Genomic DNA, 121,896 nt, shown 5'->3' with positions numbered 1-121,896 from the left:
ATACAAAGCACTCAGTGGAGAAATCCAATGCTCCAAGGAATGGTGAACCTGCAAGAATCAAGATGAATCTAGAATATGTGAAAATTGGGCATGCTAAAAAAGACACAGGAGCGGGGTGCCTGGGTGACTCAGTTGCTGGGCATCTGCCTTTGGCTCAGGTCATGATCCCAGGGTCCTGGGATCGAGCCCCGCACTAGGCTCCCTCTCAGTGGGAAGCCTGCATCTCCCTCTCCCATTCCCCCTGCTTCTGTTTCCTCACTTGTTGTATCTCTCTCTGTCAAAAAAAAATAAATAAATAAAATCTTAAAAAAAAAAAAAAGACAAAGGAGCTTGAAAAGGCCCTCATTGACTAAATCTGGAAAATTTTATCATGCAAATAATTAAGGACTGTAAGGAATAAACCATTGAAAAACACAGTAATCCATGAGTCTATATCATTAATAGATAAATAGTTAATTAATAAGAGATAAGGGAGGATTGGTACAAGTAAGAACCATCAATAGATGCTAAATCTACAGGAACACATTTGATGAGGAGCAGGATATTTGCAGGGTCTAAGATGTCTCCCCATGGATTGCTTATTACAGGGAAAAAAAATAGTAAATATACTGTGGAGGAATCAGACACCTCAACAAGGTGACTAAAATTATCATCACCCATTGAGGGAGAGAGTCATCATCTGACCTTGGGTTTGATATCCTGAGAAGGACACAATATCACAATATCACAATAGTATTCTGGCCAGGAATGGATAACTGGGATCTAATAATGAATAAAGGTGAGACAAACATAAACAACAAATTGGAAATGAGGGACATTCTCTTGTCCAAACAAAGGGGGTGGGCTGTACCCTTCAAAAATATCAAAGACAAAGAAAAGCTAAGGAACTGATACAGATTAAAGGAGACTAAAGAGACATGCAATATATGGATCCTCTTACTCGAAGGGGAAAATGGGTAAGAATGACATTATTGGATTAATTGATGAAATTTGGAATATGGATGTAGATTGAAGTATGGTATCAATGTTAAGTCTCCTGGAATAGATAACTGTACATGTTGTGTATGTAAAAGAATGTACATATTCTTAGGACATTGAAGCATTAAGGGATAAAGGGGCATGGTAGATGCCATTTACTTTCAAATGGTCAGAAAAAAATGGGTGTGTATGTGTGCTATCTATTTGAGACTGCAAGTGTTAGAGCAAAAGGGGCAATCAACAAATCCAAATTAATCAACAAATCCAAGTAAAGGATATATGGGTGCTCTTTTTTTATCAACTTCTCTGTGTGTTTGGAATTATTTCCAAGTAAAAAGTTTTCTGGGATCTAGATTTTAAAAAACCACTGAGGATGCCCTCTTGTTTCAAAGGCTTTTTTCATGTTCTGCCTCTTATCCTTTCCTTCAGACCTTTTGTCTCACCTGGTTTCCCCCAGTTTTACAACTGTCAGCTTCTACTTGAATTCTCTCTCTCTCTCTCTCTTTTTTTTCCTGGCCCCTTGGATTCACTATTTGTTCGGATAATTGGACAAGTTTTTTGATTCAACTTCTCCTGTGACTCAGCCTTTGGGTCAGCTTCTCCTACTTGGTCTTAAGTAATGCAGCTCCCGAGCGAGTACTTCCTGTCTGCAACACTGAATCTAGGCTCTAGGCCACAGAGAAATATCATACCCTAGGTCAGATTCAATGCTTCCAACTAGCAACAGCTCCCTCTCTAGCGGCACTCATTTTGTCTAGGAGGAAAGAGTTCTCCTCTCTGACCCCTTCTCTCCAGGGTCTCTGCTTGACCAAACCTTCATCATAGCCTTCTAATTAGTCTGTTTCTCTAGTCTTTACATGTCCCAGTCAGCCATCCTTCACTGCCACTGCCTCTCTCTTTAAAGCGCAGATTCCTTCATATTACCTGTTTGGCTAAACCTCTAAGAGTTCTTCATGGCCTTTAAAGTCTGACTCAACCTAATTTACTAAGTCCATATCTTGCCACTTCTCTGCTGAAGCGTCAGCTCTTTCAGACCATGGACCATGCATTTTCTTTTTTGTATCTTTAATTTCCAATATAGTGCCTGGCACACAAATATACTCAATAGACATTTGCTGAAGGGACAAATGAACCCAGCTACATTAAACTTGAAACTTCTTTGACCATGCCCTGTTTAAATATCTCCTTTTCTGGAGTCTTCTCTAGCTCTGTCATTTAAGTCTTACATATGTCACCATGCATTTTTTTTCCTTGTTGACTGTGAGCCAAGGGAATGTCTTATTCATTTTGCATCTGACCCAGTATCTAGGAGAATGCCTGGAATAGAGGAGGCATACAGTTTGTTGGATGGATGAATGTATATTAGAGAGGGGGAAATAGTAGATTTTGAGAAGGTCTCCATGTAGTGAGGCCGACTGAAGGAATGACCTAAGAACCATGAACATAGATCAGCAAGTACAAATAAGGTACAGGGAAGTAAATACAAAGATGATGATGCAGAATTAAATAATTAGAATAAAATGGGAGTCGATCAGGAAAGGTTCCCTCAAGATGGACTTTGAGATGTGTTTGAAATGAGGAAAGGGACATAACTTGAGATAATAGGAGGCTAGAAGCATGTCACTGAGTTTGGTTGAGCCAAGTCATGGTAAGTAATTAGTGTGTTTGAAGCCTGCTTTTAGAGCAGGATCTGTTCTACTCCAGAGCTCAAGTTCTGCCTTTTTCCTGGCTCCTCCCCAAGTGGGCATGCTCACCCACTCTCTGTATTTTGATGTTTCCCAGGTCAGCCCAATGTAGGACTTTATGTTCTCAGTTCCTGTGAAGATAAGCAAACAAAACTGCCCCTTGGGATTGAACACTTGCTAACCTTGGTCCTCTAGGGAAATAAACTTCCCTTTTCCCAATAAAACAGAACTGCTCCTAGTGATGTTAAGCCAGAAAAGAAACCTTAACGAACATACTAACGTAGTATTACCACTTCTTCATAAGAGTATTAGCACATCTTCACTTTTTTTTTTCTTTTTGTGAGGAGATGGAGATCCAAATAGGTCAAGAATGTATACAAGTGAGATCTGAGAAATACAGGGTAATAGCAGAATCTTGACTTTGCCACTTCTGTCCCCCTCCTCAAAGAGTATATGCAAACAACCATGATGCTGGACGGTCACTTTGTAGGGCTCAGATCATTGCTGCCTCCAGCACTTTGCAGGATAGAAAAAATAAACAGGTTATACTACTGTCTCTAAAAATGGTCCCCACTTTAGGAACAAGAACATTTTACACAGCGGGAGGTGCTTCTGAAGTCCTACGGAGAGAATCTCTTGACTCGGGGAGATGGCAACAGTCTTTCTTTTAGGATAACCTAGTTTTTACAGTGTCCATTTTTTTTTCTGAATGCTGTGTGTCCAATGCACTCCCGTTCCTGAATACGCAGTCTTACTGTCTTCTGCTCGAGGCAAGAACGTTATGGTAGCATTCGCTCACTGCACGTTTTGAGGGGCTGGGTCCAGAGCACAGCTGCTCCTTCTCACCTCGCAATGCACACAGTTTTCCTGTGGCGGGCAGCGGTAGTCTCCTAAGCGGCTCCTGATGTACGAGGAGGCTTCCAGATCCCGTGCACGGATGCCACTCTGCCAGAACGTCTCTAGATGGCAACGAAACGTTTAAGCCTAAACTGAGGTAATTCCTCACCAGCAGGGGGGCTTCCCGGGTAGGCACTGCTTCGCCGCGCGCTGCCCAGTCTCTGGGGGAGTCACACTAGACTGTGGTGATGTCACACTGGCTGGGATGACATTTCACAGCTGGACCCCCTCCCCCCTCCCAACCGCCACCAAGCACCTTTAAATCATCGCGGAGTCTGTAGCGCGGAGGGGGCGGGGAATCCGGCCCCCGCACTCGATCCACGCTGGCTCCCCACGGAGGCCCCCCCACTCCCACTCCCATCTATACTATGCTGTCCTCCTAATCCGCCCGCTCCTCGACACTTCCGCCTCAGTAGGTGTCATGGCGCTGGACTGTGAATGGTTCCCGCGGGGCGGGGCCGCCGGATGGGGGCGGCCGCTCGGCGCTCGGCTCGTCGGGTCTGGCGACAACGGCGGCTGCGGAGCGAGGGGCCCGGCGGTGGCCCCGGACGGCAGCGGGAGGCCGAGGCGGGAGCGCGCGGGGCTGAGGCGGCGGCGGCGGCGGCCAGGGGCCGGGCGGCGGAGCGGGCGGGAGGCTGAGGGGGCTCCCCCCGCGGGACGGGCGCGGGGACGGCTCCGGGGGGCGGGGGCCGGGGCCCGGGCCGGCTCGCGCGGGGGGTATGATGACCCGGCGACGGGGCCCCGGATCTCGTCTCCTCCGCCGCCTCCTCGCGGCAGCCCCAGCTCGCGGCTGAGAACCAGACCCACCGGCGGTGAGTCGGACCGGGCGGGAAGGGGCCTCGGCAGGGAGCAAGCTCCCATCCGCTTCCCGAGGCGGGGTCGGGAGGGCCGCGGGCTCTCAGGGGCGCCCGGCCTGCGGGGGGCGCCTCCCTGGGCGCGCCCCCACCCGGGACGCGGTGCCCCGTCCGGCGGCCCGGCCGCTAGCGGCCGCGGAGGAGCTTGCGTTCCCGGGAAAGCGAGGAGGCTCCGGGCTTGTTTTCGGGGCAACTCCCCCTGCCTCCTGCCACTTCTCTTTGGGGCGTGTTGTTGTCCTCAGATGACAGGGGGCCGCCTTGCGCCTCCTCACCCGGCCGGTTTTTTCCCGGCCGTCGTGGCAGGTTCCCAGCGTGTGGCTTGTGCGTGTGTATTTCACAGCTCTGCTTATCACCATGGTTTTGGGTTATTTGTGCTCTTTGCGACCAGGAAGCGGTGTTTGGAAAGGACGGCGGTGGTGGTGGGGTGGGTGTGGAAGCTTTTCTATCCTCTCCGCTTCTGTTCTTTAATCGTTAGGTTTGTAATTTGTAATGATGGTGGAGACTACGTGGGACCAGCCCACCTAATGTGTGTCTGTGCAAGGCGGATTTAGAGGTCTGGCTCGGAGGGAAACTTTTGCTGTCTGTCGCCACTTTCCCAAAGCTTTCGTTTAAAGAAAAGAGAGAGAGAGAAAAGGTGAGGAAACAACCAAAAACTCTTGGGTAAGACCCGTACTGTTCGCAGGTCTTTGGGAAAGAGGCCCTTTTTGTGTTTAGCAACCGGGACTTGGGGCTCGGTCTCCAAGAGCGCTGGTCTAACCTCCAGTTTGTTGTGGTGACAAACCGTGAGCACTGGCCTTGTGTTTATGCTGGGCGCGTTTTCTTTCCTGTTTAAGTGGGGGAAGGGAGGAGGGGCTCGAGAAGGGGAAAAAACAATCCTCAGCCTCCGTCTGTCTTTCCTGCACGTAAAACCGCCCCTCAGCTGTAGAAAGACTGGTTTTGAGGAAGCCCTAGGTGCTTTTTCTTAGTGACACTTCGGGAATTTTCAGAAATTGCATCAAAATATTCATTTCAACTGTAGACTCTTCTGCCCAGTCTGTCCTTTATCTTATTTGTTCCCTAGTAACTGATGAAAACAGCAGCCTGGCTTCCTGCTCTTGATGAAATGGGGTTAAATTAAGTGGCTGATGCCCTCAGCAAAACCTACAATTTTGCTCTTGTTTGTGTAAAGCTATTTTTGATTCCTGGTCTGTAGTGTGTGTGTTTTGAAGATTGTAGAGATTTCAAGTCATTACAGGCTTTTACTTATATAGGTCTAAAGCTTTCTGAAAACATTTCAAAAATCTAACAAGTCCTGTTACCTATGATTTGGGATCTTTACATGTAATTACCCCAGAGTTCTGTGTTACAATACTGGTATGATGGAAGTATATCTGTGACTTTAAGATACTGTTCCTTGCTGGGAGGATATTTTAGTAAAGTAACTTGTGGTTGGAACTGTAGGCAGCCAAGCCAGTAAAGCATCTGATGAGTAAAATGGTGAGTGAGATCTTGTAAATATGTATACTGGCTCTAGTTGGTAAGTAGGACTTCTGCTGGTGATACTCATAAATAGTTTATACCATTTTTGGATATTGTAGTTTTATGGATTGTAGAGTAAGTTGATTGGTAACTTGAGATTTAAAACCAAACCAAAACTCCCTCCTAAAAGAAAAAAAGATAATCACAAAATTCACAATTCTCTGGAAAATAGAATTTCATTCTGTGGTTTTGTTTTCACAAGCACAGTTCAGTCAGTAGTTGTGTTGGGAGAAATCAGTGAGCCAAACCTGCCTTGTAAACTTCTTACACTTGGAACTTGCACAACTTGTTGTTAGTTATATATTGTAACTGGTCTTTTTGTAATTTGAAGTAATTTTGCAAACATGAACTTCCTGATCTGCCCTTTTTCATTTTCACGACTGCATAAAGCAATCCATATGTTTTTAGCTTTTTTTTTTTTCAAGTTTTGGTTATTTCTCCCTAGTCTCTTCCCTTACATTTCCCTTACATTGTGCCATTCTGAACACAACCCATCAAAATCATTTTTCCTTCAAGTACCACTTCAACAATCAGTGATTTGCTTTTTGGTTCCTTTTTTGTTCCTAACTTCACAGCTCCCTAAATGACTTATGTATTTTTGTACAGCATAAATTGGCTCTGTAAAAAAACCTTTTATATCCTGTTTTTATATTTTTCTTTTTCGTGTGTGTGTGTGTGTGTGTGTGTGTGTGTATGTATGTGTGTTACATCACCTAAGCAACATTCTAAACTCCTAGAAGATAGGGAAGCTTATGTATATTTCTTTTGGATTCTTTAAGGGCACCTGGTACGGTGCTTTCCCAGAGTGCTTAATGGAAAAGAATCAGAAGACCTGAATTCTTTGCCAGCATTACAACTCATTAGCTCTATGTAAAGCTTGTTTGCCTTTCTTGGGTCTCCTTTTTCTCACCTTGGAATTAGGGGGTTTTGGAAAGAGTCTCATCAAGTCCATTTTAGCTGTAAGAATCCCTGTACTTTTTTGCCAGTGTTTTTTGCTTCAGTCGAGTACATCTCCTTACTTGAAACAGTTTTTCATTTTTCCACATTCCCTAGCATACTGGCAAAAGTTATCTCATTAATCTGAAAGAAGTTATTCCACCTTCTATCTGCCAAAGTATTGTTACCTTATTTAAGTCCTCTTTTCCTTAGGTCTTTGCTGACTGATCTAAACAGGGTCATCTCAAGATTCATGTTCCATATTGATGTTTGCTTTGTTAATTTGACATTTTCCTTATGCTTGAAACTCCTTGAGGTATAGCTTTCTTCATTCTAAATTTTATAGGCCTTGTAAACTGTTGGGTGCATATACCAAGATCATACCTTTTTACCAAACACAAAAAATACATACTTTTTTTTTGTTCTATTGCTATAGATTCATCATTCCAAATAATGAAGAGCTTGAAATTTAGGAAAAGATATCCTGTCTAGAAGGATAGTTTACAAAATATTAAAAATATTGATTATATGGCTGTGAGTTACATAGAATTATAGAATTACTCTTTCATCAGCTAACACCACTTATTCCACACCCTCTCTTTGCATACTAGTTGGGTAATTGGCTTGCTGGTTCCTTATGAAGGAAAGTGTTACAGGAAAGGAGTGGTGGGCTTTCATTCAAATAGTGTCCTTAGGGTTTCACGCCTATTTTTTCCTTCTGTATCACTACACTTAGAAAACTATTTTAGGTATTCTCTTGTAGGCAAGAGACTATAATTTCTATTTCAGTTGATTATTTCTCTAATTCAGTCAGTATGACACCTGAGATCCTCTTTTGTTTATATATATGGAGAAGAAAGATCTCTTTCTAGTCATTCATTCTAACAAACATTTGACACATACCGTATGTGATAGATGCTGGTGATACCCACTCCCCAAAGACACCTACTCTGGTATTTAGAATTACCCTTACAGAATTTGCAGTTTAGAAGAGAAGTCAACTTTTCTTTTTGAGATTGGGAGGGAGGAGGGTGAGGGGCAGAAAGAGAGAGAGAGCATCTTGGGCAGGCTTCAGACCTGGCGTGGAGCCCGTTCCAGGACTCAGTCTCACAACCCTGAGATCACAACCTGGGCCAAAATCAAGAGTCAGACGCTTGATCAACTGAGCCACCCAGGCATCCCAAGAAGTCAGCTTTTAAATAGTCATACTTAGAATAACATTTAGGGTGGTCTCATGAGTTAATACGTGATCTGGCTCTTGTCTGCCTGCTTCTATTATTTTCTTCCTTATTCTGTTCCATCTACACTGCTCTCTTCTTCAAATAAGCCAAGAATGTGCCTTGTCACTAACTGTTCTCTTCCACTGGAATGGCTTCTTCTTGTCAGTTAGATCTTAGCTTAAGTGCCACCACCTTACAAGGCTTTCCTTGACCACCAAATCTAGAGTATCTCTGCCCCTCCCACCATCTCTGTCATATCATTGTGTTTTGTTTTCATCCATAGCATTATCTCTAGCTTCTGTTTTCTTGGGGGATATGTGTGTGTTGTTGTCTTCCCAGAAGAAAGTAAATTCCAGGAGACAAGGGATCTTGTTCATCTGGAACACCACTGTTATCCCTAGTTTCTAGAACAGTGCCAGGCAGACAGACTAGGTACTCAGTATATGTTTGTTAAATGAGTGAATGACATAAGTACAGGTGTCATAAGTACCGAGAAGTGGTAGAGGATGCTGTGGGAGCCTTTACCAGGAAACCTAAGCTAGTATGAAGTGACCTGGGTGTATTTGTCAGCATAAGGCTGACTAACACATACATAATCTAGGAACATAGTTTTTCTTTCATGTGACATCCTGAAGTAAATGTTCCAGGTTCAAGTGAGCATTCTTGGTGGGCAGGTGGTTCTGCTCTTACAGGATCATTCAGAGACAGTTCTTTCCATCTTATTGCTCTGTCATCCTTGAGCATTGTTTCATGGTAGAAGCTGGGTTTCCATGAGTTTTTGCTGGTAGAAATGGAAAGGAACACAAAAAGCTGTACATTACTGTCTGTCTGTGAGAGGGGCTGATGAACATAGCCATGAGCCTGGGGTGAAGGAGAGAGTAGATTTTGATCCAAACCAACAGCCTGTATAACCACACTGAAAAAATGGAGACTAACAGGATAAGTAGAAAAAGAGAAGACTAGGAGGGGACAATGAAGTTCAGAGAGGAAATATTATGTGTAAAGGAACTAGGATGGGAGAAATCAGGCCTGCTCTAGGAACTCAGAAATTTAGTGCTACTGGAAATTTGGACATTTTGTACTTTATCTCAAGGTTTTAAGCAGGAGACAGATAAGCATTTTTTTAAAGTTTCATTTGTAAGGTGAAGAATGAGTTGGGAGAAAGGAGTCTTAAAAGGGGGCTTGAGAGTCCCATTTGGGGAAAGCAAGTTAGGCTGTTGAAATAGCCCAGGATTTTCAGCAGGGGTGGAGAAAAATGAGTGGAGTGGAGAGATAGATGGTGTTACGGTGAAGGAGTTTTCTTCCCAACACTACTCCTGGCTTTATTTTTACAGAATGTGTTTTCTTATTTACCTACCTTAATGATATGAATATTCTTTTCTTTTTCTTTTAAAGATTTTATTTATTTATTTGACAGACAGAGACCACAAGTAGGCAAAGAGGCAGGCAGAGAAAGAGGAAGGGAAGCAGGCTCCCTGCTGAGCAGAGAGCCCGATGTGGGGCTTGATCCCAGGACCCTGGGATCATGACCTGAGCCGAAGGCAGAGGCTCAACCCACTGAGCCACCCAGGTGCCCCTGAGTATTCTTTATATATCATCATGCTGGGGAAGATTTATATCTGTGTACATGTCAGCTGAGGACAAGTGCCAGAGGAAGCAATCAATTTACAGTACTGATTTTAGGTTATTTAGGTCACCAATTGTTAAATTGTATCAAAGAGGCAAAGATGATGCTAAGCAAAAGCAGTAGGAATTTATTATTCCTACTAGAATAATAAATTATTCCTACTGGAAGATGTAAGTTACCTGGAAAGGAAGGGCAGAACACTGACAAATGATTACCTTGGTTGTCATAACTCACTTCTCCTTTCATAGTTATAATATTTGAATCCTTTGTAGTAATATTAGCTACCTGTAGTGCCCATAATGTGGGGCACCATGTAAATGTTCAGTAGATGTGACCACGGCAGGGAGTAGGGAAGCCTTTAATTTGAAAGCTGTATGTTCTAGAAAGACTCAGTTCTCTTTAGCAATAAGTACAAATGCTAGTAACCCTTTGCCTGTTAGTTCTAGTTCCCCATGAATACTGTGGTCAAATTTGTCAATATACTTGGATAGTTAAATCCTTGGAAATCAGATTTGAAATGAAAAGACGTTTATTACTGGAGTCAAACAAGAGAGGTGAAAGTAAATTCAAGAGGTGAAGAGAGGTGCAACATTTTTAGGAAATCCCAAGTAATTTATTGGGCACTGCTCTCCTGCGAATTGGTAATATTCGTAACTTAATAGAGTCTGATACATAGTAAGTTTTCTGCAGATGTTAATTCTGTTCCATATTTTTGTTGGGAAGGCCTTACCCTGGGAAGAAAATTTTTTCCGCATTTTGCAGAGGCGGTTTTCTGGAACATAGTATCTTTATCTTATGTCTAAGAATGGCTGCTTTTAGCTGAATTTCAGGATGTTATATAGATAAGAGTGTTGATTTTTCTTTTTCTTTTTCTTTTTTTAAAGATTTTATTTATTATTAGAGAGAGAGAACATGAGTAGTGGGGAGGGGCAAAAGGAGAGGGAAAAGCCAGCTGCCCACTGAGTAGGGATCCTGACATGGAACTCAATCCCAGGACCCTGAGATCATGACCTGGAGGCAGATCCTTAACCAAGTGAGCCACCCAGGTGTCCCAAGAGTGTTGATTTTTCCAGGCAGGTTTGATTTTGTATTTTCTTCTCACCTTGTGCTTGTTGAGGTCAGGATGAGTCCCAGCCACACCCTTACTGTGGGGAAAGCCAGTCAAATTCTGGGTTGTTCTTTCCCTATGGATAGACTTAAAAGTTTGTCATACTGAATAAGAATCACATCCATTTATATCCTTAAGCTTTTAGAAAAATTCCTAGAACTTGTGCATTTTGCAGGGCTCACTGAGGACTTGAAACCATCCGTATCTGTTATTTTATTTATTGGGTGAAAAGTTGTCCATAACATTACTCTGGTAAATGCAGTATTTTAAAGTGTCTAGTTATGAACATATTTTTAAAAATTTGGTATTATACTTCATGAATTCTTTTTAGATTTATTAACTTTATAAGCTTTCATATTCCTTGATATAGCTACAAAGTGCAAATTTTGTATTCAATTCTTTTATCAAATACTTTTAGGCACATAAAGGTTGTGCTCCTATTTCTTGATAGGTTGTTATAATTAGTAGCTCAACAGATATACAATGGAAAACAAATTTCAAAAATTTGCTTCCTTTCATTGTTTAAAAATTGGCTCAGTTTTATAATAGGTGAGAAGTATTTTTGCATATATTTTAATAGGTAAATTTTGTAAAGGTACTACTTGGTCTCAGATTTTTCTTTTCATTTCTTTTTTAAAAAAGATTTTATTTATTTATTTATTTTTTGATAGAGACACAGCGAGAGAGGTAACACAAGCAGGGGGAGTGGGAGAGGGAAAACAGCCTTCCCACGGAGCAGGGAGCTCCATGCGAGCTGGATCCCAGGACTCCGAACCAGGAGCCTGGGATCATGACCTGAGCCAAAGGCAGACGCTTAATGACTGAGCCACCCAGGCGCCCCTTTCTTTTATTTTAATTTGGTATTATGTCAGTGATAATAGGCAGAACAAGAGGACTTGTAAATTCGTAGCCTTGGAATTAAATTGCACTGGCTTTAGCTTTTAATTTACACTTTTTTTCTCTTCAGGATTCATATAAATTATGAAAACTCTCGTTTAAAGTAAATCCAGGCCACATTTTAGAAATCGAAGGCTGAGGATTTGTTCTTCATTCCAGCTGTCTAGTCCAGTGCAGATGGTTTTTAGTTGCATTCAGGCACAAAGAAATGTACACATTGCTTTTTTATGTTCTGTAACATCCTTTGTCATGCTTCCTTCCTTTCTTGTGTGTGTTTATTCTCTTATGACTAGTAAAATTAAACTATGTGTAGTGGAGTGGAGACTCCCTCTATATCTCAAAGATGCACACAGAAAAGGGAGGGATATTTGAAAAATAAAACAAGGCATTTGAAAATCCTGAAGTTTAATATGAGTGGTAGGGAGTAGATAAGAGGTTGGTAGGCAGGGGTCGAAATCATCCAATAAATACTGCATGTCTGAATATTGTCAGGGTCTCTATGGTAGTTTCTGATGCTATAAGCAAAGAACAAGACCTGTATGGCACCTATCATGGAATTAACACTGTAGCTGGGGATGGGAGTAACATTGAGTAAATAATTTTGAGTTGTAAGGGAGGAACAGGATGCTATGGGAGTGCATGGTGGGTGGGTGGGGGGTGGTAGTTGTGGGGTGTATGTGTGTGAGTGGTGTGTGTGTGTGTGTGTGTGTGTGTGTGTGTGTGAATGAATGGTTTTCTCAGAAGAAAATCTTATTAGATTATCACCATATTAGAGGGCCTTCCAAGAACTGAAAAGGGCAGTATGGGCAGGATGGCTGGCATGGAGGAATCAAGGTGAGGAGGTTCTGGAAGACAACAACCAGATTTTTGGAGAGTGTTTTAAGGCAGGTTGAGGATTTTGGACTTGATCCACAAAGCAGTGGAAAACCCTGAAGGCAGGGGGAGGAAGGTGGTTAAGAAAGAAAGAGCAGTCATCTGATTTGCACAGTTTAAAAACAAAGATCCCCAGAGTGCATTCAGGATTAGTTTGGAGGCTATTGGCTGTTTGAACTAGAATGGTCCCAAAAGGGGTAGGAAAAAAATGGCCGATTTTGAAATATACTTAGGAGGTAGAATTGGTAAGATTTGGTTATAGATTAGAGGTGAGTAATAAGGGAGGAGGAAGATTCAGGATAATAATACTAAATGAACTCCAGGCACTGAGACTGTACATGTGTTAAACAATTTAATTTTCAGAATAATCCCATGAGTTAAGTATTATCACCAATTTATAGATGAGGAAACTGAGACTCATTGCCTCTCTGATTTTTGGCTTAAGATGTAGTATCATAATTGAGTTAGAAGACTAGGGGTTGGGTGGGGGCTCATAAGATTAATTTTGGACTTGTTAAATTTGGGATGTCTGCAGGATACCCAAATTGCAGTGTGGAATGTTATTTGGAAATAAGAATTTGGAGTTGAGGAGAGAGAAGTCTCGGTTAGAAATAAAGATTTGAGACTCTTTTGTAGATGACTAATCCTGGGAAGCAGTTATTGGGAAGAGGGAAAGTATGGACAAGAGAAGAATTAATATAGAGCCCCACAGCATCTGAGGGTTATATGATTGAGAAGGGGAAGATAAGTAGGAAATGGCTTGTTATGCTCTGTCAGTTGTTTCAACTTTTTTCTGAAAGTATTAGCTTTGGAAGTCTTGGGGTTTATTGAGTTTGAGGTGTTTATGGGATAGTCCAGGACAGAAAATTTGGCTGTTTTACTCCCTTTCTCCATGTTTTTCTAAGAATAACTTCCTGTGGTTCTTCAGAAGATCCTCTCGATAGGCTTCACAGCATCTTGTTTTGTGATCATTTTATCTGTGGTCTCCTTACATTGTAGTGGACAGAGCTAGACACTATTAAAATAGTTAACTGAACAGAGTAGATAAGCATCCACTTTGTCCAGTACATTCTGGACACTATTTCTATGAATGTAGTTTAAGATTGAATTAGCTTTTGGGGTGTGTGTGTGGGGGGGGGGAGAACATTATTATATGTTTCTCTTACCAACTGAAAGTGTCTTTCATATACATGTGCTCCCACTAAACCTTGTATTTCTTATCCTTCTGCTTTGTGCTAGTCATATTTTGGACTATGTAGGATTCTCTATTCATGTTAAATTTCATCTGCTATTTTTGTCTTGTAGTTTCTACCCTATTGTGGTCTTTTTGAATCTGATACTTAGCAAATACTGAGTATCTGCCCAAATTTGAGTCCTGTCTAAATTTTGTAAGTGTGCCTTCTATGTCTCAATTTAAATAGTTGATCAAAAAGCTCATCAGGGCAGGAGTGAACACAGAGCTATGGAATGAGCTCTCAGGCCAAAGAGCTTGGTGCTGCTACTTAGTAGCTGTGCTGTTTTGGGCAAATTACTTTATCCACTCTGTATCTTAGTTTCCTCATCTGTAAAGTGTAAATAATAGTATCTCTTCCAAAGAGTTGTGGTGACAATTCAAAGAGTAATGTATGTGAAGTGCTTAGACGACTACTTGACACATAGTAAGTGATCAGTGTTCTAAGCCATTATTATTATTATGGTTATTATTTTATAAACCGTTATAGATGTTATGCTCTTTTAACAGTATGACCAACTGTTGCTGAGTCATGAAGAGTGATTAAGAGTGTGAGATTGACCAAAAAATTGATCCTTCTGTAATAGGAAATGTGTTTTGGAAAATGTATAAAATAAAACCCCAGGCAGGTAGTTATACTTTACTTGTGGTTTTTCTAAACTAAAAGTCTTCTGCTCTGTTAATTGAGGGGTTATGTAAAATTGAGGGTCTAATTCTTGCTCTCTCTCAACGTAGGTATGGCATCACAGCTGCAGGTGTTTTCCCCCCCATCAGTGTCGTCGAGTGCCTTCTGCAGTGCGAAGAAACTGAAAATAGAGCCCTCTGGCTGGGATGTTTCTGGACAGAGCAGCAACGACAAATATTATACCCACAGCAAAACCCTCCCAGCCACACAAGGGCAAGCCAACTCCTCTCACCAGGTAGCAAATTTCAACATCCCTGCCTACGACCAGGGCCTCCTCCTTCCAGCTCCTGCAGTGGAGCATATTGTTGTAACAGCTGCTGATAGCTCGGCCAGTGCTGCTCCATCAACCTTCCAAAGCAGCCAGACCCTGACTCACAGAAACAACGTTTCTTTGCTTGAGCCATATCAAAAATGTGGATTGAAAAGAAAAAGTGAGGAAGTTGACAGCAACGGTAGCGTGCAAATCATAGAAGAACATCCCCCTCTCATGCTGCAAAACAGGACTGTGGTGGGTGCTGCTGCCACGACCACCACTGTGACCACAAAGAGTAGCAGTTCCAGTGGAGAAGGGGACTACCAGCTGGTCCAGCATGAGATCCTTTGCTCTATGACCAATAGCTATGAAGTGTTGGAGTTCCTAGGCCGGGGAACATTTGGACAGGTGGCTAAGTGCTGGAAGCGGAGCACGAAGGAAATTGTGGCTATTAAAATCTTGAAGAACCACCCCTCCTATGCCAGACAAGGACAGATTGAAGTGAGCATCCTTTCTCGCCTAAGCAGTGAAAATGCTGATGAGTATAATTTTGTTCGTTCTTATGAGTGCTTTCAGCATAAGAATCACACCTGCCTTGTGTTTGAGATGCTGGAGCAGAACTTGTATGATTTTCTAAAGCAGAACAAGTTTAGCCCACTGCCACTCAAGTACATCAGACCAATCTTGCAGCAGGTGGCCACAGCCCTGATGAAGCTCAAGAGCCTTGGTCTGATTCACGCTGACCTTAAGCCTGAAAACATAATGCTGGTCGATCCAGTGCGCCAGCCCTACCGAGTGAAGGTCATTGACTTTGGTTCTGCTAGTCACGTTTCCAAAGCTGTGTGCTCAACCTACTTACAGTCACGTTACTACAGGCAAGTGGCAAATGCTAAAAAAACATATCTTAGACTAGAGATCTGTCTCTGTATTTAACATATATTACATAGAGTTACATATAACAAACAATGAGTTTATTTACAGATTCCAAAGTAGAATAGGATAATATGTTTTACTTCATTCCTTGTCTGGCATTCCTATATGTAATATTTTCTTATTTCTGAAGTTATTATTTAACACTAGAAAATCTAATTCAGTCTGATTGTGAAGGTTGTTCCTTGTTGAATTATACTAGCATCTGGTTCCTTCTTTAGTACCATTATACCTAGTTTTCCCATTTTAAAGAGTCTTTAAAAATATAAAGATGTTTACTTACTTGTAATGAATTTGGGCATATGCTGCTACTTTTTTCAAGTTCCTTTCTTGGCAGGTAAGTGCCTTGGGAATAATTCCAGGTTTAACTCTAGCAACATTTCATTCTTTGACATTTTCTTTCTTTTGTAATAGAATTGGATCTGATGATTGCTAAGGGCACTTCCTGTTTTAACATCTCCATAATAGTTCGAACTTAATCGGTTATGACCTTATTTGGTTATCCTAGAATGTCCTTGACCCAAGTGCCTTATACTTTAGTGATTTATATTTCCAGATTGGTGTGTCTAACAAAGCTGCCTTTTTAGTATATAATGATTATTAGGACAGCTCTTAAATGTCGGTATATACAATGTTGTCTGTGCTATAACCAAGAAGATTTACTGAAAGAAAAGGGGTAAGTCTTCTTAAATGAGCTTTTATTTCCTCAGTACCTCATTTATTTATCTATTTGTCTAGTTACAAATTTTAAGGAATTTGATACTTAATTTTAATGATCAATTAAATACAATTGCCCACTCACCCAATCAAGAAGTGAAACACTAAACAAAAAAAATAGGTAATCCAATGTGTTTATCAGGAGATATATCAAGAGATAATCTGTCAAATGCCTATATTAACTTTTGAGTAAATAGAAAGTCTGAGCTTAGAATTTTATGTAGTGTGAAAATAATAGGATATTTTAATCTGTACAAGGCTCAGAAGAGATGCCATCTCTTTACACATCTCTTTACATCTCTTTACACATCTAATTGTGTAAAATCTGCCTAACATGAAGTTTACCATTTTAACGATTTTTAAATGAACCATTCAGTGTCATTAAGGATATTCACCGTGTTGTGTAACTATCACCACTACTAAATTTTTTTTATCACCCAAAACAGAAGCTCTGTGACCATTGAGTATTAACTCCCACCTTTCTCCTACCCTGGTATCCTCTATTTGACTTTGTGTCTCTATGCATTTGCCTATCTAGATACTGCATGTAAGTGGAATTATACAATATTTGATATTTGTCCCTTTGTGTCTGGTTTATTTCACTTAGCATAATGTTTCCAAGGTTAAGTCATACTATCAAATATATCAGAATTTCATTCCTTTTCATGACTAAATAATATTCTGGTGCATGTATGTATTAGATTTTGTTTACCCATTCTCTTGGGTTTCCAGATTTTTGGCTATTATGAATAATGCTACAAAGAACATTAGCGTTCAAGAGTTTAAGTCCCTGTTTTCCATTCTTTTGGTGGGTATATAGCCAAAAGTAGAATTGCTGGATCATATGGTAATTCTATGTTTAACTTTTTGAGGAACCACCAAACTATTTTCCACTAGTAATGAATAAAGATTCCAGTTTCTCCACCTCCTCATCAACAGCTTTTTTCCCCTTTTTTTCTTTTTTGAAGTCAGGGGGATAATAGCCATTCTTATGTGTATGAAATGGTATTCATGTGGTTTTGATTTACATTTCCCTAATGAGTAATGATGCTGAGAATCTTTTCACTTATTTTTTTATTTTATTTTATTTTTTTAAGGTTTTATTCATTTATTTGACAGAGAGAATGGGAACATAAGTAGGGGGAGTGGGAGAGGGAGAAGCAGGCTTCCTGTGTTGCTGGGAGCCTGATGCAGGGCTTGATCCCAGGACCCTGGGATCATGACCTGAGCTGAAGGCAGACGCTTAATGACTGAGCCACCCAGGTGCCCCGACCATCTTTTCATTTATTGCACATCTGTGTATCTTCGGGGAAATGTCTGTTCAAGTCCTTTGTCCATTTTTGAATTAGATTTTTTTTTTTTGGTTGAGTTTTAAGAGTTCTTTATATATTCTAAGTATTAATCCCTCTGCAGATAGTTGATTTGCAAATGTATTCTCTCATTCCATTGTGTTACCTATTTACTTTGTCAGTGGTATTTGCACAGAAGTTTTAAATTTTATTGAAGTTCAGTTGGTGTTTTTTGTTGCTTATACTTTTGGTATTCTTTCTAAGAAATCATTGTCAAACTGATGTCATGAAACTTTTTCCCATTTGTTTTTCTGTAAGAGTTCTATAGTTTTTAGCTCTTACTTAAAAGAATGTAAGAATACAGACATAGATAGCTCTTATAGTTGGGTCTTTGGTCTATTTTTAGGTTAATTTTTGTATATGGTGTAAGTTAGGGATTCGGTTTCATTCTTTTGCCTATGAATATTCAGTTTTCCTAGCACCATTTGCTTAAAAGACTATCTTTTCTCTATTGAAAGGTCTTGACATTTGTCATAATTCATTGACCACAAATACAGGGGTTTATTTCTTGGCTTTCTCCTCTCTTCTATTGGTCTGTATGTCTGTCTTTATGCCAGTACCACACTGTCTTGATTACCAGTAGCTTGGTAGTAAGTTTTAAAAATTTAGAATCAAGTTTTGGCTATTTGGAGTCTCTTGAAATTCCATATGAATTTTAGGATGGATTCTTCTATTTCTACAAAAAACATCATTGGTTTTTGAAGGGATTGCACTGAATCTGTAAATCACTTTGGGTAGTAATGACATCATCACAGCATTATGTCTTCCAATCCATTCTTCTCTATTTTTATCTTTTCCTTTTATAGTTTTGTAAAACTCTGATTATTTCTTGAGTGAGATGGAGTAAAGAGATTCCTACGGCCTTGGTTTCTCATTTCATTATGCTCTAGGCAGTTTGGCTATTTTTGCAACTCTCACCTCCATTTAGTTAGTTATTCACGACTTAGAAGATTTAGGTTCTGATTGCTTTTTCTTTTAGTATTCTCCTTTGAGCAATCCCACCACCACCCACTCAGGTATATATACAGAAACCCTCTACAGGTGCACTTAAGAGCTCAGTTCTGCATCTCCTTTGGAGCACTGGGGAGGTAGGAGGAAGGGCACTGCTGAAGGGTGTGGAGGTTGATCAGCTCTTGCTTCTCGATCTCTTCTCCAGTCAGTGCCTGCAGGTGTTCTTTAACTCGTAGCCTTATCTGTGGTAACGGAAGCCAATGTTAAGATTGAAAAGCAATTAGAAGTAAGAATTATTTTGTGAAATAATTTTAATGGAATTTTCTCTTAAAGGGTAAAGGAGATTTGAAGGGTAAATAGTTCTGGCTGCTTAGCTTTCTCTAATAACTAACTCATTTGAATAATTTTCAGTGTTAGGTTGCTGGTCTTTGCCCCTTTTCCTATCCTTTTGATGTACTTTTTTTTTTTTTTTTTTTTTTAATTTCTTTGAGAGAGAGAGAGCATGAGCTGCAGGGAGAGGGAGAGAAGCAGACTCCCTGCTAGGCAGGAAGCCAGATGTGGGGCTGGATCCCAGGATGTAGGCAAATGCTTAACTGACTGAGTCACCCAGGTGCCCCTTGATTAATTTTTTTAAAAGATTTTATTTATTTGAGAGAGGGGGAGAACACATAGGAAGAGTGAGAAGGAGAAGCAGACACCCTGCCAAGCAGAGAGCCCAACATGGGGCTCATGGGGCTTGACCTAGGACACTGAGATCATGACATAAGCCAAAGGCAGATGCTTAACTGACTGAGCCACCCAAGCACCCTATCCTTTTGATTTAATTTCAGCTGTCATTTGAGTAATTCGATTATGTTTTGTTTTTATAAGAAATACGATTTTCAGATTTTTAAGTCCACTGGTAATTACTCTTCAATAAGTCATCCTGGCGATTCATTGCATTTAGTTCTCAACTAGAGGAGTAATTGTGACTGGAGCTCAGTTTACCCCTTAAAAACAGGAGTTCTTTCTGCATATTACTGAGTAATTACTGTGCATACTGAAGTTCAGTATCCAGGGCTTAACTGCATTTAGGGTTTTTTTTTTTCCATTTGAAATTTAACATGAATATGCTCTTATGTCACAGTAATTCTTGATAATGAACCTCAGGCCAATGGAATAGCAGCTCAGGCATTCTTTCTTTACCATTAATTTTATCCACAGTGGTCCTCTTTGCGTTGCATTTAGAGTCTGTTAAGTCCTCACCCTGGTGTCTTTTAGAAAACCTCTGTGAAATCTCTTTGGCCAGTGAAGCATCCTGGCTCCAAAGCCAGACTTCCTCTTACCTTCCTTTTTAGTTTACATTGCTTCATCTTCTGATTACATGCCAAAATATTATCAGTTGACATAATTTTTTGCCACCATACTTCTCTCTTGGCCATCGGCTTGGCATTTATGTCTTAGCCAATGGAAATAATATATTTTATTTCCTGGACGCTATAATTGTGTTTGCCGACTACTTCCAAAGAAGTTGCTGTCTTTGGGGCTTGAGTTTAGGCACAAGGGTTTGCCATGTTTACAAGCTTAGTGCTTTTCCATTCTGAACAAATTAACTGGCTTTATTAAAGTTGAGATCACTGTATTTGTTATATATGGAAGGACAAGGGCTAGAGAAGGAAAGCATATTTTCAGTTTAACATAGACAAATAAACAGTTTCACCTAAGCCACAGATGCAGGAAGTTAGGCTTTATGTAATATCTCTGATCTGGTAAGTAAGTTTGATGCCTCTGAGATGGGCAGGAAGAAACAAGAATGCTCATGACAATGAGCAGGGTTTAATTTGTGCTGTTAAGTGATCCTAACCACAACTTGCTCCATGTTCTAGTGAAATAATGCTTTATGGCTTTGGAGGGGTTTTTTAGTTTAAAGAAATTTGAAGTTGGAAAATCAAAAGGCAAGAATTGCTATTTCTGCCACCTGGTTTTAGTCATTACAGCCTGCTTAGTATTTGTTCTTAAAGGATGGGATGTATTTTCAAAGAGGAGACCCACTAAGTCCAAAGTACAGTTAATGCCATTTTCCTACAAAAGTGAATACTGCCAGTTTGGGTTTTTTCCCTCTCTTCCATGTGTTTCTATAGGTCATCTTTTTAAATGTTCAGTTGTTAGAATGTCAGCGCTGGAGTGGGACCTAGAAGAGTAATTAACCTCACTCAGCCTCCCTAACAGATGAAGTATAAGCAGAATTTTAGTGTTGAGAGTTTATGTTGAAGGACTGAGAGATAATGGAAGGCAAGGGGAAAGATGATACAGTAATGAAGATAGTACCAAGAATTATAATCTGAATTCAGAGTTTAAAACATTCAGTCTTTAGAGGTGAGCCTGCTTTAAATGTTCTGTTCTGTTCAGTAAAAGAAAAGAACCTCAGTCTTTTTGCTTCCTAGAGTTTAGGTCAGACAGTATTTCTAGTTTCTAATGGTAGTGAAAATCCCTCACTAGACTGAGCAACCTTATTTTATTTTTACTTTCTTTTTTTTTTCTTTGATACTTAACTTTTTGTATGGTAGATGTGGTAGAGTTACTCTTTTAAGTGAGTTTTTGCTGGAAATCCTTAGCTGCTTTTGTTACTCCGGAAGCAGAGTGAGACCAAATGGAAAAACTGATTCCAGTCAGTCTTTAGGGGATTTTTTTGTCTAATGAGGCTTGGGGGCTGGAATTAATGTTTTTCTTAATTTCCCTGAAACTTTAAACTTTGGAAGCCTAATAGTTATCACATATTTTTGCTACCTTTCTAAAGAAATAAGTTATTGGGTGGCCTGCCCCTCCCTATGACCTACCTTTGGATTTTAAAATGTCTTCCTGGAATAGTGGGAATGGCAAAAATCAATCTGCTGCTCTTCAACTGATGCTTAGGAATGTTCTAAGCCCAGTTTTTATTTTGGCACAATGCCATTTGCGTGCTCCCTGCCAGCTATTTTTGGCACTGTCATGAACTTGGAAATTAATGATTCTGCTCACTGAAAGTAAAAATTTTGTCCCCTTTTCAATTTTAGAAAAGCTTTTATGTTTCTGGATACTCTTATGCTCTAGTTTATTAATGCTGTTAAACTTGTGCCATCTTAAAAACATGCTACCGTGATTGGGATTTAATTAAACTCTGAAATTTCATCAGTAATATGTCGCTCTAGCCACCTGCAACAGGAATATCCCTTTTGAAGTTTGTTTCTTTGGCTAACAAAACCACAGTTCACATCAGTTAGTATAAAAACTGGTGATATTAGTCTTTCCACAGATAGCTGTCAAATAGTGAAGTCTTAGCAGGCCTGGATCAGTCTTCTGCTGTTCCTGTTCTAGGATCAGGAAAGCCTTTGGATCCCGTGAAGTCCTCTAATTTACCTTATTTTCTAAGGGCTACTTACTTAGAAAATTACTTCGGGGAGGATATTCTTATATAAGGAAATACCCTTTATACAGCCCCTGCTCAGTCCTCCCTGCCCCAGAGCAGCAGCGTGCACATAATATTTAAAAGTTGGAGAAACCTAGGTACTCCATGAGGAGACACAGTCTGTTAAAGGGCTCCTTGTGGAGACAGATCTGCCAAGGGGTCTGGATTTGGTGTGCCCTTCCTTACAGATTCTAATTCTGTGACTTGTAAGAAGGAAGGAAATTGTCTGGAGATGATGATAAAATGTTTACGAGCTCAGCTCTTAGATTCAGATTGCCTGTGCTCCATCAGTTAGTAATTGTGTGGCCTTGGGTGAGTTACTTAACTTCTCAGTGCCCAGTTTCTTCATCTGTAAAATGGAGGATCCTTTATTACGTAGCATCTAAGATACCATTGATTAGAGGTTGAAACATTTATGTACCAATAAGAAGGTAAATGCACTGCCATTAAGCTAAAATACTCATCATTTGCAAGTATTTTCTTGATTTTAGAGATGTTAAAATATGAAAAAAAAATGCACCTTAGAATTGATGACTTGGAGCACCTGGGTGGCTCATTTGGTTAAGCATCTGACTCTTGATCTCAGGGTTGTGAGTTCAAGCCCCATGCTGGGCTCCATGCAGGGCATGGAATCTACTTAAAAAAAAAAAAAAAAGAATTGATGACTTAACAGTAATAGTATCTATTTTCATCGGATTGTTGTAAGGAGTAAGTGACCACATTTGTAAAGAACTTAGAACAGTGAGTGGCACAGAGTAAGTGCTATATGAGTGTCATCTTTTATTATTATTGATATTAGTAATAGCCTGTTATTATCATCCCCCCTTTAAACCCATTTATCTCATAATTTTAGTCATGGTTTAAAAAATGCCATGTAGGGCACCTGGGTGGCTCAGTGGGTTAAGCAACTGCCTTCGGCTCAGGTCACGGTCCCAGAGTCCCGGGATTGAGTCCCACATCGGGCTCCCAGCTCCATGGGGAGTCTGCTTCTCCCTCTGACCTTCTCGCCTCTCATGCTCTCTCTCACTGTCTTCTCTCAAATAAATAAATAAAATCCTAAAAAAAAAATGCCATGTATACTACCATGCCAAATAGATTTATATAGGTGGATATATACAACTTTTACTTTTTTGGAGACAGTACAATACAACTCTGGGCCCAGATTGCCAGGGTTCAAATCCTAGCCCTTCCACTTATTAACTGTAATTTTGGGCAAATTACTTACTCTGTTTGCCTCAGTTTCCTCTATAAATGGGTAATGATTTTTTTTTTAAGATTTTATTTATTTATTTGACAGAGAGGGAGATCACAAGTAGGCAGAGAGACAGAGAGAGGGGAAGAAGCAGGCTCCCCGCTGAGCAGAGAGCCCAATGTGGGACTCGATCCCAGGACCCTGGGATCATAACCAGAGCCAAAGGCAGAGGCTTAAACCACTGAGCCACCCAGGCACCCAAGTGGGTAATGATTTTATCTTAGATATGTTCATATATATATAAAGCTTTTAGTTTATGGTATTATCTTAGTCTTCTCTTCAAGGCTCCATAGGGTTTGGTTTCTCACTTTGAGCATTAATGGAAGTGAATATTTCTGTAGTGCTTTCAACCATGATATCTCTACAGAAGGCATTTCTGTTACCAAGGGATATTTATTGATCAGGTCACTTAATTTTTTTTCTATAATTAAAAAGGTGCTAAGAATAAGAAGAATAAATTTATGATCCCTTATCTGTGATTTCAAAATTAAAAAACTTTGTTTGTCATAAGCTCATTTATTGGCAAACTGTCTTGAACTAATGTAAGGCAATTTAAGTCTTTATTTAGCCAACTTAGTATGACTGTTCAATTGTTTCATTGTGGAAATACTAATGTGTTTGATTTTGGGGTGCTTTCCTAAACTCCATTGGGATTACTATGCAATATGTAGTTTTATGTATGGTGATACCTTTCTGAAATTCAAAAAAACATTCAATTCCATAACACATCTGGCCCCAGAAGTTTCAAATGATGGATTTTTATATCAAAGATAGTTTTCAGTTTCTTTAAATCAATATGTACCTTAAGCTGGTACTAAAACAGAGCTTAGTCGACATAGTTAATTTCCCCAAATAATGTTTGTTTTTTAATTTGCTTTTTTTGTTTTTGCTAGAGCCCCTGAAATTATTCTTGGATTACCGTTTTGTGAAGCTATTGATATGTGGTCATTGGGCTGTGTGATAGCTGAGCTGTTCCTGGGATGGCCCCTTTATCCTGGTGCTTCAGAATATGATCAGGTAAGAGTGTATATTTGGATGGAAATAGAATGCAAGTATTTACTAGTGAAATAGATTCTAGAGGAAGTACTTACTAGTGAAGTATTTAGATATTAGGGAAAGAGTAGTCCAATTAGAAAGGATTTTTTGAAGACTAGAATTTTCTCTACCTGTTTCTCAGTCTGGTATTATGTTTGCAATTCAGAATTTTAAGTTTTTTATTCCATATTACCTTAGATTGGTACTTTTCCGGGTCTGTCATGATTTATTAAGACTGGTTTTGGTTAACAAATGTGTCTTGTGAGTTTTTAAGATAGGAAAATAAAGAAGGATGAGGAATTGGAATTTTAAGAGTGACTTTGTCTCATTCAGAGCTGTTACTTCCTTTTATACATGACATATGCTGAAATAAGTACTCTCTACATACTGAAACACATTTGGCCCCGAAAGCTGTAATGTATACTGGGTTTCTGTAAAATAGAATTTAGGAGGGAAATCATATGAATTGAAAAGTATTGTATAGAAGATGATCTGTGTCTCAAAACAGAGAAGCTTTACAAGATGTCCCAGTTTCCCAAGGAGCTCGTCCTAAGGGAAAAGGTTTTGCCATGGATGTATTACTGTATTATGTATAATTGTATTATTTGCCATGGATGTATCATATGTATTATGCCATGAATTCTTATTTCTTGTTCTTTAAAAAAAAAAAAGGTTTTAATTACATGCTGTAAGCTCTTTAAGGGCTTAGACTGATTCCACTCGTGTGTCCTCAGCTCCTGACATTATGTCTGACACATAGTAGGTACATGAGGATTATTATTTTTTGTTTTTAAAGAAATAAATGGTTCTCTGGAATTATTAATAGGAAAAAAGAGTAAAACAGTATTTTCCCCTATTCAACTTAGAATTTTTGATTCCTTGATTCATTTCAGAGCCACCTTCTAAAAATTTGACTCTTTGGGCATGTCTTTGATTGAAACAAAAAATGAGTTGCTCATGTGATAAGTAACTGGTTACTTTGAGCTTTGTAATAATTCTGCCATATGAGAGAGAAGCCAGCTTTCTTGTTTTACAATGACAAAGTGTGAGGGAGATAAATGATGCAAAAACACAGTTGGTTGAACTAAGCCATTGATTCTCCTTTTTGGGTCTTAGACCCTTATGAGAATCTGATGAAAGATAAGGTGTATGGATATTCTTAGAAAAATTTATGTACAGTATTTTGAGTTCAAATTTAGGGGATTCATGATTCCCAATTAAGAAACCTTGTTCTGGGGCGCCTGGGTGGCTCAGTGGGTTAAGCCGCTGCCTTCGGCTCAGGTCATGATCTCAGGGTCCTGGGATCGAGGCCCGCATCGGGCTCTCTGCTCAGCAGGGAGCCTGCTTCCTCCTCTCTCTCTGCCTGCCTCTCTGCCTGCTTGTGATCTCTCTCTGTCAAATAAATAAATAAAATCTTTAAAAAAAAAAAAAAAAGAAAAAAAAGAAACCTTGTTCTGAGCAGTTACAGCCCCCCAAGTGCCATTCCTAGGCCAACCTTCAACCTTTGTAAACAGATTGGTACTGTTAATTTTCCTAGGAAATAGAGCCAAATGAAATTAGGTTTAGAAGTTAAGATACAACTGGGGTTTTTTTTTTTTCTTAAATAAAGAAATGATCTGATAGTTTTGAGAGAATTTTTGCCTAGTGCATAGATGTGAAACTGTGGGTGGTAGGAGGAAGTCGTTTTTCCCATGCTGAATAAATAGGGTACTGCTGTTGTAGAGCAGGATGGGGATGGGTTATCTTGGTGCATCTCTGGTTATACAAAAAGATTTCTGTTGCAGGATTTCTATTCTTATAGTTAAGTTTGTTTAAAACAACTTATATTGAGATACAATTCATATACCATGTAGTTCAGCCATTTAAAGTGTACAACTCCCTGATTTTTAGCACATTCACAGGGCTGTAAACCACAACTATTGTCAGTTTTAGAACATTTTCATCCCTCTGTAATGAAACCCTATACCTAATTAGTTGTCAATGCCCTTTCCCCTGAACCTCTGCGTCCCCCACCCCGTGGCAACCACTAATCTACTTTCTGTTTCTATAGAGTTGCCTAATGTAGTTGATCATATTTATCACATACCATGGGTGGTTTTCTGAGATGGACTTCTTTTACTTAACATGTTTTTCATCCATCCTGTAGCCTGTTATCAGAACGTCATTACTTTTTATGGCTGAATAATGTTGCATTGTATATATGCATACCACATTTTGTTTGTCCATTCATGTGTTGATGGACATTGAGTTACCATCTTTTGGCTGTTGTGAAAAATGGTGCTATGATCATTGACATATAAGTGTTTAAGTTCCTGTTTTCAATTTTTGGGGCTGTATAGCTAGAAATAGAATTGTTGGGTCATATGGTAATTTTATGTTTAAACAAACTTTTTCACAGTGGTCACACCATTTTACATTCCTACCAACAGTACACAAGAGTTCAATTTCTCTATATCCTTGCCAACACTAGTTCTTTTCTTTCTTTTTAAAAAAAATAGCAGCCATCCTTATGCATGTGAAGTGATAATCTCATTGTGATTTTGATTTCCATTTCTCTAACAACTAGTGATGTTGAGCATCATTTTATGTGCTTACTAGATATCTGTTTATCTTCTTTAGAGAAATCTATTCAGGTGTGCATGAGTGGCTCAGTCAGTTGAGCGTCCAACTTTTGATTTTGGCTCAGGTCATGATCTTGAGGTCATTAGATAAAGCCCAAGTCAGGGTCTGTGCTCAGTGAGGAAGCTGCTTGAGATTCTTCCTCTCCCTCTCCTCTTCCCCCCACTGCACTCAGGAATCTCTCCCCAACAGCACCCTAAAAATCAATCAATCAATCAATCAATCTTTAGAAAATCTACTCAAGTCCATTGCCCATTTTTTAATTGGGTTGTTTATTATTGAGTTGTAGGAGTTTGTATATATTCTGGGTATTAATCCCTTATCAGATACATAATTTTCAAAAACTCTCCGATTCCTTAGGGTTGCCTTTTCACTGTGTTGATAGCATTGTTTGCACAAAAGTTTTTAATTTTGATGGAGTCCCATTTGTTTGCTTTTCCTTTTGTTGCTTGTACTTTTGGTATCATATCTGAGAAATTATTAACAAATCCAAAGTCATGAAGCTTTTCTCCTATGTTTTCTTCTAAGATTTTATAGTTTTATCTCTTACCTTTAGATCTTTGAGCCATTTTAAGTAGATTTTTCTATATAGAATAAAGCAAGGGTTCAATTTCATTGTTTTGTATGTGGATATTCAGTTTTTCCAACACCATTTTCTGTAAGACTGTTCTTTCCCTACCTCTTTGCATCCCTATCAAAGATCAGTTGACCGTAAATACAGTGATTTATTTGTGGACTCTTAAGTTCTGTTCCATTGATCTATGTATCTGTGTTTATCCAGTATTACACTGTTATGATTACTGTAGTTATGTGGTCAGTTTTGAAACTAGGAAGTGTGAGTTTTCTAACTTTTTCTTTTCTATTTTTTTTAAAGACTTTATTTGATAGAGAGAGAGAGAGAGAGAGAGAGATCCCAAGTAGGTAGATAGGCAGGCAGAGAGAGAGGGGGAAAGCAGGCTCCCTGCTGAGCAGAGAGCCCGATGCGGGGCTCGATCCCAGGACCCTGAGATCATGGCCTGAGCAGAAGGCAGAGGTTTAACCCACTGAGCCACCCAGGCGCCCCTAACTTTTTTCTCTTTCAATATTGTTTTGGCTATTCAAGGGACCTTGAGATTCCATGTGAATTTTAGGTTTTTTTTTTTTTTAATTTCTACAAAATAATTATTGGTTGTTTTGTTTAAAAAGTAGTCCATTGAATCTCTGGGAGGTATCACCATCTTAACAATATTGTCTTCTGATCCCATAAATGTGACCAGATTTTTTAGGTTTTCTTTAGCAACATTTTGTAATATTCAGAGTACGAGTTTTACATCTCTCTTATTAAATTTATTTCTAAGTATTCTATTTTTTTTATGTGGTGGTAAATGGAATTATTTTCTTTATTTTATTTTCAGGTTATTCATTGCTAATGTATAGAAATACAGTGAGTTTTGTAATTGATCTTTTATTCTTCAAATTTGTTGAACTCTTTTTCTAGTAGTTTTCTTCTTTTTTTTTTTTTTTTAAGGTTCTTTTACTTTATTATTTTCATTAAGTGATCTGTATTCCCAGTGTGGGGGTTGAATTCATGATAAAGAGTTGCATACTCTACTGACTAGCCATCCTGGTGCCCCTCTAGTAGTTTTTTTCCCCCTCCTCCCCTTCTTCTCCCCCTCCTCCTCCTCCTCCTCCTCCTTCTTCTTCTTCTTCTTCTTTTTAAATTTGAGAGCAGAGAGAGAGAATGAGAAGGGAGAGGGTCAGAGGGAGAAGCAGACACTTCGCTGAGTAGGGAGCCCAATGTGACCCTCGATGCTGGGACTCTGGGATCATGACTTGAGCCAAAGGCAGTTGCTTAACCAACTGAGCCACCCAGGCACCCCCCTCAAGTAGTTTTCTGATAGAGCTCTAGTTCTCATTCTTTTAATGGAATCCTTATAATTTTCTAACTATAAAATCAAGTCATCTACAAATAAAAATGGTTTTACATCTTCCTTTCCAGTTTGAATTCCTTTTTTTTCTTGCCTAATTGCTTTGTATTAAAGCAATAGTAACAGTGTTGAATAGAAGTATAAGAGCAGAAATCCTTGTCTTGTTCCAGATTTTAGGGGGAAAATAATTCAGTATTTCACTGTTAAATATGATATCAGCTAAAGGTTTTTCATGAATACTACAGCAGATTTTATAGCAGATATTTGTGATTCTTGAAATATTAGTTAATAGCTTCAGATTTGTTGAAAACATTTTGTTTAATATAACAAATGACAATAATGCTTTGTTTGCATAAATGCAGGACTTTTGTTTTTGCTGTTTGTAAGCTATGTGAAAAGCAGTATCTGGATGATAGCTTCCCATTCTACTTTCACAGTGAAACCCATTCTGTAATACTAAAATTTTTAAATGTTTTAATTCTTAAAGTGCATCATTATAGAAAAATTAGAAAAGATGCAGTAAACCAAGAGATAAAACTTTTAACCTTTAGTAGTTTCAACCTTCAGAGGTGACCCTTTATGATTTGGCATATTTTGTATTTATTTATGTATATAATTTGTTAATTTTCATCATGTACTTATTGAGTTACCTACCTTAGACAGTGGGGATATAGTGCTGCATAAAACATTATACTTGCCCTCATGGAAGCTGTAGTTTGGTGATGGGAAACAGGCACTAAGTAAATAATTAAATAATACTTTTCTACATAATATATAAATTATAGGGGCACCTGGGTGGCTTGGTGGGTTAAAGCCTCTGCCTTCGGCTCAGGTCATGATCCCAGGGTCCTGGGATCGAGCCCCGCATCGGGCTCTCTGCTAGGCAGGGAGCCTGCTTCCTCCTCTCTCTCTGCCTCTCTCTCTCTGCCTACTTGTGATCTCTCTCTCTGTGTGTCAAATAAATAAATAAAATCTTTAAAAAAAATGTATAAATTATATACATAATCTCCAATTATATACATAGATCTCCAGTTTTTTTACAAAACACAAATTGATCATGCTACTTCCTTATTCTTTAGTGGTTTTTAAAATACTTTTGGAATGAAGGCTAAATTCTTAATATGGCCTCTGAGCCCCTACATAGGTTGTCCTTCCCCTTTCTCTCTCCCTCTCTTTGATCTTATACCATTTCTTCTTGCTTTTCGAAAAGTGCTCTAACACTATTGGCATCATTTCAGCACTGGTTAAGAATATGCATCCTTCCAGCAAAGGCCCCTTGTACGTACTTTTCTCATAGTCTGGAATGCTTCTGTACCACCCATTCATTTCATCTAGTCAGTGCCTACTCATTTATTAAAAGCTCTCAAGGAGCTTTTCCTTACCAGTCCCCAGTCTAGCTTGGGTTCCTTTGCTATGCATTTTTATAGAAGCTTGTTTCTTTTTTTCAGAATGCGAATTTAGTTTGAATATTCAGTTTCTGTCTCCCTCACTTGACTGCAGGGTTTATGAGAGCAGGAACCATATCTATTTTTAAAATCACCAGTGCCTCGCTCAATAAGTACTTCCTAAAAGAATGAATGAATATATGTGCTATATATAGTTCTATTCCACATGATAAACTTAGGGATATAGAGGAGCATATATACTGTATTTGGTCATATTTAAGACACTACTGACTGAAAGATACACCATTTTTCTGTACCTGTAAGAAAGAATGCTGCCAGTTAAACCATGACAGCTATCAGTTGTGAGACATATCTTGATTTCAAAGATGTTAGTGTGAAAAAATATGCCTCTTAGAATCAGTGAAATGTAATTTTTTTTTAAGTGAGATTATTTAATTTGTAATCTTGTTTTGTACTTGGTATACTGTGAAATATCTTAATGTGTCAAGAATTAAACTTCTGTCATTTATTTATTTTACTTATTTTGAGAGTGTGAGCATGCACATGTGAGCAAGCAGGGTGGGGAGGGGCAGAGGGACAGGAAGAGGGAATCTTCAGCAGGCTCTATGCCTAGTGCATCTAGTCCTGACCTAGGACTCGATCTCAAGACCCTGAGATCATGACCTTAGCCAAAATCAAGAGTCTGATGCCTAACTGTCTGAGCCACCCAGTTGCCCTTCTTCTATTGTTTTAAATGTCTGAGTGGTATTTTATTGCACAAATTTTATTTTGGATTTTAAAAAATATTTCACCATTTTTATATGTAAAAGAAGTTCATATTTAAAATATTCTTATCTAGGGGGACCTGGGTGGCTCAGTGGGCTAAGCCTCTGCCTTTAGCTCAGGTCATGATCCCAGGATCCTGGGATCAAGCCCTGTATCAGGCTCAGCAGGGAGCCTTTTTCCCTTTCTCTCTCTCTGCCTGCCTCTCTGCCTACTTATGATCTCTGTCTGTCAAATAAATAAATAAAAATAAAATCTTTTTTTAAAAAAAGATTTTTTTAAAAAAATCTTTTAAAAATGTTCTGCATTAAAATTTTTTTTTTTTTCTATTTTGTTAATACTATATTGGCTTCCATTATGTAGCTCTCACAGATTCAAGAGTGATATCCTGGTGTTACCTGAAATTGTCTCATGAAAGCAGGCCAGATGTGGCCTACAGGCCACAGTTTGCTGACCTCTGCTTTACACTGTTAAAAAATTGGTGAGGATCCCAAAGAAGTCTGTCTGTATACATTATATCTGTTAGTATATACTGCATTAGAAGTTAAACTGGCTGTACCTGGGTAGCTGTTGGTTAAGCATGGGACTCCTGATTTTTGGCTCAGGTCGTCGTCTAGGGGTCATGAGATAGAGCCCTACTTCAGGATCCACATTTAGCATGGCATCTGCTTGAGATTCTGTCTCTACCCCTACTCTGGCTTCAACACATACTCTCCCTCTCAAAAAATAAATAAATAAATAAATAAATAAAATCTTTTAAAAAATAATAAAATAAAAAATAACTCAAAAGAAAGTTTTTAGGGGGAGAGATGGGAAGTAAGATTTATTTCCTGGCTTATAAGTTTCTCTCTAATTTTATCTTAAATACAGCCATTCAAATATAGAAAAGGTGGTTACAAAAAAATTACCTCTTGTATCACTCTCAGTAGTGGAGAGAAAAGCAAATCACCTCTTCTGTTGCTTTCTTGGGTCTTTGGAATTGTGGAAGCAAACAAATTGTTGAACAATAAAACTGGAAAATTTTTTAAACACAACTATATGCAAGCACATATTTTATTAGCCATCAGAGCAATGACCTCATCACACATCCTCTCTGGAAATCTCTATTGTATCCCCATAAGGAAATGAAAAAGGCAGATAATTTCTGAGTATTATTTTTTAAATAGTTTTGGTTTGTGGACTCCCTGAAAGGATCTTGGGGACCCCCAAGGCTCTCCAGACCAGACTTTGAGAGCTGGTAGGTTAGTTCATAGTGGGTACTTAGTAAATGTTGATTGAATGAACACACTGCCTGCCCCCTAGTGATGTAGGGATAGAGAAACTAAATTAGTATTTAATTTTATGGTATGAGAGAGAAGCTCTATGGCAATTTAGAGTAGGGAACTAGAGTAACCAAGGAAGAAAGAAGCTTATAAAAATGTTTTCCTGATCTTTTAAATTTGATAATACATCAACAAATGAAATGGAAAAACCCTTGTGATCCATGAGATAGTTTGTTGGAAATTATTCTGTTCTGTCCTAAAAATCACCTAAAGTTTTCTGAACTTTGTATCAGAAGTCTACAGAAAAGTGAAAGTGTTTATACACAAAATTTTCAAAACTGAGTTCTCCTTGTAAATGACAGATACAGTAACACAGAAATAACTGAATAAATATTTGGGAATCACCTGTCAGTGGGTTTGCATATATATGTATTTACAGATACGTTTTATTTGTATTGATTTGACTAGAGCTAATAATATCTTAGTGTAGAAGTTTTTAATATTTTCTCTTTCCACTCCAAATCAATGTCTTAATGGTTCTGATGTTTCAGATTCGTTACATTTCACAAACACAAGGCCTGCCCGCTGAATATCTTCTCAGTGCTGGGACAAAAACAACGAGGTTTTTCAACAGAGATCCTAATTTGGGGTATCCGCTGTGGAGGCTTAAGGTCTGTCTCCCCTACTATACTACCCATTCCTGCACTCCTTACTCCCAGCTTTTTAGTTACTAAGTTCTTGAGGTGGAGGTGGGAAAGGGGATGGTGGTGGTGGCAATGTATGTTTGCAGGAAGTACTTAAAAAAATTATCTCATTGTACCCATTTGACCTGATCCTTAGCTTAAAAAATAAATAAATAAATAAACTAAACACCGTTCAGTTGTCTAAGGTTGTTTTGTATATTTGAACCAGCAGCTGAGAAGAGGGTATGGAAAACAGTGTTCACCATTAAATCACAGGAAGAACGAGAATAACTTAGCTTTGACTGTTTTTTAGAGAATTCTGAGTAAATATGAGAAAACAGCATAATTTTCTAACTCACCATGTTAAGGCCTTATATATTTTCATGAAATAAATGCCTGCTTTTTACTTCTGAATCTACTCCTTTAACTTGAGATCTCAAACTAATTTGAGTAACTTTGTAAATCTCTGTCCCTGAACCTGTTTAATAGTTAGGATTTGAAATATCATTTCCTTTGAAAGTAGCTTTAAGAGAAATATGGTAATGACCCTCTTACATGACATCCTTCAGGAACTGTGCTACATCATTGTTTCCACATTTAATTTAGCAGTATTAAAAGAGTAGTCAGATATCCAGGTCCCATTCATATGCTAGAAGAATTTCTGGCTGTAAATTACTTTCATGTTTGCCATCTCTGATTGGCAAGGTGATGACACCTGTTTCTTTGTATTTTGACTTTAATTTGAACAAAATGTGAAAATAACGTACAGATGGAATTTTTTTTTTAATCTGTATTTTATAGACACCGGAAGAACATGAATTGGAGACTGGAATCAAATCAAAAGAAGCTCGAAAGTACATTTTTAATTGTTTAGATGATATGGCTCAGGTGAGTATAGAAAGTTTCAGGAAGCCAGATATTTCCGTATCTCAGAGACACACTTCCATTGATTAATTATATTAAAGATAGATTCGATCTGTTATCTTCTAGTACATTTTCATTTTTTAGAGATAGAAGTTCATTAATATTCTGCCATGTATTAAAAGAACATTTGAGTCCTAACCAAGATACTTTTGGAATTACATGTTCTCCCTTGCTTTTGCTTAACTGATCTCTTTGCCTGTCAGTCTTTTGAAATACTGTTTTTGAAGATTTCTTTACTGTCCATTTTCTCTGCTAAAAAAATACATAAGAGCTAACATTAGTTGAGTGCATATTGTGTTCCAAATTCTGTTTAAACACTTCATATTTATTATGTCATTTAATCTTTTCAACAATAGGAATTTTTAAGTAATAATAATTGCTTTCATTTGTTTGTCCAAATTTTGAATGAAAAGATTCATTCAGCTTTATTCTACCAACACACTCTATCAAACTGAAGATTTTATTTAGTGTAAGAAGAGTTTTCACTTGTTAAAATATTTTTCTGTAATAAAATGAATTTCCTCAGGTTTTTCTCTTGAGATCTATATCTATTTATCGATCTATCTATCTATGTATTATGCATATGCTTAGTATCAACATTAAAGGTTAAATGATGAAGTGTGATATTTCTAAATTTTTCCCATAAGGTAAATATGTCCACAGACTTGGAGGGAACAGATATGTTGGCAGAGAAGGCGGATCGAAGAGAATATATTGATCTGTTAAAAAAAATGCTAACAATTGATGCAGATAAGAGAATTACTCCTCTGAAAACTCTTAACCATCAGTTTGTGACAATGACCCACCTTCTGGATTTTCCACATAGCAATCAGTGAGTATGGTCTGGGGCACTTACCATGATGTGGTCCTGTGTTGTTACCATCTTACAGTTAAACAGAGTGATCATGAGCAGCGGCCTTAGTACTTGCATATTTGGCTCACTGATGCTTTCCTTTCTCATTGAAAAATCATGAGATTAAAAATAAGATGTCTGTTTTTTCTCTTTACAGTTATAAAAACTCTTGATTCATTTTATCTAAATATAAGTTGGGTTAAAATTTTGATCCATATTCATCTTGAGTTTTTGTTATCTTTTTAAATCTTAGCATACATTTTACTGAATCTTTAATCTTTCTTTTCAGTGTTAAGTCCTGTTTTCAGAACATGGAGATCTGCAAGCGGAGGGTTCACATGTATGATACAGTGAGTCAGATCAAGAGTCCCTTCACTACTCACGTTGCCCCAAATACAAGCACAAATCTAACCATGAGCTTCAGCAACCAGCTTAATACAGTGCACAATCAGGTATTCAGTAAATGATTTTGGAAATTCGAACCTAATAGGGATAGGAACTAGTTAAGAGTACGGGTTGAGATAAAGAAACCAGTCTTTGCTTTGGTGATCTTGTTATTTCTGAACGAATTTCCTGCATGGCGAAAGTGATGGAAAACCAGGTGGACATGACACTTACCAGTAATGTGTCGCCAAAAACTAAATACAAAGGCCTAATTCAGGTTCTTATAGTTTTCTCCTAGTTTCATAAGTGGACCATAGCTGTTGTACTACTTAACTGCTGTTAGTTGTACTGACTTTAGCCACTGACTTCCTCTGTTAGAAAGATTTTATATTTCTTATTACAGTGTGTTGAAGGGTATTTCCAATAATTTTTTTCTCTACTCTACATTAGATCCTCAGAACTCATTCATCTTGTAACTGCAAGTTTACAGTTTGCCTTTGATTTCCTCCACTCACTTTCTCTCCCACCTGCTGCCCTGTCCCATGCAACCGCCAGTCTGCTCAGAGTTTCTATGAGTTGAGTTTGGGGTTTCCAATAGTTAACTTTAAGAGTAATTTTGCATTTGTTTGCCAAACAGTGATATTTATATTTGTTACTGAAGATGTGAGCTTCCTAATTTCTTTTAAAGTGCGATTTGGTGGTATCTGACATCCAGCAACTTTTTGTACAGAGAGAAGAGATAAGGGTTTATCTGAGGCTGTCCTTAGTACAGGACTGTTTTTGATTCTGTGTTTTCTTATTCAACCTTATAGTATGCCTTAAATTTAGAGACTGGGAAAATTTCCTAAGCAGAGAGTTATTTCAGGGACAGTTACTACTACATTTTAAAACTTTAAGTTTTTCTGGCTAGATTCTACATGTGTAAAAATACTGTTATTTCTGCTTTATGTCCATATACAACTATTATCCTTTTGTTTTTAGGCCAGTGTTCTAGCTTCCAGTTCTACTGCAGCAGCTGCTACTCTTTCCCTGGCTAATTCAGATGTCTCATTGCTAAACTACCAGTCGGCTTTGTATCCATCGTCTGCAGCACCAGTTCCTGGAGTTGCCCAGCAGGGTGTGTCCTTGCAGCCTGGAACCACCCAAATTTGCACTCAGACAGATCCGTTCCAACAAACATTTATAGTATGTCCACCTGCTTTTCAGAGTAAGTGGGGAAACTCCTGTATCGAATAGTATCATATCAGACCCACAGATCTTGCTTTACGCAGTTCCTTAGTAGGTATCTAGTTGTTCAGTTTTGATCTCTGACAAGTTTAAACACTGTTTCTGAATATGAAGATTTACCCTTTTTACATTGGTTATTTATTTAATTTTGATACTGTCTGACACATTATGGGAGTTCAATTAACTTTTCGTATTTGAACTGCTGTGATAACAATTTCTTGCCCACTGAGACCTTGTGCCACTGTCCTATATCTTGTTTAAGTATGTTTCTCTCAATATGCAGAAATACTAAGCTTGAAGAAATTTGTTGTAAACAGAAATTCTATATCGAATCTTACTTCCTTTATCATTCCATTATTAAATAAAATGAATATTTCAAATAAAAGGTAATTTTATCCTAAAATGTAAAAATTATGCCTAAGAATATATAACCTCATGAATTACACTCAGAAATAAAGATTATTATTTATTGAACTGAAAAATTCTACAAGCTGAGATACTTGTGGGGAGTACATTTAGATTATCTGCTTCAGCTTATGAATCATACTCTTCCTCCTATAAACAGAGGAACAGAATAGCTGAAGAAAGAGGCTCTGACCCCATGCATTGCAATAAGATTTAAAATTTCACATTCCCATCCTTCCTCATTTTTTTCATTGTTGTTCTGTAATTCATTCCATCCAGTTCCTTTTTTTCTGAAATATGGGAAATGTGTTTATTGATATGGTGAGCCAGTTAAAAGGTTAAATTATTTAAGGATATTTTCTGATAGCACACTTGACTTTCCCAACAGAAAGTCATTGACTGTACTCCGTGGTAATAAACCAGGATTCAGTCTTGTCATAGTAGAAGCAGGTAGCATTTTTATCTTTTAACTTTAGTTACTTATTGACTGTGACTCTCTTGTTTGTTTGGTTTCTGACAGAGTCGGAGCAAGCAGAAGGAAAAGAGGGGCTAGGGGAGACTGAGAGATTACCGGGAGGCCAGGAGAGCGATAGCGATGTAAACCAGGGAGAGCGGAGGAGCAGATTCCAAACCCGTAAATGCAAATTTAGCCTAACTTCCAAATAATTTTCTGGTATACTACATGATAGTAAATTCTATACTTTGGGTTGTCGTATGTTGAGTGATTCTTCTACTGAAATTAGCAAACTAGCCACCCTCCTCCCCTTCACCTTTTCCAAAGTGAGTCTCACAGGAACAGTTTTCAGATGTGAGCCTCTGAAGTCTTCTGCTGCTTCTCAGATGGTATTTATGAGACGAGGCAGAACTTTTTGATTCCCTTAATAAAAAAAAAATGTAGACTCGATATAGAGGGGGAAAGTGGTGTAACTCCTTTTGCTATAACTAGGTAAGTATAAGTTTTGGAAATTTTTTTCTATTTAGGAAGTCCGAATAACCTGAGGAGCTAGAGCAAATTACAAAATTTCCAAACAAAAGGGAGTTTTTAAGTTAAGGTAATAAGGATGAAAATAGCTGATAAGTATTACTACATGCCAGATAATGTTCTATTTGTACTTGTATTAATTCATCCTCAGCAAACAATCCTAGGAAGTAGGTAATGTCATTATGCCTAATGTCAATATGTCCGGTTAAAGATGAGAAGATTGAACCTGATTCTTTCATCTGCCCAAAGTCTTAATAACTAGCTAGTGGTAAAATTGGGACTGGAACCTAGGCAGTGGGGTTTTGAAATATGCTGTACCTCCTCTTAGCATTTAAACTCAGCTGTAAAGGTTGTCAGGTGGTTTGCCGGCCCAGCCATATGCTGGTTTTTTCCTAGCAGTCCTGTATTCCAGGTTGTCTTTTTTTCTTTCACTATCTGCTTTTTTGCAAAATACTATACTTAGAGGAAAATTGACCCTCATCAATTAAATAGTTCTTTCCATACTTCCATGGTTTTTTATTTAATGGGTTATATTCAACAAAAAACAAAACAAAAACCAAAACTTGAGTAATTTCTTAGTTCAGAGTTCAGGGAGAACCTTCCAAAAGCATTGCCTTTTGTTAATTCTTGGTTTTCACTTGTAGTTTCCTGAAGAAGCAAGTTTGAAACTAGCTTAACTGCTGTGGTTTAACCTAAATTATGAAAGCAATCTGATGGTTATTTAGTTGCATTTTTAGGTTAGTACTCCAAATATTACTTTCTGTACTATTCCAGTTGACCAAAATTAGGTACACATTTTGCTCAATGATGACTATTATTTTGTAATTTTGTCCCTTTTACTTCATTATTCTGAAACTTAAAGGTGAACCCTTTGCCCTTTGTTCCTGCCCATTTCTAGGAGGCTATCACAGTAATGTTGGCCATATGTCCTGGGAATTTAGACAAGAATTTTGATGTTGCTTAGCTATCTTACTAGATAGCATTGCCTTATGAAGAACAGCTGGCAGATTTTTTTTTTCTAATCTGGATATCTAGATTTGTTACCTTTTATTTTTATATAAGTAGCACTTTTTAAAAAAGGTATTATTCTGGTGTTTTATTTCTGATCTTACTAGTCTCTCTTACTTTGTGTATTTGTGGATTGTGTTTTCCAGTGTGACATCTTACTGCTAAAATACTTGTAAATCACTGAAATGGAAAATTGTAAGACTTGCTGAAAACCACAGTATTAGAGTTTAGGAGTTATGCTTATTTGGTGTCTCTATAGTAATATTAAGAGAAGTTAGTCGCTGGTAGCTTAGAAGGTGTCACTGAAGAAGTATTCTAATGAAAATAATATGTTTGTGTTCCCACTTCACCAAACGCAGGCATTAGTGAATTAGAGAAACTTCTGTTAGTAGATAATAGAAACTTAAATTCTCCACATTGACAGTTTTGATAGGGCAGGTTTAAAAGAAAGCTTTGAAGTCTCTCTTTTCAATTCTTGGCTAAAGGGAGAACTGTCCTGAGCCCCTTTTTTCCCCAGAATAAGAAATTCCCATTTGGAGGAAACATTCATTCAGCATTTGTGCCCAAAGCAAGGCAACAAAAATTCTTGATTTTCTTAGCTATGCATTGGTTGTAAAAGAGCCTTATTAGAAAGCTGTCAAAGGCAAAGGCAGATTCCTAAAATAAGTAGAAAAAAAGTGTTTCTGTAAACGCAAATATCTACTTTTCAAATATTTTTATCCCGAGTTATAATTTCTTCAGTTCATATACTAGTTAAAGATCGAATGTATAACTAATTTGTGAATTTTTTGAGGAGTAGGGTAAAACATCTTAAAATATTCTCAAAGGGTAACTTAGATGATAAATAATGATAATTTTTTTCTTAGCTTAGAGTCATAACTAACCAAAAGTTACAATTAAGTCTTCACTTTTAATAGATTACATGTAAAAAATCCAGATTTTTCCCCCGAATGGATTAAAAGGTGAATGTAACCTAATAAGTGTAGATTTTTTGTTTGTTTGCTTTTGCATGTGCTGTTAATGGGAATGGGATGGGTGTTAGTTTTAAGTGTTATAGGACAAAAAAAAAATTTCTTTAATTCCCTTAAACCATCCCTTTTTGTATCAAACATATGCCCATGAATTTAACCTGAAAGAGCCAAACCAGTCTCCCTTTTCTTAGCCCTCTAGACTTCTATGAAACTCCTTTGTCTTACATGTCTAGTACTAACCTGGGTGGTGGATTATTTGAACAGAAAAGCTAAAAACAAGAAAGCCCCAAACAAGGCGCAGACCTCGCACAGCACTTTAACTGTGGTGGTGTTTTCTGCAGCTGGACTACAAGCAACAACAAAACACTCTGGATTCCCTGTGAGGATGGATAACGCCGTGCCGATTGTACCCCAGGCGCCAGCCGCGCAGCCACTGCAGATCCAGTCGGGAGTGCTGACGCAGGTAACAGCCACGGCAGCTCGGACACTCCGTGTTTGTCCTCGAGGATGGTATTTGCTTTGACTGTCAGATCTTTCTTGGTTATGATTCAGTGGACGTAAATGGAGACAGCTCTAGAGGAATGATTCCTAACACTGTTGCAACTCTGACAGTGTCTTCCTTAGACTTACAGGGATAAATACCCTGACCCTGAGAAACTGTGTTTTGAGTAAATTCACTCCGACTTTGTGGGATGTAGTTAATTTTTTATACACATGGAGTAACATTTTGATTCTAAAGATAAAGTGTTGCCCTTTTGTTCCCTTCAGTGGCCCCTTTGCTCGCTCTTTCAGAATGACATCATGGCAGAGAGGCTGCATCAGATCAGGATGCCTCTTCAAGTGTTACATTCCTTCACTCTGTGTGTTTGAGCTATAGGAAGCCTTAAAATTTTCTACCTGCCATGGGACATGCAACTAAGATGGGCAAGAACATCATGAAAGACTTATATAAGCAACAGATACTGTATTTTCAATTCTGTCTGTAAATATTTGTGTCCCAATACACAGAAGAAATTTGGAAGTCCAAAAACTCTTCTCTTGGGAGTAGGAAGAAGAGAAATTATTAATATATGCCTTTGTTACCTGAGTTTTGTAGAACTGATCCTCTGAATCTGGCCCAAGAAGGATTCCTGTACTTGATTGCTTTAGGCCCTTGACATTTGACCTAGTAGGCTGATGCTGTGCAGAGTTGAAGGGGCAAGTTGTGTTTGTACGTGCATTTAGGTGATACGAAATGACTGCTTGTTGGTAATATCTTGGGGGGAATGAGAACCCTTCTGAATCCAGATAACCTGCCTCCGTGTCTGTTTCACTCATCTGCCTGATCTACGTTGCAGGGAAGCTGTACACCACTAATGGTAGCAACTCTCCACCCTCAAGTAGCCACCATCGCACCGCAGTATGCGGTGCCCTTTACTCTGAGCTGCGCAGCCGGCCGGCCGGCGCTGGTTGAACAGACTGCCGCTGTACTGGTAATTCCCCTCACTTGATTGTGTTACTAACGGAGTTTCTTTGGTTTCTTTCTTTTTTATTTTTTCCTGCTTGTTTTTGTTCTGTTTTCTTCTGGTTTTCTCATTTAAAAAAAAAAAATTTAACTTAGTCTTTGCAGAGGGCATGGAAGCATGTGCCATCTTGTGGCTGTGTTCTTGCTACATTTTTAATGTCTCATTGTTTTCCTCCCCAACATTTGCTGAAGCACTGTTTGATTCTGATATTCAGAGTGGCTCTGTAAGGAACCAGATCCCTTTATTCTTCTTTGCCAGCCTAGTGTGATAAAAGCACTTGGTGTAGCCTCAGAAGAGCTTCAACACTGTATCTGTTTTTTGCTCTTTTACCCTCTGATCCTTGAGAATAAAGGAAATGGCCTTTAGTTTGGCTTTGCTGCAGGTATCCGGATGGCCAAAATTTGAACTCCTTGGCAAGTTAGCTTCCTTCTTTATTTGCTGTTTTAAGCTTCTAAAAATTTTGTGCGTGTAGAAATGTTTAAGATGCTCCTAATTTATTGCTTTATCAGTTGATGTTAACGTTTCTTCTATGAACGTATGAAGATAACTCTCTTTGCCACTCATGATCAGTGGCAGCTGGTATCTTCCATTTAAAGATGTTCCCTGTAGAATTTTTTTTAGATCATATTTCCTTTGTTTGGTGTGATTAAATATAAACTCATTTTTAGGGGTTTATGGAGAAATTAATGACTTAACAAATAGGTCTTTATACAGAGATGAAAATATGGCTGAAAACTCTTATGCTAATACAATACCTTTGTGACTAAAAGTCCTGGGGAACAGTCACTAAATGCAGCAGCAAATGCAGTAGTATGGGGCTTAGAGATAGGAAAAATAAGTAGGACTTCAAGGTGTATTTCAGGATTTGTATCCTTCATAGTGGTCTTTGGATGTGTTTTGGTTTATTCGGGGGAGTTAGAATTGTTTATTGGACATCCAGCATTTCATTATTTGAAATTTAAAGCTAGGTAAGCATTTGAAAACCTATTGATACTACTGAATACTGATTATCTGCATCTTTTGTGAAGGGGCTTTTAAATTTCCTTTGTTGTTTCTCAAGGACTCTGTGTGAGTGTAAACACTTCCAGAAACATACTTTGGTTGTCGGAATTTGCTTGGTTTTTAGTTTAAAAGCCTTTGTCACCTCCATGTTAATTATATCATGAGCATAAAACCTGAGTGCAAGGGAGTCAGATATATTTCCAATTTGATTGATCCAGGCCCTGGTTCTAACTTGCTCACCTATAGTTTTGAGAATGTTAGTTGATACTCTCCTTTGCTGCTTCTCTTAAGTTTGCTCTAGTCATTTGCTAAGCTTTGCATATTTTTGTTCTTCCTCTGTCAAAACAGTTCGTCGCTTGGAACGCCAGATTTCTGCCTCACGTTGGAATGTTATTTCTTGCTCTGTATTAAACTACATGCTTTGTCTTGTGCAGGTGTTGGCTTATGGAAAGACGCATGGTGTGACTTAACATACTTCTCTTATTTTTTGTTTTGTTTTATTTTGTTTTAAATTCTGCTTATGGTAGCAGACGTGTTTGCAGTTTCTCTGCTTTGAAGGCTTCTTGTTTGGAACCGGTATTTGTAACAAGTGGATCTGTTACTTGCAGAAATATTTTTAAAACAGTGTGTTGATGGCCTTGCAGTTTGAAATTTAAGAAAGAACCATATGTACCCTAGCATTGTAGGTGATTGTACTGTAGAATTTTAAAGTTTAAAAAGGAAACTTTCAAATCTGTTCCCATTTTTTAAGAAAATGCCAGAATTTCTGTAAGAAGTTTAGAAAACATATTTGTTGCTGTCTATTGCAAATGCTTGTTAAAAACCAGAAATGATGTATTTTCTTGTAGTGATTAGTTTTTATGTTGAAGTATATTTTTATAAATGATATGTTAAACAGTATATTTTAGGTAACTATTAAAAACAAAATATGGTGCTCCCTGCATCTGTTTTGGAAATATTTTACTTACTGCCTTATTTAATGCTCTCATATGGCTATATATGATGAAGTTGGCTTTCTGTTTCTGGCATATGCTTGTTTGCCAAAGGATTTTGGCCTTTGGTCATTCACATCTGGCTTCATGTTTGAAGTTCTACCCTTTTAAAAAGGCATAATTCTCCCCTTTGTTTTATGGGTTGAATTGACCTGATGTCTTAACTGATTGGCACTTAAATTTTAAAATTCCTATTTTTAATCTCAAGGGAGCTGTCTTAACTCTTTCTAGGTGTATTTTTAGAATTCTTGCAAAAATTATATTCCATCATTTAACCAGAGCTTACCTCTGAACTTTTCAGACTCTTTGACTCCACATTATAATAGAGAAACTCTTAACCACAGGGATCTTCTTTTCTTTAATACCCTGGTGGTCATGTTACAGAGGTGGCCCAGAGAAAGCAGTATGTTCTCTTTCCCTATTCATAAGACTTGTAACCTTGAGCCCCTCTGACTTTTCTTTTTTGATCTCTGCAAGTTAACAATCTACAAGCAACTTCTTTTACAATATGAATTTTTCTTTCATCTAAAAAACAAAAGAAAAAGCCAAGAATGAGTCAAGTCGGGATCTTTTTTGTGTGTGTTTCCTTACAGCAGGCTTGGCCTGGAGGAACCCAACAAATTCTCCTGCCTTCAACTTGGCAACAGTTGCCTGGGGTAGCTCTGCACAACTCTGTCCAACCCACAGCAGTCATTCCAGAGGCCATGGGCAGTGGCCAGCAGCTCACAGACTGGAGGCAAGTACCCTGTGTTCCTCTCTGGGAGATCTGCAAGGGCAGCTCCCTTAGGGTAGGAGTGCTTAATGATTCGGTCAGATTCCTAGGAAGAAAATAAAGGAAAGGAGAGATGTATCTCTGTTTCAGATTCTTTAAGAAAAGAACCCTTTTCGGGCTAGGAGATGGAGTAATGAGAAACTTAGAATATAGGAAAACATAGGTTCTGAGATCAGGAATCATTTACTTCAGATTGAAAGTCTTATGCATTTAGAAACCATGCAATGAAAACCAAGGCTTTGTCATCCAGGTGCCCAATTTAAAAAATAAAATGCAGCTCTATTTGATTGTCTTAATTGCTTTTAATACCTATCTGGTCCTGATTTCCCAGTGGTTTAGGCATTCAGTCTTCTCTGTGTCTTTCTGTTGGTGCAGGAATGCCCACTCTCATGGCAACCAGTACAGCACTATCATGCAGCAGCCCTCCTTGCTGACTAACCACGTGACGCTGGCTACTGCTCAGCCCCTGAATGTTGGTGTTGCCCATGTTGTCAGACAACCACAATCCAGTTCTCTCCCTTCTAAGAAGAATAAGCAATCTGCTCCAGTCTCTTCTAAGTAAGTCTTTGTTAGAGTTGGTAGTTAAAAGTGCCAATTTTGAGATAGACGTCGCCAGCATTTAAAGGGCTGTGGTATAGACCTTTTTGGTGAGAAGCAGCGAGTAGCTGCCAAATTGAGGAAGAGATAACCTTTTCACTTGGGCATGCATACCAGGTGTGTCCTCCTTATGCAAATCCTTTCTCTCTGCTGCCACTTTGAATCCAGGCCCTCTTTTTTTTTTCTTTTTATATGATTTTTTTTTTATAAACATATAATGTATTATTAGCCCCAGGGGCACAGGTCTGTGAATCACCAGGTTTACACACTTCACAGCACTCACCATAGCACATACCCTCCCTAATGTCCATCACCCCACCACCCTCTCCCTACCCCCAGCCCCCCAACTCCCGTCAGTTTGTTTTGTGACATTAAGAGTCTCTTATGGTTTGTCTCCCTCCCGATCCCGTCTTGTTTCATTTATTCTTTTCCTACCCCCCAAATCTCCCGTGTTGCATCTCTACTTCTTCATATTAGGAAGATCATATGATAGTTGCCTTTCTCTGACTGACTTATTTCACTAAGCATAATACCCTCTAGTTCCATCCACATCGTTGCAAATGGCAAGATTTCATTTCTTTTGATGGCTGCATAGTATTCCATTACACACACACACACACACACACACCCCACATCTTCTTTATCCATTCATCAGTTGATGAACATCTAGGTTCTTTCTATAGTTTGGTTATTGTGGACATGCTATAAACATTCGGGTGCACGTGCCCCTTCGGAGGCCCTCTTTTATGCCAATGTTTTTATTTTTCTGCCCACGTTACATTGGGAAATTTAACTATGGAATAAAGGGCATACAAAAATAAAATTTACATTGTATTTTAGGGTTCTTGGCTCTGATGGAAATCCTCTTTTAGAGTGGTTTTGTTTAATTTTTATTGGAACTTCTATAGTCAAGTGTATTGAATTAATTATTAGGTGAAAAGGAGTCAAAGAACAAGTTGGAAAAGAGTTCTGGGGAAAAGGTAGATAATTTGGGGGGCCAGGGACTTAACAGTGTTTCTTCTGGCCTTTTTCTACAGGTCTTCGCTGGATGTTCTGCCTTCTCAAGTCTATTCTCTCGTTGGGAGCAGTCCTCTCCGTACCACATCTTCTTATAATTCCCTAGTCCCTGTCCCAGATCAGCATCAGCCAATCATCATTCCAGATACTCCCAGCCCTCCTGTGAGTGTCATCACCATCCGCAGTGACACCGATGAGGAAGAAGACAATAAGTACAAGCCCAATAGGTAAGATAGGTGAATGGCTCCCTGATCCAGTTGAAGGCAGGAGTGACTAAGACCCTTAGCCTTAGACCCTTGGTTTCAGACAAGTGGTCCAATTTGGGCTATGAGAGGAAGGACTAAAAATTGGTATTTTGGAAGTGTGGTCTTGGATGTGTGAGTCAGAACACTCCAGTTTCCATGACTGACCATCATGGTAAATCCTTCTATTCAGATACGTTAGCGGGAAGGGGAATATTAAGTCGCTTAATATTTAGCTGCTTTGGTTTGGAATGCACATTATACCATGGACATGATTCCCTGCCTTTAAGGACCTTTAGGGTCTGAAAACAGATGCCATAGCAGAGCACATAAACAACAGTTAATTAGAAAAGTCAAGTAGATAGGAGGTTATTTGTAAATTTTTTTTTTTTTTAAGATTTTATTTATTTATTTGACAGATAAGATCACAAGTAGGCAGAGAGGCAGGCAGAGAAAGAGAGAGAGAGGAAGCAGGCTCCCTGCTGAGCAGAGAGCCCGATGCGGGGCTCGATCCCAGGACCCTGGGATCATGACCTGAGCTGAAGGCAGAGGCTTTAACCCACTGAGCCACCCAGGCGCCCCTATTTGTAAATTCTTAATCTGCAAAGGCCACTTTGGAAGGGGTGCAACTTGAAATAGGGCTACTTTCTTTCTCCTTCTGCTTTGTGGTCTGAAAGTTGAGGAATGTCAGTACCAGATAATTTCCTCTTATTTCAGCACCTTAATCCAAGTTCTTAACTGGGCAGTTAACCAAGAGAGAGTGTATACATATACCTCTCTCTTAGTGGGAACATAGTCAGTTGCTTCGATTGTTCTGTGTTGTATGCTTTATTGGGCCTTCAGTGCTAGGCATAAAGAAGAGGGAATAACACCACGTTTACCTGGGGAGGTAGGGTTCACACATGACAGTAACTGAGAAGACTTTGCAGAGTTACATATGAATGAAGTTTAATGACCTGAAAGAGCAGATTTAGAATGAAGTACCTCAAAAGAGGTATTTACAAATGATATTTACAGTTACAAAATGGTATTTACAAATGGGATGTAGACTTGAAACTAAGCATTGAAAGTGGTTTCTGAACTGATTTGGGGAAGAGAAAAGGTAAACTTTCCAGTGAGGAAAAATGACTATGGAGTGGCAAAAAATGTGTAACCAGCAGGATTTCTTTGACTAGAGCCAAGTTTCTTAAAAAAATGAGGAAAAATTAAAGTTAGGAAGGTGGAGTTCAGTTCATGAAGGAACATTTAAAAAAAATAAATACGGCGAGAAGTTTGTTTAGACATCTAAGGAATCATTAATATAGTTTAGCAGGATGATACAGAGAATACTATAGAAATAACCGTGAGTGGAAATGGCTGAGCAGCAACGTGGAAGAGTTGTTAGAGCTGTGTATCTGGCAGCATTCTGTGCCAGCTTGAATCCTGTCTTCACCACTTAACACTTGGGTGACCTTGGCTGAGTGTCTTAATCTCTCTGTGCTTCAGCTTCCTCATCTGCAAAAAGGGGATTATAGTAACTACTTCAAAGAAGTGTTGTGAGGATTTAGTGAGACCTATGTGGAGGGTGAGAATAGTGCCTGACAGAATAAGAGCTCAGAAGTCTGCTGCTGCTCGTGTTACTCTGTTGCCATTATTGTCCTGGGAGAAACAATGATCATCAAAGAAACATTGCTAAAAGTGGGCTGAATTTTCACATATTTTCTTCTCCTCAGCTCTGGCCTGAAGGCAAGGTCTAACGTCATCAGTTATGTCACTGTCAATGATTCTCCAGACTCTGACTCTTCCTTGAGCAGCCCATATTCCACTGATACCCTGAGTGCTCTCCGGGGCAACAGTGGACCCCTGGTGGAGGGGTCTGGCAGAGTCGCGGGGGATGGCACCGGCACCCGCACCATCATTGTACCTCCACTGAAAACTCAGCTCGGTGACTGCACTGGGGCAGCCCCAGCCTCAGGTGAGCATCCTCACAGCCGCATGGGAATTCTCTGTCGCTGTTTGTGTCCTGAAATGTGTTGCTTTAATCTACTTATGCCAATGGTAGCGACCAGTTCTTTAATTCAGAAATCAGTTCCTTGGGGTGTGAAAATATTTTTGGTGATCAGTTTATCTTACTTTGTTTATATTGTTCAGGTAAACATAGTGATGAATTTGTAGTCTCAGAAATGTACTCACTTTTGATGGGAGAACACAGACAAGAGCTGTTGTATAGCCGGGAGAATCAGCAGGCAAATTTTTTTTGTCACAGGTGATTCAAATTTGATAATCCAGAGTAAAAAGGAACTGATTTTTTTTTTTTTTTTTTTTTTAAACAGTGTGTACTCAGATCATTTCTTACCCGGTGTCATAGCAGTGATACTTTGTGGTTTTATTTATCAACCTAGCTTCCTCCATCTTTTTCCTGTTAGATGCTGGGCTTAGGCTCGCTGGTTCAGTTACCGGGTGATGCTAGCTGTAGTAACAAGCAGCAGATCTCCAGGGCTTGACATAATAGAAGTTTGCTTCTCAGTCACATGACTTCCCAGTGCTAGTGCTCCTGGTTGGTGGGCCTGCAGGGAGTCAAGGATCAGAGCCCAGGAATCCTCAGCCTCTGATGAGAAGAGGGAAGAGTTTGGAGGAGGGACACACATTGCTTTAGCTCTTAATCCCTGGAAACAGTGTATACTAACCCCATGGCCCCACCTGGAGGTTGGGGGGCCCAGGAAACGGAGTCCTTGTCTAGGCAGCCGTTTTCCAGTGGCAACTCTGTACACCAAAGGAGGGAAGCATGAATTTTTGGTGTCAGTATAGCTGTCTCTGCTGTACTTAACGTAAATTAGTGTTTTACTTTGAATTGTGTTACTGCCAGAGACATGAACAGGATTCTGATTTTAGGATATTGTATTAAGCTTCAGTATGGTCCCCCCCCCCCCCCACCCCGAAGTGGGTAGCTTTCCCACTGAAGACAAGGCAGAACTTCCTGATACCAGGCTACTGAACAGTGTTGTTAGAAGCTCTGTCCACTGTTGGGTCCAAAGAATAGAGGCTACTCCACAAATCATTGAATAAATGATTCCGTTTTCCTAGTAGGACTACAGAGGAAACAAAATTTTGAAATTGATCTTGCTTATATCCACCTGGCCTGCAGTTTCTTAGAATTTGAAGCTAGTGAGTGCCCAACAAGATCTAATTGTACCTTCTTTTGAAGCCCCTTTGACACCTAAATGTTCTAAGTATTACCAACATCTTATTCAGCTTCCCACTGCCATTTCTATACTTGTTTAACCCCTTCCTACATAAAACTCTAGGCCCCTTGGGGGCATAGTGACTGTGTCCCACTGGTGTTTGTATTTCCAGTAGTGCCTTGGACATTATAAGAGACTGGATAAGATTTACTAAAGTGAATCTTAGGAAGATCCTTTGTGGAGCTTTGTAGCAAGCCAGAAAAGAAATGGGTTGTACAGTTTTTGTTCCTCTGGTATAAACGTAATTGAGGAAATAAGATACACATGAAACCTTAACTTTTGCAAACCTCTTTCAGATGTGGACTGATGAATATGATGCCATCTGAGGTTTAGCTAAGGCTACTCATAACTCATTATGGTCTGACCCTTTTTTTTAGGTCTTGTGAGCAGTAAGACCAAGCCAGTGGCCTCAGTGAGTGGGCAGTCATCTGGATGCTGTATCACCCCCACAGGGTATCGAGCTCCACGCGGGGGGACCAGCGCAGCACAGCCACTCAACCTTAGCCAGGTAAGCGCTAGGGGCTGCTGCCTTCTGTTTGGGGCCCTCCCTACTGTCACGCTCTGGAGAACCCTGCTTCTGGCTGGACTGCTGAATAAAGCCAAATGAAGCCCCTTTTGTGTCAGACCGTTTAGTGTTCTGTGGCCTGCGTCATGTCTGCATGTGCTATGACCCTTTATTCCCTCTGTAAGTGTGTTGAGAATGCACATTCCAGGTTTTCCATCAGACCTCCCTAAACTGTCCTGGAAGATTAGAGAAATGTCTGGAATTTAGGAAGAGCCTCAGGTGCTTTAGTCCATGCATGCTTCTGTACCACCACATGCTTTGCTCCCAGGTTCTCTTCCTTTATCGCCCAGATCATAAATAACCTTGAGCCTCACACCGATTACTTGAGGCAAGAGACAGTGCAAAGCTTTGTGGCTACTTCATCAACTGGTTCTAGTGCTGTGTGTTGTCTTGAGTCTGAGATATCCCCCCCCAACCAGTATGTGATCTGATAGGGTGGGGAGGGACACTATTCTGTTTGTAAAAGAGGTACTATTTATTCTTTCTTAAGCTAAAATTCTGGTGCTTGTATGATGTCTACCAGTAGTAAAGTGTAAACATGAGGATGTAACTGTGTGTGTGTGTGTGTGTGTGTGTGTGAGAGAGAGAGAGAGAGAGAGAGATAGCACACGCAAGTGCAAATGTCAGTTCGAGTTAGTGCATGTGTTTTAGGCTCCACAAGTCAAGAGGGATATGAAGAACTTAGAGGAGAACAAAAGAAAACAATGGCAAGAAAGAAAGGTTAGGAAAAATTCAAATTCCCTGGCACCAAAATAGGGTGAGTTGAGTCAACATTTACTAACTTGCAGGAGTGGGTAACCCTGTGAACTCTTTTTTTTTTTTTTTTAAGATTTTATTTTATTTATTTGACAGAGAGATCACAAGTAGGCAGAGAGACAGGCAAAGGGAGGGGGGAAGCATGCTCCCTGCTGAGCAGAGAGCCCGATGCAGGGTCAGTCACAGGACCCCGAGATCATGACCTGAGCTGAAGGCAGAGGCTTAACCCACTGAGCCACCCAGACACACACATCCCCCACCACCGTGAACTCTTGATTCCCCCGTGGCCTCTGTTGTACTTAAGAGCAAACTGCTGATATCTGGGCTGGGTTAGGATCTGTTCTACCAAGAGGTGGAGGGATGGGGTCTGACTTCTGATACCATTGCCAGTCTGGGAGATTCTGTGCTGTGGCAGCCCAGGAACAGTACAGGTTAGAACCTCAACTCTCCACTTGGCCTTTGATCCCCGAACCGGAATGACCTCAAGATTCCTCACCCCCTTCTTCCTCCTTCCAGAACCAGCAGTCATCGTCAGCTCCAACCTCGCAGGAGAGAAGCAGCAACCCTGCCCCCCGCAGGCAGCAGGCGTTTGTGGCCCCGCTCTCCCAGGCCCCCTACGCCTTCCAGCATGGCAGCCCACTACACTCGACGGGGCACCCACACCTGGCCCCAGCCCCTGCTCACCTGCCAAGCCAGCCTCACCTGTATACGTATGCTGCCCCCACCTCTGCTGCTGCATTGGGCTCCACCAGCTCCATTGCTCATCTCTTCTCTCCCCAGGGCTCCTCAAGGCATGCTGCAGCCTATAGCACCCACCCTAGCACTCTGGTGCACCAGGTCCCTGTCAGCGTTGGGCCCAGCCTTCTCACTTCTGCCAGTGTGGCCCCTGCTCAGTACCAACACCAGTTTGCCACCCAGTCCTACATTGGGTCTTCCCGAGGCTCAACAATTTACACTGGATACCCACTGAGTCCGACCAAGATCAGCCAGTATTCCTATTTGTAGTTGGTGAGCAGAGGGAGGAGGGGTCATGGCTGCCTGTTCTTGGCCCTGAGTTCTTAATAACAGGCTATGATGAACTCCTCCCTTAGGCCCCTCTTGAAACTCCTTAGCCAGCAACTTGTTCTGCAGGGGCCCACTGAAGCAGAAGGTTTTTCTCTGGGGAACCTGTCTTAGTGTTGACTGCATTGTTGTAGTCTCCCAAAGTCTGCCCTATTTTTTAATTATTTTTGTGACAGCATTTTTGGTATTTGGAAGAGTTCAGATGCCCATCTTCTGCAGTTACCAAGGAAGAGAGATCGTTCTGAAGTTACCCTTTGAAAAATATTTTCTCTCTGACTTGATTTCTATAAATGTTTTTAAGACCAAGTGAAGCCCCTCTTTATTTAACTTTATTTTACTGTAATTGCTGGTCAGAGGAAAAATGCTGATAGAAAGACTTGAAATCTGGTAACAAGTGAGAAAAGAAAAATCATCACTTTTTGCTTATTTAAAAACCAAGACTTAATTGCCTCTTTTAAGAGCAGCTTACACAAGTCTGTATTTGACTATCAGGCATTTCTCATCTCAAAATTTTACCTTTCCTTATGGGACATTAGACTACAGTGTTTAGTTTGTTTTCATGTCATGTTATACTTACTGGGCAATTGTTATTTTCGCAAAACTGGTTATATACTGCTCCTTATTACTCTTGGGATTCTCTCAGTTGCTCCTGTGTTTATTGTAAAGTAGTGTTAAAAAGGCAGCTCACCATTTGCTGGTAACTTAGTGTGAGAGAATCCATTCCTACCGTGAAAGCACTAGGTATTATTACTCTTTTTAAATGAAGTACCATGCAGTCTTCTTAAGTTATTTTTTAAAAGTATTTCTCTCTCTGATTCAGCTTAAATTTTATTATTGGAAAAGCCATTAAGGTCGTTATTATCGTATGGTGGTGGTTGTCTTATTATATGCAAAATCTCTTTGTATTATGCGATACTGGTATCGATGAGCTTTGCCTAAAGGTTGTTGGCATTGGTGAGCTTTGCCTAAAGATTAATATGAATTTTCAGTAATACACCTCTCTCTCTTTGCCTCATCTCTCCCTTCTGTTCTATGATTTATTTGGGGAGAAAGCTAAAGAATCTGAAACCAGATAAGAACGTTGTGTATAGCTTTTATACTTTAAAGTAGCTTCCTTTGTATGCCAGCAGCAAATTGAATGCTCTCTTATTAAGACTTATACAATAAGTGCATGTAGGAATTGCAAAAAATATTTTAAAAATTTATTACTGAATTTAAAAATATTTTAGAAGTTTTGTAATGGTGGTGTTTTAATATTTTGCATAATTAAATATGTACATATTGATTAGAAAAATATAACAAGCAATTTTTCCTGCTAACCCAAAATGTTATTTGTAATCAAATGTGTAGTGATTACACTTGAATTGTGTATTTAGTGTGTATCTGATCCTCCAGTGTTACCCCGGAGATGGAATGGATGTCTCCATTGTATTTAAACCAAAATGAACTGATACTTGTTGGAATGTATGTGAACTAATTGCAATTATATTAGAGCATATTACTGTAGTGTTGAATGAGCAGGGGCATTGCCTGCAAGGAGAGGAGACCCTTGGAATTGTTTTGCACAGGTGTGTCTGGTGAGGAGTTGTTCAGTGTGTGTCTCTTCTTCCCTTTCTCCTCCTTCCCTTATTGTAGTGCCTTATATGATAATGTAGTGGTTCATAGAGTTTACAGTGAGCTTGCCTTAGGATGGACCAGCAAGCCCTTGTGGACCCTAAGCTGTTCACTGGGATTTATCAGAACAGGATTAGTAGCTGTGTCGTGTAAATGCATTGTTGTCAGTTTCCCTGCCGACGTTGAAAAATAAAAACAGCAGCTTTTCTCCTTTAGCACCATGTCTACCCCTTTCCAGTCTGGAATCTCAGCTGAGTTCTCACAGAAGCATTTTCCCCACGTGGCTCTCTCACGGTGCATTGCTACCTTGCTTCTGTGAGAATTTGGGAAGCAGGTGAGAGGAGTCAAGCCAATATGAAATATATGGTGGTTTTCTTTTTCTTTAAAGTATGTGCAATCACTTTTAGAATGAGATTTTTCTTTTCCTTTTCCCATGTGGCAGTCCTTCCTGCAAATAGTTGCCATTCCTAGTAAAATATTTGCTTGTTGGAAAAAAAACATATAACAGATCTGTTTATACCAAAGAGCCTGTTGTATTGCTTACCATGTCCCCATACTATGAGGAGGAGTTTTGTGATGCCGCTGGTGACAGGGAACTCACAGGAAGGTTTCTGAGCCGGTGAAGAATATTAAAAAGGAACCAAAGCCTGTTGAGTCATCGGGCTTTTGACGTTTCTTTTTAACAACTTGAATATTCTTGGGGCTGTGAAATTGTCCTTGTACTCTCAGCTCCTGCATGGATCTGGGTCAAGTGGAGGGTACTGGGGATGGGGATGTTCCTGCCCATAAAAGATTTGGGGGAAGAAGGTTAACTCTAAGATAGAGAAGTGTTCCATCTGATTTGAAAATTATGTACTTGAGGGCTAAGTCTAGGACTGGTTCTTTGTAGAGATGGCGTCAAGGAGGTGCAGGATGGAGATGGGAGATTTCATGGAGCCTGGTCAGCAAGCTCTGTACCGGGTTGAACACCGAGGAGCTGTCAAGGTATTTGGAGTTTCTTCATTGTAAAGAGTAAGGGCTTCCACGATGGGGCAGATAGTCAGTACAGCCTACCAGGAACATGTTGGTGTTTTCTGCTTTTTCTCTTTTCTTTTCTTAATTCGTTTTTCTTTTTTTTTCCTTTTCTTTTTTCTTTTCCTTTCTTCTCTCCTTCCTTCCTTTCTCTCTCTCTCTCTCTCTCTTTCTTTCTTATTTCTTCTTGTGGTCATTCTCCTGAGTTGTGTTTGCACCGCTGTATTGGTGAAGATACCGAAGCAGCTCGTATAGTTTCCATCACTAATGTTACACATTTTTCTGGTCAATGTGTGTGATCTTTGTGTTTTCTTTTTTGCCAAACGTTCTTGTTCAAAGGCAGACCTAGTTTCTAGTAGAAACATTTTTTATTCCTTATCTTTCCTCTACAAGGAATAAAAGATTTGTTGTTTTTGTGACAAATAAGATATGGGGCTGGGGGGGTTACAAAACATTCCTCTCCTGCCCCCTGTCCAGTAAGTAGATACCACTTAAGGTGCAAGTCTTAACTAACTCCATGGGGAAAAGACAATACCCAGAGTGTGTATTGTTATCTGAAACATCTGTACTAGCAGTCGTGGCTTTAAGAATTTTAGAAACTTTCAGCCTTAACCTGCAAATCGGCATTTCAAATTTACCAAGATAAAAATCCATCTGTGTCTGCTGAATGAATACAGTGCTCAATGTGGCTTTAGAATCTGTCCGTGGGGCTTCACATTGCCAGCCCTGACAGGATGGGGGGAAGCCCTGTGAATTCAATGAGCAGCTGGCACCTGGTCATAGTGGCCTAACCTCAGGCCAGCTTCAGACTTTACATCCTTTCAGAACTTGTGCTTCCAGCTTCTCCCCTTCAGGGTGAGAGAGAAAGTGGGGAAGGCTTAAGTACAGCCACTCTGGGCTCATCAGGACACTTGATCACTCCAGAGTTTTAATAGCTCCCGGGAGGGGACACTGGCGTCAGTGCTCAGCTCAGATACCAGCCCCAGAAATCAGAACTCCATTTCACACAGTTCTAGCCATCCATCCTCCTCCACTAGAGGGGCTCAGCTTGACTGCCCTGAGCCAGGCAAGCACAGTAATGCGTGTTTTATTCAGCATTATTCTGCAAAAACCCACTGGTTAGGTTGGTTTGTTTTAGGATAGGAGATGAAATGCCTCTCAGTGACAGGAATGGCCCAAGCCTGCTTCCTATTTTGGGTTTTGGTTTTTTTTTTTTTTTAACTGATGGTTGGTGCAGCATGTCCACATGGTTGTTTGTCGCTAAACTTTATATAATGTGTGGTTTTGATTCAGCTTGAAAAATAATCTCACTACATGTAGCAGTACATTATATGTACATTATATGTAATGTTAGTATTTCTGCTTTGAATCCTTGATATTGCAATGGAATTTCAACTTTATTAAATGTATTTGATATGCTAGTTATTGTGTGCGATTTAAACTTTTTTTGCTTTCTCCCTTTTCTGGTTGTGCGCTTCCTTTTACAACAAGCCTCTAGAAGCAGTTTCTGAGAATTATTGAGCTATGTTTGTAATGCAGATGTACTTAGGGAGTATGTAAAATAATCATTTTAACAAAAGAAATAGATATTTAAAATTTAATACTAACTACGGGAAAAGGGTCCATTGTGTAAAACATAGTTTATCTTTGGATTCAATGTTTGTCTTTGGTTTTACAAAGTAGCTTGTATTTTCAGTATTTTCTACATAATATGGTAAAATGTAGAGCAATTGCAATGCATCAATAAAATGGGTAAATTTTCTGATTCATGTGGCTGTTCTTGACTTCTTTTAGAGGGGGGGTGCAAAGGGGACCAAAAAATGGCATCTTTGGAGTGGCTAAGTACATCGCATCTGAACATCAGTGGTGGCTTAGGGGCAAATCCATCTTTCATACAAATATCCACAATGGAAATGAATCGGAGTTGATAGAAAACACTGCCCAAGAATGGAGTGTCTGGGCCCTAACTGAAGATCATCTGGTCCTATCCCTCTGAAAGAGGCAGAACTTCCATCCCCCAGGATAACTAAACTTTGTTTCCTAGCACATTCCACCAACCATCTGAAGTATCGTAATGAAAATCAGAACCACCACAGAAGACACTATTTTTTCCACCTTTCAAGCTGCATTGTTAGAAGTCCTTTTGGAGAAGGAGCCCCTCTGATTAGATTTCTCTTGACCCTAAAGTGAAGAAAATTTCTCCTGATAAAGAACTAGAGATTTGTCTAGATCAATCACTGCAGGTCTCTGAATAAACGCTATATACACTTGGTTTTTTTTTGACACATGTTTCAGGCCACATCTACCCTACAATGGCCATTAATTCATTGTGGGGTTCTGCAGTCATGGTTGGGATATAGAGATGAGACACATTTAGAAACACTTTTGGACCATAACCAAGAGAAATGATCAATAAGCTCTTCTCTCCCATTGGTCAGAACACATGTATTTTGATTTAGACTGCAACACATTCTATTTTTCCAATTTTTTTTTTCCTAAATAAATGAGCATGAAACCAGGGTGGACTCACTGAACGTTCCCCAGTTTTGGTAAGAGAATGTACCTAGAAGCGTTCAGGTAAGAGAAAGCCAAGTAGAAAGGCTCTGCCATCAATCTCACTAACAGGTAATCAAGAATTAATTTAACTTGTCAGTGATCTGGGTTTGTTTTTGTTTGTTTTTAAATCTCAGTTATATTCTCTTCCTTAGGCTAAATCAGAGAGAGATTGGGATAGCCCCTTAAGTAGTTGGGTAAGTTTGTGGGGAAATCTGTGTTTTAATGATGAAAAGCCCTGTAAACTCAATCTGCTTGGCTCACTTTGTGAAAAATTTTCCACGGGACTTGAGGTCTAAGCCTTGGTTTCCCTGTGAATCCCGAGATGACACCAGGTGCCTATCACAAGATGGCACCAATGAGCTATAGAAGAAGGTAGTGTAGCTGGGACCTCCGATCTTTTCTCCCACCTCTTCCCCTCAAACCTCATCTCTCCTGCTTCCAGCTTCCACTCAACAAGGCAGAAAACAATTCATGCTATTATTGCTGGGAAAGGAAAAGATTAATGATGGACGTTTCTTAAGAAGCCAGCACCGACTGGAAGGACGCATGCATTCTCCTAAAACAGGAATAGAGTTTGCTCAGTGTACTCAGGGGCCCCTCCCTCCTGCTGCTAGCTCCTTTTTCTGGGTGACTGCCCGGAAGGCCTCTGCCTTGGGGTTTCATCTTCTTCCCCTCTCTTGGGGAGCCTGCATCCTAGGCGGGAGGCGGTTAAGGCTTCTGGCTGCTCTGCCATAGGGCCATCTGTGTTTGATCAGTCCAGGCAGAAAGGAGCGGGTGGGGGCTGTAAGGAGACTGTGAAAGCATTCCAGAGTAGTGAGAGAGACCCGAGATGCAGAAAGAGAGAAGGCACCGCCCCCACCCCGCCTCCAAAGCTAAGCCGCGGGCTTGAGTGGAAAAGGCACGGGACCTCACACTCCTACTCCGGCCCCGTTCTGCTGCCATGGGGCCCTGCACGCCTCTTGTCACCTTGTTCCTTTTGTCATGGCTGCAACCCCTTCAAGGACAGCAGCACCACCTTGTGGAGTACATGGAACGCCGACTAGCTGCCTTGGAGGTGAGTGACTCCTTTCTCTCCTGGGCCAGGCGGGAAGGACTTCCCATCTCTTGCTGATTCACCCAGTGTGTCAGGGATCTGGGGACATGGCAAGACAGGGCTCTGTGAGGACATACAGAAAACTCTTATTAAGAGTATCCTTGTAAGTGCAAGCCCTCCTCCTTCCCCCGCAACGACAGAGCGATTCCAAAGCAAACAGGCCTTTGTGTTTTACCCTGAGATTGCGTGGGATAAGGGGACTGAGGACACGGACATGAGAGCTAGCATGGCAGGACAGCATCTCAGGGGCAGCTGATGATTCTGTGAGAGTTGGAAGTTCCCAGAGAATCTGCAGCTTTGTGTCTTTTTAACAGTTTGAAGTCTGTGGCATTCCCAGGTTGAAATCTGTTCATTCCCAAGAGGAGACCAGTACAGGGGAGCCGAGACCCCTTACTACCCTCCTGGACTTAGGCCACCCACAGCGGCTCGGAGGACATGAAGTGGGGGGTCGAGGCCTAGGTGATCCCAGCTGGGTTTTTTGCACATTTGGCATCTCTGAACATCTGGTTTCCCTTCAGTGGGGGTTGGAGGGGAGTTAACCTCTGGCCGAGTTTGTGCTTTTTCCTGTTCCTCACTCCCTGGTTGGGCCTCTCCCTGCCTGGGAGTGGTAACCCTTCAGCCCCTCTCCTGGCCCCTATCCCTGCAGGAACGGCTGGCCCAGTGCCAGGACCAAAGTAGCCGGCATGCCGCTGAGCTGAGAGACTTCAAGAACAAGATGTTGCCGCTGCTGGAGGTGGCCGAGAAGGAGCGTGAGGCCCTCAGGACTGAGGCTGACAGCATTTCGGGGAGAGTGGACCGTCTGGAGCGGGAGGTTGACTATCTGGAGACCCAGAACCCAGCTCTCCCCTGTGTGGAAGTTGATGAGAAGGTGACCGGAGGCCCTGGGATCAAAGGCAAGGGCAGAAGAAACGAGAAGTACGATATGCTGACAGGTAAGCAGAGGCCTGCCACTCTCAGGGCATGTATTCTGCCTTGGCTCTTCCCTGTTTTTCTCCTTGTCCCAGAGGCCACTTTGGTGTGATCTTCTGGAATCTGCTTTAGGAGACTCTATAATGACAGGTCCGTGGCGAGCATTTCTGGGGACCTAGACCTCTGGGGCACCCTTTTCCCTATCCTCTGTATGAGTGGAGGCGTCCACCGGCAGCCGTCCTCAACGCGGTCCACCCTGGGGGGGTTCCCGTAGCGGGCATCTAACTCATGTGTGTATTGTCTTGTCCTGTGATCTTCTTCTCCGTCCCCGACAGACTGTGGCTACACCATCTCTCAGGTGAGATCAATGAAGATCCTGAAGCGGTTCGGTGGCCCGGCTGGTCTATGGACCAAGGATCCAATGGGGCCGACAGAGAAGATCTACGTATTAGATGGGACACAGAATGACACAGCCTTTGTCTTCCCAAGGCTGCGGGACTTCACCCTCGCCATGGCTGCCCGGAAAGCTTCCCGGGTCCGGGTGCCCTTCCCCTGGGTAGGCACGGGGCAGCTGGTGTATGGTGGCTTTCTTTATTATGCCCGGAGGCCGCCTGGAGGACCTGGAGGGGGAGGTGAGCTGGAGAACACTTTGCAGCTCATCAAATTCCACTTGGCAAACCGGACCGTGGTGGACAGCTCGGTGTTCCCGGCAGAGGGTTTGATCCCCCCGTACGGGCTGACGGCAGACACGTACATCGACCTGGCTGCTGACGAGGAGGGCCTTTGGGCTGTCTATGCCACTCGGGAAGATGACAGGCACTTGTGCCTGGCCAAGTTAGACCCTCAGACCCTGGACACCGAGCAGCAGTGGGACACCCCATGTCCCAGAGAGAATGCTGAGGCTGCCTTTGTCATCTGTGGGACACTGTACGTTGTCTATAACACCCGCCCTGCCAGCCGCGCCCGCATCCAGTGCTCCTTTGATGCCAGCGGCACCCTGACTCCCGAAAGGGCGGCACTCCCGTATTTCCCCCGCCGATATGGGGCCCATGCCAGCCTCCGTTACAACCCCCGGGAGCGCCAGCTCTACGCCTGGGATGATGGCTACCAGATCGTCTATAAGCTGGAGATGAGAAGGAAAGAGGAAGAAGTCTGAGCACCTAGCTCTGGTGGTTGAATCTCCCTCACGTCTACACATTTCTGTCCCTGCGACATTTCCTGCTCCTCGTCCAGATGTGGGCAACTTGCAGTTTGGGGCCCATAAACGCAGCCAATGGAAGCCAGATTCTCATAGCCCCTCCGTTTCCTGTGGGACCTTAGATCTCGAGAGATCTTTTCAAAGCTGAAAGAGAGAAAACCCTAAGTGTTGCTCCCCTCCTGCCCCCTGGCAATGAATTTCAGGCCAAAGGCCACGCAGACCCAGAGCTCTGACCCTCCTTTGGGGGCAGCCCCAGCAAACGGGCAACAGAATATTTCTTGCCTCAGTGCAAGTCCCGTGGAGGGAGAGAGTTCTAGGAGGAGGAGACCTTAGCTCTCTGCCCTTTCCTTTTAGTGCCCCGGAGAATGGGGGCTTTCTCCACATCATTTTGTATTGCAAGGTTTTGCATTAAAAGGAAAATCCACTGCTCCTCGCCTGTGTTTGTTTGGGGGTGGCCCTCAGCTCAGATTTCTCTCTGTGACCCCGCATTTTCCTCCTCCACCCCACTGCCACTCCGTAAGCCACATGAGGGATTTGGCTGGGCTCTCTTGCTGAGGGAGAGGGGACTTCTCGAGTTACAGATTTTACCGTGAGGCGCCTGGGGAAGCACAGAATCCGGCCACTTGAGGAGGCTGGCCGAGGGAAGGCCTCCCTCCACACCCACCTCTCCTCCACAGTGGCCCTCCCAGAGCTGCCCTTGGCTGCCAGACTGGGGCCCAGGGGCAGAGCTTCCCATTCCAGTTCTCAGAGGGTTTAAATCATAAAGTGCACTTGAGTCCCCCTGGACTCTAATGAAGACCAGAGCCCCAAATGTGTTTTGGGAAAGAACCTCGGGTCTCACTTCTGAGGTGGATTCTCCCCCAGCCCCAGCCCCACTCCCTCTCCAGCTTGGGGCAGTCCCCCAGGGCCGGTTACACAATGGAGCTTGCTCTGAACCGCGCTGATTTTCCTGCTGCCACGGCGTCTGCGGTTTGGGCCAGGAGGAGGGCCAGCGACCATGCCCCAGATGGTAGCTTTACCAGTTTCCCAACACATCCCTCTGATCACCCCCACCACAGTCCTGGAACCTGGCTGAAGCCTGGCCAGGAGGCCTGGAAACTTAACCCTTTCCTGCCCTGGCCCTCAGGCTCAGGATTATAGGAGGCCATGAGGGAAGGGAGAGGGATCCGGAGAGGAAAACCATGGCTTTGGGAATCTGGTCCCTCCCTGGGATTGGGGGAGTGGTGGGGGTGGCCAGCCCAGGTTCATGCCCCCTTTCTGCACTCAGGAGCAAGGCGGTGTGATGGACAACATGCCTTGCCTTTCTGGAGTAGGAGACCTCAGACAGCCCGAGGGTCCTGGTAGTCACTGACCTCTGTGTGGGGAGGGAGGAGAAAGGAACATGTCTTTTGCCTAAAGGAACCCCCCCTCCAGGATAGGGTGGATCAGCCAGGGCCCTGTGATCCTCCTTTTGTCTTCTTTTCTTCTCTCCCCAGGCAGAGCTGCCCCTGACGTAGGTTGGTGAAGAAGGGAAAGGAGAGACAGCGAAGCACCTCACAAAGGCGCTATTGTAAGGAGCCTGGGGCGGGTGGGGGCTCTCTCCCATTCAATTCTCTCCTAATGTGGGGCTGGCAACAGTAATCACCGCCTGTCACCCACAGAGGGGGCTGCCCACGGAACATCTGGCTCCGGCAGGCGGTGCAGGGGAGGGGTGTGGAGGAGGGAGCTCTCCCTGGAGGCCTGTAGAGAGAGGGGTCCCAGCCCAGCGGGGGTCACTGTATGTGTGTGCACGTGGGGAGGATGGTCTCCTCACTCCTCATAAGCGTGACACCCTCACAGTATGAGTACAAGTTGTCGAGAGGCTGGGGCCGGGTCTGTGAGTTATCTTGATAGGGCTGCAAACATCAGGAATGGGTTTTGGACGACCCTCAGAAGGGAACAGCTCTGAGACTGTGTGGACATGACATCAGTATGAGGAGCAGGATGTAAAAACCAGGACCTTCTGCCTCCCATGTGGGGGCCTGTCTTCGTAGTGTCTTTCTTTGCCTCCATCGTCAATGAGAAAGGCAAAAACACCCCCCCCCTTTTTTTTTGCATGGTTTTATTTTATTTTAATTTTTTTAATAAACATATAATGTATTATCCTTTTTTTTTCTTTCTTCAATTTTCTTTGGAAAAGTTCACTGAGACTTTTCTGAAAGGACAGAAATCTCTGGAGCCTTGTCATTTATTCCTTTTTGCTTTCTTTTCTTTTTGGCTCCCATACAATACCTAGTGCTATTTTGGAAGCATTTTGGAAGGTGAGTGGAACTGTGTGGGCAGATCCAGTGAACTGTCCAAATTCATTAAACTAAATTATCTGCTGCTCAAGGAGAGTGCTTCGGTAGCTGAATCCTATCATCCCAAACCAGCCTCAGTGCCCCTTCTCAGACCCTCTATAACCCATCACTTGGCAGAGACAGGCTGTGACCACTGCTTTGGGTTGAACAAAAGGCAGTGGGAGGCAGAGCCCTGCATGGGGGAGAGAGGACTAAATTCCCAAAGAGAAGCCCCACATCTGCCCCCAACCCCTGGCCCGACAAGGCTGAACTGCCGAGCCACAGCCCTTGGCCACATCAGTGGTCCAGATGGTGCCTTTCCATCACAAGGCCTGATGGAGAGGGCTCCCTTCCCCCCACTGCAGCGCTGAGCCTCCTGCCCGAACTCCCAGGCTCTCCTTTTTGTTCTCATTATCTTCCCCTCCCTGGTGCTGGTCTTTGCGTCTGGGTCTGGCCGCCAGAGAGCCCTAAGTATTCGTCTTGCCATTTTTATCAAGGAGCCTGAGCCCATGTTGTCCGAGCTCTGGGTGGTAAGGAGGGAAGGGCAGAGATGGACGGATGAAGTTGTTGATTCAGCTGTCAGTGCTTCCTCTGGGACAGGATTCTGGACAACGCAGGAAGCAAAGCCCTTTCCCTCCTCCACTTCCTCCTCCCCCAGGCTCAGTCCATCTCCTAGTGCAGGAGCCCCATCCTTCCCTGAGGCTCCTGGGATCCTCCACTAACTGTTCAGGTCAAAACGTGCTCATTTGGAGACTTGTTGAGATATCTGTCCCAGCCTCTGGACCTGCTGTCCAGCCTCTCTGTGGCTGCCTGGGCAGGGCAGTGTGGTCCAAGAGCTCTGCTGCGTATGTGGTGTGTGTGTGGGGGGGGGGGTCCTGCACCCTCTGCACCTATCACTGTCGCCTCGGCCCCAGCAGACTGGAAGCTCCCTCCTTTTCTACCCCCGCCACCAGCCACCACGGAAGCCGACAAGCTCTCCTCTGCCTGCTCTTTAACTTCTGCTCTCACAATGCAGAGCTTAAAAGATTAAATCTTTATTTATGGATTTAATAACACCGCAGAAGAATTATAAATGTGGAAGCCAATGTATTACTTTAAAGGGCAGACCTCTCAGCACTGTCTTTCCAGAACATGGGATCTAACAATGTCTAGAGTTGGACACCTCTCCAGAGCCCTCCAGAATGACCCCCAGGGGTCTGCCCCGCCGTCCAAACCCCACCTTCTCTGAGGCTGGACACCCACACACCCTGGGTGGCCCAAGGGGGAACAAATCACATTCTCTGTCCTGGGGATTTAGAATTGCAGATCAGAGATGTTAGATCTGAGAAAGTGTTTGGAAGCATCTTTTGGCCTGCTACGGAGAGGCGGCAAGAGCCAGACGCAGAGGGGAAAGGAAGAGGCGGCGGGGGGCAAGGCCAAGGCCCCTCGAGAAGAGGCCGCTGAGGGCCTGTCCTCTCCCTACCCATCTCCCCCGTGCTCCCTTTCTTGTTTGCTTTTCTTTTCTTTCTTTACCTTTTGCTTTTTTTCTCGTTAGTATGTTTCTTCTCAAGTTATTTCTCAAGTTTCTATTTCTTACAACATGAAGACGGACAACTCCTCATCCTCGACTAACCTCCCCACCGAAAACATTCACCCTGTCCCATGGACTGCTGGGCAAGGGGCCCTGCCCCTCTAGAACACCAACCCCCCCACCCTTGACCCAGAGGACACACCAGGATAATGAAAGAACTTGTGTAGCCTGTCATGCCCCATCCCCATCACCTTCCGGATGGTGGTGTGGTTCCGCTTTCCTGCTGTGTTCATTCGTGGTGAGCTGTGTCTTTCTTCAACCTACTGTCCTCTGCGGCTGCCGTCCATATTAGAAAATGCACAGACTGCAGAGTCTGGCAGGCTTGGAGTCAGAGATTCTAGTCTGCCACTTCCTGCTGTGGTGCCTTGAGCAAGTTCCTCACAACTTTTTATCTAAAAACTAATAGGATCTGCCCAACAGGGCTGTTGCTGAGAGGATTAGAGCCGATTATAATGGAAACTCTCGAGCAGTGCGGACAATTTCGGAGTTGGGCTCTAAAATCTCACTTCCTTGGAGTTTCCACTCCCACCCCGCAGAGTCAGGGGCCTTTTCTCTGGGCCCCAATTTACCCTGGGCACATCCCAGCTCTGGCCTGTATCACCATACCCTGTACCTTTTTTTTTTTTTTAAAGATTTTATTTATTTATTTGATAGACAGAGATCACAAGTAGGCAGAGAGGCAGGCAGAGAGAGGGGAGGAAGCCGTCTCCCCACTGAGCAGAGAGCCCAATGTGGGGCTCGATCCCAGGACCCTGAGATCATGACCTGAGCCGAAGGCAGAAGCCTTAACCCACTGAGCCACCCAGGCGCCCCAACACACCCTCTATCTTGCTCATCTTTGTGTCCCTAAGGCCTCATCAAGAGCCTGGCTCATAGATGGGGCCCTGTAAATACTTGTTTTCAGGTTGCCCCTGTTAGACTGCACACCCTCGGAACCTGGGGTGTACCTGTCTCCTAGCTTGGGACATCGTAAATGTTCTCAGCGGCATTCTTCCTTTCAGCTGGACAAAGACCGGCTACAGAGAAACACGGAAAGCAGTCTCCTTCAATGGCAGAACATGCTGGCCTTCCCACATGACAATTTCTAGCTCCAGCATCAAAAGGCAAAGTCTCACACTAGGCAAGTTGTGACCACAGGGGAGGAAGGCAATAAAACTACAGAAGGTAGTGGAAGCTTCTGGTTCAGCAGCTGGGTCCTGGAGCAAGGAAAGCTGCTCCTACCCTAGCCCTGCCCCCCACGGCTTGCCCTGTACTTCACCTCTGCGGGCCTCCATTTTTTTCATAGATTGTGGGTAGTTGTACCCATTTCACAGATTACTATGAGGACAGAATGGAGCAATTTCTATAAAGCAGTGAGCCCAGTGCCTGACACATAGTACATGTTCAATAAGTGTCATTCTTGTTATTGTTAGTAATGTCACCATGATTGTAGAAGTCTTTTCAGAGAGCAAAGAGCTCGTGCATTTAATCTCTGATCTTTATAACAATTCCACAAGAGAAGCAGGTCTCGGGAACCTGAGGGGTCTAAGACCACATGGCTAATAAGTACTGAAGCAGAACCATGTCTTGGAGGTTGCTTGAGGAGTGGAAAGAGCTGGAACTCTCCACTCAGGGCTGAGTTCAGATCCTGGCCCGGCAACTCCCTAGCCTCAGCCTGAGCACACCAGTTCTCTGAGCTTCAGGGAATGTTACCTACCCCAGAGCTGGCGAGGACTGCAGCCAGCAGAGCCAGGAATGCTCATTCCCAGAGCTGATTTTCACTGTCTTCTTGCGAGGAGTATGCTGGTGGCCATCTCTGGTTGACAGGGATCCTGCACCTGCCCCCTTTTCTCTGTGCCTAAACAAAAGCTACCAGCAGTAATGCGTGTATTTGGTTTTTTGGGTTTTGCTCGTCTCCCCCGCCCCCTATTTTTAAATGTAGAACTCCCAAGCTGCCTTTTTCCTTCTACCATATTTTGTCTCAAAGGAACTTTAGCTGTTCAGCATGGGTGCCTGGTAGACATCACTACTGACTTTTATGACTTACCCTGTTGTTGACTTTGACAGATCCTTCCATGCCATTGCGGGTGCACGTGGTCGTACGGATATTTATGATTGTTCAGTTACACATGATTTTTGTTTTGTTAGCTGCTGAATGTTGTATTCCAGACCGGGAAATCCGTGCCATTGTCAGGTGTGTGGGCTGTGCCCTGTCTATTCTGCTTGCCCTTTTGGAGGAAGGAAGATAGTGCAGAGAGAGTGCAAGGGAGAGAGGAAGATCCATCTCGTCGGTGTGACTGGTCCATGTGGCTGAGTGTCTTGGCCCTGCTCGGCATCGACTGTGTGACCTTGAGCCAGACATGAACCCCTCTGAGCCTCAGTTTGTTCATTTGCAAAACATGATTCTGGGGCCCGGGTTACCACCTCATGGGACCGTTGAGGATCAAGCCATAAGGCATAAAGCTTTTAGCGCCCCCAGGAAGGAAACTTAGGAACCACAGAGTTTGGCTCCCTCATGTTACAGCTCAAGAAACTGAAGTCCAGAACCTTTTGAAGGTGAGGACCATACTTTATCCATCTTGCTATCCCTGGGTCCAGAGTCAGGTGCATCCTGGACGGCCAATAAATATTTTGCAAATGAGTCGAGTGACCAGTTAGCTCTCAGTGACCTATCTAATGGTTGACCTCTCTTGATGTCTTGGAGTTGTCATCAACATTAATTCCTGCACTGGGGTGCCCTGCCTTGATGCCTTCGGAACCACTATGCTGAATAGAATGTGGCTACTGTGCTTTTCCACTTATGTTTCTTCTCTTACCTCTCTCACTCTCACCTGTCAGTTCTTCCTGTAGCCACTGGATCCACTCGGAGGAATCTGCATCACCTTCTAATTGCTGTCCCCTCTAGGCTGGGACAGAACTAGAGTGGAGGGCTTTGAAAGATTTAAAGGGGCACCCGCACCAGGTACCATGATGGGAGTCCCAAGGAGTGTGGCAGAATATTCCAGAGATCAGAAACACAGCCTCTTCTAGGCTGGACGTGGCGTGAAGTCATCTGGTCTCATCCCCTCAAGACATACAAATATCTTCTTACTCACTGTGCCCTTTCTACACCTGGAGTGATTAGTTTACCATCAGTGGCTGGTACTGGCTGGGCAGTGCGCTTGTTTCTGCCCCCTGCAGTCTCTACCCAGTGACCTGGATTCTCAACTCCTTTTCTCTCCCCGCCCAGGGGAGGGAAACACACAGAGATGTGGATTTCTCCTCTCATTTCTGCTTATGCCCTAATAAACTCCCTTCTCTTCCTCCTTCTGTCCTTGCCAGCCCTCCTTAGTCCTGACCGGGGTGAATTATTTCTTGCTGTCGCAAACTAGTAAAGGGATAAACTAGGAGCACTCGCTTAATAATAATTCAGGAGGTGAGGAGAGACATAGGGGAAATGTTAGTCATATCACTGGATTTTAAATTGAGATAGGAGTAATCTCATTTCTATCAAACTTCAGTATTCAATTGAAAGCCTGTAAATTGCAGATAGGTTATCAGCCGTAAATTGGGATTTATGTTCTGTGGGTTTTTTTAATGAGGGCAAATCAGGCAGCTCGACACTTGTACTGATTCAGTCTGGAAAGCCCCAGCTGGCTCATCCTCGCCGAGGGCAGTGCGGTGGAAGCGCTCAGAGCAGACGTCGGGGTCCACTGCATTGGCGGTATCAACACCTCCCTCCCGGGGACAGGGTGATGACTAAATGAGATAACGTATGTGAAAGGGCTTTGTAAATCATAAAGCACGCAAGTGTATACAAATGCCAGCTGCTCACAATAACCATTTCTAAATTAGCATAGATGTCTCACGGCTATGCTGGGTTTCAGGCAGTCAAGGGCCAGCAAGAAGGAGTAAAAGGGTGTTATACAGACGAGAAGTCATAATTAGGGGAGTCGATTATTAGCAACAAAGGGAACTTATAGATATCCCAGACTCTAAAAGGGGCTCTGAAATGCTCTCTTACCTGGACCCTGTGTAGGATCGCAAGGCTGCGAGTGGTCATCAGTAGGCAGGGAAGACAAAGCCAAAGATGGTGTTCCGACGGCACAGTTCAGAACACATGAGAGAGTGGAGGGGGACCCAAAGTCTAGTTCCCAGAGCAGGAAGAAAATTGGGGTGAGACACGGGTCCAAGGTAGGAAGGCCCTGAGACGCGCTGTGGCCTGAAGGGAGCCCACGTGAGAGGTAGCATCTGTGGGAACACTTCAGTGTCAGAGCCAACTGGACAGTGGATTAATTAAGAACATAATGAATATTGACGAAGTATTTACTATGTGCTGCATGCATATTCCCAATATTGGGTAAGACAGACATGGACGTCTTCACGGACTATGGACGGGGTTTTGACGAGATGAATCAACAGGCAACCATGTCACCTTACGGTGGGATTATGGGAGAGGAGGACCTTCCACCCTAGCCTTGCCTTGGGGGGGGGGCGAAGCTTCTGGAAGCTTCTCTGTCTGAGCCAGAGGGACACCCCACCCCCACCCCTGCAGGCTCCTCTGCACACCATTGGCACGGCTGTCATGACCACTCGGCCGGCCCATTGCAAGAGGCTCCCTGTTGACCTCTTTGACTATGAGTCTCTCCCAGTGCCTGCACACGGGTCACATGTCTCACTGTCATTATTTGTGACTGGACCCATCTCCCCATGTGAGCTGTGGAACAGCCCCTGTCTGCGGGGAAGCAGCCCCCAGACAGCCGGGACAGGAACTGCCTCTTTACCACGTGCTCCAGCGTGAGGGGTGTCTGCCAGAAACAGAAAGATGCACAGGCCAAAGGTGCAGAGGTAGAAAGCAGGGTCTTAACCATCCCGGGGCTGTCCCCTCCTCCCAGGGATATTCTCCATGAGCTTGAGAGGCCAGTGTGCCCCCTCCTCCCCGCAACGAGGCTTTTTCACAGGTGTCTGTGCTCCAGAAGCAGCAGCTCCTCTTCTGAATGGAAAATGTGCCAAAGGCCAGTAGCCAGAGGGCCAGAACCCAGCGACCATCTTTGTTTCACACACTGTTTTCTCTGCGAATCTTCTAGTAACAGGGGCCTTGTTGCCAGGCTTCCATCCATCGCCCACCCCCAACCCTTGTCAGCCTAGATTCACTGGGGGGCGGCCTCTAATTCACATTTGCCTCAGGCTGCAGCTTCTGTTGGGCCCTCACCCCTGGGCTGGGCCACCAGCCCTTATAGTTATTCAATAATTACACAGAAATAATGAGCAGCAGCACCGTCTACCTACCCTGTGCACACACCGGCCATGGCCTGAGTGCGGCAGTCTCCACGCTCAGAACAATGGATCCCACCAACAGATATTTCACAAGAGCCAGGCTTCATGCTGGGGGTCAAGGAGGACTCCGTGATGAGCTGACGGTTCAGGTGAAGCAGGGGAGCAGGGAGGTGTTGCAGGCAGGATGATAAACAGGCACGCTTCCCTCTGCTACCCAGGCTTCCCGAGGGGTTAAAGAGCTGTGCCTTAAGACAGGGTCCTTGGTAAGATCTCCAAGGAGGAAGCGGTTTTTCTCCAACGAGGGAGATTTGTAGAGGCTCCGTAAGGGGGTGACATCTGAAGTTGGCCTTGGAGGGAAGACAGGACCTAGAACAGGTTCTGGAAGAAGGGACTAGTGTGAGCAAGGGTGTGTGTGTGGGGGGGGTGGGGTGCGTCGGCTCAGGCCTGGTCGGGAAATAGCCACTAGGCTAGTTCTTTGAGAATATAAATTGCCTCTAACTGCCCAATAGGTTTAAAGCCAAAAGGACTAGAAGGATTTGGGTTGATCTCAGGTTTATGTAAGTAGGTACAACGAAGTGCGTCTGCTGCAAAAGATGAGTCTTCTTAGGCCACGTAGGTAGAAGCCCAGCATTAGTGTGAAGGAGGGGGAACAGTCAGTCTGGTGTCGCTCTGCTGTGGTTAGGCTGGAGAAGTTGTGTTGCCTTCTGTCCCAGGGCAGAGGATAATTACAGTTGCTCCTACTTACTGGAGGGCTGCCATGGGCGAGGCTCCTGTGAGACATTAGCATGCATTCTTTTGATTTTGATTCTGATTATTTGTTAAAATTTGTTTATTTCAGAGAGAGCTCGAGCGAGAGGAGCAGAGAGGCAGAGAGAATCCCAAGCAGACTCCACCCTAAGTGTGGAACCTGAAGAGGGGCTCAGTCTCATAACCCTGAGATCATGACCTGAGCCGAAGGCAGAGGTTTTAACCCACTGAGCCACCCAGGTGCCCCAGCATGCATTCTTTTTAATCCCAACAGCAATCCTGAAAACTAGATCTTTTTTCTTAAGATTTTATTTGTTTAGTCATGAGAGACAGTGAGAAAGAAAGAGAGAGAGGCAGGGGCAGAGGGAGAAGGAGGCTCCCTGCAGAGGAGGGAGCCTGATGTGGGACTCGATTCCAGGACCCTGGGATCACAACCTGAGCTGAAGGCAGATGTTTAACCAACTGAGCCACCCAGGTGCACCAAACTAGATATTATCTCCATTTTACATGTAAGAAAACTGAGCCTCCAACAGGTTGTCACAGGCCAAGTTCCCTGGGCAATGGAGTGGCTGACACCTAATGAGAAGACCTGTGGGAAATAAGAGCATGGCCTTCAAATGTCTGAAAGGTCACCTAAAGGAAAAGGGATAATGCTTGTTTTATCCGGCTCCAAAGTGTAGAAAGAGGCTCTCAGTACATGTTAGTTGCACAAAAAGAGAGTTTTACTTAACAAAAGGAAGAATAGTCAGCCCTGTGTCAGAATGTTCTGTGCTATGTTTGGCGGTAGTGAGGTCTTTGTTCCTGGAGGTATGCAAGCAAAGGCTGGATGAATTTTGGGTGGGGCTTTACAGAGTATGCAAGTGTTGAGGGGGTGGAACTAGATGTTCCTTACGGTATTTTCCAACATTCAAACTTTGTTCCATTTTCCAGCAAGATAAAAAAGAGGGAAAGTCAAGAGGGAAGAGGTTCAAAGAACTTGGGATGGCTGGCCCCTGGGCAAACCTCCTCATGGTGCATTTTAACAATGAGAGGGGTTCTTCTGGCCTTTGGGTGAGGGGTAGAACTGGGATCCTACCCGACCCCGCCCCTGACTTGACCTCAGATGAAGTCTCCTGGAGAGGTTAGAGGAAGAAGAAATATAATGTGTGAATTTCTGCCTAAGCAACTCTGCATCCATTTTTCAAAAGCTCTGGCTCAGGCAGGTGTCTGGCTATGGTTTGAATCTGATTTGTTTGCATTTCTGCAGCAGGCGGCCTCTGTGACTGGCTGCAAAGGGAGAGATTTGCTTTGCACATAATTTAATACAAGGTTTAGTTAATGAGTTTGCTCCCCCTCAGACAAGGGGAATCAACATGCTTCTGCCAACCTTGCCCTCGCTTGGTCATTAGCTGGGTTGCTGCTCTGTGAGCCTTGTTAGTTTCATGTGATCACAATTCACGGGTGATTTGCTCTAACTCCTGATATTAAAAACCTCTGAGTGAGACATGCAGAATGAATAATGTTTTGTAGTGAATTTGTTAATGAATTTCCTCTCTGCTCCCCAAAAGTAGGGACTGGCAAAAAGAAAGGAGGGGCTCTTAGACCAGGGAAGGACCATAATATTCTGCAAATCAGAGTTCTTGATGAGTCTGGAGAGAAAGTAAGCAGAAATTGCTTTTCAAAAACAAACAAACAAACAAAAAAAAACACGAAAAAAAACCCCACCACTTCTGTTCTCAGGAGGCACTGTCATTAATTTCAGGGTAGAAAATGGGTTGGCATCCTTCCGGTATCCTTAAAATAGAATAAATAAGCAGTCACCTTAAGGGAAAAAAAGGAGGTTATGATCCAGGGTTTAAATAATCTTGGCTGGCTTCTGATTTGCATATATATGATAAAGTACGCCACTGTTCCAGAGGTTGATTGCTGGGAAAGTGGACTCAGGAAAATGAAAATCTGTTCAGCAACAGGTGAGGAAGCAGTGTGACCTCCTGCCAGCTCCTCCAGGAACGGTGCAGGTCTGCAAGCCCTCCTCACCTGCTGCGTCAGGCTGCCCTGCTCCAGACCAAAGACCGGGGCAGGCATCCTGGACACGTGATCCCAACAGCCGCACAGGGCTGCCCCTTAGAGGGCCCCACCCTTGGTATAATAATGCTCTGCTATTGCTGTCTCAAAAATCTTAATTTTCTTTATAGAATTTATTTATTTGAGGGAGAGAGAGAGATTGAGCACAAGCAGGGAGAGTGGCAGGCTGAGGGAGAGGGAGAAACAGATTCCCCATTGAGCAGGGAGTCTAATGTAGGGGCTCGATTCCGGGACCCCAAGAATCATGACCTGAGCTGAAGGCAGACAAGCCACCCAGGAGCTGCCAGGAAAACCTTACTTTTTGAAGAAGGAGGTTCTTACTTTCATTTTGCACCAGATCCTGCAAGTTATTTAGCTGGCCCTGCCAATGATTCTTTATCCATCAATGACCTGTCCTATGTTCATCTATCTCTTGCACCTCTGGTTTTCTCCAGAAGCAAAGTGATAAGAAGCTCATTCAATGAGTATTGGATAAAGTATATGGCTGTCCTTTAGGAAGGTGGACAATTTACTGTTTTTGTCTGCTGACTGAAAAACATTGCAGGCTAATTGTGGAAAATTTATAAAAAAGTACAAAGAAAAAAAAATCATCCGGATACCCGTCTCCCACCCCCGCCCCCACCTTTAGAAGTAATTGGAGATATACTGAAATAATGTTTTGGAAATCGCTTTTAAAAAATTCTCAACATAGCATGAACTTTTCTCCCTACTTTTTTTCCCCCCGAGATTTCATGGTATTCTAGTGGCCCCCAAATACCATCATTTGTTCAGTCCCTTATGTTGAGTCATTTGTATTTATTATGAATAACACTTCAAAGAGAACACTCAACAGATTTAAGACAAAATGAAACAGACTGTTTTTCCTGGGGTAGATTCTTAGAAGTCAGGCTTAGTAAGACCTTTGGCACACATCACGAAATTCTCTCTGGGAAACGGTTCCAGCATACAGTGGGGAAGGGAGGAAGGAGGCTGGCGGAGGGCGCAGAAGAAATAACAGGACAAGGGAGCCCAGCGTGGTCCTTGTGCTCTGTGGGTTTCCTTTTTTCTTTTCTTTCCCTTCCCCCCAATTTTTATTTCAATTCCAGTTACTTGATGAGTTTCTTTTCCCGTTCTGATTGCGCTCCACTGCCCTCAATTAGAAGTGAGCTACTTTCGCCTCAAGACCAAAACTCCTCCCTGGAAGAGGCTGGACCCTCCTTCCGGCCCCCACCGGCACTGCCCCAGGGGATCTGACAGCCCCTGTGAGGGGAGCTGCCAGGAGTTGCTTCCCGCTCCTTGCTGTGGGACAAGGGCACTGTGTGCATGAACATTTTAGAGTGTCAGGCTTCGTCGAAGGTCTGTCTGTATTCCTTCCAAAGTCTCTCCGGAAGAGGAGAATGGCATTCCAAGCTTGACATCCTCTACGAAGGGTCTCTGGTGAGAAAACGGAGCCTCCAAAGTCTGCTGCCCCCTGCCCTCTGCAGGTTCACCTCCAATGTAAAGGATCTTCATGTGCATTCACAGTACAAGTCTGCCCATAGCTGTCCTGATTATTTAGACTTGTTTCGGTGTGGGGGAGGGGGAATGGTGAGTGGTGGGTGTGTTTACTATGGAGCCCCGCCGACCCCCCACCTGTCTAAGTGGTGGTGGGGGGGCTACCATATGCTGTTGGTGGGGAGGGAGCTCTGGAGATCTCTTTGAAATGCAAATTGGGAAATATCCAGATGTTTCCACTCTGGGTCTGTGGCCAGGTGACTGCCGGAAACAGGCTCCTGCTAAGGGAGAGGGGAAGTGAAGAGGGTGTTCTGGCCAGTGTGGGGTTGAAATGGCATTTAGACAGCAGCTGTTCAGGGCACCCAAGGGATCCTCAGCCCCTGCAGAGTCCGTGGCGGAAAGGAGAGGCCACAGGGGTCGTTCTTGATGTTTAATGGCTGTGGTTCTTCTCTGCTTGGAAGACCTTCTCTTGCCTTGGCGATGTTTCCATACGCTGGAGACGCAAAATTCCTCAGTTACATCGTTTTCCCTGAACTTCTTTCTGCCTCTGCCCACAGTGCATTTCACCCTCAGGCTTGTGCAAGGCCCTGCTGGCCGCAGGGTCTGGTGGGAGGTTGCTTACACCCACGGACTGACCCACGCTGGGCTGGAGAGGCGGGGGCAAACCGCTGGACTTTTGGCTCCCTCTCCTTTGTCCAACCCCATGGGAAGAACAAAAGGCTCTGTCTCTGCAGACCACCACAAAGAATGTCCCCTGGAAGGAAACCACGCTGCTGGCCGGCTGGCGGTGGAAGTGGCCTCTGCCTTTGGCTCAGCCCCAAGTCAACTTAGTAAACAAGACAGTCAGCTTCTGCACGTTCTCCAAGAATTGCTTCACTTTTGACTTCTCGACATGATAAGCTTTACCAAAGTTTTTATTCCATTTATAAAAATAAAAATTTATTTTGAGTCACTGTTTTTGCATACGTGTTTTTGGGAATCCTATGAGAAATTATTTCCTTTAAAGAGGACTGGACTAACGGTTTGAGAAATACTATCTCGTGCCTCTAATGAAAACAACTGTCTTTGCGAAGCCCTTCATCAATGACAACCCCCCATGCAGCAGCTCATTCATGTCCTTCAACACTACTGCGACACAGGCATGGCATCACCATCTCCACCACCCCCACCCACTGTCCAAAAAAGGAGGAAAAAACCCTAACGCACAAGCCAGGAAGCTAAGATGCAAAAGTCTCATCCCAAAGCCCACACCTTCTTAATTTGAGTAGAATCCCCCATGAGAGGCATTGTTCTAAATGTGGAGACAAGTGTGGAGTGAAGTTACAAAAATTCCAATGACACTGGAACATGGATTATGAACGCATGAGGGGTTATAACACATGTACACACGTAACTGATAAAGGTCACGCAGTGATTTTTTTGCTCATGCAAAATCAAACGCGAGGAGGTGCTTAAGAGCAAAGGAAAGAGGAATTCTAGCTTAATAGGTTTGAAGAACATAGGAATCAGAATCATTTCTTTTTAAGCTAAAATTTCAATGAGCTGCTACTTTGTGCAAAGTATTATGCCAACTGCTAGAGGTACAGAGATGAAAAGGACATGTCCAGCCTTCAGAGTACTCTCTAGGGCAGCAGGATAAATGAGTGGGCAATGAGGAGGCAGTGGGGAAAGCGCAGGAGTGGAGACTGAACGCAAGGTGGTACTTCCTGGGGAGCACGGATGTTCTCCTCCCCCTCCAAGGTCCTCGGCGAAGCTTTGAAGCAGTCAGAGGAGAGGATAGCAAAGGGGATAAATCCGGCATGCAGAGAGAGCAGCTGGAACAGAGGGTCAGAGGCAGTGGCCCACAGAGGGAATGAGAATCTGTTCCATATTACTGAAGGCAGGGGGTGCTCCTTACATAATGACTGCAGCGAGATAAGACAGGTGAGTCTAAGCTCAAATCACCCAATTTTTAAAGCCTCACCAAGGAAACTGACATTTTCTGGCAACAGAGGAGACCTGGTAAAGGTGTTACGAATGGGAATGATGTGTTGTAGAAAGCTGACCCAGGCAGCATTGATGGGTGGGGCAGGCAGGGTGAAGGCTGGAGTCAGGGAGTCCAGCTAGGAGGCTACTGCAGTAACACAGGTGAAAAACGGGGAAGTCTCAGGTAAGGCTACCCACTGCACTCAGAGGAAAGACCAAAGCCATTGCAGTGACCTACCAACCATGCCCTTGCAGGCTCATCCCTTATTTCGGAGACCTCCTCTCCCACTCAGTCTTTACTGGTCCAGCCACACTGACCTGCTAGCTGCTCCTTGAATATGCCTAGCACTGACCTCAGGACCTTTGCACCTTCTATTTCTTTTCTCTGGAATGGTCTTCCTCCAGTCATTCACATGGTTCCCTCACTTATCTCCTTTAGCCTTTGTTTAAAATTTTCTTTTCCATGAAGACTTGTGAGTCATTTTACTTAAAATAGTCCTTCCAAAAAAAAAAAAATAGTCCTTCCACCCTCCACTATGATTAATTTTTTTCATCCACTACACTGTAACCTTTGCTTATCTATTTTCTGTCTCCTTCAGTAGAATGGAGTTCTTTGAGGGCAGGGAAATTCCTTGAGAGCAGTATTGCTCGCCGCTGTCCCTGAAGTATCTTCTCAGAGCCTAGCACATACTAAATATCAATCAATATTGGCTAAATGAGTGAATTATTGAATTTATGGATGAACAAAAAAAATCATGAAGGTAGGGGCAATAGCAGTGGGGTTGAGAAAAGGGGAGAGATGGAGAGAAATCTAGGAGATTTCTCACAGGACTTGGGATTGCTAAGTATGGATGAGGGGACAGAGAGGAATCAAGGATGACTGTCAGGTGTCTGGCTCCAACACTGGGTTAATGGAAAGTTATGGTAGTGGTTTTAAACTGTCAGATTGACTCCTTTGGGTGGACCCTTGGGGACTTTCTGGAGCCACTTCAGAGGCCAGAGAAGGGAGGAAGGGAAGAGCTCCAACCAGAGAAAATCTGTGTTTCTCTATTTGTTTTTGGTTTCCTTGTTTTGGTGTGAGTGAGAAAATAGAAAAATCCAAATATTGGTCTTTCCCCCACTTCTTGACACAGGGCTTCTGAACCCTCATAAATTCCTAAGTGATAAGAACACTAGAGGCATATTTTGTTCTAACGAGGTAACTCTGGGTAGCCTCCCGGATGGCTCCTGGATGGGGGCCGTTCCCCAGAAAGACTAAGTTGAGTAGAAGGTTGGAGTTTTCAGCCCCACTGCCCATTTTCCAGAAAGGGGAGGGGGCAAGAAATGGAGTTAATAATTGATCATGTCTATGTAATGAAGCCTTCACAAAATGCCAGTAGTGTGTGGTTTTCTGTCAGAGAGCTTCCAGATTGGTGAACACATTCACGTTACCAAGAGGGTGAAGCACCCCACGTCCATGGGGGACCGAAGCTCCTGTGCTATCCTCTCAGACCTCACCTTACAACTCCTCCATTCGGATGTTAATCGGCATCCTTATCATATCCTGTTATATTACACCTGTAAACCGTAACAGCTTCCTTGAGTTCTGTAAGCACTCCAGCAAATTAAACCGGAGGAGGCAGGCAGGGAAGCTTCTGATTTGTAGCTGCTTTGTCAGAAGCACTGGGGACAACCTGGCATCTGAAGCGAGGTGAGGGTCATCCTGTGGGACTGAGCCCTTAACCTGTGGGGTCTGATGCCATCTCCAGGTAGATGGTGTCAGAACTGAGTTAAACTGGAGGCCAGCCAGCTGGTATCGCAGACAATTGCTTGGTGGGGAAATGCCCCCCTCCCCACCATCTGTTGTCAGAAGTGTTCTGAGCGTGGTGGTCTTGTGAGAATAAAGAGGTACATAACATGGAAGACTGGGAGGTTTCTTTCAACCCAGTTTAGTTTAACTTTTAATACACTGAGATCAGAAATTATAATAGGTTACAGTTACTGAGTTCCTACCATGTTCTGGATATCAGGCTAGGTAAGCATTAAAAACTGGTTTATCGAGGCACCTGGGTGGCTCAGCTGGTTAAGTGGCTGCCTTCAGCTCAGGTCATGAGTCCCACATGGGGCTCCTTGCTCAGCGGGGAGCATGCTTCTCCCTCTCCCTCTGCCTGCCTGCCCGCTTCTCACCCTGCTTGTGCTCTCTCTGTCTCTCTCTCTCTCTGTGTCAAATAAATAAAGAAATCTTTGGGCGCCTGGGTGGCTCAGTGGGTTAGGCCGCTGCCTTCGGCTCAGGTCATGATCTCAGGGTCCTGGGATCGAGTCCCGCATCGGGCTCTCTGCTCAGCAGGGAGCCTGCTTCCTTCTCTCTCTCTCTGCCTGCCTCTCAGTGTACTTGTGATTTCTCTCTGTCAAATAAATAAATAAAATCTTTAAAAAAAAAAAGAAATCTTTAAAAAACCTGGTTTATTACATTTCTTCTTCATGACATCTTGATAAGGCTGACACTAATCTATCATCCTCTTTCTACAGACAGGAAACTGAGGCAGAACAGAGGTGAACAGACTCGCCTCCGGTCACACAGCTGCTGTGGGCAGGGGGCTCCGAGCTGGAGGGGCGGTGCCTGCCCTGTTTCCGGCAGCCCGCCCGCCAATCAAGAATGGGGGCGGAGCCAGGTGGGGCGTGGTCGACTCAGGTTGGTTCCTTCCACGGTACAGAAACTGTTCCCAGTGGGAGGGTGAGCAGCTGGGGGAGTTACAAAACATGTTTTTGAAAATCTTACACAAAAGGACCTAAATCGGTCAAGAAGCCAGACTCCTCAAAAAGAAATTGGTCCGTTGGGGACCATCTGGCCCCATCTGAAGGGCAGCTGCTGACCTGGTCTTGCTGCCTTGCCACCAGGGAGTGTGGGCTCAAGGTTGCCTCCTTTTCTAATAATAATTAAAAAAAAAAAAAAAAACACAAAAAAACAGCAACTAGAAATCAGTATTTTTGTGTAAAATCCTCTGACCTTTAAACGTTGCCAAAAGCCCCCAAAATACTGTGCTATCCAAACCAATAACCTCAGAAGGCCACATCTGGCCTGCAGGCCCTGATTTGTGTCCTCTGACAAGGATTTTTTAACTTCTCTGGGTCTTGAGGATCTGATGAAAACTATAGTCTTTTCTTCAGGGGAAAAAATATGCCTCAACAACCAAAAATTGTGGATATCCTTTGTGGGCATCTTTGTGCTCCCAGAATCATTCTTTTCTAAAGGTAAACGTTGTAGAGGCAGAAATGACAAGAGCTTCTCCTGAAGGGACCTGAGACTCTGGAAGGTACAAGCTGACGCAGTCGCGGCACCTGGGTAGTTCAGTTGGTTAAGCGTCTGCCTTAGGCTCAAGTCATGATCCCAGGGTCTGGGGATCAAGCTTGGCATTGAGTTCCCTGCTCAGTTGGAGAGCCTGCTTTTCCTCCTCCTGCCCTCTTGTGCTCTCTGTCATTATCTCTGTCTCTCTCAAATAAATAAATAAAATCTTAAAAAACAAAACAAAACAAGCTGACCCAGTGGTACTTGGATGGGGTGAATCTTTCATCTGAATAAGATGGTGGAGTTTGGTGGGGTCAGCACTTACACCTCCATACACCCTGCTCCCATGCTCTGTACCCACCTTTCCTCCTCAGTCTTGGTTAATTTCCTCCATGTCAGGAGGTATGGGTCAGGAAGGTTGACCCGAGGAGCAGGAAAGGGGCTGGGAGGCTGGGACACTGGTCTGGATGCAACTGAGGCAAACTTGAGCAGGTATGGAGGGAGTGAGGAAGGCTTGATGCACAGGGAGCTTTTGAGCTGGACTTTGGAAGGTTGATAGAACTTTAAAAGACAGAATGGATAGTTTTCTGCTCTTGGGCAAGGAGGAGGGGGTGTGGATCTCAAGTGGAAATGTTCCATGTGCCAAGGTTCTCTGCAGCTAGGATAGGTATCCCATGCCAGATGCTCTCCTTCAGCCATGCCTGTGTCCTAGCCAGTCTCCTGAACTTTCACACGTGAATGACAGCCCATCTCCAACTCAGCCTATTAAAGAGAGAATGTGGACCTGCCCTCAGTTGGTAAGAAGGTGGAGCTAAACTACACATATTTGTCAGTTAGCATAACATTGAGCTCCTTGCAGCTCAACATTTACCAAATGCTCACAGGCAAAAAAGTAGCATTCATAGACGCAAAAGACAGGCATTCCCATTATTCTGCTAGATTTCCTAGTCTTATCCTTGGGTAAATCAGACCTTCAGAGATCTTCAGAGAGCTGGATGACTAGACACATGATCTTGGTCTCTGGTTGGCTAGCTTGTTGGAACCGGCTTTCTCTGCTATGCACCTGGCCTAACAACGATGTGCTTAGAAGCATGGGAAGGTTGAGGTTCACTTTATCAGCAAGTTTCTACTTTTTGAATACTTGTGTGGCAGCATCCAGTGATCCTTGCCTCCCGGGGAGTCATGTCTTTATGTGGTCACCTTCCTCAGTGAATAGGGCTGACTGTGTAGCCAAGAGGATATATGTGGAAGGATGGAGCGTGACTTCCGCAGCTAGGTCATAAAAGATACTGTGGCTTCTGCCGTGTTCTTTCCTATACTGCCCACTCTGGGGAACGTTGGCTACCATGTTGTAAGGAAGCACAAACAGTCCTGTGGAGAGGTCCTGTGGTGAGGAAGGGATGCCTCCTGCCTCCAGTCCACGACACTGGGTCAGCTTTGTGAGTGAGCCTTCTTGGAAAGGATCCTCTGGCCCCAACTTTCGTAAGCTCCTTTTTTTTTTTTTTGGTACTCACTCTCACATCTCTAAATAACAAGCTTATACAGCTGCTTCCTGATTTTTCTGTTTTAGGCATTATCTAGTGATTTCCCACCTTTTCATTTTTATAGCAAGAACTACAAATTACCTCCAAATTTAGCAGCTTAAAACCAAAAAACTCGTCTCTCACAAGTCCCTTTCTTCTCTTAATATATTATAGCATCAATTTGATCAACATTTATATTGATATTTGATGATTACATGAAGAGCACATAAACCCTATTCATAGCAGAGTTATTAGTTTTATTGTACTTTTTATAGGGACGCCTGGGTGGCCCAGTTGGTTAAGCAGCTGCCTTCGGCTCAGGTCATGATCCCAGCGTCCTGGGATCGAGCCCCACATCGGGCTCCTTGCTCGGCAGGGAGCCTGCTTCTCCCTCTGCCTCTGCCTGCCATTCTGTCTGCCTGTGCTTGCTCTCTCCCCCTCTCTCTCTCTGATAAATAAATAAAATCTTAAAAAAAAAAATAAAATAAATAAAAATACTGGATATAATTATTGCCCTGTCATTATGCTTAATTTCTATGAATCTATCATTATTTCATGCTGAACTTCCCCCTACTTGTCTAAACTCTTTAATACTCTCAAACATATCAGGTATTCTGTTGGTTTCCTCCTGTGGAGACAGCCGTTTGGAGACAGCTCCTGGAATGTTCTGGTGCTCTCCAGGCCTGCTGCCTGGCTAATACCCTGGGATTTGCCTGTATTTTCATGTTGGATGTTCCCTTTGCCTCTTTTTTATTCTGAATTCTTTTGTTTTTTAATACATTTGTTTTTATTTAAAAGCACAGCAAATCGTATACCTCATGTTTCCTCTTTATGTTAATTGCCAGGAAACTCAGAACTCAGTCTATGACCGTTTAAAACAAAGGGTACAGAAACTAATGGTGATGGAATGTATTTTTGGCATTTTCACCTTACTCTTGGATTTACCCTCCTTCTTCTAATTTTGCATTTTCTTCTCATTTATGATCTATTTAAAAGAATCTTGTTATAGTCAGTGTATCTCTATTAACCATGTCAAATCCCTCTACCCACGAGAGACAAAAGCTAGGGTGTCAAAGTGCTGAATACAAGACAAAACTCTGGAGAAGGAGCCAAGAATCAGGGACAGAAAGGAAAGAACACCAAAGCCGAAAGAGCAGGGGTAAGCAAAAAATTGAGAGGTGGTTCCAGAGTTGAGAGGCAGGGTAAGTGGGGATAGGTTTAGACCTTAAAGAAGGCAGGCCAGTGTCCCCATAACTTAGGGAGGATTCCCAGCTTGCCCGTGGTCAGTACAGGCATCACGTTAAAGGCTATGGGATGCAGACGTCTATGTCCATTATAGGATGGAGTCCTTTTTCTGGTCCCCACTTCTCCTGGCTCTGGACGCCAGGCCTCCCTCTTGCTTCTCAGGCACCTCTAAGTTCTTGCCCTTACTGGAAGGAGTTGAGGAAAGGATGAAACAGGACAGACTTCACAGTAATCTCAGTAACAGATGCCCGTCTCAGTTTACAGGGAGCAGGGAGCTATGCGTGTAGTATCACTTCATGAGAGCTGGGAAAGCCACTGCCTCTCGGGGAGCAGGTAAGCCTTCTCCTATCTGTGTGAAGCCTGGCCTCCCTTCTCTGCGGTCCCCTTCCATCCCTGTCCTCTTCTCTCCCAGATGTGCAGTCTCTTCCTCTCTCGCACATCCTTTTTCCCTGTAGATAATGCAAGTTCTTCTCACCCTTAAAAGTTCCCTTCCTTGGTTCCCTCTAGTCCCACTTTTGTCCCCTTCCTTACCTTCCCAGCCAGACTTCTTGACTTTTCTGCAACTGCCATGCCCACATGCAGTGTGTTTCTCTGTCTGCCGTGGCATGGAGCCGCTCCCTGTTGTTCCCAGTGGCCTTTCCGTGGTTGTGCCTGTTTCGGTCTCGATGGGATCTGGCCCGTTTGCATTACCTGCCGCCCCTGCCTTCTCCCGCTCGAAACCCCCCTGCTCCTTGATATCTAGGACTTGCTTATTCCTCATCTCTTCTCCGTCCTCCACAGCTTCTAATTCCTCCCACCCCTGAAATGAAAGGGTCTGTTGTTGGCTGCCTTCTCTTTTTCCTCCAGTGGCTTTGCATTGCGGTGCTCCCAAATGCACCTGTTTCCAACACAGGGCCTGCTTCCTCCCTGAATACATGTGTGCGCACCCACCCGTGACACCCTAAACTCAGCCCTCCCCACGTGGACTCTGTGGTCTTGCCCAAGCCTGTCCATCCGGCCATCCCCCTGGATATCCTGTTCTGGAAAATGGCAGGAAGGCTACCTTTGCTTCCCAACCAGAGGCTGTGATGTCATCCCTGACTCTCCCTCAGCCCTCCTCCGGCCCCAAGGCCTGTCAGACGCCACTCAGCCTGCTCCTTGGTCCTTCCTCTTACTGTCTCACAACCTTGCTCTCTTCTTTCCATTGCCATGGAGGCTGCCTTAGTGCAGGACCCCAGGTGCTCCTCCAGCCTCCTGAATGGGCTCCCCACCTCCAGGCTTCCCTCCAGGAGCCCAACCTGCGCCCGCGTCCAGGGTGGTTATGGAAAATGTACGCGGGGCTGTCATGTTCTCTTGGGTGAAACCACACTTGCTCCCGTGCCCGTAGGCAGGATCTGAACTCCCCGGCTCGGTCTCGGAGGCCCTGGGGAGCAGGGCCTGCCGCGCTGGGGCCCTGTCCTGTGCCACCTGCCCTAGCCTGACCTGAGCCAGTCGCTCCTTAAACCCTGCACGCCTGCCACCAAACTTTCTGCTTCCCTGCACCCGCAGTCTCCTCTTCAGCTTCTTCACCAGATCAACGCAGACCCATCCTTCCAGAAGGGCTAAAGTGCCCCTCCTCCAGTCTTCACTCTCCTACCACCTCCCTGAGCCCCCAGGTCCAGGCTGGTGGGGCGGAGGTCGGGGGGTGTCCCCTGCTCTTGGCTCCCTTGTCTTCACCTTGATCAGGCTCTGTCCTCCATAGGACCTATTTTTTTTTAAAGCTCTGGATCGGCACTGTTTGGACAGCTGTGGGTGCCTTCCAAGTGCTAACACAGGGAGTTAGATGAAAGACCGTGTTGTGGGAGAGAGTGTTGTCCAGACTCCTCGCAAAGCTGATGCTTCATAATAACACACATTTTCTCCCCCTGATCTCCCAGTGCACAGGGTTGGATTGACCCGCCCCTCAGCTCCTGTGGCGCAGGGTCCCCGCTGGTCCTTGCAGAACCCTCAGCATCCATTCCCGCCTCTGTTCCTTTTGTCCCCATTCCTCGGTGCAATTACTATTCTAATGTGTTTAATGTTGGATCGTTGAAAAACACGTTTGGTTGTTTTGTGAGCAGGTGTATTTTTAATCTTGGTGAAGAGTATTGTGGTATAGAGCTCGTTGTTTTTCCTGCATTTTCTATTCAGGGTCCTGTTCTTAAGATCCGGCCATGTTGCTAGGTGTACAGCTAGCCCATTGCTTTGAACAGCTTCATTGTTCTAAACAAAAATAAAAACAAAAAACATTAAAACAGATTTTTTTCGTTCCCATGAATTTTTTGTTTCGGTTTTGTTTTTTAATTCGATCCTCGTATCAGCAAAGTGAGGACGTCAGGACAAGTATTCATATCTTCCATTTACTGAGCAGGAACTTGAGGCTCAGAGAGATTAAACAACCTGCCAGAGTCCCACAGCATTTTTGTGGCAGGACCTGAATGGAGTTCCCTGTCTTCTAGCACCAAGTTCTGCGTTTGCTCGAGGTCTGCACTCCTTTCTCAGGTGGAAGTGGCCATTTCGGAACCTAAGGCTGTGAGAGATCTGAGTTTGTCCTGATGGTCAATGGCAAGAGGGTCCCTGGGGCAAGCCTCACTGGCTGTCTCAGGATTCCTGCTTCCTCAGAGTCAGATTAAAAGGAGTGTCCGGGCAGCTGGGGCTGGAAGTGGGGAGGAGGACACTAAACAAAGGCAACCCCTCTGGGGCTGTTAGAATTCATGTGGGCCTGGATTGTGGTGTGATCGCTGCTTGTGTATAATGGACACTCGCCTCTTCCTCCTTTTGTTGCTTCTCCCAGTAATTGTTGTGTTGCCTGCAAGGCAATGGCCCCCATCTCCAAAGCCCAGTCTCTGGAATTTACCCCTTCCGCCCACTAGCCTCACTGTCTGTCTCAGGTGCTGGTGTCTGTTCTACAAGATCTGATAAGTGACATCTGTGCTTGTTTCTCTAATTAATGAAAATGATGAAGGACTGAAAGTAAAGCTCCTAGAAGAGGCCGGGTGAGCCCTCGAAGAAGAGTTTCCAGGAATTCAGGCCACTGCCTCTCCCCATTAAGGAAATAATAGATAATTATAATTATAACTAATAAGCACTATTTACAAAGTATTATTCCTTCATCTCATACATCTTTAACATATGTTATTACAGCTTTTTAGGGATGAGAAAACCAAGGTTCAGAGAGGGTAAATAACTTTCCCAAGGTTACACAGCAAAAATATAGGACAATTGGGACTCAGATCTAGATCGTCTGATCACAGATGTTATGCCTTATCCACGACACCCTGTCAAGGGCAGATAGTCCAGTTTTTCTCCAGGAGAGTTCTGGGTGGGCACCTGAGACTCAGCATGACAAGGATCTTCTAAAACGGAAATGGCTCATATCCAGTGAGTACCCTGAATGGAGCAACGTATCATCCTTCGTTTAGCAACTATGCCCTGAGCCCCCACTGGCTGTGCAACTGTCTCTGTGTAAGTGAGAAACTTTCAGGTCTCCTTCTGTCTTCAGAGCAACAGAGCCATCTCCCAGTGAATCATTGATGACTGATTAAAATGCATGCTGTCCTGAGCTCCCTGGTTCATTCTTCCCCAAAACAGACAGGGGGTGGGGGTGAGGGCGGAGGATGGAAGGAAGCAGAGAAAGAACAAGAGCCAGACAAAAATAATGGAAGGAGACACAGGCAGAAAAAGTGAGAAGGAAGAGGGGGAGGGAGGAAAAAAGGAAGGAAGGAAAGTTAACCTATTTTTTTTTCAATGTAAACAGGTAAACTTTCTAAGTCTTTAACAAACTGACACTTGCTAGCATTTTTAAATTTTTAAAAGATTTTATTTATTAATTGAGAGAGAGAGAGAGAGAGCATGAGCAGGGGGAGGGCAGAGGGAGAAGCAGACTCCCTGCTAAACCAGGAGCCGGAGGACGCAGGGCTCGATCCCAGGATCCTGAGATTAGGTATGACCTGAGCGAAGTCAGGCAGTTAACTGACTGAGCCCCCAGGCTCCCTCTTGCTAGCTTTTTCAAAGAGCTCTCAGGTATGAGATCGTATCGGACCTCCTACGAGACCTCATGTTTTAAGTAAAATTTATTATTCAATTTTACAAATGAGGAAGCTGAGATGTTTGGAGACTGGGGATCACATAACCTTGAAGATAGCCTAGAACTGGAAAGACCTTGGATTTTGATGCCCAACACAACTATGAATGATCAACCTGGTCTTTGCCAAGTTACTCAGCATCTCTGAGCTTTGGTTTCCTCTTCTGAAAAAGTGAGGGTGATACCAGCACCAATCCCGTAGGGTTATTCTGAGGATTAAATATATTGTGTGGCATGTAGAAAGAGCTAGATAGAGGCTAGCTATCTTGTTTCCATTGTTTCTGTATTATTGTCATTACTCTTACTAAAGTATCTGGTTGTACTATTACTTAGAATAACAACATTCAGCAAAGGTTAGTTTCCCCCTATACAACCCCACACCCCCACTTCCCTGTGGTATCATAGCTAGTGATTGCTGGGGACAGGCTGGCTATGGCTTTTGACTTTAGTACCAGCATTCTTCTGCAGTACCTTTTCTGCCCACCTCTCTGTTTAGCACCTTAAAAACGCAACCAGACCATACTTGATCTGTCCATGACATTAATATTCTTTCCTTTTCAAAAAGATATCCAGTTATCTTAAGCTCAGTTCTTTGGAATATCCAATTATCCTCTGCTGCTTGGGGGAAGGACACGTGTGCCATCTCTATTACAGCCTAGTATCCCAGGATATGACATTCCCTCTAATTATTTTTCAGTTTAAGTAGACAATCAATTCCATAGAAACAATAAACCAGGAAGTCTGAAAATAATGGGAAGTTTAATGTTGAAATTAATCTTAAAGCAAAGTTAATCAACACACAATCATCTTTGTGCTACATGGCGATTAGGTATAAATGAAAGCTATTTGTGTAAGTGAAAATAGCCGGCAATATTTTGTGCAATCAAACCAAGTACTTGTAGGGGCTTTTAGGGGTGAGCAGCAGTCCTGAATGTGGGTGGGTAATACGGTGCTAGCTCCCAGTGTCTCTAACTTGCTTGAGGAAAGGTTTGGCCGCTGAATCTAAGATGCATACTCCAATGACTACCAGTTGTAAAAATGTAATATATGTTCGCTCCTCCTCTTCCAAATCTATTTCTTCTTCTTTGCCTACCCTCTTCCCATTGTTATTATTGCTATTATTATTCCTTAGCCTTAACTAACATGGTCCCAGGACCTCTACCTTAGTTCCCAGGGTCTGAGAATAAGTAACTGTGCGCTAGGGGCGTAGAGCCCCCTGTTTAGACATTTGCAAAGAGGAGAAATCTACCCTGGAAAAAAATGGTTTTAGGATTCATTAGAAAGTGCTAATAACAAATGATACCTTCTCAGATAAGAAAAGCAATAAATAAAGTGTGAGATTATAGTAGTTTTTAAAAACTCAGTGGATGGAGTTACTGGTCTAGAACATCAACAGTTGTGACATGGAAAAGCAACTCTGTCCATGCAGGGTGATAATAGGGGGTTGGCTTCCTGTCCCTCGCTAGCCCTTTGAGAATCTTCCCAGCCTCGCCCCGTCTACTCATTGGGATGTGTTGGTATCTGTTCCCTTGGTCGAATGGGAAGGGATGAGGACCGGTGCTTGACTCAGGCTAAGCCAATCAGACACCTTCCCCTGAGAGCCTGGAGCTGTCATTCCCAGACAGTGAGCTCCTGTGTGTGGCTTGAATTGATAACATATAAACTCGAGAGTCAAATGATGACTGTCAGGTAGAGAGAGACAAGAGTGGAATAGAGGTACAGAGAGAGATGCAGGGATGATGGGCTCTGTGATACCAAAGTAAAAGAAAACCAGAAAACGGCTGATCTGGTCTCTGTGGGCTTTCCGGTTTCTGGTTTGGACTCTCCTGAGACCCATAGCTTCTGCTTGATCTTGGGTTCTGTGAGATACTCTTACATCCATGCAATCCATTTTCCTCTTTTATTTATGCTAATTCAAATGCGTTTCTGTTATCTGCAAACAAAACACCTTAACTAAAACACGTTGCTTAGTCAGATGGCTTCCCTGATACCTTTTACTGGAAGAAGAGGAATTTGGACAGTTTAGTTGGCAGATGATGAAATGGACACTGCCACTTCCTTCTTAGAGGCTAGCACCAAGCTTACTTAACTTTCCTTAGAATTTTTTTTTTTAAAAGATTTTATCCATTTATCAGAGAGAGAGAGGGGAGAGAGCGAGCACAGGCAGACAGAATGGCAGGCAGAGGCAGAGGGAGAAGCAGGCTCCCCGCCGAGCAAGGAGCCCGATGTGGGGCTCGATCCCAGGACGCTGGGATCATGACCTGAGCCGAAGGCAGCCGCCTAACCAACTGAGCCACCCAGGCGTCCCCTTAACTTTCTTTAAATCACTTTCCTCCTTCTCTTTCCTGGCCTGAGTAATTAGGTCAGAATGGGAATGGGTGAATATGGTGAGAGCAGGGCAGGGACAAGATACAAGCAGCTGTACTGGAGATTTTCTGTCCGGGGCAATTCTGTATATTCACATCTCCAACACATGTTGTTACCACTATCCACTGTCTTGAGATGAGAATATTGAGGCTCAGAGGGGGTAGATAACTTTCCCAGGGTCATACAGCCGAAAAGTAGGACAACTGGGAATCAGATCTAGATCCTCTGATCAGTAACTTCCCAGGACTCATCATCTAGAGGAGTTTCCTTTCATCTGACCCTGCTTCCTGCAGACTTTTCAAGGGTCTCCAGGAACCTACTGTTACAGTTCTTGCCACTGAACTGGGGCAACCATTGTCTACCACCCCTGCATGTCACCAGTAGATCTGGAATTAAGAACAGCTTTTGGGCTTAAAAGTCAACAGGTCAGAAAAACAAAGTATTAAGGGGAATGGAGAAATCAATTGCTACAAAATACAAGTCCACTTTTGTTTCTTACAAGTAGATGCAATAGTTCTTAAAAGAGCACCAAATACCGACTTAATTAAAAAAAAAAAGTCCTTAGTTTTCTTCTCTGTCCCCTGTTGCACAAAAACTATTTTCCCAAGCAGTTTGGTGTGGTAAGAGTTGCAGAATGACTGGTAAGGGATCCAAATGTGTTCTCTGTGTTGGAAGTAATTAAAAATCCCGAAAATATTTACATACAGGAGCTTGGTTAGGACAGCAGGGCCTCAGATTTGAAGGAGGTCAAGCCTGCATGTGTGTGGCGGATGAATCTGTCTCATTGAACAGATACTTCCTCTAGAGGAAAAAATCAAGGACAAATTCTCTGAGTCCCATCTATGCACACTTGTGGTAGATTTCTGAATTCTGTGAAATTCTGGGACCAGCCAGAAAGCTATATTTGAGGAGATCAGAAATTCTAGAAGAGAAGTTTCTTTGGTTATCCACCCAGCACACATTTGGTGAACATCTACTTGGGCCAGAGCACTGAACTGGGGGCAGCAAAAGAAAGGAGAAGGTCACCAAAAGCACAGATCCCACTTTGAAGACTTAACGTGTCACTTACGTATCTAGACAGCATTTATGAAGTGCTTGTCGTGGCATTGGAACAAAGCCATGAACTTGAGTAGTTGAGATCCCACTGCCATGGAATTTAATTCTAGTGGAAAGAGACAAAAAACAAGCAAGGAAGTACTTAATAGAAGATAAATACATATGCGAATTTTCAGAGAATAGAGAATATCAAACAGAGTAATGGGATGAAGTGGAGAAAGGGACTGTTTTAAATATGGTGGCCCCTGAGGCCTGGATAATGAAGAGGAGATAGCCATCTAAAGCTGGGGGCAGGGGTGGGGAAAGTTTTAGGTGAAGAAAACAGTGTAAAGCTGAGGGATATTTGAGGGCCACACGAACAGGAAACAGAGTGCTAGAGAGTGACAGGTGGGGAGGCGACAGAGGGCAGAGGCCAGCTCACATGAGCCTCGCAGACCCCAGAAAGGGACAGGTGTTAGGCTGAGTGTGATGAGAAAACCTTGAAGGGTGTTAAGCAGGAGAGTAATATGATCTGCTTTGTTTTGAGAGGTGGAAGGCCACTCTGGACCCCTTGTGGAGAGTGAGCTCCAGGAGAGCAGGAGAGAGAGTTACTAGTAGTTACTACAGCAGGAAGCCCAGAGGAGGGGTGTTGGTGGCTAGGACAGGAGTGGCGGCAGTGGAGACAGGAGACATGAGCAGAGTTAACAGGCAGCCTAAGGAAACAGGACTTGCCTGAGGTTCCAGGGGTGGGGATGGGTGCAGGAATTGAGGACAGCTCTTGGGATTTGGACCTGAGCAAATGCACAGAGCCACCAGCTGAGGCTGGGGAGAAGGGGGTAGGAGATGTTATAGGGGGAAATTGAAGAAGTTTGGTGGGAAAATGGTGGGCACCATTTTGGACATATTACATTTGAGATGCTTTATGATACAACTTGGTTGGACAAACACATGGAACAGGCAAGGAACAGCTCAAATAGTATAGGAAACAGGATATTCACAAGAGGCCTTGAATATATAAAATCCCCACCAGACTTCACACCCTATGACAAAGGATCCTGTACCTCAAAGCTCCAACTCCACTACTTATCAGGTGATCGTGGGCACGTGCTTAATCCCTAAAACCTTCTATTCTCCACCTACAAAACACAGATAAAAATAGCATCAACTCCATAAAGTTGAGATGACCAAAAAAAATTCTGCAGGAGAGGACTTAGTACAGCTATCAGCACATGGTAAGTGTTCAATAAATATTAGCCATTAGTAACTCAGGGCTGCTGTAACAAGATCCCACCAACTGGATGGCTTCAAACAACAAAATTTTATTGTCTCATGGTTCTGGAGGCCAAGAAGTCTGAAATCAAGCTTTCAGCAAGTTATGTTCCCTTTTGAAACCCATAGGGGAGAATCCTTCTTTGGCTCCTCCAGCTTCTGATGTCCGGGGACAACCCTTTGCATTCCTTGGTTTGTAGCTGCATCTGCCTTTGTTGTCTCATGACTGTCTTCTTTTTATGTGTCTCTGTGTCTTCACATGGTGGTCCCTCTGTGTGTGTCTCTGTCTCCTCTTCTTATAAGAACACCAGTCACTTGGGGGCTCTCCCTCTGCCCCTCCCCTCACTCTCTTTCTCAAATAGATAAATACATAAATCTTAAAAAAAAAAAAAAAAAGGTAAGAAGACCAGTCATTGAACTTAAGGGCTCACCCTTCTCCAGCATGATCCCACCTTAACTAATTATATCTTCAAGGACCTTATTTCCAACGAAGGCCGCATTTTGAGGCATAGGGGAGAGGGACAAGATACAGTCCATGACAGTAGTACCAATAATATCACAGAGAAGTTATTTCCATATCTTGGTCAAGAGCCCTGCCAAACGGAACCAGTTACAACCAGTTCTTCCAATTCATGAAAAGGTATTTGTCTCTAATAAGGAACTGTATGTGGTTGGCATTTTGACAGAAAGTTGAGTTGCAACAATCTAGTCATACTTAGAATTATGGGAAAATTTGGTCCAACTCCTTCACTTTGTGAGAGAGCCAGCTGAGGCCTGGAAGGTGATGTGCTGTGATGAAGGGTACATGTCCACAAGCAGCCTTGCCCCGACTAGGAAGCTTGGCTTCTCTCCTCCAAGTTCACGCCCGCCTCCGCTGTGCTCATTCGGCCCTGCAGCCAAGTGCACTTGAACTTCACTACCTTCACCCCCTCCTCTTGCCCTCTCCCTCTCCTAGCACCACAACCCCCTGCAATCAAACCGCATGGCCCTCTCGGGCTGGGTTCAGGGCCCTGGTTTTTCACTTCCTGTTTGACTCCGAGAAGGTTAGGCAGCAACTGAAGGTTGTAAAGTATAAAATTCTAAACAGATGTGGTGGGTTATTACGACTTCAGCCCTAGTTTCTGCAGCCAGGGGATGGTGTTATTTCAAGCCACGCATTCTTCAAAAAGCAGTTCTAGTGTGACGAACAAAGCCAACGTTAGGATTTTTACCTTCAGAGTAAAGCAAAGGCTTAAATGTCTGCTGGCGAGGGGGCTTTCGGCTGCAAGTAACATCAACAGCTGAATAAAAACTGGGGTTTGTCTCGTATAATGAGAAAGGATTGCTTCACTTGGTCATTCCACCAGTTCAGGAGGCCTGAAGCGGCTTCTCAGGAATCCTGGAAGCTTTTTCCTGGGGTCGCAAGATGGCTGCAGCAGCTCCAAGGGCACTTGTGTTCATCGTGCCATTCTATTTTCTGTATTTCTGATGCTTTGAGCTCTCAGACCTTTGCTGGCCCTGGGGAAGATACCTGTCCCCCCCACCCCCACTCCCACCTCCCCCCACTCCGCCTCCCCCCACAACCCCTGGGGTAGTAAACCACTGGCCTGTGAGCCTACCTTTCACACCCCTACCACCACCCTTATCAGACTCTCACGGTCTGGCAGACCACCCACCTGCCCTTGCCGTCTACAGCCAGGTTCCAGGCAATTAGGGACTTCCCCTAGGCCTAGGAGCCCACCGAAATTGTTCTTTTTCAAAAAAAATATTTTATTTATTTAAGATGGAGCGAGAAAGAGTGAGTGTGAGCTGGGGTGGGGGGGCCAAGGGAGAGGGAGAAACAGGCTCCCTGCTGGGCAGGGAGTCTGACCCAGAGCTTGATCCCAGGACCCTGGGATCAAGATCTGAGCTGAAGGCAGACGTTCAACAGGCTGAATTTATTCTAACTAGCCAGTCCCAAGCCTGCTTATCCTACCTCACCTGTTTTGCCCCACAGAAAATTGCAATAGAGCCCCTTGTCCACATTTTCCCCCATTCCCTCCCCCTCCAGACTGACCCTGGCGCTTCCCCACATGGCACGGCATGCTCGGTTCTCTGAGAGCCATGAGAAACAAAGTCCCTTTCCAATGGCAATTGTCTCCTGATCTGTTGGCCTCACCACGCCTGAAAAAGAATAAACCTATGTTTTAAAAACAGTAATATCCTCACATGACAAGTGCGAAAGCATAAATGAGCTGGGGAAGGAGCACCTGCCTAGAGCACAGGAGGAGGGTGAAGACTGGAACTAAAGCAGAGTTCTGGTGGCAAAGGCACAGGAGGGATCCTGGCTGTTGGGCAGGCAACCCACTGTGTCACAGACCCAAGGGAACACAAGGAAGAGAAAGATGAAGACTGGGTCCTGATGAGGAAGACTTTCTGGAGGGCGTGGGCTTCCAGTGATATCTAGAAGTCCAGGATGGACTTGGTATGTGTGGTGCATGGAAGTGAGAAGTCAGTGGAGGCAAAGGAAACACAGAAACCAAATGAGCAGCACCTTGCTGATGACGGTAGACACACACACTTGGATGTGCAGAGAGCACGAGCCTTGGCCAGGGATGTTGCTGGAAGATGCTGGCATTTCTTCCTTCCTCCCTCCCTTCCTTCCTTCCTTCCTTAATCTGGCTGCAAAGAGCCCCAGGATCCATCCCCACTCAGGAGTCCTGAGTCAAAGATGCTACAAGATGTCTGTGACAAGGAACAGTGGGTCATAAGATCTATTTCTGCCTGCTGCCTATGACTCAGGGGATGACTCGAGGTGAATCTCTACGGGTCTCTGAGTCTCTGGCCTCGGTCTGTGGAGAACAGATCACCACATCGGCATTTACCTCTGGCAAGGTTGGCTCTCTGAGCAGGGGCTGTGCTAAGATGACTGGCCTGTCTCATCTGCCCACCCGCCCGCTGACTCTCTCTTCAGCCTTCTGGGCTCTCCCTCCCACCTCCCCCACTTTCTTTTTCTTTTTCTCCTTTTCCAGATAGCACTGCTCCAAAACAACCCAGGCACGTGTCCTGGGGATGGCTCGGCTGGCTGGCCCTGAGCCACGGGGGCAGGCTCACCATGGCTCCCTCCACATGCAGGATAAATAATGGGAACCTGAGTGCTGGCTCCTGAGGGCTGGGGTGGATTTCCATTTTGCAGCGGGGTCAGCATCCATTCCACTAGGGGGTTTTGAATGTTAATAGGCATTTCTCTCCCCGTGCCCAGTTCTATTCTTTACAGAGCACGGGTCCAGGAGGGACCTTCCATTGGCACCCTCCTGAGAGACTATTAGTCTTCTCACTGTTTTCCTTACAAATGAGTTTCTGGGTTTAATGGCTCGGGTTGCTGAGCAGACCTTGAAAATTGGGGCGGAGGGTGGGGTGGCACGAGCTGGAGCGCCCATTATGGGCGTCTGGTTATTGGCAGCCTCCGCGAGTGTGCGGCTTGGGATGGAGGCAGAATGAACTCTCCTTGGTCTCTTGGAGACTTGGGGGATAGGAGGGGGCTTTCTCTTCCCCGGAAAGGAATTATGTTTGTGTTACTGTATGTTTAAGTAATTTTAGAGCGGGTAGCCTTGGACTACAATAAACTGAGAACAAGGATCTCAGTGGGATGTGGGAGAGTGTTGCTCAACTGGGGGAGGATTTGGGATTATAGTCAGAACTGGGGTTTGAACGTTACCTCGGGACTGTCTCATCAACGCCCCGGAGCATTGAAGGAAATAATCCAGGGATACCTCTGGTGCTGGGAAAGCCAGGACAGGACAGGTGCGTGGGGGTGGGGGGGAGCAGACAGGGAGGAAGTTGAGAACCATGGTTCTGGAAGAGAGTGGGTGCCCAAGAAGGTCGCAGGGTCTGTGAGGAAATTGGCCGGAGCTGGTAACCTGAGTGATTCATCTCTGGGTTTGGGACGTGTTAGTCATCTCTGCAGCGAGCTGGGACGAGAGGTGCCCTTCAGGCTGGAAACTGCAGCTGAGTGGGAGTTCCCACAGAGGGCTGGTGCTTTGACACAGGCAAATGGAAGTGGACATTGGGGTAAACAGAAAGAAACACAGCTATTATTAAAAAGAGAAATTGGGAGATCAGAGAAATTATACTGAGGAGAGGGCGTCGTTAGTGTTTCGATGCAAGCCGATGCCTTTTCAGTTAATGGGAGATGTTTTGGAAAAAACAAACAAACAGAACAGGCCAGGAGTGGGCGAATGAATGGTTCTTTAGCATAACAAGGCCAGGGTAATTACTTCCCAGAGAGTAGGGTCAGAGTTGTGTTGGTGGGAAGAATACGCACTCCCTGTGTAGCTCAAGCTGTGGGCTTTGGAAGAAAATTGTTGCTGTAGCAAGGGGTGTTTGCCTTTAGGTTGTTCAGGGCAAAACAGCCTGCCTCATTTGCCGAGGGACAGAAGCTGGAGTTGAAACACCTCTCAGCTCGCTAGCCCTCCCTAACCCACTGGGCCCTGTAGTTCCCAGCGGAGCAGCAGAGCACCACAGACAGGAAACTCACTGAGAGTCGCCGCTGAGGGAATGGCGGCCAAGAAGAGAATGGGCTGAGTCTGGCATTGTCCTATGGGACCGGAAGGAGAGCCCTGTAGAGGAGAGGCTCCAAGGGAGCTTGTAGTGGGAGGAAGAAGTAGGTCAGGAAGAGAATTAGAGAACAAGGAATATTCCACCAGGAATGTTCCACCTCACCTTGCCTCCCCTTTTGGGCAAGCAGCTAGCATTTTGAAGGACCAGGTCTGTTCTAAGCTCTTGTGCCTTGATGGTCTCATGTAAGCCTCACCAACAATCCTAAGAGAAGGTATTGTCTCTGTTTTACAGAGAAAGTAAAGGATTAAAAAGCCCATGTGACTTGCCCAAGGTCATTCCACTAGCCAGTGGAGGCACCAGGGTCCACCTTTGGCAGTGTGAGTGGAGAACCCTGTTCTCAAACCCTGAGCCGTGCTGGCACAAGGAGTCAGAAATGAAATGGTTGTCCCCGCAGCGCACGGGGTTCTTCCCAGCTTTGGACACCTCTGACGACGGCTTCAACTGCCATCAGAAACGTGGCTATACAGTGTGGTGAACACTGGCCAGGCCATATACTAGTACGGAAAGAGAGTCCTTTTAGAGAGTTTGATACCTCAGTCTATGGCCCTGTTTGCCCAGGCAGAGAGGAGGAGCGGATGGCAGGGCTTGGAAATTTGGAGGGACCTGTCATATGGGTTACGGGGCTCTACTTAGCTGGGGATGGTGGTGGCAGTCGCCCACATCACTTGGTGGCTACTGAGACTCAACTCTGCTGAGGACCCAGGGCAGCAAAAGAGCCGAGCCTACCTTGACACCCGCGGATGGACGAAGTCAGCGTTCTTCCGGCAGCTGCATGAGACAGAAACAGACCGGGGACAGGGCAGGCCTTCCAGAGAACAGAGCGACGGACACCCAGATGAGAACGGGGGAGGGCTTCTGTTCCTTCATTCATTCCATCAGAAATGTTCACTGGGCAAGTACTATGTATGAGCCAGGTGCTGTGTTGCCCGGTAAAAACACATGACCTGATTTATGTCTCCAAGATTTTAACAGTACAGATATACGAACAAGCCGAGTTCAACTGAGTATGAAAAGTGGAAGCAAGCGCACTGTGCTAGCTTGCGGTGGGGCACGGTCAAGGATAAGCTTCCGGCTGACACCTGAAAGTGAACAGGAGTAAGGTAGGCCTGGGGTTAGGGGTGGCAGCAGGAAAGGTGGGCTTTCCAGGTAGAACCTATAGCATGCCTTCCGCAGGTTGTAAGGGCCTATTTAGCCAGAGCAGCTCCATCCAGTTAAACAGTGATTTTATTGTTTATGCAGTAAAACTTAAACTGACCCTGCCCCCCCCCCCCCGCCCCCTCAGGGAACTTACTTAAAAACAAGTCCCGGAAACCAGTCCCAGGTAACAGAGCCCAAATGCAGGGGTGGGTCAGGCCAGGTGGAGGTACCTGATCAGTGGGGGCGCATACTGTCTCCCTAGCTACCAAGGAGTATGGGCCCTGCCCTTTGGGTGCCTTTTGGGTGCCAATTCTGACCAAGGTGATAGGCTGGTTCAAATATCTACTATAGGCTAAATTGTAATTCAGTTGATTCAATTGGTCACTTATGTGTGACCTAGCCTGACTGTGCAGCTTTCTCTGTGTATTACAATCTCATTGGCCACCTGTGCATGGTCAGGCCCAACCATATGGCCTTTGCCCTTAAAAGCTAGTCTGCAAGGCAGAGAGAGGTCGCCTCTTTGCAAGAGACGCCCCGGCTGGTCAATTTGATTCTTGATGTTTGGTGCGAAATAAAGCTTTGCTTGACCTTCGCTTTGTATCAGTCTCGCTCCTTTGATTACGGACCCAACAAGGTAAGGCAGAACATGGACAACCTAGATCTTCCTGGTTGAAAGCTGATGTTGGGGAAGGTGAGCCAAAGCAGTGTTGTGAATGGCTTTGCCAGGGAGTGTGGGCTTTCTCTTAGGGCACTGGGGATCAGATACAAACTTAGCAAGGTTGCTCTGGCTGAGTTACAGAGGGTGGTTTGGAAACTGTCTGTTAGGGGGCTATTGAAGTTTTCCAAGCAGAAGATGATGGTGCTGTGACCCTCAGGTCTGTGTGGTATACCTCAAAAGAGGGGAGGAATCTGTTGGCAGGGTGTGGAGACAGGCCTTCTCCTCCCAGTGTCCAAGGATCAGGGCACAACCTGTAAGTGCCAGCTGCTAGAGACGCCTACAGTGAGTGAGGAGATTTGCAAGAAGGTTCTGGAAAAGACCAAAAATTCCATCGGTTAGAGAAGAGGTGTCAAAACAGATATTTTTGGCCTAATGCCAAGTAGCATAGTCTGCCATCCAACCAGAGAGGAAGTACAGGTGAATTTCCAGGATGGGAACTGATTTCCCTGTAGGATCATCTAAGCGAGAGGTAAGGGTCGAAGAGCCATAGCGCTGAGGCCATGGCAGTTTCGGGGACCTTATAGTTTCCCTAGATTTGCCATTTAAAAATTCTATTTGCTTTGCTTTTCTGTGGGAACTAGCTATAAAACCCTTAAAATGCAAAAGATTATTACTTATTTAGCAAAGGCTGGTGGGGGTCAAACTGGGAAGACTGTATCCTACTTGGGCAGGCCGGAGGGTGGGGGGAAGTCAGTGATAGAAGGGAGTTTGATGGTAGATGGTGAGTGACTGCTGGAAAAAAGAAAAACTGGTTTTGGGTCCTGAGGAAGAGGGATTGAGGTCCTCAGGGACGCCTGGGTGGCTCAGATGGTTAAGCAGCTGTCTTCAGCTCAGGTCCTGATGTCAGGGTCCTGGGATCGAGCCCCACATTGGGGTCCCAGCTCAATGAGGGGGGATCTGTTTCTCCCTCTCCCCTTGCTGTGCTTTCTCTCTCTCTCTCTCTCAAATGAATAGATAAAATCTTAAATTAAAAAAAGGAAAGAAAATATGTCCACAGATTCTTTTATACCATGCACTTCAAAAGTGGAGTCTATTTTCTGTCCCCTTAAATGTGGGCCAAACTGTGTAACCTGATCCTAATGCCTAGTAGAATGTGGCCAAAGTGACAGGGTACAACTTCCCAGGCTTGGTAATCAAAGGCGTCGCTGCTCCTCTCGGAGTCAGTCACTCAGGGGGAGGTCAACTGCTGTGTCTCCAGGGTCCTCCTGCAGCCCTGAGGGGAAGCCCATGTTCGGGGGAAACAACTTTCCCCACCACATGGGCCAGCAGCCTCCGAAACAGCTCTTCACCCTCAGCCTCAGTCACACCTGCAGATGACGTCAGGTCCCAGCTTTCAGTCACCCAGGTGAGACCCCAGAGACCTCAAAGGGAGGTGAATCATGCCTGGTGTGCCTTGTCTAAGACATGACATGCAAAAACGGTGAGATAATGAGTGACGGTCACTGTGGTAAGCCATTCAGTCATGGGCCGGTGTGGGAGGCAGTAAGGGAATGAGGTTGGATCAGCCTGGAACTAAGAGGGGTCTCTCCAAGTTTAACTGAAAGAAGGATCTTTTGTTCCTTTACAGTGGGCCTACCCACCTCAGACTGTCATCTGTGTATTCACTCACATGTCCATCCATCCATCCGTCCATCTCTCCGTCCACCTATTCAGCCAACTTCCCACCCACACACCCAACCATCAACCCACCCACCCACGGGACAAGCCTTTAGAGTATAAGCTCCAGGCCAGCAAGGACTCTGTCTACTTTGTTTATTTTCATCTCCCCAGTGTTTAGAGCCATGCCTGGCACATCATTGGCACTCAACATATATTTGTTAAATACAGCTCGTCCATTGTTCCCCTCCTCAGAGAGTTCTCAGGGTCATGGCAGCAGACATGAATATCCATAATGGAAACTCGAATAGAGACGAGCATGGGGGATATGAAGGACAGAGGAAAGGCCTGTGCCTTGGAATGAGAGGACTACAGTGGAGTTGGGAAAGGCTCTGAAGCCTGAACTGGGTTTTGAAGGATGAACAGAGTAGCCCAGGAAGTTGAAGTGGACTATCCTGAGAGAGGGGCAGGCTTCTGACATCTGGAACTCGGTAGGCCCTTTGCCTGAAGGAGTCAGGAGGAGTGAGAAGAGACAGGGACGGGGCAGCCTCCTGACCTGGCCGGGGTACCAGGTACAACTGCTCAGGGTAGCCCTCGACCATTAAGGAAATTCAGTGCTGCCAGTCTGGCCACACCACTGGCTTATTCCCATCCACACTCACCTGTCCTCTACCTTACATCTTACTTTCTCATCATTTTGTCTGTGTGTCACCCTTAAAGATAAGGCTCAAGAATCACCTCTTTTATGATTAACAAAAGATCAACCTGACCCCTGGTAAAACTGACCTATTCGTATAGCCCCATCCTTACCTTCCATCCTGCCGGTTTCCATACCCACCATGGATGGTCGTATTCTCTTGGCTTTCTCCAGTTCGAATTCCTCAAAGAGAGAAACTAATCGGTTGGTCTTATGTAGTTAGGTCCCTAGCCACCCTCAAGTTTAGCTGCTACTGGGCTATGTTGTGAACTTAATATTTGTGTCACTTCAAAATTCCTCTGTTGATGCTCTAAGTCTGGTGGCATTCGGAGGTAGGGCTGTTGAGAGGTAATTAGGTTTTGGTGACATCATAAGAGTGGGGACCCCATGATGAGATTAGTGTCTCGCCTTTAAGAAGAGGCCAGAGCTCCCTTGCACTCTCTTTCTCTCTCACCACCATGTGAGGATATAGTGAAAAGGTGGCCATTTGCAGGCCATGAAGAGGGGCTCATCAGGAGCCTTGATCTGAGACATCCTAGCCTCCAGAACGATGAGAAATAAATCTCGGTTGTTGAAGCTGCCCAGTCTGTGGTATTTTGTTACAGCAGTCTGAGTTGACTAGGACAGGACAGGTGTCTGTGTCTGTCCCTGGGCCAGTCAGCCGTGGCACAGGGAAGTGGACAGGGCTGTGAAGTACAAAAAGAGCTGCATAGGGCTGCCTCTTCAGCAGAGTGTGATCGCAGAGAAAGTTCCCTTTGGAGGGTCTCTGAGCTATGGAAGGGTAGACAGATGTGAGGCAAAAGGTTTCAGAACTCGTAGAAGACAGTTTTGGTGCTTTGGGCCCCAGCCCCTTGGTCCACCCCGATTTCCGTTGCTGTAGTGGTGGATGGTTCTGGGCAAGATCAGAGATCATGGCTCAATGACAGTGGTCCCGCCTCCAGCACACTCCGCCTTCTGCCTCTGAGGGTCTCCAAGGCTACCCTGGGAGCTCTCCGCTGGGGAAGGGCTATCACCCTGCCAGACAACCTCACACCGAGGCGGGGCCGGAGCTGGTGGACAAAGGTCCTAGCCTCTTGTCTTATAGGCGAACAACTCTGGGAGTGACTCAGTAAGGGGTCTTTGTAGAACGGAGTCCCGTTGGCTTCAGCAGTGGTGTCCCAACAGCCACCCCACGTGAGCTTGTTCTCTTTGTCTCTCTCTTCCTGCTCCCCTTCTCCTGCTTTCTGGATAGTTCTGCAAACCACCTGCACCCGTCTCCATCTTAGACTCTGCTTTCAGGGAACCCAACTGCGATTTACTCTGAAGGCAGTAAGGAGAGCCCTTGAAGCACATTTCTCCTTTCTAATAATAAACCTCTAATGAGGGGCACCTGGGTGGCTCAGTGGGTTGAAGCCTCTGCCTTCGGCTCAGGTCATGATCCTGGGGTCCTGGGATCGAGTCCCGCATCGGGCTCTGTGTTCAGTGGGAGCCTGCTTCCCCCTCTCTCTCTGTCTACTTGTGGTCTCTCTATGTCAAGTAAATAAACTCTTAAAAATAAAAATAAACCTCTGATGAATTCTAGGCACTCTTGCTGGGCAGAGAAGATAGAAGTACAATATACGGAAGTCCTTGAACTTCAGGAGCTTATCACCTCCTCCTCCTAGAACCTTCACAGTGTTTTTATTTCCATGATCTCGTTGGGCCCTCTCAGCAACCTTTCCAGAAATGTAGTGCAAACATCATTATTCCCACCTTATAGAAAATGCAAAAGGAGACAAAAAGGTTAAAGCAGTTTGCAAGGTCACAACAGCTAGCACATGGCCTTTTAAGCAATTAAAATCTTCGGCTGGGTCTATAAATTATCATAGGTACTCAGAGAAAATAATGTTAAAAGAGACACATTTGCTGTAATTTAATTATTCACTTGCTTTCATTATATTTTCTTTGCTTTTTCTGTTTCTCCTCAACTTGCCAAATATTGTCCTGGCTGTTAATCAGTGCTATAGAATTTCTTCTGTGAAACTAGGTCAATGTACAACGTGTTAACATAACTTCCCTTTAACAGTTTAAACAACATTTTAGTTAAACCGAATCTTAAAAGAAGAAGAAGAAAAAAAAAACCCTTTGATTACCATTGCATAATTTTAAGCAGAACAAAAAGATCAGATTTGCATTCTAGAATACCCTGTTCTGAGGGCAGCTTGGAGAGACTGGAAGGGCATGGTTCTGTGTTCCCTCCCTAGGCGTTTCTATCCCTTTCTGTGGCTTTAAATAACATCTGTATGCTGGTGACTCACACATTTTCATCTCCAGCCCCAACTTCTCTTCAGAGCTCGAGCTCTGGATTGGCATATCCAGCCCCCTAACTGTCAGCTTTACTTGGATGTCTCCCAGGAGCTCAAACTTAGCATGTCCAGAGTAAACTCTTGGTTTCCACTCCTCCCCCAAGCTGCCCCTCTGAGACCTCCAAGTCGAGATGACATACAGGGGGCTTGATCAGGGGTACAGCCATAGCCCCAGGTGTTCAAGCCAGAAACCTGGCAGGCATTCCAGATCCTCTCTCTCTCACCCTCTGTATCAAGTCAACTAGCAACTCTGTCAAGTTATATATTTTCTGAACAGGCTTCAGATCTGTTCACTTCTCCCCATCATGATGGCCACCATCACCTCTTGCCTGGGCCAGGGTTGTAGCCCCCTAAGTGTTCTCCCTCCTTCCTGTTGAGACAGAGGTGAGGGAAAGGCGGGAGTTTCCCCTCTGGTTGATTTCCTACTTCCCTGCGGAGCCACCTCCCTGTTAGGTGAACAGTGTTGGCCTCTCTCCGTGATCCAGGTGGTGAGTTTGGGGAGTAAGATGGCACACGTGGCTTCGATTTATTTTGGAATGGTCTGCTTGCCCCAGGCAGGCTGTGTTAATTTTCTGATGCTGTGTAACAAACTACCACCAATGCAGCAGCTTAATGCAATGCACACATGTCATCCCAGAGTTTCTGTGGCTCAAGGCTCAGGGCATGGCTTAGTTGGGACCTCTGTGTCATTCTGGCAAAGTTGTCATCAAGGTGTCCGCCAGGGCATTTTCCCTTGGAGGCTCAACTGGGGAAGAATCTGCTTATTTTATCTGCGTTGTTAGCAGAGTTCATGTACTTGAAGTTGTATGCCTGGGAGCCTGGCTTTTGCTGGCTATCAGCTGGAGGCCACCCTCCAGTCATGGGGGCTGCCCGCAGTGTTGCCACGTGGGCTTCCTCAACGTCACTGTTTCCTTCCTCGGGCCAGCAAGGAGAATCTCTTGATTAAGCCTGCTATGATAGAGTCTTCTGTAAAGTTATGTAACGGTGGAATGACATGCCGTCAACTTTGTCCTGTAATGCAACCTAATCGAGAGAGTGACAGTCCATCACCCTTGCCATATTCTACTGGTTCAAAGCAAGGCAGGTCCTACCTGCACTCATGGAAGGAATTACAGAAAAACAGGGACACCAAGAGGCAGAAAAGCACAGAGGGGGGCTTGACTCTATGGAAGCATGTGCCGTGCTCTGCTTCTCTATCCAGAGGTTTATAGGAATGGCCCCCACAGGGGAGCTGCTGTCACAGATTGCTGCGTGGTCCCGAGGAGCTGGACTGTATGGATGGAGGTTTCTGGGACTTGTCCCGCATAACCGACCAGCCAGACCTGCACGTACGCAGGCAGGCTCAGGAATGTTGTTTGTGAGACTCCTACGGCATGAGTGACCTTGGGAGCCTGGTTAGTTGATATTTATCTGGCCTTCAATTCAGAACAGGCCCTTCTGGTCTGGATGCCAAGAGCTATAAATCTTGCCTTCTGTCGGCTCTTATCTCCAGGCTCTGCTGACCCTCCAGAATGGAATCTGAGAGAAGAGCAGACATACATAGCCCAGGCTCCCTGAACATGTAAAAACATGATAACATAGAAATGCTGCCTCCCCTAAACTGCACAGAGGCAAAAAAACCTTTAACTTCAAACCCTGTATTTGCCCTATGAATGCGGCCCTTACGGGGGTGGTCAGTGGGAAGTGTCACTTAGGGGAGGATGCTCTGCCCAGGCCTCTGAATCTGGACTCCAGCCCCTCTGTCTCCACAGGGCTTCCTCAGCTAATGAGGTTGGATGTTTTAAGTTCCTGATTTGATGTAACTCTGTCTTATTCATATTTACTGCTTACTATTGCCCTCATCTATGTGTACATTTCCCTTTTTTCCTTTCTGTTTTTACTAGGTTTTTATAATATCAGTAAAGTGTTTTTCCCTTTCGAAACCAAAAACATAGTTGTTGTGAATCTTTTTTCAGAACAGGAGTAAGAGGTTGGTGACTCTGTATAATTCAGGGATTAAAGTATTAGAAAACTCATCGGTGTCACAGCTAAGCCATCTTCTCCAAACAAGCTTTTTATCAGTAATATGGAAACTATTTTGATTTCCTATTATATAGATGATTCTAGAGTCTCTCACATAATTTAGAAACCAGTTGGAGAATAAATGAATGCTTTGTTTCTACTCCCGCAAACCCAACATCCCTACCATTATTCTCCACAGAGAAGACAGAATGATCTCTTTAAAAACATAAATTATGGGGGCACCTGGGTGGCTCAGTGGGTTAAGCCTTTGCCTTCGGCTCAGGTCATGATCTCAGGGTCCTGGGATTGAGCCCCACATCTGGCTCTCTGCTCAGCAGGGAGCCTACTTCCTCCCTCTCTCTCTCTACTTGCCTCTCTGCCTACTTGTCATCTCTCTCTGTCAAATAAATAAATAAAATCTTTAGGAAAAAAAACATAAATTATGGATATCAGGAAGAGAACAAGAAAATATTATGAACAACTTTATGTCAATAAATGCAACAACTTAGATGAAATCGACAAATCCCTTGAAAGACACAAACTGTTAAAGTTCTTTCAAGAAGAAATGGGTATTCTTATATCTAAATAGATAGTTGCCTTTTTTTCTACAAAGAAAACTCCAGGCCAGAACTATTACTACAAATTCATACTAAAGAAAATGAACTTAGATCCATATCTCACACCATAAAAGAAATTAACTCGGAATGGACCATAGGCCTAGTGCTCTCTCTTCCTACAAGGATATAGATCCTATTGGATCAAGACCCCATTTTTATGACCGCAGTTAGCCTTAATTACCTCCTTATAGGCCCTATCTCCAAATACAGCCATGTTGAGGTTAGGACTTCATCATATAAATTTTAGAGGGACACACTTCAGTCCGTAGCACATAACTGGAGCATAAAAACTGCAAGATGAGCCTGGAACATCTTGCTTGGTGAAAAGTGAGGAAGTTCTCAAAGAAAGAGAAGTATCAGAAATATACAAAAACCAGTTTGAAGGGGATCATAATGACCAAATCTGGAAAAAAAATGAGCAAGAAACGAAATAGTATGCACCTAAAACTAAAATAACATTGTATGTTAACTATACTGGAATTAAAAATAATAATAATAAAATTAAAAATACTTATATCTTAAAGAAAATAAAATTACTTGAAAGACAAAAAAGAAAAGAATTAATAAAATAGGGGCGCCTGGGTGGCTCAGTGAGTTAAGCCTCTGCCTTCGACTCAGGTCATGATCTCAGGGTCCTGGGATCGAGCCCCATGTTGGGCTCTCTGTTCAGCGGGGAGCCTGCTTCCCTTTATCTCTCTCCCTGCCTCTCTGCCTACTTGGGATCGCTCTGTCAAATAAATACATAAAATCTTAAAAAAAAAAAAGAATTAATAGAGTAAAATATTAAAATCCTTTGGAAGAAATAGAAAACAATGAGTCACTGATATAAATAAATAAATAAATAAATAAATAAATAAATGGAAAGTTTGATAAGGAAGGAGATATTACATTGTTTCTAAATACCTTCTCCCAAAATACTAATTTCCAAAGGGAGAAAGAGTAGCTTTATGGAGGAGAAGGCTGATAGACCCCACTTTAATCAAGTGATCAAAGTTAACATCATTGGTAGCTGAGTGAATAAAAATCCTGTGCCACCTATAAGATGCACTGAGAAGAACATAACATCACTTCTGTGATATTTGTACAAAAGTTTCATAACCTAAATACAATCATGAGGAAACAATAGTCAAACCCAAGTTGAGAATATTCGACAAAATAACTGGGCTGTAATCTTCAAAAGTGTCAAGATCATGAAAATCAAGGAAAGATTGAGGAAACTTTCAGATTAAAAGAGACTAAATAGACATGACAAATAATGCAACATGTGATCCTGAATTGAATCTTTTTGCTCTGATGAACTCTACTGGAGCTACTGGAGAAGCTTGAATAGGGTAATTACAGCAATTCAGGCAAACTAAGACATCATGGAATCAGCCATTTCTCTACGAAGTCCTAGTTCCTTTACATGAGAATGATATTTGGAAGCCACAGTCTGGGTGCTGTGTGTGCTCATTACAGTGGAGGTGTTGCTGGTCTCAGCACACAGCCCTAGAGAACACATGCACGTGCTAGCACGCACACATTTCAAGTCCCAAATCAATGTTCATTCTAGTTTTCTCCCTTTCCGAGTTTGTAACTCCCATGTCCAATAATGAGAAAGCTAGCTCCGTTAGGCTTAAATCTTAATTTACTTGTTTGATCAATTTCCCTACATGTAACCAATCTCCCATCCCTAGTGGAAGGATCCCTTCTTCACCCCTTTTGAGCTCCAGTGAAGAGCCTGCACAACTACCCCATGTGGATGACTTGACTTCTTCAGCCTGTCTGGGCTCCAAAACTGCACACTGGTCCACCCCTTAAATCAAAACCTTCCTCATTCCTCTCAAGCTCTGATACTCATGCTGGGATGTCCCCATCCCCATGTGAATATCCTTCTCATTCCTCTCAAACTCTGACACCCTGCCCCAGGTCACCTTTTGATTCAAATGTCCCCTTCATCCTACTCAGCTTAGGACATGCTGCACTGGGCTATACCCCGTGTGTGTACCATCCTGACTGTCTTGGAGTCTGACATTCTCTCCTGTGTGGACACTCCTTCCTTACTCTGCTCAGGCTCCATTATCCTGTGCTACCCACCCTCTACTGCTGTCGCTGTCCTCAAGCTCCGATACTCTGCACTGGATACTCCCACTTTCTGGTGTAGACAACCTCACTTCGATCAGGCTCTGACATCCCACTCTGCGACACCACAGATACCTCCCCTCCCCCAGGCAGACATCAGGTTTGTTTGCCCTGTCTAATTGTACCAATTTGTTCCGGAAGGCAAGGGAAGAAGCAGTGGAAAGAGGAAGAGGAATCTCTTATCAACTTTTGGACAACTTCTTCATCTTTGGGAAATTGAGTCCTGCCTCTCCAAGACAGAGCCAGAAATTCAATTGCCTCTTCCAGCTTCCCTTGAAGCTCAGGCACGGTACGTGACTCTGCCAACTAGCTGGACCCAGGTGAGGTTTAATTCAGAAGCGAATGACAAGAAAAAACAGAATCTTCTCCTCCCCCTTCTCTTCTCCTTTGGTCCCTCCTCTTTCTCCTCCTCCTCCTTCAGTGAGAGTGGTGGGGGAGGTCTCAGCTTCTCATTCAGTTCTCTGTATCATCAGGGAGGCTGGGACAGTGGTGTGTTCCTAGGAAGACCCCGCAGGGGGTTGGAGGCTAATTGTGCAGCCTCTGAGCCCACTTTCCAGCTCTTCTAGAGATTCTTTGAATTCTCTGAACTTTTTAATAATTTCCTTTTCTGTTAACTATGTTAACTAGGTTAAAACATAGTTAACCTAGTTTAGTTGCACTGTTTGCAACTAAAACACTGATTTTTGTCTCTCCTATATCCCGGATGATGATACATAAGTATTTGTTGATACATTAATTCTGAAAAACTTCACTTTCACAAGGGTCTCTTCTCCACTGAGTAATGTAGAAAACAAATATTTACTAAGTCAAACAGGCCGTTTAGTCAAATAAACAAGTTGTACCTAGCACTCTAGGACTTCAAGTAAATAGGATCTATGAGGCCAGTGATACTGAAATGTCCTTAAAGAATATTCCACACTTCATTGTTTTCAAATCAGGAAGGAGTACCTATCAGTATCAGTGAGAAGATTTGCTTTTTCCCCAAAATGACTGGGCCTTTCCCAGGGAAATTCATATTTGGTAGGTTTGAGTTGGGGGCCCAGGAATGTATGCTTTTTTTTTTTTTTTTTTTAAAGATTTTATTTATTTATTTGAGAGAGAGAGAGGACAAGCAGGGGGAGTGGCAGGCGGAGCAAGGAACCCCATGTGGGACTCAATCCCAGGACACTGAGATCACGATCTGAGCCGAAGTCATTTGCTTAAGCAACTCAGCCACCCAGAATTTATGCTTTTTGAAAGCATTCTAATTGATTTGGATTTACCACCATGAAAGAAACAACTGAACTAAAAAGGCATGTAGGTCACAGAGATTGTGGGAAGAACTCTAGGTTGAGAGCTGGCTCCGAGGCTAGGCAATCAGATCAAGAAATCAGGAAGGGGCACATGGGTGGCTTAGTGGGTTAAGCTTCTGCCTTCAGCTCAGGTGATGGTCTCAGGATCCTGGGATCAAGCCCCGCACCGGGCTCTCTGATCAGCAGGAAGCCTGCCTCCCCCACTGCCTCCTGCCTCTCTGCCTACTTGTGATTTCTGTCAAATAAATAAGTTAATTAATTAAGAAAAAAAAAAAGTCAGGAAAAGGGGTCCAGTGTCAGCTTAGCAGCAGTCGACAACCCTCTAAAAACTTGGAATTAAGGTTGCCTCAGAGATAACTAATAAAAACAACTTCCAATGGATATGATTGTATGTCTGTGGAAATAAGTTACAGTATGAGACTGAAAAATTTGGGAACACCCAAAAGTCCATTCAAGAAGGACTCTCTGGGGGTAGGCCTGAAATGTGACTGTAACCTAACCCAAGGATTAAGTTACATTATTGTATTATTTTATCCATTATTGTATCCATTTTATTATTGTATCCATTTTAAGGAAAATGTGTCCATACTGAAGAGGATTACTCAGATTCCAACCAGAGTATCACTGGCCACTTCGGGTGACCTCTGCACCCATTAAAACTTCCTAGAGATCCTCATAATCTGTATTTCTCTCTACTCATTATGGCAGCTGTTCTTTGCAAAGCTCTTCTCACTCTCCTTCCAGAACATTCCGACCCATCTGGCTTCTTTCGCACTTCTCTCTATCCCAACCCTCTGCCTCTTGCCTTCTGAACCTCTCTTTTCTTTACTGGTGCCATGCCTCTTGTAACAAATCTGATTGACTTTTACATTCTTTATCCCACCCATACCCTAAGTAATTAAAAAGGGGGTGGGGATTTTCTTAGAAGGCAGAGGGATGGGAAAGACTGTGAAGACAATTAACATTTTGTCCCTATCTAAGATGTGACTTTGGGGTGCCTGGGTGGCTCAGTTGGTTGGGAATCTGCCTTCAGCTCAGGTCATGATCCCAGGGTCCTGGGATGGAGCTCTGCGTGGGGCTCCTTGTTCAGCCGGGAGCCTGTTTCTTCCTCTCCCTCTTCCTGCTGCTCTTCCCATTTGCGCATTCTCTCTCTCTGACAAATAAATAGATACAATCTTTTAAAAAGTAAATAAAATATGACTTTGTTAGTTAAGGTTCTTTAGATACAAGTAACCCAACCCAACTCAAGCTAGTTTAAATCAAAATGAAAACTTACTGGATTCATGAAATCCAAAAGGGAGTTGACAGTCGAGGTGCCTGGGAATAAGGGAATAATGCTAAGCAACTCTAGAGGCTTAACATCAGATATTTGTGGGTCCTTCTTCGAGAGCAGGGATCTCAACATTTTCCACTGTGACTCACTGAAGAGGAATGGAAACCTTGAAACCTTTCAATTATTCCCAATAGCCAGAGGACAAAAGTCAGTGCAGGCTGAATTATCACCGTACTCATAAAAATCCAAGGGACAATATGCATGCATTTGCATATGCATACATAGAGGCATGATGATGCCATTTGAATTATAATGCATAGTTTTAAAGTCTTATTATTGAAAAATGATAGGTCCAAAAGATCACTACACACAACAACCACAATAAACTAAACTGACAATTATAAGCTCAATAATCGAGAAGCCAAGTTTATAGTAATTTATAATTAATGTCATTTATAATTAATGATCAATGTAATTGAGTCATCAAAACCCACAGTCAATTCTAAACAACACCAATAAAGCACTGATGGTAAAGTGTCATTACCCCAAATTGCAGGAATTCAGCTATCTGGGTGCCTGTGCTGTGAGAGCATCACTTCATTGCCAAGTTGGCCCGGCAGACAGCTTCCCCAGCACATTGCCGAATTAGGGTTCTCAGAACACCCTTCTAACAATCACTTTAGTTTACGAATCCTAAGTTTTAGTAACCCATAGTGACCCATTCGGCAGATTATTAGAAAATAGTCCCTTGTTATACATAAAAATTTATGGCAGTATCTACTAAAGTCATTTGCACATAAGAATATGAACGGGGTTGGGGGGGCGCCTGGGCGGCTCAGTCAGTTAAGTGTCTGCCTTCAGCTCAGGTCATGATCCCAGGGTCCTGGAATCATGCTCCTTGCTCAATGGGGAGCCTGCTTCGCCCTCTCCCTCTGCCTGCTGCTCCTCCTACTTGTGCTCTCTCTTTCTGTCAATTGAATAAATAAAATCCAAAAAAGAAAGAATAGGACCAAGGGCTTGCACTTCGGGTCATTTTGAGGCTCCCCAGGTGTTCCCATGGTCCTTTGGGAGCCACAACTCTGGAAATCTGCCATAATTTCCAGCTACTAATAGCACCTCTTCTTCAGACCAAAATCTCCAAATCCCAAAAAAGATTCACATTGGCCCAGCTTGAGCCAGGTGTCCAGCCTGGAAACCAACCACCCATGGGGTTGGAGAGAAGGGAGGAAGGAACAGGACCTCTTAATAGAAAGCAGTTTGGTTTGTTCGCGCGGCCCCAGGGGTGTGGAGGGTAATTCGCACAAAAGAGCACTCCACAGCGGACAGCATCCACTAAAATAACACCATCAGTAAAAACTGAATTAAGGTCAGAAGGCTTACACCATGCCTTGGACATCCAGAGGGAATTGGATTCTTTATTTTGTCTCCAGTGTGAAAATGCTGTCTCCCAGCTTCTGGAGTCTTTTCCCACTCACCCCTTTTCTACTACCCCCCTTGGAATCATATGGTGGTGACCTTGGTTTTTGGAGTCTCCAGGGCTTTGTCTCTGGCTCCAGTTATGGTCACTGCTTGTAGTGCTGAATCTGGCAACTAGGAGGATTTGTGATCTGGTCCCTCAGGCTGTTCAGGGCTCTATGTTTCTCCTTGGCAAGCTCAGCTCCACATTACAGTTGCTGGCTAGGTGGGGATCCTTCTGAGCTTCTGTCATGTGCCCTTACTGGCTCCCCAACCCTGGGGATCCCTCCTAATCTTCTCTAGACCCTCATTCTGCCTGGCAGAGCTTGGTTCTCATTAGCTATGCTTTGACGCATGAGGTCTCTCTGTCATTAGTGCTTTTCATTCTCTGGATGTTTCAGGTCAGTCCTAATGGTCGTGTGTGTGTGTGTGTGTGTGTGTGTTGTATGGTTTGCATGGTGTGTGTGGAATGTGTGATGATGCATGGTGTACGTGTGTTTGAATGGTGTGTGTGTATGATGTGTGGTGTAAGGTGTGTGTGTGTGTGTGTGTGTGTGTGTGTTGTACGGTTTGCATGTTGTGTGTGGAATGTGTGATGATGCATGGTGTACGTGTGTTTGAATGGTGTGTGTGTATGATGTGTGGTGTAAGGTGTGTGTGTGTGTGTGTGTGTGTGTGTGTAGGGGGAGTTTTCTCCTTTCTTTCCCACCTCCTCTTCCTATAATCCCTCAGGACTGAAAGGAAAGGCTTTTATCACTTTCCCTCTGACATATCCCCCGTCACCACAGAGAGAGCTTCATGGCTTCACTGATACTCTAAGAGCCTGTTCTTGATACGCTAAAGAGGAAGATAAAAGAATTTTGAGAACGATGCTTACTGAATGCTCGTTATGTCCTAGACACTTTCTAACTACCTCTAAGTGTTACAGTGCTTGGTAGCTAGAGGGAATCCAACTTGTTGAACGCACGCTTTCTGCGTACTAGCTGATTAAATGCTCCAAACAGTCCTCTGAGGTAACTATTATTACTCCCATTTTACAGATAAAGAGAGTAAGTCATAAAGAAATACAGTAATTTGCTTAAGGTCACATAACAGGTAAATGGAAGAACCTGGGTTTGAGCCCAAATACTGTACCTGAGAGTCTGTCATTTTAGCCAGTTGGTGATTGTAACTCTCTCAGACAGGAGCCTGGATCTAAAGATAAATGTCTTGCTGAGAAATCTCATTTTAAATGCCAATAGCAGAATATTAATTCTTTATTTCTTTTTGCCTCCTTTTGTAACAATTTAATCTTTCCCCTGGCAGATGGGTGCTTAGGGCTAACCACGGGAAGGCCGGCTTTCCTCTGAAAGGCGAATAGAGGAAAACACATTAATAATTTTTCAAAATACTGCCCTCTTGCTAATCATAACGACAGCAATAAGGACATAGAAGCATAACAATAGTAATGTCATGGGGCAAATAGGGACGGTATCCATCTAAGCACTGTTTTGGGAAATGAGTTCTTGGCCAAGCAGGCGTACGCTCAGATCTTCTTGACAAGGGCCACTTCTGAAGCCATGAGAGGTCCTCAAGCTACTCAGCTCAGAGATCTGCCTCTAGACGGTGAGATCCAGCTGCTTGGGGATTCGCTGCTCTCAGAGGACTTTCCGGCCACGTGGCTTCTCGCGTTTCTCACCTACAGGGAGAAGACACCCTGGCTAGGTGCTCTCGAGTCTCTGGCCAGACTGACAGTTAGATTTTCTGTGGTGACCAAATAGATGGTGACACGAGCTGCCCCTGGAGGGGACCCCCTATTGGGTTCTAAAAAAAAAATCGAATCTCTGAATCAACAAGGCTGAGGACCAGACATGGGGAGCGGCGCCTTGCAGGGAACCCCCCCCACCCCGGGCAGTCAGACATTCCTAGTGGTCCCCTTCTCTGTCTCTGAGTCTTGGTTCCCCTAAACAACAAGCCAGAGACTGTCTTCCCTGGGAGGTTTTCCTAGAGAGTGGGGGCCAGACAGCCTAATGAGAGAGGGATGGAGAGACCTCATTCAAAGACGCCCTGCAGGGCAGGCCAGCCACTTCCTGGTGGCCTGATTGTGTGGGGCTTATCTACAAAGCCACCTGACAGACATCTCCGAGCTGTCTACCTGGAGGAGAAAGAGAAAGGTCTCATGCATCAGTGGCCATCCTCTCTGGTCAAAGGTCCGTCCCTCCAACAGCTGGCCAAAGAGAAGTCCCCAGCATATACAGACAAGGAAGTCACCCCCAGGATGCCAGCCGTGCTGTGTTGACAGCTGTCGGCTTCAGCATGAAGACAGTCTTAGCTCGCAGAGGACCAAGACTGCAGGAAAAGGCAGGGTGAGGCCAGCCGTGTCTGAAGAGGAGCGACAGCCACCACCAGCGGTGTGAGCTCAAGAGAGTCACTTTATGCCTCAGGGCTTCCGATTCCTCATCCATGAAGATTGGGGGGACCCGGGACATGAGGCAGTAAACTCGGTCATTAAAGCTCCTTTTGACCCACACTCCACATAGGACAGAACTTCCAAATGGGATCTGAGGAGAAAGAATGGGCCGGGGAGCAGACATGTGGGGAGGAGCAGGCCACCTGGAGAAGGTGCGTCTTGGCGGGGGTGGGGGGGTCGATGAGGGGGTGGGGGGGTGGGGAGACAGCTAAGGCAGAAGATGCGCAAAGGCTTAAGGGACGTTGGCACAAGGAAAATTTAGTTTGTGTAGAACTGTAGGTGATCTGAGGATCGAGTGGGAATGACAGTCTCTAAGGGTAGAGGTGATAGCCTAGGGCTGGGGTACCCCCCTTAAGCGGAAGCTGGCTGGGGTCCTCCAGGAACAAGGATGCATTGTGGAACTGCTGGGCAGTGTAGCGAGTGAGGAGGACACCAACACCCTCTAGGAGGGCCAAGAGGAGGCCCCCCATCATGCTGAGTCTACTATGGCCATTGGGCCACTGCGGGCTGCCAGCTCCACCCCGGTCAGTTCTCAGCTTGTGATGGAGTTCCAGGGATCTTCTTTGCCCTGTGGCACACCAGGCCACAGTTGATGGTGGAGAACAGCCTCCCCCCACACCCCGCAAAGCTACCTCCAGTCCTGGGGGCTCGGATCCCCCCAGCGTTGACACTAGCTCTCAGTCGGTGCAAATTTTGACAGGGGCGTTATGGAAGGCCTTGATGGCCTGGAAGATTCCACTGCCGATGAATCCATAGGGAAGGCAATCCACAACCATTCACCAGGGGCGAGGCGCCCGAGTGTACTCCTCCACAGCGCTGGCGTCCGGCTGCCATGGTCTGGCTCGGTTCAAGCTCTCTTTCCACGATGCAGAAGTAAGGCAAGGATGTGACTGTCCAGCCAGACACCATAGTGCTTAGTCCACTTGTCTCTGGCTGGGCCCAAAGGACTAGCTCTGGCCAAAAGAACCTAAGTAGAAATGATGTATCTCATTTTTCAGCTGAGGGGATTATCAACGGTGCTTCCCCCAACTGCCTTCCCTTCCCTAGCCTCCAGAGGCTTTAAGTTCAAGATGGCAGCATGATAGCAGGCCAGGGGGCCTGGATCCCCGAGCCCTTGTCTGGAAGACAGCTGCCCAGGAACATTGTCATCCGACTTGTCACAAGCAAGAAATACATTTGCCTTGTGTTAATCCAATCATATTTTGCAGTCATTGTCATGGCAATTAGCCTATCCTATCTAGGACAGCTATACTAGGAAATTCCAGGAAGCCACAGAGCGGAAGCTCAGCTATTTGGTAATCCACAACTTGGGGAAACCCAAGGATGAGTCCACTCTTCAGTCTTGGGTGATACTGATTTTATTTATTTATGGAGAGATGACCACGTGCCAGACCCTTTTCTCCATTCGGGGGATGCAATGCTAGGATGACACAGCCCACCGTCCTGTGTGGCTTACACGGAAGAGAAAGATAACAAGCTGACATACTAAGTGCATGACTTGTAGGATCAAAGCACAACTGGACTTTGTCTTGCCCTGCCTGTCTGAAGTAAATTCAGTGGTGGTGAGATTTTCGAGCAACAGAAATGTGGGCAGATCTACTTTTTTTTTAAAGATTTTATTTATTTATTTGACAGAGATCACAATCAGGTAGAGAAGCAGGCAGAGATAGAGGGGGAAGCAGGCTCCCCACTGAGCAAAGAACCTGATTCGGGGCTTGATCCCAGGACTCTGGGACCATGACCTGAGCCGAAGGCAGAGGCTTTAACCCACTGAGCCACCCAGGTGCCCCAATGTGGGCAGATCTTGCAATTGTTCTGTCCACTCCTAGGTCGTAGACAGTTCTTTCTCTTTAAGTTGTAAAACAGTCTCAGTTTAATAACTGGAATTCCTGGTGCAAGATAATAATTAAGTTCTTTGATTTCCCCCAAAGTTTGATGGCTTCTGGACTCAGGGAAAGGGGCGAAGCTGGCACCTGCTTTCTCGTATTGCAGCTTCTTCCCATTCTCAAGTTCTCTGGTGTTCTGCTCTTTTCAGGTGGGAGTTGTGTGCAGGAGGGGCAGGAGGGTTTGTGGTAAGGGGGCAGAGCGGTTCTTCCTAGACTGGGAGATTTTGTGTCCCCTGGACTTGGCAGATGGTTAAAAGTGACTCCTTCTTTGGAAACTGGGAGTTCTTTTGGCCCAGGTAGCTTTATCTTAATGGTGAGGGGTATTTTCTACTCTCCCTTGGCCTCTAGGAACAGCCTTCATGCTCAGCTTCTTGTTGCTGGGATCCCTGCACCTTCTAGAAGCCCACATTGGGCAGAAACCCAGAAAACCCTTTTAAGATTTTTTTCTTGTGGTTCATATTGGTCCATAAGAAATCCTCAAGCATCACTGATCCCAGTGGGTTCTGGATGTGTGGACTGAACCCAGGACAGCACCCTCTATCCTCTTTTCCTAGATTAACCACTTTAGGTTTCTCAGGTGAGTCAATATCTGACACCCCTCCTCCCCTCTCACCAGCCTGAGAGATCACATAATAAGCTCTCTGGGTGGTCCTTTTTCTTTCTTTCTTTTTTTTTTTTTAAAGATTTTATTTATTTATTTGATAGAGAGAGAGGGAACATAAGCAGGGGGAGTCAGAGAGGGAAAAGCAGACTTCCCACTAAGCAGAGAGCCTGGTGCGGGACTTGATCCTGGGACCCTAAGATCATGACTGAGCTGAAGGCAGATGCTTAATGACTGAGCTACCCAGGTGCCCCTGAGTGGTCCTTTAAAACCCTCTCTCTCCACACTTGCGGGAGGTGGCTGTCACCATCTTACTGCCCTTTCCCTTGGGTGGAAAGAGCTGGCTTCCTTAGGACCACTCCTTCCAAAGAAATCCTCTACAGATCCCTCCTTCTTCATTTTCTTTCTTTCTTCCTCCCTTTTTCTCCTTCTCCACCTCTCTCTCCCTTTTCCTCCTTCCCCTCCTCCTCCTCCTCCTTCTTCTTCTTTTAAAGATTTTATTTGAGAGAGGGCATGAGAGAGAGAGAGAGAGAGAGAGAGAGATCACAAGCATGGAGAAGGGTTGGAGAGAGAAGTAGACTCCCCGCTGAGCAGGGAGCCCAACGCAGGGCTCGATCCTAGGACCCAGGGATCATGATCTGAGCTGAAGGTAAATGCTTAATGGACTGGGGCACCCAGGCATCCTCTTCCTTAATTTTCTTACCTCTTTTTTAATGCTTGATCTGACTGAGGGGACCAACAATCACGGAAATGTTCTTGGCAATTTCCTTGTAGATTTTGTAGACAGCAATCTAGCTTTAAAATTCATGTCTATTGTCTCTTGGTGTTTTTGGTGGAAACTTCTATTTTAATGTCGGGTTACACAGGTAAACAGACAAAGAGAAGGTAATTGAAGGCAGAGCCACCCAGGTGCCCCAAGAAGGTAATTGTAGTGAGTAATCAGCTGCATAAAGAAATGAAGTCGGGGTGATGGGACAGAGAGTGGCCCAGGAGAAGAAGAGCCAATTTAGAATGTGTAATCCAGGAAGGCCCTTAGCTTTGAGAAGGTGGCAATTTGAGCTGTGACCCGAAGGACAAGGAACCTGTTTTGTCCAGATCTGGTTATGTCCTTGGTGAAAGGGGAGAAAGTATTTCAGGCGGTGGGAACAGCAAGTGCAGAATCCCGGGTGGGAACAATTTGGTGTGTTCCAGGAAGGCCCTAGGGCGGGACTGACAGCAAGTGAAGAGACCATTGGAGAAGCGGGCTGGGCCAGGATCCTGCTGGGTCTCGGGTGTGGCAAGGGCTTGGGATTTCATTCTAACTCCTGGGGAAGCAATTGCAGGGTTTTGAGCAGGGAATCAACTAATCTGATTTATACTTAAAGAGATCAATCAAGGGCATGGAAAGAAATGAGGGGAAACTTTTATAAAATAGAAGAGCCTTAGGACACACCTGGGTGGCTCAGCTAGTTAAGCGTCTGCCTTCAGCTCAGGTCATGATCCCAGAGTCCTGGGTTTGAGTCCCGCATTGGGCTACTTGCTCAGCAGGGAGCCTGCTTCTCTCTCTCCCTCTGCCTGCCGCTCTGCTTGCTTGTGCTCTCTCTGACAAATAAATAAAGAAGAATCTTTTTAAAAGAGCCTTAAAGAACATAGTGAAACAAATGTATAGATCTGAAACCACGCCCTATATTTAAGGAGGTTAAAACTCACCAGCAAGACTTCCACTGACCCCTCTTTCTCTTCACAGAAATGCTAATCTTATCTTTTATTTATTAATTCTTTTTTTTAAAAGTAGGCTCCCAAGGTGGGGGACCTTGGGAGTCATGACCCCTGAGCTGAGACCAAGAGTCGGACCTTTAACTGAGTCACCCAGGTGTCCCTAACCTTATCTTACAGAGACAAACCACAGGAAGAGCCTAGGCTAGTTTGAGCTCAACCACACACAGCGGCGCAGATGATGGCTTGTCCCAGTTACCTCGGCCTCGTTATAATGTCACAATCTTGGCCCAAGATGGAGCACGAGCTTCATTAACATGACACGAGATGCATTACAGGCATGTGTGCTGCCTGTCTTAACTTGCTGTGAGACCACTCCCTCTGAATATCCATCCTAACCCCAAATAAAAGGAACCTGGGGCACCAGGGTGGCTCAGTCGTTGGGTGTCTGCCTTTGGCTCCTGTCATGATCCCAGGGTCCTGGGCTCAAGCCCCGCATTGGGCTTCCTGCTCAGTGGGGAGACTCTTCTCCCTCTCCCACTCCCCTTGCTTGTGTTCCCTCCCTCGCTGGGTCTCTCTCTGTCAAATGAATAAATAAAATCTTAAACACACACACACACACACACACACACACACACACACACACAAAGGCACCCACTCACACTTGCTCGGGGAGTCAGGGTTTCGGAAGTTATTCCCTGTGGTCTCTTTATTTGCTGCAAATCAAGTCTCTTCTTTGTGATAAATCCACCTGGTCTAGTCTCACGAAAGAGCCAACTCATATTAGTTCAGTTTTAGACCTAGTCTGGATCCCTATTCAAACTAGCTGTGAAAGAGATCTTGGAGACAACCTAGGAAACTTGGTATCCGTTGATTTTAAATAATTATTCTTAATTTTGGTAAGTGTGATACTAGCATGACCCTTAGGTTAGAAGAAAGTCTATATTAGTTTGAAAAGCATAATGCACAAGTGGTTATGGGTGATAGGCCATGATATCTAAGATTTGTCTTGACACATCCCACATGCACAAAAATCAACAAGCCTTCATGTTAGGGGGTGCCTAAGTGGGGGTGTCTCTTGACCCGGTGGGGGCCCCCAAATGTGGGGTGATGATCGGCAGAAGCGGGTGGCACAGGGGTGGGGTGGTAGTGGAAGAATTCACCTGAGGCAGAACAAAGGAGCTAGAAGAGTATGGAATCCACCACGGCAAGGGAGCCGGGGGCAGGACAGCGGAGGAGAGCGGTCTGCAATGCGGCAGTGGGTGGGGGCCGTTTTAAAGGGAGAAGATAAGGAAGTATGGCAACAGATGGAGTCCTCCCTTTTTTGGTAACTGTGCCTGGTTGTAAGCAGCCCATTGGTCAGTGTGGGCCTATGGATACGCTGAGGTGGGTTCTCTGATGGGCTGGTCTGTATCCAGCCCTTGGTACATTCCATTGCTCAAGCCTGTTTGCCTAAAAGTAGTCTCTCCATTTTACTTTGCTCTCTACTTAGGGATGCTTTTAAAAATGCATGTTAAACATTACAAAGTAAATAATTCGGCTGTAGTGTGGAGAATGGGTTACAGGAGCAAGAGGGGAAGCAAAGAGACCAATCAGGAGGCAGTCACCCAAAGAAGGGAGAGAACGGATGGTGGATTAGAGCAGAGTGATCCAGTGTAGACGGAAATAAAGACAGAGGTTTTAGAGATAAAGTCAACGGAGCTTGCAGATCCCACAGGAGGGCAATGGTGGAAGCCTGGGCAAGAATAACAAGAAACTGACTGGGGGGCCAATGAGAGAGCCCATTATTCCAAACCACTGCTTGCTTTCTCCAATCTCTGCACTAGACTGGGTGGGGGGCAAGTGGGGAACTAAAGTTCTCCCAGTTACTTCTGTCTCATGTCAAATTTATACTCTTGGATTTGGGGCTGGGCTGAACCCAAGTCAGCAACGCAACCATGAGGAGCTCGCAAAGAGGCTGGGGAACAGGAGGACTGGCTGAAACGTTGAGAATACCTAGAAATTCTGGAATTGTACGAGGTGGGCAACTGGAAGAAATCACTACCCGTTCGGAGTTGTGGTCCTCAACCTTCAGGAAGAACTCTTGGTTTATCCGCTCCTGGAATGAATGGGTTTTTCCACACTAGGCCATACCAGAGTGCATTTCAGCAGTGGAGTCCAGAAACACAGATCTCAACCCGCCTCTTGGTTGGATCAATTATGCAAACCCCCGTCTAGCTGCTAGAACACTATGTCAGCACTTAGAAAGCTTTAATTCAGCCACAAGTGCTGGTCCCAGAAAGGTACCTGCCGGCCTGTGATCTGCCCAGGGGCAAAGCTGTTTGTTGGTAGTGATTTGTTTGGGGTGTCATTCTTTTCTTTTCCTTGCGGTACAACCCGGAAGACAAATGGAGATGTGTGGCTGTCACTGTGGATCTATCAACGGCTTGGGTTTTCTGGATAGAATCTTGTTTAATGGAGCCAGCCCTTTCTTGGCCTGTCTTTTTCCCCTGTGTGTGAAGCATTTGGTTGCTAAAGTGGTCTGATGTCCTCGCACTAAAATACACACACAGAAAATACAGAGAATTCTTACTGATCACTATGAGCAGAGTCTCTGAATGGTGCTTGGAATACAGTTGGGGTGGTGTTGAGTGGGATGGACTGACCTCAGAGGCAGGAGCTGCTTGCCTTATTCTGTCTTCCACCATCCTACTGGATTCTTGATCGCCCCCCTTTGGTTGGCCTTCCTTGTCATGCTGTTTTCTAGAAAACCAGGTCACCCTGTGCCTAACTTTCCCTTGGCCAATAATTTTTAGCTGCTTATTGAGCTGGGGGTGTTTTATCTAATCCTTGCTCAGCCTACCCGTGTGTGCTGCCATTAGAAAATGCCATAAATCATCACTTAAGGACCGTAATACCCACTCTAATGGTTAGACACAAAGTGGCCCTCTCCCTTGTGACCAAGTGGCAGTTGCAAGATTCTGGAATAGGTCCCCCATTGTTTTCTTATCAACTTCCGGTGTCTGCTGAGTTAGAGTCTCGCATCTCACTACTCAGAGCGCATCTTTCTTTAGAACCTGTCCATTCCCGTGCATTCTCTGCTCCCAGAGATTGGCACCTGCTCCCCCAGCTGTCACTTATGGGTTTCCCAGTAGGAACCAGTCCTTGCAAGTTGACATCAGATGAGTCATTTCATGCATTTGAGCCATATTTCCTTCTCGGGCAAATGAGAGTAACATTCCTCCCTTCCTCCATTCTTGGTGTTGTGCCAGGGCTGGGGTGTGTGTGTTGGGGGAGGGGTGAGATGGCTTGGATGATCCAATAAGACATGACTTGTGAATACCTTTTTCAAGATATAAGACCCTGCACAAAAGCTGGCAATCATAATAACAAAAAGTGTCGATAGAACTGGGAGGTATACATACAGCAGCAGATAAATGTGTCTTTTTGATTCAACAAACCTGCATCGAGCATATATGCCCAAGCACTGGGCTGTATAGAGATAAGAAAATAGGTGTTTACAATCCAGAGTGATGAGATCTATGGTAACGCCAACCCCCGTATGAGAGTGCACGGAAAATACCTCTAACCTGGACTAAGGAAGGTTAGAGAAGAACCCCTGGAAAAGGTGTTGGGCACCTGCAAAGCTGAGCGAAAAGAGAGACTGACAACAGTGGCTTCCGGGAAGGGGAAGCTGGCTCTTAGAGTGAGGTCAAGCAGCAGGGCTAGTGGGGTAGTTGGAGTCGAGATTACGGAGGGATTGGAACATTTTGGAAAGGTCCTAAGAGTGACATGATCACAATTGTCTGAAAACCATCTGGGGAATATTTTGGGAGGAAGAAGGACTGAGGAAGATCAGTGAGAAGGCTACTGGGATAAGCTACTTAAAAGTTAATGACCACATGATCTAAGACAATGATGGACAGTTGAAGAGAACTGGATGGATTCAAGAGATGTTCAGGGGGTAAAATCCATAGCATTTTTTGTTTGACTCACATAAAGATGGGAATAGAAGGGATGGTGAAGGGTAACACCCCCATTTCTAGCTTGGATGGTGGTGCCATTCATTGAGATCAGGATTGTGGAAGAAGAAGAGTTGCCATATATCAAGACGATCATTTTAATGGGTGCAACGATTCATTTCCAGGGGCTGTGGATTCCGTGTAGAGATAGACATAGTCTTTGGATAGTCTGCTACTTGTTCCATGATGCTTGCTCCAGGAAGGGACAGAATTACAGACTACATGGTCCTCACATGACTGCCAATGTCAACTAGAAATGGAAGACAGGTCAGACACAAAGGCAGTGAGTGCATTGGCTGACTGGTAAATTTTTGTGTGTGGTCTGGCCCAGATATGCAAGCTACATCAATCAGATTTTGTCTCTGAAGAGTTTCAACCAAGCCACTGAGTACTGCCAGTCATTAATGGACATTGATGTTGGAAGGTTTTAGAGTCAGAGGCCGTGGTAGCAACCACTGGGGCCACACGTAAGGTGTTGGGAGGGTACTGAAGGTTTCAGTGTTAAATAAACTCACATTTAATTATTTCTTTCTTTAGTAATTTCAAGTGTTTAACCAGAAAAGTTACAATTAGAATAGAAACCGGTACCAGGAATGGGGTTCAAAGTGATAGAGCCCTAATACATGAAACTAGCTATGGTATTGTTGGGATGAGATACGATACAAAACTGTTTTCACTATAGGCTAGGAAGTTTGCAGTCTGTGGTTTCTGGTGGAAAAACAACTAATTAAGTTGTCGTCTGCTGTCCCTTGAGACTCAGACCATATGCATACCAAAGGTGAAGCTTTGGGAAGCTTGATGCCTGAATGTAAGAATAATGAAGCAGATTATTTATTGCTTATAACCTTAGATAATGGCCAGCAGCAAAGAGAGAGTGTTCTGTCCAGAATGCCTGTCTAGGAGCAAATAAGAAAAACAGGGTGATTATGTAATTCTGGTGCAGAAAGCCCATTTTGCCTCTAGCTGGAGCTCTCTGATTACTTCAAGCCAAGTCCAGAAACCAATGGGCCTTGCCAAACTGTGGTCTGGTCCCAATTTTCTGTCTCATTGAATTTCTAGTGACAAAGTTAAAGCTCTGATTGACAAAGATGGATGTTGAGATCATTGGAAAGGCATTATTTGGGAGGAGAAGTTGCTGGGGATCATGACACCCCCACAGGCCCTTTTCAGCATTTCTCACTCCATCTTCCCCACGAGAGAAGGGACCCTTCCCACTGAGAGGCAAGTCTCACAGTGAGGGTTGGACTATGGATAAGGACAGACAGACTAGGAAAGATAAACCACCTTCACCTACATCCTTCCTGTGCCATGTGCTATCCGCTATCGAGAGGACAGTCAGCTGGAAGAAGCTAATCCTGGGTTCTAAACAACAAAAGATTTGGGAGCCTGGTTCT

The 121,896-nt window shown here is 44.0% G+C and overlaps 2 protein-coding genes across 8 annotated transcripts; both read left to right on the top strand.

The window, feature by feature from the left end:
• Positions 1 to 3,825: 3,825 nt before the first annotated feature.
• HIPK1 (homeodomain interacting protein kinase 1) lies at positions 3,826 to 55,934 on the top strand. 7 transcript variants are annotated; one of them, XM_032360587.1, is made up of 18 exons: positions 4,214 to 4,372; positions 4,890 to 5,048; positions 14,560 to 15,637; positions 24,279 to 24,402; positions 32,928 to 33,047; positions 33,861 to 33,947; positions 34,631 to 34,815; positions 35,126 to 35,288; positions 36,202 to 36,427; positions 37,373 to 37,486; positions 40,155 to 40,276; positions 41,151 to 41,285; positions 43,906 to 44,048; positions 44,460 to 44,642; positions 45,719 to 45,925; positions 47,653 to 47,894; positions 49,539 to 49,669; positions 50,999 to 55,934. In XM_032360587.1, the coding sequence occupies exons 3-18, from the start codon at positions 14,562 to 14,564 to the stop codon at positions 51,485 to 51,487; spliced, it is 3,747 nt and encodes a 1,248-aa protein (XP_032216478.1). In that variant the 5' UTR covers positions 4,214 to 4,372; positions 4,890 to 5,048; positions 14,560 to 14,561; the 3' UTR covers positions 51,488 to 55,934. The 7 variants fall into 7 exon arrangements, with proteins under 7 accessions (XP_032216476.1, XP_032216482.1, XP_032216478.1 ...); XM_032360590.1 differs by lacking the exon at positions 4,890 to 5,048 and adding an exon at positions 50,378 to 50,483 and having other exon boundaries at positions 50,999 to 51,089; XM_032360591.1 differs by lacking the exons at positions 4,214 to 4,372; positions 4,890 to 5,048 and adding an exon at positions 3,867 to 3,972.
• A 74-nt stretch (positions 55,935 to 56,008) lies between these two features.
• On the top strand, positions 56,009 to 60,354 carry OLFML3 (olfactomedin like 3). The gene is made up of 3 exons (XM_032360592.1): positions 56,009 to 57,779; positions 58,465 to 58,750; positions 59,063 to 60,354. Exons 1-3 carry the CDS (start codon positions 57,666 to 57,668, stop codon positions 59,881 to 59,883), a joined length of 1,221 nt encoding a protein of 406 aa, XP_032216483.1. The 5' UTR covers positions 56,009 to 57,665; the 3' UTR covers positions 59,884 to 60,354.
• Positions 60,355 to 121,896: the final 61,542 nt, after the last annotated feature.

The sequence above is a fragment of the Mustela erminea genome, chromosome 10 (genome assembly GCF_009829155.1).
Source record: "Mustela erminea isolate mMusErm1 chromosome 10, mMusErm1.Pri, whole genome shotgun sequence".
NCBI classification, from domain to species: Eukaryota; Metazoa; Chordata; class Mammalia; order Carnivora; family Mustelidae; genus Mustela; species Mustela erminea.
The sequence above is the reverse complement of the archived record's forward strand: the minus strand, read 5'-3'. Positions and strand labels throughout refer to the sequence as shown.

Bases quoted from the DNA above. Each gene is read 5' to 3' on its own strand.
- HIPK1 (XM_032360591.1), top strand. From the start codon at position 14,562: ATGGCATCACAGCTGCAGGTGTTTTCCCCCCCATCAGTGTCGTCGAGT. The intron at 34,816-35,125 runs GTGAGTATGGTC...CTTTCTTTTCAG, and splicing joins GATTTTCCACATAGCAATCA to TGTTAAGTCCTGTTTTCAGA. The intron at 37,487-40,154 runs GTAAATGCAAAT...TGTTTTCTGCAG, and splicing joins GAGGAGCAGATTCCAAACCC to CTGGACTACAAGCAACAACA.
- OLFML3 (XM_032360592.1), top strand. From the start codon at position 57,666: ATGGGGCCCTGCACGCCTCTTGTCACCTTGTTCCTTTTGTCATGGCTG. The intron at 57,780-58,464 runs GTGAGTGACTCC...CTATCCCTGCAG, and splicing joins GCCGACTAGCTGCCTTGGAG to GAACGGCTGGCCCAGTGCCA. The intron at 58,751-59,062 runs GTAAGCAGAGGC...CGTCCCCGACAG, and splicing joins GAAGTACGATATGCTGACAG to ACTGTGGCTACACCATCTCT.